Genomic DNA, 143,422 nt, shown 5'->3' with positions numbered 1-143,422 from the left:
GTTGAGAGACAACGTCACAGTGTCTCCTTTCAGTGTGTTCAAGGTCACATTTTAATTATCTTCTTCAGCTTGTTTGGCTTTTAACAAGATTTTAATGTCTGATAATAACCCCCCCCCCTGCAGCTACGCGGTGGCCGATAACGCGTACCGCTCCATGAGGACGGAGAGGAAGGACCAGTGCATCCTGATCTCCGGGGAGAGCGGCGCCGGGAAGACGGAGGCGTCCAAGAAGATCCTGCAGTACTATGCCATCACCTGTCCGGCCAGCGATCAGGTGCAGACCGTCAAAGACCGCCTGCTGCAGTCCAACCCCGTGCTGGAGGTGAGACCCCCGCTGATCATTTTGGCTGTTTTACTATTAAAATGGCCAAAATTATGACGTAATTCCCTTTTACAGACGTTGTTTTGAAATGTAGTCAATCGTCTGCTCATGTATTCATCTGTGACGGTCGTTTGAACTTCAACAGCTCACAAACCAAAATGCCGATGCCTCATTGTTTGTCCATGTTGAAAGTGAAAACATCTTTTTTTGCATTATTGTTTAAAAAAAGTTTCGTATTTACACGGGGAGGCTGAAAACATTTTTTACTATGTAGTTTTCACTGACTTCTCGATCCTTTAAGGGACCACGACACAATTCTGATCGCCTCAAAATACTTGTGGAAAGTCGGAATAAAACATTTGCCAGTTTGTTGAGAAATTTCGGGAACTTTATTTTTGAATGAAAACCAGAATTTCTTCCGACTTGATATTTATGTGTCTTCTCACACTGATTCTTGGACCATTTTTGCTTCTGTAGAGGGATTTGTATTCACCATGGATTCAACATAGGTCAATATGCTTCAATACTTTCATATCATGGTGATACTGTACTGATTATATGGATTTATCTTAGTCGAATGTTTTCTGACTCAGTCATTGGCTACTTGACCCCTCGCTTTTTTTTTTTTTTTTTTGCAGTATATCTACTGTGAAATAGCAATAATTCGGCATAATATCAAACATTTGTCATTTGTTGTGTTTTTCATTGCGGCGGCGTAGTAAAGAACTTGCGTTGCAAACTATCTTATAAGCTGCAAATACTACACGTTCTATACAAATAAGCATTCAGATAATATGAACGAATAAAAGCCGCAGTACAATGTGATGGTGTTGGTTCTGTTTGGAAGGAGATCACAAAGTGTTCATGTGGTGAATCTCGGTCAGGTGAGTGAGTGTGGATGATTATTGAAGATATTGTGTGTTTCTGCCCCCACACATGTCCTCTCCTCTCTTTCTCCCACTCTGTCCTCTCTTCTCTCTCTTCAGGCGTTCGGCAATGCCAAGACGTTGCGTAACGACAACTCGAGCCGCTTCGGAAAGTACATGGACATTCAGTTCGACTTCAAGGTGAGCACGACCCCCGGCCGATTTTTCACATAGGCGCGGCGTCTCAAGAACTGAAAAATAAACGACGATGCCGCGCAGCACCTTTGAATAGCGTGTCTTCACATTGTAGTTCAGCGATTTGCCGTTAACGGTTTACATTCGTGTTAAAAAAAAATTCAGACCCTCCATTTCTTGGCACGCATGTGGTTGTGTAGTACTCGTGTGTGTAATGTACGGAGGAAAAGTAAAGGCAGCGCTATGTCTTCGGTGCCGGTGTGTATCATGTCTGCCGGTTCTATCCTCAAACGCTGTAACAGTTAAAAACAAAATAAAGGAATGTGGAACTGAAAAAATACAAAATAAAATAAAAAAATAATAATAATAATTCAGACTGAAGGATTCATTACATCATCAGTTTGTTTTTGATTGTACATTACTATAATTAAGGTCAGCTGGTTGCTATGACAACTTCTGTTACTTCTGCCTCTGATTGGTTAGTTACCCCGCGTCTCTTTAGTCGCATGTGACGTATAAATTACATTTTTATCCGACGTTTGATATTGCTCTTGTATCACAAGTGTGAGGTGACAAATGTAACTGAACACAAGAGTCTGTCCGGACGTTTATGAATTTAAATGAATTATGACTCGCATCTTAACACGTCACCAAATTACAAAAGGTCACGTTGAAGGCAACATAGGTCAATTAGATAAAACTTCTAAATCGGCAACAATGGCTGAAATGGATAAAACAGCTGAGTTGCTTATATTTTTTTAGATTTCAACACGTTCAGATGAATATATTTGGTGGAAAATTGCCACAAAATTATATATTTTTTTTTAAAGATTTCCAGCGTCTGGTCAGCTGGTACTAATGGAATGAAATGTCTCATAGATGAACATCAGTGTTCATCATAACATCATTTGATCACAATAAGGCGACGGAAACAATGATGGAAATGTCAAGTAAAAACCTCTGTTAACCTGATGAGCCTTGTACCCCCGTACCCCAAAACTCTGCATGGCGCCCGCATGCTCGATCGGCCCCTGGTCAAACCCTCAGTACCCCCGCCTCAACCTCTCCTCCTCCTCCTGCCCCCCTCGTCCCCGCCCCCCCCGCCCGCAGGGCGCCCCGGTGGGAGGCCACATCATCAACTACCTGCTGGAGAAGTCCCGCGTGGTTCACCAGAACCACGGCGAGCGGAACTTCCACATCTTCTACCAGCTGATCGAGGGCGGCGAGGAAGACCTGCTGAGGCGTCTGGGCCTGGAGAGGAACCCACAGCAGTACCAGTTCCTGGTCAAGGTGAGACCGGCTCTCCCTGTGTGGTCTGCCAGGATCTGGGTCTTCAGTGTTTAAGGCTTTAAAATAAAAAGCAAGACAATGACATGCTTGTTTCAGTGGGAGACGGTCACATGACCTGCTAATTATTAAAGAGAAGAAGAAGAAGAATCACTTTCAAGCATTATACGTTTGACATGACTCACTTGACCAGCAATCGTGGAGTGATGGTGTCAATGTTTTTGTCAAATGTAATGGGACATTTTCATCTCATTCTGTAAAACTGATGTTTCAAAGCTTAATTTCCTGTGTTGGCTTGTTTTCTCTATAATACTAAAAAAAAAGATGAAACGGTGATAATAGGCTAAAAAAAAAGGCGAAATGGTTGAAAAACCAAATAATACAACTAAGATGCAAAAAAAAAAAATGAAGCAACCAAAAAAAAAAAATGTGAATGGGCTCGAGGCGACAATGATAACGAGATGAAACATCTAAAATTGGCGAAGTCATTTAAAACTGGTAAATGAGGTCAAATTGATTTGTTGTTACTGTAAAAATGTTTAAAACCAAGAGTTAAAACGAGCAAAAAAAAACCTTTACTATGAATATTGACGACGGAAGATAAATTTGACAAAATGTCTCAAATTCTAAAGTAAAATTCTGACGTTTCTGACACATTTAGGTAAATACAACCAAACTATCTTAGTGCGTGCGTGTGCGTGTTGGACCTCTGGTTAATAGGCTCTTAGTATGAGCCTCTTAGTACTCAGTTCCTCAGGGAAAACTCGGCTTTAAGAGGCTGTAACGCACACACACACACACACACACACACACACACACACACACATACACATCTAAGGAGGTGTTTACACCAACTTGCAAGTAGGTGTGTGAATCACCTGTAAACGGCAATTTCTGAGCAGGACTTTGATAAATGAGCCGTTTGTTTATTTGTGTGTGTTTTTCTGGGTCTTTCTTCAGGGAAACTGCCCCAAAGTGAGCTCCATCAACGACCGCAGCGAATGGAAGGTGGTGCGGAAGGCTCTGTCTGTGATCGGCTTCAACGAGGACGAGGTGGAGGTGAGCGCGTTCTGCAATTCCGCTGGTTTCCAGAGCTCCACTTTTTAAATCCGCCATTTTACGGTCCCATAAACATGACGTCGCTTGTGATCGTATCACGTCGCGGCTCTTTTTAATCTTTTCACCTTTGTTCTTTTCCTCCTCTTTCGAATTTATTTCTCGGCTCTTGTGTCAGGAGTTGCTGAACATAATCGCCAGTGTGCTCCACCTTGGCAACGTGCAGTACGGCGGCGAGGACGGCACGGCCTGCATCACCTCCGACACGCAGATAAAGTACCTGGCCAGGGTAAGACGGTCCATAAAACCCCTGACTCATCGCAAAGTGCCGTAATCACAACGATAACTCTACATACAGCTCCTCTGTACTGGTTCCATAAAGATTTTTTTCTTATATTTTCATTTTATTTGCACATCAGCCTGTCTCCTAGATAGAAAAGGGGAGTTTAAAAGCTAAAATAGCCAAAAATGTATCAATAAATAAGACAACTACAGATATTTTGTTTTTAGAATTAAACCACATATGTGTGGAGAGTAATGTGCTACGGACATACGTGTGGACAAGCAGCCAAGTCGTATTGCTTTTACAGTGTAATGTGTTTTAAGTGCAACGGCGGCATTTCTGAAAAGTTCCACTTTTTTTTTTCCACCCGTTTCCATGGAGATTGAATCTGGCTGAGTTGGAGCCATCTTCAAAAAGTTGCATTTTCTTGTGGCTCTTAAGCACCGTTGTCTCGTAGACTGACCCCCAAAATGCTGTAAAAGCTTTCTGTCCAAACAGAACAAGAAAAATGCTAAGTAGCGAGAGCGAAGTGGCGAGCATTGCCAGTTATAGCATTGCTCAGGTATTTCTGTCGATTTTCGCCTCAGTTTTAGTTGCAATCATTTATTTCCTGATTTTGGTCATTTTGACAATTGATATACTACTTTTAACTCCTGTCTCACTGATTTTAGCCTTCTTTTTTAAACTCTTGTCTACAGCTGCCCAGGAACAATATAACTGGTATTATTTCAATTAATTAAATTACTCCGTATATCAAATGAAAAAGCCTTCGGAGTTGTAGTTGTACGTCGGGTCCGATCCAGACGGCCGGGGGGGGTGACGTCTCCGTCGGTGGTGTGTTTATTTGCGGCCGCGAGCTGATGATGCTGTGCTCTCCCAGTTGTTAGGAGTGAACGGCGGCGTGCTGACGGAGGCGCTCACGCACAAGAAGATCATTGCGAAGGGAGAGGAGGTGAGTTCGGTCACACAGTCCGACGGTGCGATAAGCTCCCGTATACAAAGCTTTCCTGTCTGCGTCACGTCTGCTCTGGCCTCGTATCCTACACTCGCCCCCCACCCTCACCTTCCTGTGTGTGTGTGTGTGTGTATGTGTGTGTGTGTGTGTGTGTGTGTGTGTGTGTGTGTGTGTGTGTGTGTGTGTGTGTGTGTGTGTGTGTGTGTGTGTGTGTGTGTGTGTGTGTGTGTGTGTGTGTGTGTGTGTGTGTGTGTGTGTAGTTGATGAGCCCGTTGAACCTGGAGCAGGCATCATCAGCTCGGGATGCTCTGTCCAAGGCGGTGTACGGACGCACCTTCACCTGGCTGGTGAACAAGATCAACGCTTCGCTGGCGTATACGGTACACACACACACCCACGCACACACGTTTTATATTTCCACCATCTACATGTTTAAATTCTAATCTCATCACTGCCCCCTGATGGAAATAAGGTGGCATTGCCCAGTTGATCCATCACTGCAAGAAGAAACAAAACAAAAACAAGAGCAGTGGACGACTTGAGAGACTTTTCTGTTTTTTTCTATCACGAAGAGACACGACAAGGAAAGCCTTTTTGTGTTTCATAGTGTCAGAAAAACCCAAAACTATTTAATCAATGCGAAGATCCGATTTCTTTGTACTAAATGTGAAGAAGTTGAGTGTTTTTTCTCTCGTTTCATTGAGTGTAGCTCAAAGCAGACTGTATGTGACCCCCTGAATCAAGATCAGTTTGACACCGTAGCAAAATTAGCTCGCCTCTTTATTTTCAAAAGTACACAATTAAATATTTATCATTGAGAAATATCTTCACATTAGAGAAATGTCACTATAGATCCTTTAAATCACGAAAGAGGAATAAATATAAACGGACCATAAAGATATCCGTGATGTGTTTAATAACGATACAAATATACACAATACATAGAATAATAATAAACGTATCATTAGTACAACAATAACAGTCAGTAAATCTGATATGTGTGGATTTGTGTTGCTTTAGTGTCCTCAGTGTGTGTGATCACAGCGCCCCCTTGTGGCCACAGCTCAGTATTGCCTAAAATCTTTGAACCTGTCGACTGATATTTTATTCTATACAAATCCATATTTTTAAATCACCCAACAAGACTAAGGCATTTTGTAGATTTATAACTCTGCTCTAGTCGGCTATGTGTGTATTTATTGTCTGTATATTTATTTTCTACAGGACGACGCCTCTAAGAATTACTCCGTCATCGGCCTGCTGGACATCTACGGCTTCGAGGTCTTCCAGTACAACAGGTACGCTGCGCGAGCTTTAACGAACAGCGCTCTGGCTTTCGTGAAAGAAGCGTGAAGTGTTTGCTGAGGTGTGTGTCTGTGTTCTGTTGTGTTGCAGCTTCGAGCAGTTCTGCATCAACTACTGTAACGAGAAGCTGCAGCAGCTCTTCATCGAGCTCACGCTCAAGTCCGAGCAGGACGAGTATGAAGCCGAGGGCATCACGGTCAGGAAGTACCACGAACGCCTCTTTTGAACCACCACAACCGTGAACACGGAAGAATCTGTAACGTGTGTCGGATTCATAGAATGAGTGAAAAATGACCTTGGTCTTGTTTTGGTTAAGATATATCTGGCTCGCTGTGAGCGACACTTTGAACTTCCAAATATCAAGAATCAGTGTTTGATTATCGACACGTCAAACTAATGCGGATGACAGCAGAAGTGTCTGTTTGTACTGTGTGTCCTATCGTGTTGGAATCTGAAATGTCGAATAAGTAAAAAAAAAAGGAAAAAAAAGAAGAGCAACAACTAACCTCTGAAATAAAAGTGAAACACTTCTTTTGATTAAAAAAACCAATATGTTTTAGAACTGATCTGATAGCTCAGCAATAGATATTCGAAAAATATAAAACAGATTTAAATGTTATTAAATACACAACAATTCTTGTTATTCTTATTTGTAATCTTCTTCTTAATCTTCTTCATCATCATCTGCTCCTCCTTCTCCTTCTCCTTAGTGTTCTTATAAATATTTTTAAAAGCTAGAACATTGTTTTTAGGCTTTAAATCATGAAAGATTAATTAATTTAATCACTTTAATCAGTTAGTTTTTTTTTTACTTCACAACTAATTTCGATATATTTCAATATAAACATCATGATGTCCTTTATTTTTCAGTAAAACAGTCTTGCAGTCGTGTGGATGAAAGTTTTAATCTGAGTCAAAGCTTCATGGAGGGTTAAACTCGTCCTTTATTCGATTATTGTCTTTCACAGCTGGATAAATATTGTGAGTTCTCCTCCAGACAACCTCTCCTTCGTCCTGATTCGCCACGATTTTGATTCTTTTCGAAACCAGACTGTTTTCCTGATCGCCGCGTCTCTGTGGAACAACACTCTTGTGTCTGGGTCCGTTTGGAGCTACCAGGTCGTGGGAGACTCTCACTCTCGCCTCTCAAAGGGTCCTTTATGTGGGGCCTCTGGGGGCCGCGGTGGCCGTAACTGTTTTGGACATTCTGAGGCGGCGAAAGCTGACATAACCTCACATGGCGGGGGATCTGCGTCCACGGCGTGTGCGTCCACATGCGAGTGGGCGAGCGGCGTGTCTGCCGAGCGAGGATTCCTGCGATCCTGCTCATGATTAATTGCTCCAGTGGAGGGGTGGCGGCGGAGCAGCCACTCAGACGCGAGGGGAAATTTAGTTTTTGTTTTGATTCCCGTTGGATCGAAGCAGCTGCCCAGAGTCTTAACGTTTCCCCAAATATTTTCTGGAAGTTCTTCGTTTAGACGTTTGGCTTGTCATGTGACTTCACATAAGCCGCTAATCGTATCTGGATATTCACGTAGACGTGACGCGCTCTTACCTGATCTGTCTTATTTACGATGTCTGCGTCATCACGGGTGACGACGTACAACGAGATAAACACAAACGCGTACGCAGACGATGTTAACTCTTTGTTTATCTAAAAAAAACAAAAAAACAATTTACACGGGAGGTAATGGATTCCTGTTATCTCACGTCTACTTTTTGGGCGGGTGTTAGAAATGCGTTTTTTGTAGTTTTTGTTCACCACGTCGGACGTAACTAACCTTCGCCACCGTCGGATAATTATTTCGCCACCTAGTGGAAGTGCGGTCCAACTGCCACAACAGTCTGATCTTCTTTCCCCAACTCCTTTAGGAGGCCTCCTAACTCCTTTAGTGACATCATCCACGGGGTTAAGGAACGGGAGATAGGAAAGGGAGAAAGGAAGGACTATTTGGATGTACCCTGAGTGTTGCTGGTTAGCCAACGTGTCATCATGTTGCCTTTGAGCAACGACCCTTGTTCTGTTACTCTATTCTATTCTATTCTGTTCGATCCTATTCTATTCTATTCTATTCTATTCTATTCTATTCTATTGTGTGTGAAAGTGGCTCTGATCTGATCCGAGTGTCCTCCATGTGTCTGCAGTGGGAGCCGGTGCAATACTTCAACAATAAGATCATCTGCGACCTGGTGGAGGAGAAGTTCAAAGGCATCATCTCCATCCTGGTGAGAGAGACACTCCCATTCTGTGAACTACAAATCAGCTTTGAACCGCGGTTACTGAGGATTTAAAGAAACCATTGCCACATGAGGTGACACACACGTATGGAATAAATCCGCAGCTTCATATTTAACTAGAATAAATCTTATTTCAGCTCATATTCCTTAGATAACTTCTTACACACATTAATCCGTTTCACAAAATATCAAAGTAGTGTCAATTACATTTCACTTATTACATTTAGTTGGAGTTGAATCTAGTCGGATGTTAATCCAGTCCATTGTACTGGTGATTCATAGCTCCTCTCCCCCCTCACAGACTGTCACACTGGGTCAGCTGAAGTTCAAAGCACCTGAAACACCTGAAAACACTCCCAAAAAGTCAAATTATATAATTATCCTGGGTATTTAAAAAAAAAAAAATTTTTTATAATAATTTGCCTGCTGGACAATGAATGACTTATACTTATTAATTGCAATTACCTGTAATTCATTGCATTAAGTGTGTTATTGAATGTATTGTCCATTTGTATTCAAAAGGTATTGCAGTATGAAGAAAAGTGGTCTCACCAAAAACAAATACCGTGTTAAAAAAGTTTTTCTTAAAAATCACAACACAATTAAAACAATAATTAAATAATTCAAAGTTGTTGTTTTTTGCACTTGTCCAGTCATGGATTATCTTGTTCTGGCACGATATAGCAGAACAATTTACTGTATTTTATGGACTATTATTTCTTTAGTTCTGTATTTCTGTGACTTATAAAGTGTAGTCATACAGTGACCAGTAGGTGTCACTGTGTGACCACAGAAAGCTGCTACGGTACAACAGAAAAACCTCCATTACTAATGTATTTAACTGGCGGAGCAACAGAAATGTCTCCAAATAGAAAAACCGCCACACAGAATTTAGAATTTTTTTTTTTTTACTTATAAAAATGTGGAGTAACAGGAGAAAAGCAGAGAAACTGTTACTGTTGAAGAAAACAATGAAGGATTATGAGCTTCTGAGGTCACGTGGTATTTGTTAAAAGCCTCAGCTCAGGTGCTTGAGGGGGAAGAGAAAGAGCTCTTGTAAAAGACATTAACATCATCTGCGTACGTTTTGATTAAAGCCAAAACAAACTTTTTTTTTTGCTAATTTAACACACTTTCCTGTTTATAATCCAAACTGGTAGTGTTGGGATTATGACGGTGAGATTATTAGTGTTAATTTGTACTGTTCTGTCCGCTGACAGGACGAGGAGTGTCTTCGTCCCGGAGACGCCAGTGATCTCACCTTCCTGGAGAAGCTGGAGGACACCGTGGGAGGACACCCGCACTTCGTCACGTCAGTTTCACTCTTCGACTCGCAGTCTGTCTGCGGCACCAGATTATCGCCTCCCGAATTTTTTTTATTCTAATAAATCCACTCTGTGTGTGTTTGTAACAGTCACAAGCTGGCGGACGCAAAGACCCGGAAGGTGATGGGCCGTGAGGAGTTCAGACTGCTGCACTACGCTGGAGAGGTCAACTACAATGTAAACGGTGTGTGTGTGTGCGTGTGTGTCCAAATCCAAACAGGCTGATAAAGTAAAGAAGAAAAGTCTAGATATATATAGATCTATAGATATCACTTGGCTTAAACTAAACTAATCTATCTGCCAACAAACAGAAAATCACAGAACTCTTCAAACTATTTTAATCTACCGTGGACAGAATGTTTTGAATTCATATAAAGATCCTTTTTATGATTTAAGAAGAAAAAAAAAACGTTTTCCTTGATATGCAGCAAAAATGTGCTCAATTTTAGCAAATGGCATAAATAGATGATAAACAGAAGCTTAATGCGAGTTTGAACTCATAACGTTTGTCCTGATGCAAACATAAAGGAATGAGGTTCAGATAAATGATCAGATTTGGACAATTTACCACGTTTAATTGTAGGGATGAACCAATACCGATACCAGTATCAGTTCGATACCGGGCATGAGTACGCTTACTCATAAAACTGACACCGATACCACTTTACGGAAATTGACCTTCCAAATGACAGTTGGAGGCTTGTTGCCTAAAACTGTGGACTGAAATGGAGCTGCTGTGACTTAAAGTGGCTTTAGGAGCCAAAACTCCTGCCAGTGTTTGGTCTGTTCCACCAAGCAAAAGAAGTGGTATCGGTGCATCCTTATTTAATTGTACCGAAGATAATCTATGCAATACACTTATCTTAGCTTGACATAGTTCAGTTAACCTTTACTGACAGAATCTGGAACCAAAGAGTCAATATTAAAATATTGTGACGTTATCTCGAAATCAAAAGTATTTTTTCTCCTTGTTGACAACACAGTAGCGGTTTTTTTCCTGCACATGCGCGAACAACAATGTTTTCCTCCAGAGTGTCGTGACTCCATGAGTCCGTATTCTCCTGGGACTTGGTAGTTTTATATTTGACACTGAAATAACAATCCAACTTGGTGGTAGAATGTCAGTGTTCTGGCCATTGTTGATGTTTAGAGCGAATTGTTCTCTACACGGTTGTGTGTGGTTTCATTACAAAAAAATCCAACAGTGCTGAAAACTACATTGTTTTCAGTGTTTCTGCTGCCGTTTCCAAAGAACTCCTGTGTAAACGCAAAACTTTCCTGAAACGAAAAACACAAAAATGATGCGTTTTCCCGGAGCCCAAGAGATTTTATTTGCAGTTTGCTGATTAAAAATATGTGAAGTCGAAAGTAAAGGTCTCCAGAGTCCTTCATTGAGGACAAAAACTGAGCAAATAATTGCCATTACGCGACATTAAGCAGCACGTGTGTGAGAGGCTGACGTCTCCGTTGTGTCGCGCAGGTTTTCTGGACAAGAACAACGACCTGCTCTTCAGGAACCTGAAGGAGGTGAGAGAGGTTCAGCTGGACCGCGGCTGCAGATCTCCGGAGCGTGTTAAACCTGGTGTGTGTGTGTGTGTGTGTGTGTGTGTGTGTGTGTGTGTGTGTGTGTGTGTGTGTGTGTGTGTGTGTGTGTGTGTGTGTGTGTGTGTGTGTGTGTGTGTGTGTGTGTGTGTGTGTGTGTGTGTGTGTGTGTGTGTGTGTGTGTGTGTGTGTGTGTGTGTGTGTGTGCGTGCAGGTGATGTGCATGTCTGAGAACAAGATCCTGACGCAGTGCTTCGACCGGGAGGAGCTGAGCGACAAGAAGCGTCCCGACACGGTGCGTTCAAGTCTTTTATTGTTGCGCAGTGACTTGTTTCCAGGACTTTCTCTGCGCATTCTTTCCCACAGCCAAACAAACAGCGGTGTGTTTGTGGAGTGGGCGTGGGGGGGGGGATTCTCTACCACCGCTGCTGCTGCTGCTGCTGCCCACCCTGCGAGGAATGCCCTGTGACACTCGCACACTGTCACGGTCCGACCCTCCCTCCACACAGTCCGCTCTGTTCTGGACCCTCACTCTGCTTGCGTGGCTCCGCCCACCCTCAGCTCATCATCCCTCAGCCAGCTTCAGCGTCCTCGCTCTTCGATTCCTTCGCTGCTCTGCGTCCGTCCTCCGCTTCACTTACCAGCTGCTTCCAATCCCTAACTCCTTTCTTTGTCTTCTTCTTCTTCTCCTTCTTCTTTCGGTGTCTGCCGCCTCCAGGCAGCCACGCAGTTCAAGTCCAGTCTGGCGAAACTCATGGAGATCCTCATGTCCAAGGAGCCGTCCTACGTGCGATGCATCAAGCCCAACGACTCCAAGCAATCAGGTACAAAACGTCTCTGTCTTTTACAGAGGTTCTTCCTGAGTCGGCGTCCCACAGCTCCAACAATCGACTTTCCTCCAAAGTTCACTTAAAAAAAAAAAAATGTACGCATCTGCTGCTTTCAATAACATGACGCGATACTGAAACTTGTGAGCATTTAAGGTTACTTGAGTTTGACGATTTAAGTAAACAAAGAATTTAACATGTTTTAGAAAATGTGCACAAAAAAAGCACAGTTGAGGTTGAATTTGTTGCATTTTTTTGAAGCAATAATATTCAGAGAGAAAGTCTGACTTTCTGACGTTTTCACTGGATTTTGTCAAAAATGATTGAGTTTGAATTTGTTCTCTAGAATTTTAAATTCCTTTGGGTTTAAGTAGAAGGATATTGAAACAATATAGTTTTTTAATTTTTTTAATTTGACTCCTCTCTCTGCAAACTAAAAACAAAAGGAAATCTTTTAAAAGGGTAATTGTACTTGATAGTCATACCGGCCCACTCTGGAATGACATTATAAACAATTCTAATGAGTCTTTCCTTTATTTAGAACTTTATTATAAGACATTCGCATGATGTGGTGCCACATTTCTGTCATTTCTGTTTTCATTGATAAGAAAAAAAATGCTTATGAGTGACTTTGATTGGCCCAGATACAGAAAAGTCTTCTAAATTAATGCAGATTTAGTGGCAACACACAAGCATTACATTCAGATTTTGGTTATGTATAAACACAGTGGCAATATTTTTACCATTTTATGTAATATATGTACTTGTTTCCTCTTATCTAGCTTTTTAAAATGAGCAGAAATGCTTTTGGCCTTTAATGTGTAATAAAAAACAGTTTAAAGTGTAATACCAAAATCTAATTTATGTAAAAATTTGTTATGATAAAATAAAGAATCACGTTGATTCATGTCTTGCTGGATGTTGTACAAAGTTATTATGAATTACCGGCACATTTTTAGCATCACGCTGCAAGTTGACAAATGTATCACTGTCCTAATGTGCATGTCACTGAAGATTGACTATGCTTTTTAAAAAACATGATGTGCATTAATTCTCTGTGAATCTAAAACTGTCAAATTTTATATGTAGAAAAAAGTAAATTCACAGAAATTGTCCACGAAGTAAAGTCTTTTTAGCTTAGAAAGTAACTTGTGGATGAGCTGAACTTAGTGTATCATTAGAACTTCGGTATTAGGGGCTGATTACACAACGTTTGTAAGTGTGGGGGGGGGGGGGGATGACTCCTCAAGTGAACCTTTTCAAAAACGCTGCAACTCGGTCTTTGTAGAAAGGCCTTCTGTGCTGGTCACACTGCGTCTCTGTCCTCAGTCACTCCCACTCCTGCTGCTGAGCATTAACTGGTTTGTTCTGGTTCATTCTTCCCCCCCTGCCGCCCCCAGCCCGGTTCGACGAGGTTCTGATCCGTCACCAGGTGAAGTATCTGGGCCTGATGGAGAACCTGCGGGTGAGGAGAGCCGGCTTCGCTTACAGACGGCGCTACGAAGTCTTCCTCCAGAGGTGATCACTTCTTCTACAGACATACGAATGTCCGCGTATTCGCTTTTTAAAAAATTTGCGTATCGTTTTCTGTGTGGATGTGTATGGTGTCATTACAAAAACAAAACAATGGCTTATTTTGGCCAACAACTGACCTGGCACGCTTTCTGCATCTTTTTTTTTTTTTCGGTGTTTCTTGCCGTTTCCATGGAAACGGACATTGTTTTCAAAACTTTGCTGTGTAAACACAAACCTTTTGTGATACAAACCCCCACTACCCCCCCCCCCCAAAAAAAACCCCAAACAAACATGTGATTTCACTTGAAAACTTGTTAAACTTTGTAGAAATATGATGAAAAAAGTTCAGACACCTCTTGCATCACTGATTACTGTAATGAAATTACACAGATACTGATTCTTCTTATTATTTCTTTTACATGAAAACATTTGTGGAGCTGCTTCCTCTCCCTCACCTGTTAGCATTTGCTCATAATAGCATTATCACAGTGCTTCTATTCAGGGTTGCCAGATCTGACGGTTTCCAGCACAGTTTTAAGCATTAATTAGCATTAACTTTTAAATAGTAAGTACTTTGAAATGTTTTTTTTTTAATATAATTTCTCCTCCATCTTTCACCCTTTTTCCAACTCTATATTGAAAAATCTGAAAAAATTCTTTTTTGGTTGTAATGATTTAATTTTCTCTGCTGAAAACATTTGAAGTAAAGAAACATTTAATTTGCATGACGGCACTTCCTTTACTAACTGAAGTCTCTCATTGTGTTTTATGGTTTTTATAACCTGCAATGATCGACATAAGAACAAAAATTCCTCATATAGTTGGAATGAGGTTTAAAATTAAATAGAAGTTATAAGCTTATATGACCAAAACTAAGGTATTTTATTGACTTTAATCGCAGCAGCATTGCTCCAAAAAGGGCAGGATTTTCACTTCTGGCCTCTTCTCCTCTTACGGCACTTTGGATTAAAGGATGATCACAGTTATTGTTGTTATTAAATTGGTTTACATTTGTTACTTTTTGTTGCTTGAAGTCCAAAAGAAACTGTTAAATCTGTGAGGTATTGATATTATAGAAGATCTGTTATTTATCACATGAAACAAATCCATATTATGAAGGTTCAACAATTCCTGCATGTCACTGGTTTCTATCCTCAAGATGTTCAGTAGTGTTTGGTTTTCCCGTATTTGAGCTTTCCCTTGGTGCTTGTGTGCAGGTACAAGTCCCTGTGTCCGGATACGTGGCCCAACTGGCAGGGGAAGCTGTCGGACGGCGTGTCGACGCTGGTCAAACACATGGGATACAAACCTGAGGAGTACAAGCTGGGCAGGTGAGCAGCGCCGCGGCACGGACCGGTCCACGGGTCGGACGGATCGGATCCTAAATGTGTGTTTCCTCTCCGTTTGTGCAGAACCAAAATCTTCATCCGCTTCCCGAAGACGCTGTTCGCCACCGAGGAAGCCCTGGAGACCAGGAAACACAGTCTGGGTGAGACGCGTTTCTTTGTGCTTCACGTTTAGCAGAGCAGCAGGTTTTAAACCTTTTTTTTCACCCTCTCGTGCCAGCCACCAAGCTGCAGGCGGGGTGGAGAGGATACAACCAGAAGTCCAAATACCAAAAGCTCCGGTTGTCAGGTGAGGCTGCTCGTCAACAAAACTCTGCTCAGTTGAACTGCAGTGCTTCTGGATCTGATCACGACCCTCTCTGCCGTGCAGCCATCATCATCCAGGCCTGCTGGAGAGGGATTCTCGCCCGGGTGAGGGCCCGGCGCCGGCGGCAGGCGGTGGACACCATGCGCAGGTACACCAGCAGAGGGCGCCAGACGACGCAGCAAGATGACACAACACAGTGCACTTTGACAGCACATCAACACGAGCTGAACCATTTAAACTAAACCACGTCAGAAATGACGTCTTACATCCCCGTGAATTAAAAAAAAAAAAATGTTTAACCGATTCTCCCGAGTGAGATCATCCAAAGGGAAGAAACGTCTTTACCACTTTCTACCAAAAAAAAATCTACCTGCGTAACATTTTTAACCTTTACAACGAGCAAAACACAGATTAGAAGTGTTTTATATACTTTAGATTTTTTATACTGTATTTTCCAGACTATACGTCCAAAACTGGGTCACGAGGGAGGAAAATGAGACGTATTTTAGTTGTTCTGGAGTTTAAGATGCATTAATTCTTCCACGTCGACATGAGCAACGTACACTTTGTCCAAGAAGCAATAAACTGCAATAGATCACGTTCAGAAATCGACGGGATTTAAAGAAAACGGTGAGAAATATGGGATTCACAAAAATATGTCCAGGGTTGGTAACTGTTTTTTTTACTGCTACAAGAACAACCAGCTGTTTTCACTCCTGAAGCACATAGTCGTAACGATTCAAAGTAAAAAAAAAAAAAAAAGTGTCACGTGCCTACCTGACAACACGGCGGTCCATCGCTCAGGTCTTCCTGCAGAGACGTGTGAAGAGGCCCGGAGCGTCCGGCGGCCCTGATCCGCTCACATGACACCGACGTGCAATCTTCCAAATGTCCACAGAACACCTCCGCTCAATGTAAAGGTTATATAACTATGCCCCCCCCCCCCCTTCAGGTTTGTCAAAGGCTTCATCTACCGCCACAAGGAGCGGTGTCCGGAGAACGAGTACTTCCTGGACTACGTGCGATACTCTTTCCTCATGAACCTGCGCCGGAATCTGCCGAAGAACGTCCTGGACAAGAGCTGGCCCTCGCCTCCGGCCGCGCTCACCGAGGTGGGGGACGGATAGTTTTTACACCTTTTGACCGAATCCTGCGGGACGTTCAGCGCAGGTGGGGGAATAAACTTCTCGTGTCTTCAGGCGTCCGAGCGCCTGCGTAAGCTGTGCATGCAGAACATGGTGTGGACCTACTGCAAGAAGATCAGCCCGGAGTGGAAGCACCAGGTGAAGCTCCGCCCCCTCTCTCTCTCTCTCTCTCTCTGTCTCTCTCTCTCTCTCTCTCCCACCTCCATCTTTCTGTTGGTTTTACTCACCGCGTTCAAACCCGTCGAGAACAGATGGAGCAGAAGATGATCGCCAGCGAGCTCTTCAAGGACAAGAAGGACAACTACCCGCAGAGCGTGCCCAAACTCTTCGTCGGCACGCGGCTCAGTGAGTTTACGCTTCACTACTACGTTCGGGCGTTTTGCTTTCCAGACGAGCTAATGTTGTCGTTTTGGACTCCAGACGGCGAGGACATCAACCCCAAGGTGGTCCAAGCTCTGGGCAGCGAGAAGATGAAGGTACGTGCAGGAAATGAGAATTTTGTTGTCGCCGTTGTGGGTCGGTAGTCGTCAGCATGTCGTTTTCCACACCGCAGTACGCCGTCCCCGTCACCAAGTACGACAGGAAGGGCTACAAGGCTCGGCCACGGCAGCTGCTGCTCACCGGGAACGCCATGGTCATCGCAGAGGAGGGAAAACTCAAGCAGCGCATCGACTACTCTGCTCTCAAAGGTCCGGTCCGACAGATAATCCATCTTGGTTTGATTCAGTCCTGAAGGAAATGGGTGCAACCTAAAAGAAAAAAAGAAAAAGAGAGAAGTAGAATACAACCAAAATGTTTAGATTCACAGTAAAACTCATTTATTTTCAATGTATGACAGATAAACTGAGCATTTATCCATTTTATTCTGAATGTTTTTTTATCGACAATAAAAATACAGGACCTGAAAATCTGAAACTTTTTGTTTATGCTTTCACTGTAGAAACAAAACAACTCAGTCATCTAATCAAAAAGCAGGAATAATTTGTTAAAGTTTTTATAAAAAAAAACAACTAATATTAATACATTTACACACAAAAAAAGCTGCATAAAGCGATTCACAGTTTAAAAGGAAGGATAAGTATTTTACGTGCATCTTTTAAATTCGACCCCTCAGTGTACCGGGACTCTCTGTAATTTCCGGATTATAATCCGGAATATATATATATATATATATAATCTACTTTTTTCACACATTTTGAACCCGGCAGTTTAAACAATGACGGGGATAAAAACAAATGACAAATTAAACAATGATGCTAATTTGTGGGGGGGTTTCGTCCTCAGAGGGAAATCTTCTCTCCTCAGAATCACAATCAGCAAATACTTAATGAGCAGAGATATAAAAAAAAAAAAACCTCAGTGTTTGTGTAGTTTTTGCAGTAACTGACTTGCCCTCTCTCTCCCTCTCCCTCCCATCCATGTTTAAAACCAGTTTGTTTTTCTTTAAATTAATAAAAACGCAATCCCACGGTGAATTTCAGGTCCTGTTCCAACATGAACACCTGTGGGGCCTAAACGGTATGTGTACAAGTGTATTTTTTCCATTTTGAATGCAGGCATCTCGGTGAGCTCCCTGAGCGACGGCCTGTTCGTCCTGCACGTCCCCAGTGACGACAACAAGCAGAAGGTGAAGAAAAAGCATCAGCTGAATGATGAAAGTCCACTTTTGTCTCGTTTGTCTTGACCCGGAGTGTGTGTGTGTGTGTGTGTGTCCTCGCAGGGAGACGTGGTCCTGCAGAGCGACCACGTCATCGAGACTTTGACTAAAATCGCCATCTGTGCCGACAAAGTCAACAGCATTAACATCAACCAGGGCAGGTGAGGTTCAGGAAATACTCTGCAACACTTGAAACGGGGCAGTGGTGTGCAAGGTCTGGGAACAGAAATTGCACAGGGGCAAAAAAAACAAACAAACAAACCCTTGAACAAGAAGACCTTGACCTTTGTAGAACTCAAAAGTTGTCCAGTACTTTTAATTTTAAGTTTCTCGTTCGCGCCGTTTGACGAGCAAGTGAGACTGGAAACAGCCTGGTTTTAAAATTTTAATTTAAAAAGAAAGAAAGGAAGCAAATTGTGATGGCAACGTTTCCAGAACCATCACCATATGTGCCAAAAAAAAAACAACTACCCACCGATCTGCTAACTGCCCCTTTGTTGCCCCTGCAGTATAAAGTTTACAGCGGGACACGGGAAGGAAGGGATCATCGACTTCACGCCCGGATCAGAACTGCTGGTGGCCAAGGCCAAGAACGGACACTTGTCTGTGGTGAGTCGACAGAATCGGCCTCATTTGCTCCTCCTTCAAATCTTCAGAAAACTTTTAGGACAAAATGACGCTATTCAAGTCAAAAATCTGATGCTAAACGAGAGAGTTTATCTTTTTCTGTGCCGATTGTAAACAAGGTGAACTTTTTAAAATGCAAATATCAGCTAAGGTCATGCACAGTAAGATTATGAGGCTGGTGTCAAATTCCCCAAGACAGTCAGTTGAATGCTGGCTGTTTTTGAATGTAGTGTGATGTAGTAAATTCTTAATATTTTTTGTAGGACACTTTGTAAAGTATATGTACTTTATACATTTTAGTTCTCGGATTTTAAAGTGAATATAAAGATTGATCCTTCATGCAAATTCTACATTCAATTCTTGTGTATAAACTGACTTGAATCACAAAGATTTCCCTGTTTGAAGATATTAATGTTCTTCATATTCAGCAAAATAAATAAACGTGCTCAATAATTTTTAACCTTGAATAAAAATACTTCGAAGTATCTTCTCTGATTTGTAATACATTTGTTATTGATTAACATAAAAAAACACATGTCTCCCTATATTGACTTGTTTTTTCAAATATTGAATATAACTGCCGCCTTTTTTTTACCATATATGGGCACGTGTCTCATAATCGGTTTAAATAAAGGTCACAGCCCCAAGTGGCCATAAAGTATAGCGCAGCCTTCATATAACGTCTGATTTAAATATTAAATATTTTGACTGTTTTTGACAACAATAAAAAAAAAAAAAAGAATATTGTTCTATTTCCTCAGGGTTGGGGTATATTTGTATTGTAATGTTTGGTAATCAGCGATGTAACGTGTTGGTTGATGCGTATTTTCTGAGATTTTCCATGATTTTAACCTCCTCGGTTGTTTCATCCAGACGGCTCCCAGACTGAACTCCAGATGATGGCCACTCTGACCCACGACCCCCGGGACACCCTCTCTGGACACCCGCCAACCACTCCCTTCCTCCAATCACACGACTGCAGACCTGCTCTGTCTAAGCCAATCAGACGCCAGCTTGTCACTACTTGAGTGGCATGTGCTTCCAATTAAAAAAAACAACAACAAAAAACTAAGAAAAATCCAGCAAACTAATTGATATATTTATGTTTATATATAATATTTTTGGGATTAATACTGTTGCTGTTTGAATATTCTGATTTTATATATGAGGCCAAGAAATAACAGATATTTTTGGTGCGTTTTTGTTTTTTCTTTCTGTCACTGCATGTTTATTGTGCTTTACCTGGGAACATGACCAAGGAAATGAGGAGGAGAAGAAGAAGAAAGTGGTAGTTGTTGATTGGAGTTTTTTGTTTTTTTTCTGTCGTGACTGAAAATGTCTCGGTGTGGAGGTGGGGCTTGTAGTAAACCCACAGCCACTGCCGAGTATATTTCCTACTCCGGTGTTATCGAGAGGAACCGTGGGCTGTAAAAGAAGGAACCAAGTACGTAGAAGAGAAAAGTGAGACGGTGGAGGACGTGACGCAGCTTTGTGCCTTTTTCCCCTCCGGTTCTTTAAGAACCATGACGCTCAACAGAGTCGAATACAGATCTGAAGTCTTTTGATCTCTAAATCAAAGCCTCTCAAATTCAGCTTTAAAGGTACCACATGCAGGATTTAAAGTTTTTTTTTCTATTATTTCAATTTTTTTAAACCAACTTAAAGCTCAGTTTGTTCTGTTTCAGGCAACTTTATCGTGACCTTTATCCAGTTCCTGTAATTCCACTTTGTACCACAAGGTGGTGCAGGGAGTTGTTTGTCTACTGTGTCGCGAGTAGAAGAATGTGCTCGGTTAAAGTTTTTTTTTAGCAAATAACAGATAACGTGAATCCGCCAAAATTCATCAGAACAAGGCGCTAGCAGTCTGATGCATTTTAGTATGCAAATTATTCCGCTTACCTGCAAAAAAGAAAACCCCTCACCAAACGCGTGTTGCTAGCTAAATCAATTTTGAATATTCACGTTATCGTCAATCTGTCTGCTAACGGCAAACAAATTAATAACACTAACTTTATTCTGGATTTCTTAAAACAGCCTTTGTAAAGAAAATTAGTTTGCAAAGATTTGTTGACGCTAATAATTAATTTGTTGTAAAAACTGGAAAAAGTTTATAATGTACATTTTTTTGCCATTTTCAGTCAGATGACACTTTATAAAGAGTTTCAAAGTGTTTTAGATACACTGGAGCACATTTTCTTCATAAAATAATTCTAAAAGAGAATCGTGACTCATTACTGCCGCCCAGTGCTCAAACGTGGTATTGCATGCATCAGAAGCATCCACCACAAATTTTCTTTTTAGACAAAACTCCAAATGTTTTCATTTGTTTTAGTGCATAGAGGTGCAGATTGATTAAACATTTTGGAATTTAATTTATTCTTTTTACAAAACCTGAATACGTTTTTTGAAAGACAAGTGCAATTTTAAGTATTTTTACCACCAAACGTGACTTTGACGCAAGGCTAGATCACTAAAACACCGCATTAAACTGTAAAAAGTGATCAAATCACAATAAAAATTTTGTTTGGGAGGGAGAAAAAAAAGTTTTGGGAGTTTTGACACTTCGCAGTGTTTCATGTTGTTCCTTTAAGGCCTTTTCTCTGCGTGACCTCTGCCCTCGAACTCGCCTTCACCCCAGCAGATGAGACCAAAGTTTGACAAAAGACAAAAGAAATGTCCTGAAGAACTTTTGAGAGGAGCTCCTAAATGTTTCCCAGTACTTTTGTCCCCCCCTTTTTGTTGTTCTTCTTGTTTTTGTTTGTTTCCGCCAACGCTAGCATCAGCCAAAGACGATTCCTTCCTGATTCTTCGTGTTGTTCGCCGTGTACAGTTTGAGTTATAAATGAAAGATCGGGCTGCCGTTTGATGACGTGAGACACTCACCGAGACAAAGAGCTTTTAGCTATAGCGCGTTTATGTTGTGCCTTTTTGTTGGATGACAGCGTGAGAGCGTCACTGCTAACCACCTCCTGTCGTTTAAGCTTCGTTCAAACCAAGTAACGCACTCCTCTACCAGCCCGGACTTACTGTATGCACCACACCAATGTATAATTATGCCAACACACTAAGTAAATAAGATACCTAAGATTTGGGGAAAAAAATTAATAAAAAATGTTTTAAAAAAATCTAAATAAAATTGCTTTGGTGTCTTTATTTATTGTTTTACTTTCTTCACCAAGTGAAAACTTGTTTGTACCAAAGAGCACTTCGAAATGTATTTAACATTGTTGCAGATGCTTTTTTTTCCCCACTGGAAAGAATCTAAAAAAAAAAGTTCCATTAATTCTTGCAATTCTGGCAAATTTTGAAACGCTGAATCAGCAAAATGCTCGCCTGCAGTAGCATTATTGCATTTTTTTGTTGTTTTACGTCACTGAATCACTAAAATTGCCTCCCCCCATACGTTTTGTAATGTAATCTTTAGAACAGGACATTTCTGATGGGAATAATGAGTGTGATGTACACTCACACGCTCGGTGTGTGTGTGTGTGTGTGTATGAGTATGTGTGTGCGTGTGTTTGCTGAGCTTGTACTTTGGTAGCTTTGTTCAGAGTGATTTTAAGAGTCTCGGAGGGGGTGAAGCACTTGGAGTGAGTTCACTTTAGGACAACACTGCGTATTGATCCAGGTCTGCTTCTTGTTTTGTTTTTTTTGGAACATTATTACTCCAGTTTACACTCGTCTCAACAGGGGGCGGAGCCATGAAGGGGAGGAACTGATGGAATGGCCACCCTGCACCCCCCCCCAAAAAAACAACAACAACAACCTCATAATCACTTCTAATCTGCAGTGTTTTGAACAGGAAGTAAAAGCTAAAGCTGTGAGTAATTAAAACACACGTCTATGATCAGACTTTATTTCACTTCAAGGTTATTTCTTTGGGGGGTTTTTTCCAGGAGAAAACAGAGTCAATGATCTTATAACATTTTGTCTAGTTTGTGGTTTTGATCTGGGCTGACGGGCTGAAGTCATTCCAAACACACCCGTTCACATTTACAAGCAGCTCGGAGTCACTAAATTACCTTTAAATGTACGTTTCTTTCAGAGGAAGAAGCTGAATCACAGAAGACGGGCGGCGCGGCGTGACTTTGGTTCAAAACACCATTTTAAATATGAACGCTAACTGTCTTTTTTTTTTTTTTTTAAGAAATAAATTCGGTATTACGAAATGCGGGACAGGTTAAGTGTACATGTACGTGACAATGGAGCCACTAGAAATGCGACCCTTTAAAAACTGCTCCCGAGGTGGAGACATTTTGAAAATGCTCCATCACCGTGGAAACTGGGCAAAACTCACCTCTGCTGAAATGCTACTAATGCTCTTCTGCGCGTGCAAAACTTTTCTTAAAGATGCTAAAAATGGTAGAAAAATCGAGTGACCGGTTTTGTTGAAACATGAAGCAAAACAAACAAAAAAAAAAAAGGACATGACACTTTGAGACAAAGACGAGATTCAGCGTAGGTAAATATTTAAACAAAGGTTATGTGTCAGGTAGAACTTCCTCTAAACAAAAGAGCTGCACCTTTTTGTTGGTGTGTCAGCTCTAAAGGATTGTGGTACATAGAGGAACAGGAACGACTGATAATGAGAAAAAAACAAACATTGGAAGTGGAGTCAGATGCTTCTACTGCTGCGCTTCAGGCTTTTTGAAACCGTTGACAGGATGGCAGCCTCCAGGGCCGTCAGAATAAAGCTCCTGAACGTGGTTCAGTCTGGCTCAAGGTCTGCGTCGAGAACATTTTGGGACCGAGTTCAAGATATCGACTCCATATTTAAACGGCTCCATTTCTGACTCCATAGCTTCAGCAGCAGATTTGGGGGGAAAAAGTTGCTAAGAACCAGAACGTTTGGACCCCCTGCGGAGTCGTCGGCAAGCTGTGGAGATGGCCTTGGGCGTGAACGGGTCAACGGTACTTTGAGTGGCTTTCGGTTCCCGTGTGGAATTCCTTTCTCGTGCAGAACAATCACTGCAATCGCAGAGAAAACTGAAAAGGTCAAGAGATAATCTCAGATTCATGGAATCCTCTGTCCCTTTAAGAGAGCAGCCGTCATCCTGCTAAACAGCTTCACTGTAACCAAGCAGGTGATTCTGTAGGAGATTTGTGAACATCCTGCTATTCCATGGGGAATATTCAAATTCTCTCAACAGGACCGTTATGAAAGGCAAAGCGCCTGAGGAGCAGCTGTGAGGAAGAACTGGAAAGATGTGGTCGGTATCATCTCTCAGCCGGCAGGTGGCGCCCTGTAAACGTCCCATCCTGTGATTTATGAGTCGTTTGGGATCTCAGCTGGCCTTTCCTCCGAACCAGAGCCGCCCCCCCCCCCTCCTCTCGAGGGTTTCTAGGAATCGCAGGATTGGCGTGAAGGTGAGTGTAAACAAGGCTTCCCGTCACGTGCTGCTGCATTAATGGAGAGTAGAAAGTGGAGTTTATTCTCTCTCAATTGACAAAAGTATTTCATTGAAATCTCGGATGTTTATGTGCTACTGCTTGAATTCGCTCACTTGTGAATACAATCCTCCAGTCTTTAAGTGTTGTGAACTTTTTGTCGCCTGCAGTCATCAGTTGTTCCAAAAACAAATCTGAGAAACGTTTTTTTTTTTCCTCCGGCTCCCTATCAGAGCTCCCTGATTGGTCGGCGGATGAGCTAGAGACGGGCCGTGGCCAATCAGAGGCCGCGGCTGTTTGTGCGTCTCCGCTGCGCCTCCGCTATAAAAAGGCGGCGATGAGCGCGAGGTGGACAAAACTACCGTGACAGAGACAAAAGTGAGTCCCGCAGGTGAGTCTGCCGCGTCGCTTCTTGTCGCGTGACACCGGGAGGAGTGCGGGAGCCGCCGCGGGGGAGCTGACAGGCCGGGGAGAGCAAACGAAAACACAGCCGAGTCCGCGCGCTCAGGTGAGGCAGCCAGCCGCGCGCTCCGGAGGATGCTCCATCTCTCCGCCTCCTCTTCCTCTTCATCCTCCTCCTTGTCGGGCTCTGTGTGAGAGTCGGCCATACATTTAAATCCAAATCCTTCTTTTTCTTCTTCTTTTCTTCTTCTTCTGCCGCTTCTCTTGTGCACTCCTTTGTTCACAGGAAGCAGCAACTTCATTTCCTCTCAAACACTCATCCACATAATCTCATCAACAGCTGTCTTTTCTTTTTACTCATCTCTTCTTCTCTCTTTATTCTGAGGTTGTTTTATTGTAAAGGGAATGAACGATGTATACGTGGGAGAGAGAGGGAGAGAGAGACGCCAGTGTTTTACAGTCTTTGTTTCAGCAGCTTGATGGTGTTGTTGATACTGAACAGCTGAGCGCTGCTCGTGTTGACGCGTGCGTAAAAAGACGCAGCGACGCGCCCGGAACACCGCGGAGAGCCAGCAGCAATAAAAGCTCCCGAGAGCATTGTTAGTTCAGGTTAAAAAAAAAAAAAACTTTAATCCGAAAGGGAAACGTTAACGGCGTTGCTCCCAAGTGGAAAGAACGATGTGTTAATGAAGTAAATTCGACATAATAAATTCAAACGGTGGTTCAACATGCAGCTTTACAGCCCCGTTGTTGTGGCTTAGTTTTTAACCGTACACAGAAATACATGTAAATATAAAGAAATAAGGGGAAAAAAATAACAAACTCTTATTTTAATCTTTATCTGGCCTTGTTTTTTTTTTCTATTTTACAAAAACAGTTCTTACTATGCAGTTTGGATTATAAATGTCCCAAAAATGGTTAAAGTTTGCTTTTCCTTTCCTTTAAATCCGTTTGTAACTGCAACTCTCAGCAGTCTGTATGAATCCTAATGTAATAAAATTAAAATGGAAATTTGTGCTCAACATGGGCAGATATTTGCTTTTAGCCATGCCGGTTTAACTCTATGTTTGTTATGTGGAAAGAAACGAGAAAAACAGAGTAAAAGAACAGAAAACAGCTGGAGAAAGAAAAAGTACAACGGCTTTAATTGGCTCAATACTGGGGAACATGGCTCCAATCAGTTTAAACTAAGAACAGCTCATAAAACTATAATGGCAAAAATGTAAATCATAAAAAACAGTCATAACACTGCTAAAAACATAAAATATGTTTTAAATAGTTGAAAGAGAAATAGAATGGCTGAAGAACAAAAATGGCTTTGTTGGATAATAATGTGACTAAAACGACATATTTCTAATAAATGTCCTCAATGCCTTATAAACTTTATACAGAAAAAAAAATTGTTTTGGTCCTAAATGTTGCTCAGCTTTAAAATGTGCAGTGCGAAAAAACAGACTGTTATTGTGGAGGAGTCCTCCCGGATGTGCTGGTGGTGTTTGGGGCTAGTTTGACAGGCATGGGAGCAGAAAGGATGCAGATCGGGGTAGAAGAAGAGGAGGAGGAGGAGGAGGATGATGATTCCAGTCCAGTTCAGACCAGTTCCGAGGCTTTCCCTCATCCACCGCAGTACACTTTGTCTTTTTAAAAACACCCACAACATTAATGCAGTCTGATTATTAACGCCAATAAACTGTGATCATCCAGTTTCTACTCACAAACAATCTCATATATAAAAACATCTTCACACTCTTGAGTCAGGGTTTTGCGAAATGATGTTCAGAAGATAGAAAAACAGCTGTGTTTGAATTAATGATGTACTAATATCAGGTCTGTATTAGAGCGGCGCTCCAATGTCAACAATTTAAAATGTGAATTTAAACGTCACACTCATTAGAATTCATTGAGACTACTGTTGTTTTGTGATATTTCTAACTATACTTACTAACTGTTATATCTATTAATTTATTTATTGAATATATGTTTTTGTTTTCAGAATTCGTGCCTTTATTTGTTGTATTGGTCGTGGAGAAAAATATGCTTGTAAATCCAAAGTGTCCTGGATTTGCAAGCAGCTGTCGAGTACCTGAACGCATCTCAGAATCTCGCGCCGCGCTGGTTCGAACCGGCTGGATCCTGCGTTGCATTCATGTGCAGCAGGATTTTACAAAAACCCGTTATTTCCCTCTGTTTTTAACGGGATTCAAACCACAATTTATACTGATATTCGCACATCCCTCTCATGATCAGCAAACATTTGAATTAGTAGTAAAACCATTCGTTTTAATTGACGTTTTTTATATGAACAAAGAGGGAATCCAGCACGTCATTGTGTACTGTGGTTTTTTTATGAGTAATTGAACATATTCTGCTTTTAATCTTCTGATATCAAAGCAAGAAGTGAGATAATAAATCTTAGTGCTTAAGTCATGCATGGTATTAAAAGACTCACTCTGCTGAATATATAAACCAAGTAAAGACCCTCTCTCACATTCCTCTCCCACACGTGTTGAATGCAACATCAGCCTCACGTGCGACTGCTGCAAGCCCCTATGTCACTGACAGCCAATCATGGAGGAGCCTTTAATCCTCCTGGCCAATCACAGGCGAGGGGGCGGTGGGCGGGGTTTAGTGTCTGGAAGGTCTCAGCTGTTTTCTGTTTGAGCTCTCTGGGCCATCATCATCATCATCAGCATCATCATCCTCATGACAGAACAAAGAGATGAAGGTCCCCAGCTTATATATAATCCAAAACATATCCCCGAGAAGTCAAACAGAAAACACATTACATACTAGTAGGATATACAATGGACTTTTCTTTAAATCACCACATGTGTTTTTGTTCTTCCTCTCCAGGCTCCAGCATCCCGCCTCACACCCACACCCACACACACCTCTACCTCCCGCCGCCGCCAACATGGCTCCCACCCTGGCCACTGCCTTCTCCCGCCGCTGGTGGATGGCGGTGACGGCGGTCATCGAGAGCCTGCTCTTCTCCGCCGTGCTGCTCGGCTGGTCGTCGCTACTCATCATGCTCAAGTTGGAGGGCTTCTACTCGTACCTGTGCAGCGGACCAGGTGAGTCACGTTAACAAACGCAGACCTACAACCAAACGTCAACGGTGGAAATTGCAGGGAATGAAGATGGAATCTGAAGAATTAACACAGAAGAAGGAGCAGTGTCGACTAAATGTCGGCGATTGATGCTTTATGGTCGCTCCCGGTCTATTAAAACTGGCCGATGGGTCAATGTTGGCCCACAGGAACAAACTCGGGTAAAGGTAAGCCAAGCTGAATAACGTCAGAAATACAGACAAACGGTTGAGTCAGGATAGATTGTGGAGAGTAGCATCAAAATGTCAAAAACAAAGTGGAAATTGCAAATGAAGTGAAATATAAAGAAGACACACTGTCAACATAATGCCAATTATAGTGGAAAATAAGAAAATACAGAGTCAACTGCAGCGATCGCAATGAAAAGTTGACAAAAAAAAACCACGCGTTGAGCATAAAAGCAAAATGCGGTGAATTTAGTGGAAAATGCAGAAAAAGATATAAAGAAAAATATTGGATCTCCAACAAAGTGGATGTATTGGGAGCAAAATGAAGCAGAAGTGTTCAGAAACCAGACCAGATGTCAAGAATGGAATCCAACATTGGTGGCGGTCCATGAGAGAACAGTCATGTTTGGATGTTATTTACAGTTTGTGTGAGACGTCGGCGACGCCGCGACGCTGCGACGCTGCGACTCCCTCTGAGCTGCAGGGGAACCAGAAGCTTTCAGCAGATTGACTCTGGCACTCAGGATTAAGGACATTTTTAGTGGCGGCACAAACAAAAAAGCTTTTACAGGAAGTGCTGTCGGTCCTCAGCCGGGACGCGCTCACAAAGCCATTAGAAGAGTCTGAACCGGAGCAACAGATGAGTCACGTTCTGCAGCGTCTTGTTGGTCCGTCTTCCCAGGGTGTTCTGATCCGAGTCCGCCTGGTCGAATTAAAAGATGTAAACATACTGGAATATAGACTACGTCGTCAGGAGGGTTTAGTTTCCGTCCTCGGGCCACGCACTCGTCTTGTCAATGGCACCATTCATCCCTTCATCCTCCACACAGACCGTTTTCTGTCTCTTTGATCCTCCGATTGTATCTCCATCTGTGAAGTTCCCCTCTTTGTGTCCAACAAGGAAGCAGAGATGAAAGCCCGCCGTGATTATCTGCCGCCGCGATTTATCACGCGTGGCGTTTAATTCGATCGGACTCGTGTTAAATTTCACGCACCGAGACCGAGCGTCTCCTCAGTGTAGTCTTCTGACGTCACTTTAATAAGCAGCTAAGGAGTGACATAGCTGTGGGATAATTAGATTTGCTTTGTTTTCAAATATGCAAACTAACAAAATAAAAAAAAGACAGTCTTCTATTTGTTGTTCTCCGTAGAAATTTAATTTTAATTTCAAACTCGCTTATTTTTAGGTTTGCATGAAGAGAATCATTCTTATTAAGTTAATGACAACTGGTTTTATTTAGAGTTCTCTTTATACTTTGATCCTTTCTTTCTACCGATCAGGCGACTTGTGGCTCAATAAACCAGCAGTACATTCCCACCGATCCGTCTGTAATGATTTTTTAATTTTTTTTGGTCACACTTTGGTTTTCTCTCACTTTTATCTATTGACGTACTTTCAGCCTCAGACTTGTGTCGTTTCTGGGCTTATTTAGACTAAATCTACTATAAACTTTTCTGTATTTTGAACAAATCCAGGTTTTTTTTCGGAGAGTTGACACCGTCTGCTGAGAGTGAGCCGCGGTTTTGTGTGTTGTACCTTTGAGAAACTTGCAGGAAGGTCGAAAGAAATCAGTCTGTTTGTCTTCATTTCTAACCGTTTGCAGACTCTTAAAGAAGCTTTATTTGTGCCGAAGCAATTTTATTTATTTTTTTGGCCTGATCGAAGCAGTCACAATGTTTTTCTTTTGGCTCAAAGCGATAACTTCTAATGGAAACGACAGACTAAACACAAGACAATCCGAATGATTCGCCCTGCGTGATCTGAGGTGCCGCTTGTTACTTTAGTCCAGGACGATCAAACCTGCCACTAAAGGTCGGTGTATTTTTAGCTTTGAAACTTGTCGTTCGTCGGTTCAGTTCAGCCCCCCCCCACTCGCTACTTGTGGTGTGAAAGTGTGTTTAAATACTCGTCAATAGATCGCCTCTTGCTTTTGTTTCTCTGTCTGCGGGGTTTCTTACAGCGAAAGTCTCTTTTGTCTATTTTGTGCTGGAGTTGCTCGGTCACTAGTGAAGCTTGAACTTAAGCGAATTAATGTTGTTGTTGTTGCTGATGTTGAGCAATAGGAACAATTGAAGGCAGCGGTGATCTTTTGAGAAACACCTCCAGGTGTCTGACGGCCGATCTTCAAACATTTCCGCCATGTATTACCCGCCTCTAATCTCAACACTGCCCCCTGTGGTTACATGGTGGTACTGCCACGTTTGGATCAGATCTATAAGTTTCCGGGAGACCGACACTTGCAAACCTACAAATGACAGTCGGTTGATTACGTTTTCGTAAACAAATGAATCGCATAATATTTCAGTGAATCACGATCAGTTGCAATTTCTTTGCATATTTAAAATCTCTTTAGAATTTGCAGAACCCGAATGCGGAGTGCATCGAATCACGATTTACCACGGTTCAGTCCGTCTATCCCAGTTTTCCTCTCGCTACGACAATAAATGCGGCGCTCCATGTTAACTGATGTCACAGTTTGTTTTGCAGGCTCTACCTTTGCCTCACAGTATGTCCCAATATGCTGATTATCAGCTGCGTCTGTCCGGATACGTCTGACTGACAACCCAAAGAGCGCTTATTTGCACAGTTGAGCAATGATTCAATCAGCTGGGTCTGAAGTGACTCGTCTGCACTGGCGGGCGGAGAAAAGGAGGGACGCGTCAAGATAGGTAGAACGGAGTTAACTGTGTTTACTCTGAACGCAGTGCAGTTCAATAGAAAGACGCTTCCAGAAAGATCGAGTCAGTCTCTTCTATCACCGAGTGTGTGTGTGTGAAGGGACCTCTTCCTTTATTAACTGGAGTTTGCTGTGGACATTTGATTAGTCAGCAGTCGGGGGGGGGGGGGGGGGGGGGCATGCTGCTGCCTCCTGTTAGCCCGACACTCGGCATTTAATACAGTGACGCTCCTCCAACAGCAGCCTGAAGGCAGGACACCAAATCTCCCCGATCGACACAAACGCTTCCATCTCACAGCTCCTTTTAACATTTCTGCTCCCCAGAGGCCCAGTCTTTATGACTTTGTTGAGCTTTTCTTGATCGAGACGGCCTTTAATCCATATTTAGGACAAGCTTGAATGAAATGCATCATGTCAGTGTATCTGAATCGTCACGTAAACTCGACCCGTGTCCTGGAGTTACAAAACCCTCCGTCATCAGATTCTCGCCTTTCGCCCAAACACCCTCCGAGGCTTGTTTTGACACGGCGTATTCGCTCCACGTGTTGTTCCCCTACATGTCCTCTCGGTTTGACCTCCTTTTTTTTTTTGCCTCGCATGAGCCACGTGCAAGATCAACACCGACATCAGGGTGGCGGGGGTAGATTTGATCTGCAGTTGTTTACGACACGGTGCCGAAACTTTATCCTGAGGAGTGAAATGGGGAAACGTCTTCAACGCTGTCATAAGAAAGCCAACGTGGGAGACGCGGGCTATTTTGCCGAGTCGTCCTCCCACCTTTGTCCCGTCTGTCCGTCCGTTTCCCCGAGAACCAGAAGCAACACGATAAAAATAGACACCGCATGAACTCTGTGGACTGTGTTGATGTCGGGTTTCGGAGGAATACTGAGCCAAACCGTTGCAAAAGAGCACCCACCCCAACCTCATCCCACCCCATTAGGGGTCCAGTCGCGGTTATTTTTAGCCCCTGTTTGCGCGATATTGTGTTGTTTGCCTGTTTACTTGACCTTTTTGAAAAGAGACTCTGGGCTCTTTGCAGTGAGAGATGTAAATGTAGAAGCCTTGGAGAGGAGTATTAGGAGCGCCATGTATTCGCGTACCGACTCATTTCTAAGAAAAATTGGTGTACGCCGTGTGAAGGGTAAATAAACGGATTGAAGAGGTTCATCCTTATGGCTAATTGAGGGGAAAAAAGCTGATATACAAAAAAATGTGGAACTGACAAAATGTTGTAGAACTAAAAAAAAAAAAAAGTTCAGAGGCCAGATTGTGAAATTTTAGCTATTTTAAAGTTTCATAAGAAAGAAAAAAGTTGTATATATTTTTTCAATGTTGACATTTATATACCTATATATTTGTACAAAACTATGGAATGTTATCATTTATCTCGTACAGTAAATCGTGCAGCTGTAGTTATAACAATTCTGACCATCATTAGATTATTAGATAATTATTAAATACACTTAGATTCATAGATTCAGTTAAGAAGCATTGGTTTGGAAGGCTGGAACACCTGGGAGCGGTTTGATGGGGGTGTCTAATATTTCTTTCTCTCTCTCTCTCTCTCTCTCTGCGTTCAGGCAACAGCTCCAGCCTCAACCTATCCAACCTGTCCACGTCGGAGTTGGGCGGCGAGCAGGAGGAGTATCTGATGATGAACAACTGGCCCATCTGCAAGGACCAGGACGAGATGCTGAACCTTGCCTTCACCGTGGGCTCCTTCCTGCTGTCGGCCATCACTCTACCGCTGGGCATCGTCATGGACAAATACGGACCCAGGAAGCTGCGTCTGCTCGGAGGTGAGGCTGGATTAGAGAGAGAGAGAGAAAAAGAGAAAAGAGAGAGAGAGAGAGAGAGAGAGAGAGAGAGAAAAAACACTGGACGTCCTTCACCTGCCTGTTTTCTTCACCTTTATTCTGTGTTCACAGCGGCCTGCTTCGCCTTCTCCTGCCTCCTGATCGCGTATGGAGCCAGCGATCCCAACCGTGAGTGTCTCTGATCACACATCCGACACGTTTCCTCGCCTGCGTCGCGCTTCTCCTGAACGCTGACGCAGCAGTGACACCCGGATCAGTCAGACGCACCGCCGTACCCGCCTATCTCTGATTTGCACTTTCCCTCTGCAGAACTGTCCATCCTGATCTTCTTCGCGTTGGCGATGAATGGCTTTGGAGGCATGTGCATGACCTTCACTTCTCTGACGGTAAGAAAGCTTTTCAAGGACTCTTTAACTCGTGGTAGATCTGGTACGAAGGTGAAATTGTGCTTCTTGTCGCTCAACGAGGCTGATTCTGATAAATATATATATATATATATAGTGACCCAAGTAGAGAAAAGAAGAGATTTATAAAGGAGTCAAGAAAACATCAACAGAGATATATTACAAGGAGATCTCTGCTGTTCGCGTTGTTGGTTGTGATTTTTTAATCTTCAAGGTTCTTCTCTTAAATTATTGTACTGATGATTCTGACTGTAAACTATCCAAGATAATGGGAAACTTCATTGACTTCTAAGGATTTGCCGCCATTTGACCTGAAAGAGTTCTTCATTTCAGAAGTGAATCCTGTGTTGAATGTTTTGGAGAATTTGACGACCTTTTAACTTTTTTTGCTTGTTGGACGAAATGGAGAAAGGTGGACAATGAATAGCTCCAAAAAAAGAAGAAAAAAAAATAGTTTGTGTGCAGAAAAAAAAGCTTAGTAACAAGATGTATAAGTGATAAGAATAGTAAAAGGGTTATAAGAAGCAAAAGAGCACCATTTATCGTTAAAAGTTTTACACAAAACTGCAAAAACGTCAGAAATGATAAGATATGTAAATAACCAACATTGATTTAATTGATTGGATGGGTTAAAAAAATGAATGAAACTGAATTTGTTCAATCTGTTAAATGGAATAAAGACAAAAAAACAACAAAAAGCGCTAGAAATAGCATATTTTTCTCTTGCCATCATGTTTTATGAGTCTGTTGGCAATAATTTAAAAAAAGAGTTCTTGTGAAGTGAATATATCAACAGCTGTTCATGAAGCTTGGTATAAAAATTTATTATTCTATTCTATTCTATCCACCTTGAAAACACACAGTAATTCAGTCTTGGTGGTTAACAATATAAACTGCTTCACACACAGAAGGAAAAATCCTGAAGTGAAGGTTTTTTTTCTGGCGAGGTGAGACAGATTTTAATAATAAAAAAAGGAATATCAGCATGATATGTACCACCTGATAAGAGAAGTTAGATAAGAAGGCATGGAGGAGGGAGGTGGAGGAAACTGCAGAAAGCGAGGGATGGAGCCAGCGGTGGCCAGAGAAAGTGCTGCATCACAGGGGAGGACATGTGGGCGAGACATCCAGAGAGATCCAGTGCGCATTAGTGATCTATTATTCACTCCGGCTCTGCCGCCTTGGCTGGGAGCCAAAAAAAGACCTCTCCTCATTACTATTTCATCCACACCAGAACCCACGGAGTGTGCGTGATGGGGAGGATTTCACTCCGCCTTTAACGTCTGACTTGTTGTGAATAAAGTTGCTGCGATGGAGTGCAGAGAACTCGCAAACAGGAAGCGCAAACACAGGAAGTGTGTGTGTGTGTGTGTGTGTGGGTGTGTGTGTGTGTGTGTGTGTGTGTGTAGGTCCCCACCCATGCCTGTTTCCTACCCAACTGTGACTCTAACTGACACACACATTCAAATCGAGCTGGTTTCATCCTGCCTTCAATCCCAGCTTGTTTTCTTCCTCTCCAGTTTCAGCCCACCCCCCCCCTCCACACATACACACACATACACACACACACACACACACACACACACTCAGCCTCCCTCAGCGAGGCCAGACCTGTCACACGCACGGGTCTCGTGCAGCACTGGACGCCAGTATTTTGAGTTATTTTAGCTGCAAGAGTGCCTCCGACCTCCAGTAAGCAGCAGTCGCAGCTCCCTGCGGGGGCTCCACAAGTGTTTGGGTTCCTCCGCTGCCTCGTTGTTGTGCGGATGGGGTGACGAAAAGTATGCAGGATTTACTTTACGTGCAAAAGGAAAATCGGTCCGCATTGAAAACTAATAGTTGGCGTAAAAAAACCAACCCAAAAAAACCTCTAAAAGGTGCCTCGCTCTGAACTCTTGTAGAACTTGTAGAACAAACACAACCCCCCCCCCCCCCACCTTCCACACACGCAACATGCCAGGCAGTCCTTAATCACACTAAATTATTCACCTTCAGTTTGAGAAAATGCACTTCTGCAAGAAGGATTTAGCTGAAAGCACAAAGCTGTAATCTTCGCTATTGTTCTCCCGTTGAAACTGAATTTAACAGAGGTGACGGGCTCACATGTCAGAGAGGAGTGTGTGGCTGGTTTGAATCCCACTGCTGACGCACTCATTGATTCGTTTATTAATCGGTGACGAGCCGCCGCCCCCAGTGAGTAGTCAAGTTTAGCTACCGTTAAACAGGACGGCTTGAATACACAGAGACAAGGGGATGAAATTATCCTCAATAAGTATTTAACCTCAAATATAGTTTATTTAAAATATAGTTCAATATTGTTTTATGGTGACTTGGAGTTAGCAAAAAGCGGATTTTCAAACATTTTCAGTTGCTTTTTGAGATCAACTGTGGAATAAATAACTGTGCATCTCGGTAACCTGTGGTACTTTCGCTTATTTTTCACTCGGCTCAGATTTTTTATTTTTTTTTTCCCTTTTTTGACGCTGCTCCTATTTCTTTTCCTTATTGTTCTTTGTTTTACTTCCTCATTCCCTCCCTGTGGATCGCACTCTGATAGCGAGCGGGGCTGAGAGAGAGGTGGGGGGGGGTAAACAGCGTCATGTTACAGAGTGGTTCTGCTGAATCTCAACACACAGACGACGTATGGACACATACGTTCATGTGCAGCGCCCACGCCCTCCCTGAAAGCCCCTCCTCTTGTTCTTTGTCCCATTTGTGGCACGTGTTGGAAACTCTGAAGCTCCACATGTATGATTCCATCATATTGTATGAGCGAGCAGCTCCTGGTCACTGACGTGGTAGAAAATATACCCAAAAAAAAAAAAGAATGTTTAAGGTGGAAGGAAATGCAATGTTTATGCTGGTATTAGGGAGCAGTTGAGGCCAGAGCAACTGTTGCAGTTCAGACTGGATCAGTCTGACACACTTAAAAAAAAAAGGGGGGGGGAAGTATGAAATGACATCAGGACGATAGAGGTATGGCGCTGGTCAGCTGGTGTTTGCTGATCTCCAGGATAAGGCGCAGTCCTCTGTCTCGTGCGTCAGGGCCGCCGGACCGGTCGCAGCTGGTTCTCAGTTTCCACCGGCTGCAGCACAAATGCCCCTCTTCCTCCTTTCGTTTCTCTCTTCTTTCCTCTCAGACGCACCGTTTCCTCTTTTCAGCCGTCATGAAAGGCTCTGTCAGGTTTTTATCTCCCACCCCCCCACCCCACACACTCCCTCGCTCGCTTTGTCACCTTACATTCTGGCCTTTTCCATTTCCACTCTCAACACTCGACGCACGATTCCCACCCACCCACCCCCCCCAAAAAAAGCAGAAAAGTGCAGAATGGGCTGAAAAGTTGGCGAGATAAGGGGGGTGACAACAGGTCGGGGGTTGTGCAAAAAAAAAAAAAAAAAAAAAAAGTCAGTTTCTGCCTATGAAACATGAACAAACACATAGAAACCTGAAGTGGGTCAAGCTGTGAACACTGTGTACTGATACGTTCATCCTTGCACAAAGAAATGATGGCTCGGGAGGCTTCATCACACGTGTGCTACCAATACCACAAACGGACAGTTTACACAAAAAAAACCAACAAGTTTTACTGCGCTAAATAAACAAAGAGCCTGAAGTCGTGCGAGATTATGAAGTGAAAACAATCATAGCTGGAGACACAGTCATGACGTATAATTTCTACTATATTCATTTGACACAAACTCTCCAAAATGCATTTTTTTTTTTTTTTTTTGAGGCCAGTCTTTGTAATTTGACACGTGGCTCTATTATTCAATGATAGCATGAGATTGAATGGAAAGACTGTGGTCGGTGGGGATTCTCGGATTGATGTCATACTTACTTTTTTAAGGTTTACAATACGTTTTCCAAAACGTGCATTAAACTTGAACATTTTCTCATAGTAATCATTAGTTGTATTTAATACTTTGCTACAAGATGAATTATTCCACAGTCGTCATAAATATTAACCAAACTTTTCAATTTCACCTTTTCCTCGCCATCGTTGTTGTGATGTCAGTGATTTAGTGGAGATCAGGGGACTAGAAGTACAAGTCGGGGATTAGTCGAGTCTGTGATTAATGAGGCCGAAAGCGGAGGTGGAGGAAAAACGGGGTGAAGCCTCCAGGACAAACGGGGAGTGCAAGCAGGTGACGGGAGGTAATCGGGTTGTGTGCGTCGATGGCTCAGAAACATTGATCACATTCCTCCCAAGATTAGGAAATCGTCAAAACAAAGTTCTCTGAAGTCATATCTTAAAAAAGAATTAGTTCAGAGAAAAACAAGTTGCTTTTTGGCCTCAGAGTTAACAACCCCCCCCCCCCCCCCCTCGCTGCCCGTTATAAACAAATCTTTTCGTGACGTAACAAAGACAAAATGTCGTCGTCCATCTTAGAAACTCCAGGAAACTGGAAGCGTTTCCTTCCTGTTCCCAATCATTTCTAGCAAGTTTGTCCAACGAGAACCTTAAACAGTATCCAGATCTAGTCTGAGCTGACTTTACAGGCTCATCCCTGTTAACCCTACCAACAAAATCTAATGTCCAATTCACATTGATTTACAAATGTTCTGATTTCGCCCCCAAAATACCAAACTTAATATCGTATTTAAAAAAAAAAAAAAAAGGGAAGGACACTAGAGGGACAAACGTTCCTTATTTTAGCTGCTTCGAGATCAACAAAATATGTTTACAGGTAATCTTTTTAAATAAAGAGAACACACATGTTGTATATATACAGTTTTGATTTAAATACAAAAAGTGTATCTTGGGTTGTATTTTGTAATAACAGTATGTGATTTAATACATTTTAGCCATTTTAGTTTTTTTTTTTTTTTTCAATCAATCTTTAACTTTTAACTAACTAGCTATTTGGGAAACCGCTGTTCTCGCTATTTTACATTTGTTCGTTCTTTTTATTTTCTTTCTGGAGCAGTTTCTAACTTTTCGTTTTTTCTCCATATGTCAAACATACAGGGCGAACCAGTGAAAGCTAAAAAGTCTCAATGTTGAATTAAAATCCATTTCTATTGGAAACTTTTCTTTAAAAATGTTTTTTTTTTTTTTTTTACTTAATCGTAGTTAACTTACTTAACTTAATTTTAAAAGTCAACATTAATCACCTAAAGTGGTAAATTAGCTATGAATACTATGACTTCAAAGTCCAATATTCATCAATCTGTCTCTCTGCATAAGAGACATTCATTTATTAAGCCAGACACGTTTTATTGATGCTCACGAGCACAATATCCAGTGAAAACATCAAGAATTGAGTCAAATGTGTGTTTACGTCTGTTCACATAGGCGTCATCTCATGAGCCCCCTCCTCTTGGGGGGGGGGGGGGGGGGGGGGGGGGGGGGGGGGGATGTTTATAGCTACACTGCCAGTTGGATATGTACCTAAAGCATCAGTCACAGCGCTCAGCTGACACGTCTGACTGATTTGTTATTGACTCAGAGACTGTCACCACCTTCATCCAAGCCCTTTAATCCAGCTTCTCCTTTCTTTATTAGCAGACTTGACCTGTTTTTATTTCTTTATCTTTTTTTTATTTATTTGGAAGCAGCTGACTGACTCACATTTGTTGGAACCCACTAAAACTTCACAGTGTGACGCAATCTTGTTATTGAGCCAACATGCGGTTTGGGAGGCTGGTCCAGACTTGCTGCTGCAGACGATGTCGTCTTAAAGGTTTTGCTTGCCGCACGTGTGATTTTTGTTTTGTTTTCCACCATTGTCGGATAAACGCTTGCCTGTAGCAACAAAGCGGTTCACACAGAAACCACTTCCTGCAGCAGTGTGAGAGACTGTGAGGTGAATGACAGGGAGGTCAGGGACTGACTTATCTGAGCTGCAGTGGCCTTGGTTCTTTGTATGTGGAGCGAGAGTCCTCCGTTTCAACGTCTCAAAAGGGCTGTCGTGACTATAATAACCATAATGGCTACAGTATTTGCAAGCGCTAAAGTGGCTATCATTAGCGTTGAGACTGGTCTTGAGACGTCTTCCAGGTTTTGGCCTTGGCCACAACATTAGCTACTGGCTAAAATAGCACAGCTACGATGGCCAACAGAAAAAGATTCCACTAAAATAGCTGTTGTGTATAAAGTCTGAGTAGCTTTAAGGAATAAAAACAGCTGTAAATGATAAATAAAACAAACAAAATGAAAAAAATATATACTATAACCAATGAATAGCTCTAATTGCTACCATAGCCATAAGAGCGAATGTACAAAAAAAAAAAGGCTAAAATAACTAACTTGACGTGTTTCTTTTTATCAAAGTGACTAAAAGAGCTGAACTTGCTGTTACAGCAAGCCAAACAACTAAAACATCTCAAATAATTCTGCTCGTCCAGCTAAATCAGTATTACAGCTATGAAAACTGTAATAGCAACTGCTGTAAATGTGATAGTTCACTCATACAGCTAATGTTTGACTAGATTATTGGCTGTGTTCAATTAGCTCTGAGCTTATTATATCTAGAAAGTCATTAAAATGGTCTGTTTCATTGGTTTAAGTAATTTTTAAGTCACTCTATAATATAATAAAGTCGTACCTTGTTGTGAAACAGCTCTAAAGCTAAAGATTGATTTTATATCACAGTACCTCTGAAGTATTCTCACGGCTTATTTTTGGGTAATGACACGTTCGACAATTCTATTATATTTAAGATTACTGTTGCGAAAAACACTTTTCATACGTTGGCGTATGAAAATGAACCTGTTGACTTTGCTGACTCATCATCTCCAAATCTCTGCGGGGAAAAAAAAAAAAAAAAAAACCAAGTGAAGAAAGATCAGGACTCCCGCGGTTCAGTGGAAGTCTGTTATTTTGGATGTCATCAGCAACATTTGCCTCTCGCCTTATTTGTTCCAATTAATCCCGACAGTGACGTGTGGGTGAGGGTTGAGCGAGTTCAGGCCGCTGCTTAACAAGCTGGGCTCCCGCGGCGAGAGCCAGCGTCCGCACTCAGGAGGTCAATGAGAGGAGATTGGACGGGGGGAAATTCTCTCTTCTTTTTTTTTTTCTCCTCCGAGGAGCCGCCGGTGTATTTTTAACTCTTCTGACTGGGGCGAGGGTTCGATTCCCCGGCTCTCTGCCTCTCCGGCTGCCCGTCGTCCACTCCCCGGCGAGTCCTGTTGACGTTCTGAAGTGGCTCGCTTGGAGAACGGCATGTGCTGCTTTCTGGAGTGGAGGGTTGAGCAACAGACTTTGTTTTTTCCCCACTCAAAGAACAAAAACACGGCACGGGTTGTTGTGTACTCTTGCATGTCGGCCGTCAATAAGGTGGAGTGCGACGCATTCCTGCATCGGGGAGGTCCGCGGGCAAAGATTAGAGGCCCGACATGCCCCACGTTGCTCAATCTATTTACAGACATAAAATGCACGACTCTCGCCCCTGATGATCGAGTTTATATCAGATCCACCGCATCTTTTTAAACTAGGATTTTAGGGGGAAAAAGGTTTCCTCCGTTTCTCCGGTGATGCCGTAGAAATGTCGATCCACTTTGAACTTTGTCCTGACGTGTCCACGAGTAGATGATGGATCATTTTAACCACTTTGAGCAACAATAACGGCTCTTTGTGGGGATGTGAATCCATTCCAGAGGCCAGGATTTGCTTTTTTTTCCCCCCCTAATATCTTTGTGTTTTTTTCTCTGCAGCTACCCAACATGTTTGGAGACCTGAGGTCCACGTTCATCGCCCTGATGATTGGCTCCTACGCCTCTTCTGCCGTCACCTTCCCCGCCATCAAGGTAAGGTGATCGCTGGTCTGTCCTCGAGGCCAACAGCAGACGCTGACAACGAGACTCGATTCCACCCCCACCGTCATGATGGATCCGTTTTCTTCCTGCCGTCTGCAGGTGATCTATGATCTGGGCGCCACCTTCATCTCCATCCTGCTGGTCTGGGCCGGCTGCGCCTGCCTCGTCTTCCCTCAACTGCTACATCAACTGGCCCCTGGAGCCTTTCCCCGGCCCGGAGGACATGGACTTCACGTAAGACGAGCAGGGCCGGCACTTTTAACGCAGCTTGTACAAAGTGTGGATATTCGAATTAAAAATGTCATTTTTAATTTTTTTTTAATGTCTTTTTAAGCCAAAAAGCTTGAATTAAAACTCAGAAGCTCAAGTTTGTTTTTTTTGTCGCGGGAACTTCAAATGTCTATTGTGCCTTCGTGAATTTCAAGTTTAATTCTGGACAAGTCGTCAACATTTGAACACATGAAGAAAGGTATTGGTACGATTTCCCGGTTTTAAGACTCGTTGTAGTGTGTTTAAATTAGCTCACAGCCAATTCTCATACCTCTTACCAAAGCTCTTATAAAGCTGCTTTTATGAGCTTTCTTAAAATAGAATTAAAGATCTAACTTTAGGCCAAGTGTGTGTAAAAGCACACACACACACACACACACACACACACACAGAATGTGCATATGTGTATAGCCTCCAGCCATCGGTGCTCAGCAGCCGCTGCAGTTTTATTATCTAACCTCATGTAATGCGTTTGCTGTAATTTGTTTCCGGCTGCGTTCTCCTCCAAAACCTGCAGGACTGCACAGACGTGCACCACCGCAGGCTCGCGCGGCAAATCCCAGCAAAGCCGCCGAGGCTCCCGAAGTGAATCACCGCGAACCAGAAGAGCTTCTTCCGGCTCTGACCGCCGCCTCTCTTTCTCTTTCCTCCCAGGGTGAAGATCAAGTTCAGCTGGCTGGGCTTCGACCACAAGATCACCGGGAAGCAGTTCTACCACCAGGTGACCACGGTGGGCCGCAGGCTCAGCGTGGGACACGCATGAAGCAGCAGCTGCAGCAGCGGCAGCAGCAGCCCGCCGCTGATCTGACCACGCAGGAGGCCAACAAGTTGTGTCTGTCCACCGTCGACCTGGAGGTCAAGTGCAAGTCCGAGGAGGAGAGTAAGTCAGCCGAGGAGCTCCGGGGGGGGGGGGGGGGGGGGTCGTCTGAAGCATCTGAACAGTGTCCAGATGCTTCAGTTGAGATCAAAATGTTTCCATTGAAAGGTTCCCTTCCAGAAGCAAAAAATCCGTTTTAAAAGCTGATCATCATAAAACAAGTTCAAGAAAATACGTTTTGGCAGATTTGAATGAACAAAACACAAGCATCTAAAAAACAAACAACCAAAAAAAAAAACCTGGAAATGATTTGAAAATTTATAATTTTATCATTAATTTCTATCCTGTTAACGTATAATATATATACAAAGACTTTATTGCAATTGTAAAAATTTTAATTGGTGAAGAAACTACTAAACAAGTATTAAAAAGAAAACTGAACAGAACCAAACTAAATAGGTTTTAAATATTTTGAGGTTTTGTATATAAAAATACAAAGGTTTCACTTTAGGAATTATGTGGAAATCAAACATTTTCATTATTGCATTCTATTGAGTTTTCTCTTCAATTTAGACAATAAATGTGTCTAAATTGATGCTAATATATTTGTGCAGAGTACTTCAAAGTGCGTCTCTGCACTTTATTTAGATTCCCTCTTGTATGATTGGGAGAGTAAAGCCTGACCTACTTCTCGACACGGCAATTAGATGCAGCTGCCCTTTAACGTCTCGTCTACACGGCTTCACGTTCCCCCCCCCCCACATCCACGATGAGCTGACCTCTGTTACCCCGACACCCCCGGGCCTCGTCCCCCTCTTCCCAGCTCACCGTGGCGGGGTCGGGGACCCCCGGCAGGGGGGGGCTCTTTGGTACCAAATGGACCGTGGAATTGGTTCCGACCCTGTTCTTGGAATGCTGCTGGAGACGAGCATCGCTTTTGACAGAAGTGTGTGTGTGTGTGTGTGTGTGTGTGTGTGTGTGTGTGTGTGTGTGTGTGTGTGTGTGTGTGTGTGTGTGTGTGTGTGTGTGTGTGTGTGTGTGTGTGTGTGTGTGTGTGTGTGTTTTAGAAAGAGTCAGACTTATTTGGTTCCCCTCTCATTTGCTGAAGTTTTATTTGTGAAAATTTCAAGAAAAATATAGATTTATTTTTGTTTGTTTTTTTTATTAACAGTTTATTTAAGACATGCTGCCTTTAAGACTATCTTACTTGACGCCACGCTGCCGGGGGGGGGGGGGGGATTTCTAAACTAATGCATAGAGACATTCGTTTGACATTTCACTGTATTTTGCGGCAAGAGGTTTCGTCAAAATGGACTTTATGTTGAGATTATAGTCATTGTTTGCTTATGTGAATATATATATATATAGTCTGTGTCGTCACATGTACTCTGTGCCACAATAAGAAAAACCGAAGACCGACGGGGCGCACGCCTCTAATGGATCGCTCTATTTGTTGCAATAAAACACAAATTCACTTAATGCACGTCTCTCAAAGTGCTCCTCAAACATTACAGGGCCGGACGAGCGTGACCAAACAATTGGGCTACCTGTTGTCCGAGGCGATAGAGCCATCTGCTCCGTGTGTGTCTCCTCCATTAATTGGTCCCACCATATGGACGGCCCGCTGCCTTTCTTTCCATTCAAATACACAACTTCGATTAATCATCAACTTCTTTCGGTCTTGGCTTTTCCCCCTGCCTCTTTGCGCTCCTTGGCAGGTTGAGGCTCGTTGCCAGGGCAGCCGGCAGCCTCCGGGAATATTCAGGTGACATGTAACAAACCCCCCCCCCCACAACAACACACACCCACACACAAGGAGGGGAAAATAGAGCAGGGATGAGTCAGGGCTTGTTTGCGTAATATTTGACAGTATAAAGCCTTAGAAATCATTGTGATGGAGATTGTTACAACAAGTAATTATCTGCAGAGGAGTTTCATCCTGCAGGTTTTTGTTTGGGTTATTTTTCTGAGGGGGGGGGGGGGGTGTTACAGATAAATGCATTCTTTTATTGAAAATATTCTATAAAAATTCAAAGAATGCGAGCGGTTGGTGCAGATTTTTTTTTGTTTGTTTGTTTTTCTTGGGCGTTTCTATTTTTACTCATTTCTTAAAGTTCCCATGTTAGTTTCAGAGTTCATAATTCAGCCTTGTCGTTCAGTTTCCCTTTTCAGCTGCTGACTCAGCAGTTTGCATGCGTGTGCCGATGTACACCTGGATCAAATACACTTTCCTGTGGTGTTATCATTGCTTGTTTTGTCATTGATGTACAAAAAAACTGCTGTGCAACTGTATGTTCTATGTTTCTAATAATTGGATTCATTTTTTTATTTACTGTTTTAATTCATCCTTTCTTTTTCATGCTTAATGTTGCCAGTTTTTTTTTTTTTTTAATTAAACGTGGAGTTTGAAACTCAAGGATCTTCCACCAGTTTTATATTAAAGCGGGTTTATTTGACGAAAACGGCAGCGGCGTGATGAAAAACAGAGAATGAAAGCATCTCTGCAGCCCATCTCTTGTGATATTTGATGTTTTTCCAGTGGCGGGCCGACTTTAATGAGCTCTCCTCTGTCATTTCTTCCCCCCCCCTGCAGCCCAGTCTTTCATGAAGAGCATCTTAAGCCCGATCTTCATGCTGAGCCTCATCACCATGTGCGTGACTCAGCTGCGCCTCATCTTCTACATGGGAGCCATGAACACCATCCTGGAGTCTCTGACCGGGGGAGACCTCGGCACAGGTAGGAAAACCGCTCGGCTTCTGTCCCGCTCCAACGCTCCAGTTTTTGCTGTTGAAAGATTTGTAACCTGGTTCTGACATCCCCGCCATGCTGCTGATGCAGTGGAGAGGATGCATGTGGGTAAGAGACCACTGTCCACTCCCCTCCACCTCAAACTGTCTGTGTTGTGAGCGCATGAGCATCCCCCGTTTAAAAATCCTCCATGTGATACGTCACGCTGTTGTTTGTGCACGGTGGTGAGAGTTTACCCCCCCCCCCGTCTGCTTTCTGCCCCTCAGTGAGCGTGTACACCTCCATCTTTGGCGTGCTGCAGCTGCTGTGCCTGGTCACCTCTCCGGTGATCGGCTACGTCATGGACTGGAAGCTCAAGGACTGCGAGGACGAGAATGACAAGAGCGCCAAGCTGTAAGGAGTTCATGGAGAGAGAGAGAGAGAGAGAGAGAGAGAGAGAGAGAGAGGAGAGAGAGAGAGAGAGAGAGAGAGAGAGAGAGAGAGAGAGAGAGAGAGAGAGAGAGAGAGAGAGAGAGGAGAGAGAGAGAGAGAGAGAGAGAGAGAGAGAGAGAGAGAGAGAGAGAGAGAGAGAGAGAGAGAGAGAGAGAGAGAGAGAGAGAGAGAGAGAGAGAGAGAGAGAGAGAGAGAGAGAGAGAGAGAGAGAGAGAGAGAGAGAGAGAGAGAGAGAGAGAGAGAGAGAGAGAGAGAGAGAGAGAGAGAGAGAGAGAGAGATTAAAAAAAACAATAACATACAAAAAATGGCTTTATTTGGGCTAAATTCTGCTACTTCCTCAGTGACCCCGGTCAGCCTCGTCGCCAGAGCAAACGCATCCAGAAGATCGTCAACGCCACCAGAGCCTTCATCTTCACCAACCTGCTCCTGGTGGGCTTCGGGGTCACATGCATCGTCCCCAACCTGCCAGTCCAGGTATGTAAACATGCAGGCCACAGTGGGGAGGGTTCTTAACGTGCATGTCGGGCTGGAGGGGGGGATGTAAACGTGCAGCGTTGGGGTGGTGTGGGGGGTGCTCACACTCCTCAACATGTGCTGCTGCAGCCTTGACTTGCCCCTCCAGGGGAGGGTTAACACTGCAGAGATGGACAAGATGTTCCTCGCCAGGCAGCAATGCAGCTCCTCCCGTCTCTCTGCGTTCTGCTGCCACCTGCTGGATAAAAGTGTTACTGACGCTTTCTTTGCAGGAGATGAACGCACATGGCAAGAAAATTATTGGGGTTGAGTCACTTTTATCAGATGTCGATGTCACGATATTGATAGATTTTTGATTTATTGTGCTGCCTGACCTAATACTGGAAAAAAAAGAAACGAAAACCGACTTTCTTTACTGTCCTCAGATTCTGTCCTTCGTCCTGCACACCATCGTCAGAGGATTCATCCACTCTGCAGTTGGAGGCCTTTATGCTGCCGTGTAAGTGTGAAACATGTTTCATGCTTGTAGCGGATTAGTCCCATTTTCCATCTTCAAAAGTTTTAGAATTGAAGCCAACTTGAACTGTCCACGTATCGAGCAGTTCTTTAAAATTCCTGTGTTTTCTTACGACACTTGTAAATCCTGCTTGTGATTGGATGGTCGGACCACCCCAATGCCTGGGTGCAAAAGCTTCATTTCTCTACTCTGACTTTTTTTTTTTAAATGGATTTTCTACATATCCTAATAAAGGTTATGACTATGACAACTATGCACGTCAAGTCCAGCAAGAAGCAACAAGATAGGAGGGAGAAAAAAATGTTAAATGATCTTAGCATGACACTAAAAATGCTAAATTAGATTACACTGTAATTCTGTCCTCATACTTTAATCGCCACCTTATTAAATGTTTGTCCCCTGCAGGTACCCATCTTCTCAGTTCGGCAGCCTGACGGGCATGCAGTCCCTGATCAGCGCGCTGTTCGCCCTGCTGCAGCAGCCCCTCTTCATGGCCATGGTGGGACCCCTGGAGGGAGACCCTCTCTGGGTAAGCTTTCAGACACAGCTGCGTGACGGAGAGCTTGCGGAGACGTTTCCCCATCCTGAGACCTTCCCGGGTTCCTCCCCGCAGGTGAACGTGGGCCTGCTGGTGCTGAGCATGCTGGGATTCTGCCTGCCGCTCTACCTGCTGTGCCACAGCCGCCACCTGCAGCGCCTGCGGGACGAGCGCGACGACGACCCCAAGATCTACGTCAAGATGGGCGAGGACGGCGCGCCCAAGGCCTGTGTGTAGAGCCGGGGGAGCGCTCAGGAGGAAGAGGAGGAAGAGGAGGAGGAGGACGAGGTCACCTACCTTTCTAACACGTGGGATCGATTCACTCACTTTATTGATCCACACACACACACACACACACACACAGGCACACGTCCGGGCCTCACCCTCTCAGACACCCAAATGCTGTGAAACGCACGCTCGCATGCACTCGAGCCACAAGGGGGCGTCTCGCAGCCCCCAACCGACTGCACCTCCCAGGAGAAAACTGACTCAAAAGAGGTAACAGACTCTTCACGTCTCCTCCGTTTCACTTTCTCTTTCTGGTTTGACTCTCGTACATGGTTCTACCTAAAAAAAAAAAAAAAAAAAAAAAAAAAAAAAACAGAGAAGAAGAAGACGCAGCCATAGAAACTGATTTCTGGTGCTGCCTTGTGTGACTCCGGTAACCATGCTGACCTTTTTTGTTAGTTTTTTTTTGGGGGGACTGGTCCGGGTTTATCGGCGTGCACGGTGGCTTGGCTCACCTTCTCTCTCATGAAGAAGAATCCACAGACAGCAGTATTGGTAGCAGGTCAGGCTGCAGCACACGGGGCCTCATTTCAATACACGACGTTAAGTATCTAGGGCCAGGTTTTGTGATTTTTAATGCAAAACAATCTTGACAACAAATTACAGCAATCTCTCTGCCCGAGGTTTTTGGGAAAAGCTGTACCAATCATAGTGCGGCGTGGCTTTCCCTTTAAGAGCCAGGTGCACTTGACGCAGCACGGTTATCATGGCGAATGTTACAAATGTGTGGCTGCATTGATCTTAAATTGCATCTTTTTAAAGAACAAGAATTACTTTGATGTTGTTCGGCAAGCTTCACTTTTCACGTGCGCATATATACGACATTCACATCAATAAATGGCATTAATGTTGCCGTATGAAGTCGGCCCTGTGCTGCTCCAGCCTCCACACAGATGAGTTAGTCACTGAAGTTCTTGTGTGTGTGTGTGTGTGTGTTACACAACGCAGTGTGAGGACTCCTGTAAACACTGCATGATGCCAGAGATGAATCTGGCTCTTTGTTTTTATTATTATTATTACTGTTTTACTCAGTCACTGGTGCAGGGACACACACACACACAGATACACAAACACACACACGTTGCAGGTTTTTATTTGTTGTTTTTAATCCGTATGTTATGAAATATGTAACCCTTTTTTTTTCTTTTTTTGTATTTACTTGCAATATGATGTGCATTCTTAAATCTCTATTCCTGATGCATGATGTGACCATGTGAGGGAGTTAGTGTATCCAGGGAGACGTCAAAGTGTGTGTTTTCAGAGGCTGGAGTGACGCTCCACACGTCTAGTTTAACGGGGTTTTGATTCCTAGTAGCAATAAGCACGAGAGGCTCTGCAATATTTCAACACACACACACACACACAGACACACAGCTGAATTTTGAAATCTCTAAAGGTGCTAGCTGCTTTGAAGGTACAATACGACATATCTTTTCTTAATTTCCCTTGTTTGTTTTGTGCTGCGAAGACGGCTGAAGATACTAGCTCAACCTGGTGACGCCACTTTGCGCCACTAGATGGTGCAGTGAGTCACTGAAGTGTCTAAATCTCAGAGAGCCACTGGAGGCTGCTTCAGCTGCTCTCCATCGCCTTCTATTCCTCCGACAGGCTGTACCTTTAAGGGCAACTCCTAGCAGATTACTAACGGCTTATTTTTCTCTACAAAACGGCCTCCAAAGAATCAGATTACTGCTCGAGAAGTTGTGTTTTTTTTTGTTTTTTTGTTTTTTTTTTAATCCTCCGTGTTCAGGTTTTGTGGTGATTTCAACTACAGCAACAGCTCTGGGAAGCTCAAATTAACCACCACTACACACACACACACACACACACACACAAAAGAAGGGAGATGCAGCGGGCCAACATTTAGGAGTTAAATGCAGAAGATTAAAGAACCTTTGAGAAGTTAGGAAAGAAGTGATGACGCAGGGAGATTATAATGGAGATGAGACACGCTTCCAAAGACTGTGGTGGGAAGACAGAACCAGGCAGGGAATGGCCCATTAAAATCCATCCATCCATCCATTCATCCATTCATCCTTTCATCCAGGAGCAGGTCATGTGACACGTACCCAGAGCAGAGAGACGAGCCTCCGCCGCCTCCTCACGCACCCAGAGAGAGATTTAAATGAATGGCACATGATGCACTTTAGACTTTTAGAAGAATGGACCTTAATCATGTAATTGTTCCCGTCTAATCCCCCCCCCCCCCCAAAAAAAAAATAAATCTCCCCCCCATGCCACCCGATTCGAAGAATGTAGACTCAAAGCTTCAAATGTAGATTTGTATCTTCAGGACCTGGGAATAGAAAAGTCGCCCTTATTTTTTTACTCACAAACTAAATGGCCTTGGAGCGTGTGGTGAGCGGCGGCGGCGTCTCGGGGCTCAGGATCGTGTTCACGCAGAAGTTTGTACAGAGGAAGGTGTACGGAGTCACATTGGTGCCAAAATTGAGCGCTGCAGACAAAAATGACCCCCCCCCTTAAAAAAATGCACTTTGTTCAATGAAAATTGTCATTTCTGTCTGTATAGACAACAATTTGTATTTGTATTTTATATATTAATTGATAGAAGATTAAACCATGTTCAGCCTTGGAAGCTGATCTGAATCACAACTAGACATAAACACACATTTTCAAATGTTTTTTTTGTTTGTTTTTTTATGTTTTTGGTGAAAATACATAATATTGACATCTTTTTTTAACATTTCATCTTTCGAAAGCAAGTTACAACTGCAAACAGTTTATCATTTAATGCAAGAATAGTTGCAAATTACTCAATTTTCTTCTGTGGCTTTGCTTAATTTGCTTGGAAACACGAATTCCCCCGACTAGATTGCAGTGAAATCGTTTTGTGACTACATTTACGGTTATTTATTTTTATTTTTTATTTTTTCTCCACCATTTCTTCCGATTGGAATATCGCCTGGTAATTTCATGATGAGGTGTAAAATGATTCAAATACGTTTAACTAATTTAAAGCTGTTTTTGTCGAGGTTTGGTGAATATATTGTTTTGTCAAACATTTGAGTAAAATCTCCATTTATAGTTTATTAATTTCCTCATTATTCGATCAGAAATGACCCCCCCCCCCCCCCCACACACACACACACACACACACACACACACACCTTTTAATTGAATGACCACATAGATGCACTGATTATTGATTTAAGGCACCAAGCTGACTCCATAAACGAGTGGTTCCCAACCTGTCATCCCCCTCGCCCCAAAAGATTTTCAAGTGAAATCTGCAGAGCTCTATCTGATCTCTGATTGGTCGAAACATTCCAGTGAAGCTAAACGCCAGTGGACACACACCCACCAACATATTGTGGGTTTTTTTTGTTTGTTTTTTTCCAGTAATTTGCACAAATCTAATGTTGGAAACTTTACATTAGGATAACGGGCGACCCTTCATGGCGTCCGGTTGGGAACCGCAGCCTTTTACACCTCATGTGACTGAGTGAATGTGAGTGAAACTGGACTCAGATCATCTGACGCGTTGGTTCCTCTCAGCAGTCGTCTTGTGTCTTGAGTCCAGTCAGCACCTTAATAAGCCCCGCCCCCTCGCGAACCCACCTTTTTTATGGCTCCAGGTGAATTTTTTTTTTTTTTTTTTGTCACTTTTTTCCTTCTCATGTTTTACGAGAATGTGCATTTCCATGGTCCTACTTTGTATATTTGCATTTCTCTTGTCTCGTACCACAGCATAGCCATCGTCATGACTTTTTAAAATGTTCTGTTTCAAATGAAAGGAAAAAAAAAAAGAACTGAAATAAACAGTGATTTGTACAAGTGTGTGGGTTTTATTTCACAATTCTTAATTTAGTGGAAAATCACAATTTTTATGATTTGATTTTTTTGGGGTTAAAATAATTAAGTCCACATTTTAAAGATGTATAATAAGTTAGAATGGAGAATTGCCACTGGTTAAGTAAAACTATCTCCACATTGTTTAAAATTGTACTTAATTAAATTAAAAGTAGTTTCATTATTATTTTCCTTTTCCCACAATCCACTCCAAGAGACACGGTGCACACTTTCTGTCTATTTAGTTTAGCGTCAGTTCTTAGTCCTTCGTGTGATTCTGACAGAAAATTACATTTCAAAAGCACCCATCTGCATTATCAATCCCAGTTATTCTATAAAATAGTAGATTTTAAGGAAAAACTCCCAAAAAATTAAGTAAACTTAATTAAAAACCGACTTAGGAATTCTTGCCAATTATAATATGATGATTTCTAAGGGCAGACTTGATAGAAAGCCTAGCAGCCTTTCATTGATGATCAACTCATTCTCTGTGGATTGAGAACATTGAATATACAGGTTAATTGCATGAGTTTCAATGTACGACGGTGGGGACATATCTACTTTATTTCCATTTTATTCCAATTTACTTTTTTTTTTTTTTTTTTTAATTAAACTTTCACATATTCATACATGCAACTCAGTCCGTCCACTGAGAAGATTTTGGGGTTGTGTGATTTGTTCAAGGACAGTTAGACATAGGACTCATGGTGCAGAAGTCGTCTCTGTGGACAGACCCGTCAGACAACAAGTCTGCAGAGTTTCAGTGTGGACGATGTGGAGCCGAATGTCAAACAGGCTCGCCCACAACTGGAGGGTTCTTCCTCCCTGTACTGGTCTGACCACGTTGAGGCGGAGGCCGCACTCCACCCTCAGACAAGCCTGAATACATGGATAAAAACCCAAACTTACACTGAGACCGGCTCCACGACAAGCAGAGGGACACAAAGAGATGCAAGAGAAGTGAACAAATGATGCGAAGAATTGAGTGATGCTTTTTCATATTTTGTGTGCAAAAAATGAACAAATAAATAATCAAATAAAACATTTGAAATGTTTTTTATTAAATAAAAAAAACAATTGTAAGTTACTGCAGTTAAATATTAAAAACACGTAATTATCTTTATGGGAAAAAAAACCTAATTTCTCTTGGCAATTGTTGTTTTTAAAAGAAGGAACTTTACAGAGATAGTCAGTGATAATCAGAAGTGAAAATAATTTATTTTTCTTCCGTTTCTGGAGAAGTGTAAATGTTGTCTGGATGTAGCAGAGCTAGATAACACATCTTGGCTTCATTGAGTCCCTTCTCAAAACAAAAACAAAAAAAAAAAACATTCAAACTGACTAGTATTTTTTTATTTATCTGCATATTTATCAAGTAAATTGCATGTTCGAGACAAATAATAGAAAGAAAAAAAAAGTTGTGGAAACTGTGCCCATAAGTTATAAAGTGTCACATCTTGCGGTATCTTCAAATACTGATAAAGTTCAGAGGTATTTGTCACAGAGTGCACTTGAACGTCACACGGACTCACCTGGAACAACAGATGAGGCGCCGCCTCGTGGGAGGCCACGCCCTTTCTCTCTCTCTCTCACACACACACACACACACACAGACGCACACACTTTCCCCAACTCCTTTGGGAAGCCTCCTCAAGTAGTTCCTTAACCCCGTGACGTCATCCACGGGGTGAAGGTAAAGTAGACAGGAAAGGAGGAGGGAGGGACTATTCGGTTGTACCTTCGGTGTCGCCCAGGAAGAAAAGCGGATGTGAACGAGTGAGTCCGTTCATTCAGAAGAAGCCTGTTTTTCGCGGATTTTCTCACTTTTCCTCTCTGCTGGTTTCTGGACGAACTCACATCCGCCATGCTGATTAAAGAATAGTGAGTATCTTCTACTTCACCCCTGAAACCACATTATTGAAAGAAAAACAGATGTACACACTTAAACACTTACCGCAGGTTTAGAATAATGCATATCATAAAGATCAAAGTGGATTACCACACTAAATCAGTCCAAGAAGGTGTTTTGTTTTGTGCTCTTTTGACGCTTCAGCTTTTGGCATTCTCAGAACTCCGTTTAGAATTCTTGCGATTTAAAGTTTTTTGCCAACAAAGTAGTATAAACGACTGTATTTCGGGGGTAAGGATGGCACAGTTCAACCAATCCGTCAATAACTGTGTTTTCGGGAATGTAGAAATTAAGTTTTTCACGTGAATTGAATGAATAAGCTCGTGAAGATTTGAGCGGTCCTGCTGACATCACGCCGGCAGAGCACTGGTGAGACGCAGCCAACAGGTCCGGCATAACCACTTTCACAACTGTCAATCTCGTCATGTTGAGGAGTGGTTTTATGTGTTATTATATGCCGAAGTGGTAAATACATGTAGCCAGTTCAGAAAATGCATGAGATTTTGTATTATAAGACAAAGGTTTTTGTGTTCACGTAAAATGATTTAAAAAAGTAAAATTTGTGTTGGAGTCTTGAATGGTGGATCTCACGAAGTGACTTGGCGAATTATTAATTTTAAACTTATTGTTACTGTTTCCCCTAACCCGTGAGCCTGAGTTTATTTTTTATGGCTGTCATGTCATATGCACATTATGGATGGGGTGACATTTAAGCACTTGGCTGTCATCTGACAAGGGTGCAAAGTCTACAATCTACAAGTTCTGCTATTTAAGTCAGGGAGACGCGCCTTAAAAAAAAAAAAAAAAAGCACTGCCTGAGCGTAAAGAAACTCTTCTTTGTCGTAGGTATTATTGTCTGATGTGCCTTATTCATCGCCCAGACAGTCAAGTCCACGCCTACAAGGCTCATCTTCCATTTTCATCTGTCCTAATGAAATATTCAGCCCCTGCTAAACGCCTCGATGGGTTCATATTAATTGGTTTCTGTGTCAGCAACACACACACACACACACACACACACACACACACACACACACACACACACACACACACACACACACACACACACACACACACACACACACACACACACACACACACACACACACACACGCACACTAAAAGCTGCCTTTGTGTTCTTTATTCTCACACAATGACGGCTTTGATTGTAATTTCCTTTTTCGTGTTGCCAGGTTCCCTCTGGTCGTAAAACTGCCTATCAGGCTACTTTCAACCAGGCCATTAAATCTGTCCTGATTAAATTTCACACTTGACGCTGTGCAGTCTCAAAGTACAGGAAGAAAAAACAACAACAAACAAACCAGTATTGCTGATTGTGATTTGTGTGAGATGAGGTTTTGTTGGTGGTTTACTTTAGCGGTCTCCTCCACAGACTGGCCTGCTGACCTCGGGTCACTCTTTCTGCGGTTCCTCTTCTAACCCGCTGCTGCTGTAACAAGATTATATAAACAAAGGGTCATCAACCTTTTTAGAAAATTAGCTTGTCTGTAGGCTGAGAAGGGCTAATTATGGCTTATCACCGAAATAATTAGAGTTGTATAGTTTATCTTTAATCTTTCATGAGACTTTTATCAAAATACTTACTAATAATACTGTTTTTCAGTTTCAAGTTTCTTTAAGTTAGTAAAAATGCCTTTTTAAAGCCTTTAATGATTCATAAAAGTTGTTTTAAAGTATGAAACATATTTTACAATTTCTTGCTGAAAAAGCATTTTAATGCAAAATTGTTGTAAGGGGTTATTATTGATTCATACTGGATATTTATCATTATAGCGATATCAATTTGTCTAATATACATACCTATGACTTCCATGAATAATTTTTTCAAACAATCATGCTCTGAAAATTAACAATGACAGAATTTTAAACATGCAAGAAAAATGGAATTAATTGTGATCAATATTGCAAAAAAAATACACTTACCTCCATTTTCAAATTTAATTGACCGACTAAAGTGGAAATTTCAACTGGGGCAAAAAAACATTTCTTTTTCATGTTTTAAAGCAAATATAAGATAATTGGTCAAAGCAAAACTGATAAATGGAACAATATTTATGTCATTATGAAATTTTTTTTTAGCTGGAATTATTGTCAAGTCTAATAGATTATTGAAACCCAACCAAAGTTCCATCTATAAAAATGTATAGCACAACTTTTTAAATGTATTTGGCAATTGTTATGCGAGGAAACAACAGATTTTAAAGTGTTCATCTTAATTTGAACATTTGAAAGTCTTTGAACACATTTTTTATTACATATGCAGGAAATATACTTTTTTATTTATTATTTATTTGAATTACGCCATGTATTAGGTTTTATTCAAAATCACACCTTTTACACTGTTCAAATGATCACTTTTCGACATTTTCTGAAGTACATAACTCCTATTTTTTAATCATGTTGATTGTGCCGACTCTTCGGCCCCATTTACACCACGGTGTTTTAATAATAATAAAACACAGTGTTTTCAGAAAAGTCTGCAGAAGCACCATTTTGAAAATCGTGTCCGTTTCCACGAAAACTGCAGAAACGCTGAATAAAACGATGTCGTTGGCATGCCGGGCCACGAGTTGGCGCTGCCGTTTGTTTTTTTTTGTAATGAAACTACACACGTGTACAGAGAACAATATGCTATAAACGTTTACGATGACAAAGTACAAGGACATTCGTATGCAGAGACGAACAAGTCGGGTTTGTTGGACGTCGGAGCAAAAGTGTTCTGTCGTCACTTAAAACCGTTGTTGTGTTCTTTGAGATCCTGGCGGCTGCGTGGAGCTTCCAGGCATCGCGTGTAGATCTCCTCTTCTAAGCTATAGACAAACGTATTGAACCACACCTCCTGACTTTTAAGAGCTTGGAAAATAAAGCCGGGAAGTTCTTGTGCTTCGTGTCTTCGTCGGCGAAAAACTTCACCGAATCAGAGTTCACTGAGCAAATGTCTTCTTTCTTTGTTGTTTTTGTTTTTTTAAATACCTGCAGTAGAACTGTGCAAAATGTATCCTTGTTGTTGGTTTAATATTGAACCACACTTGGTAATACGTTGACGATCTGGAGCGACCAATCTTGTTTTTTTAATCTGTTGGTTTAACAAAAAAAACGTCCCACGATTAGAAGATACCGAGACGTTATCTGCCGGGCTGCATCATGACGTTTGACCCAAGAAAAGCGCTGTGAAGGCGTGCGTCAGTTTCATCCGTCCCGTCTCGGGGTCTCAGTGGGCCGAAGGTGATCCCGGAGGGGCTAAAATGTAGCCAAGGCGCCAGTGTTTGGAGTGCGGGAGGGAACCGCAACCTCCACCAAGAGAATAAACAACGCCCAAACTGTGAAGGCCTGGAATCGGGTCGTCTTTGTGCGAGGCCCCGTATCTTTCCCCTGTGAATTGCATTGGGACAGTGTGGGAAAGATCGTTTTCTATTCTTGCTACAGAGCTTGAAAGAGTTCAAAGACTTTTTTTTTTAAATGATCCACACCGAGCCTGTAACTCCGACCATATCCAACACCTTCGGAATGAACTGGAACAAAGGTCGTCTGCTGGAATATTTTCCTCCGGCGCCGTCGTCCTCCTCACAAATGTATTGTTGAAAAAAGAACATCTTCCTATTTCAAAGAAATACGTGAATGAATTCTCAAACACTGTGCAAATCAAAGAAATGTTAAATGGGGGCCTCAAAATAGAACCAACGTTGTTGCTCTGTTTAACCTCTTCTGTCTCTCCCACAGCCGGATCGTCCTGCCCATCTCCGTGGAGGAAGTAAGAGATTCTTTATTTTCTTTAACTCTTTCACTAATAATTAACATCAAAAGCAGGGTTGAGGTTAATATTCAATGTTGGATCTTCTCTGTCAGACAGCGTTGGGCAATAGAAAGACAATCGCACTCAGTATTTCACTAGAGGACTTCAAAACTCTCTCGTAAGAAGAGTTTTCTGCTCCATGATGAACGACCATCGCTTCTCCAGATTTGCCTCATTGATTCTTTGTGGTGTCCCGTCACCATCTTTTCAGCAGTTCTGGAAGTTTTTTGTTTTTTTGTTTTTCTCTCACGGGAATGCTGTTTGAAATTTCCCAAGCTGCTCATCGACATACTTCTGCCATCGCACTGCACCTGACGGCAGTTTGTTAGAGGTGGAGTGGCGAGGTGTCGACCCTCCCAGTGGAAACGCTTGACTTCCGATCAAAACGAGCAGCTTCAACCTCCCAGCCTTTCTCTTGAAACGGCGAAACGAGTCCCTTTTTTTTTTTTTCTTTTAATCTGACAGACTGGTTCTACATCGTAATCCAAATGGTACCAAATAACGACGAGCTCTCTGTTGTTGTTTCTTCCCCCCCCCCATTATAAACAGAAGCAGGCGTTTCTTTAAGCCACCTAATCATCTTTTGTCGCACGACCGGCTTTTCGCCTGATCCTTTTACGTTGTGACACGAGGGACGCCGGGCTCCCGCGTGGGTTGAGTAATGAGCCGGATGAGGTCTTGAATGGAGACGGGGTGGTGCTCGGTGCTTTGTACTTCCCTCGCCTGTGTCGCCATACGTAACGCCATGAACGGATTTCGGTAACGAGTTTGGTCTGGTCAAAGGTTGAAGTAGTCCCTGGAAGTTGAAAATCGCTTTCTGTCTGATCACTGTTCAGTCCCTATAATAACCCCGGACTGTGGAGCGGAGTGAACGTTTAGAAATGTGGGCGGAGTCAAGCATTTGAGAGTGAAACGGAGAGACAAATTTAACTTATTCAGGTCCCTGCAGACTCCCATTGCAACCCGCAAGAACAAGAAGAGAAGTCGGCCTGTTGCCCAAAAAAAATACTCCTATTCATACGCGTCTCCATACTCCGGGAAGAAGCTGTCAAACTCGTAGGCCACGCCCCCTCACAGAAGGTCCCACCTCCGTGAAGCAGCGTTTTAACTTTTCAACGGCGCAACTCATTTCTCGCTTAAAATATTTTCAGAAATGCATTTCGCTGAAATGTTTCAGTAATAAAAAGGAGAGTTTGTCTCCGAGCCGCCATGTTGGTCTGGTTTTAACCACAGTCGCTGAGCGACGCGTTCAGGTGCATCACGTAAGTCCGCCCTCCGACATGCTAACGAGCTGCAGGGCCCATACATCGGCAAGGCGACATGCTAAACATGACTGAGGGTCATTAGCAAGCTGAAGTTTCACAATGCGTTACCGACATACTCTGGTGACGCATTGACTTTCATTGAAACTGTTTTTCTTCATCGTATTGTCTCTCTCACCAAGTGACTTAAAAAAAAAACTGATCAGTACAAATGCTTTGACTAAATATGTGCATATTTCACCGTATTGCCCATAATGTAAATTGCATGGTCCCACATGGTTTGTACTGTATATTTTGTTATATATTGATATAAATTGCACAAACGCACACAGAAACCCCCCTCAAAATTGTGAATTAGAGTCTGGAAATTATAGCAATATTTTGCCGTACTGCAAACAAAAAGGTGCCACTGGACCAGCTTTTAGCATCGAGTGTTGTTCAGTTGAGAGTGAATGCAGGCGACGTCGGGATGCTCTTGCTGACGGACCTGAGCTTGAATCAATATTTAGTGAGTGAACCGTAGTGACGCGTTGTAGTGACATTGAAGGTTTGAAATATAAAAGAAGCAAGTAAGAGCTTGAATCGCAGGGTGAACAGAAAAGACCGTTTGCTCGTTATTGTGGGAATTCAACCGGCAGGTCGGCCTTCCGCCGACAAACCTGAAGGACCTGAACCTGAAGCTTTGTCTCGACATGCCGTCCTGACTCATTGCTCACTGCTGCTCTCGGCCTCCGTTACGTCTGAACGTCCTCGACACACCGGTTCCACACGTAGAGTCGCATTCCTCAACGCAGCGGCACGTCGACTCGAGCACCAGCCACCTAAAGCGTTCGGTCGCTTTAAACGGACTCACTCAGATTGTATGATCTGGATGAGCGGCTGGAATTGAAGCTTTCGTTTCGTCTCGTTGCACCAGATGTTTTGAGAGCAACTGCTGACATCCTTTAGTGTACCTACAGTTGTCGCAAAGCTTTTTTTTTTTTTTTTTTTTTTAATGTGTGTTAAATAGGCGTGTGTGTGTGTGTGTGTGTGTGTGGGGGGGGGGGGGAGGAGACTCCTGGCACCAGTGATGTGACTCAGTCTTTCCAGTGTCACAACACTTTTCGCTGACTCAGGACGTCAAAAGAGGAAGAGAGACCAGAAAAGCCTACGATGTGGGTTTTCCAAGGCTGAAGTGTGTGTCAGGGGAGATTCAGGAAAAGTGGTTAACTCACGGTCATTTCCCAGGATTCACTGGGGCGCAGAGATTCGTGGGTTTTGTGTTGCTTTTACAAGGCTATACTCCCTTTTTTTTTTTTGAAGATGTTCCTGGTAATTAACTTTTCTGTCAACTAAACAGAAATTTTAATTAGCAGCTGAATAGTCTCATAATGTGGGAATTACGAGGAAAATAATCTGGCACAGTCAAGTCATTTAAACTCCAAATTGCATTCTGTTTATTAAAAACCATTTGAAGTCATTAAAAACTATCCTGTTTTTTTTTTCCCCCCCAAAACGCTATATCAGATTTTAAATGCTCCAAGAAGCACTTCACTCCTTGTAGTCCTCATGAGCTATAGTTGCATTCTGGATGTTTTTACAAGCTCCCCCCTTTTGCACCGTTTCCCTGGTCCACCCTGCTCTCGCTTAACAACAAGGAACAAAAAATAATGCAGCTGAGAATACAATACAAGTAGTATCTTTAAATCATTTTCCAGCCAAAACGTTAAATATAAGTTGTATTGTCAAATCTACACATTAAATGAGTTTAATTGTAGAACTATGGTGTGTTTGACTCAAGGATCTCACATTTCCAAGAGTCCCTGTTGAGAGAACAAGGTCTCCGTTTGTAACATTTTGCATCTTTCATCTATGTTTTTGCATATTCAGCCTCCGAGGGATTTTACTTCTCATGCAGTGGCGTAAATGAGCCTCGCGAGTTTATTTTACTTGAAAAATACCCATCATGTGTGCTGGATTAGACCTTAGACATTAGACCTGGTGGGACCAATTTTGGCTCACGAGTCTTATGTTTTACACTTCCCAGAGCAGACGTTTGAACGCATCATAAACCCAAGGCTGTAGTACCATGTTTTGACCGCATGATGGAAGCAGAACATGCAAACTGATCCAGAACATCAATGATGTAGGAGAGATTGTATGCATGGCTGCTCGATTATGGGGGGGGGGGGGGGGGGGGGGGGGGGTCCTAATCATGATTATTTTGGGCAATAGAAGAGCGTTGGGTGTGGATTATTGTGTATAATCCTTCCATGATTGATACTAAGTGAAGTCAAGGACATTGTTGAAGCCACGCTGGATAACTTTGCTGTGATCTGGTGTGTGTTTACAGTACCAGGTGGGCCAGCTGTACACAGTCGCTGAGGCCAGCAAGAACGAGACGGGAGGAGGAGAAGGAGTGGAGGTGTTGGTCAACGAGCCGTACGAGAAGGAGAATGAGAAGGGGCAATACACGCACAAGATCTACCACCTGCAGAGGTAGTCCAGAGTGTGTTGTGCACGTGTGTTTTCATTACAAAAGCAAACAGCACCCACTAGTGGCCCAACGTGAGACGTACATATTTGTCAGTGGTTCTCCCGTTGCCATGTAGACGGACACTGTTTTCAGCATTTCTGCTGTGTAAATGTGAAAGTTTTCTGAAAGGAAAATGCAAAAATTATGCTTTTTTAAAAAATTTGAAATCTTGTCATGGGAATATTGCCTAATTTTATCTGGATGAATCGGTGAAAAGTAGGACAAAGAAATGTGTTGCAACATTTGCAATATAGATATTGCCAATAATGGAATGAACTGCCAAAAATTATGTTTTCATGCACTGTGCATTCATGATGTGCAAATTCAGAATTTTTTAAATATGCAAGAAAAGTTCCATTAACCAGGATTAACCCCCCCCCACCCCAAAAAACCCCCAAAACAAATCCTTTGTTGAATTGTCGGAGTGTTTTTAGTAGTGTGATGTTTCTGTTTCTGTTGTGCAGTAAAGTTCCAGGCTTCATCCGTTTCTTGGCGCCAAAAGGTTCTCTGGAGCTGCACGAGAAGGCCTGGAATGCTTATCCCTACTGTAAAACCAGTGAGAGAGACACACACACACACACACACACACAAAGTTCACACGTCAATCTGATCGTTGGTTCGTTCTGTTCTCTCTCCATGGATCCTCCCGTTCCTCTGATGCAGTCCTCACAGTGAGTATTTCTTTCTGCACAATACGGTGACTCCACCAGCCAAAACATTACAACCACCTGCCTCTTGGTGTGTAGGTCTCGGTTGAGCCCTGTCGGTGTGCTATTTTAAAACCATAATGTTCAGAGGAAATTCTTGCCTCGTTATGGGGTTATCTGTCAGTGGTCTTAATGTTATGGTTAATCATTTTCATGAACAAACTTTTTTTTTTCTTTCTTCCCTTCTATTCATGTGATCATTGATTGGCTCTTTATGCGACTGTCCTGTGCTTGCAGAATGAATACATGAAGAACAAGTTCGAGATTAAGATTGAGACGTGCCACAAGCCTGACATGGGAGAGAATGAAAATGTAAGTAGACACTAATAAAGGCGGTTGCAAGGCATTTATTTTTTCATACAGGGTTATAAGTGTGGTCACATACAATTAATGTAACGGTGAATCTTCGAATAAGAAATACAGTTGTGTGCGAAAATCAGAGCACCCCTTTAAAAACACTATATTTTGTATATTGAAAAATAACGACTTTTGCACATGCCAAGTTACATTTTTTATTTTTGTAATTTTTTTCAATTTATAAAATAAAATGTCACTGTGCAGTAATGTTTCCTGACAAAATTGTCTTTTTTCCCCATATACCAGAGAGACTATAAATAGGAAGATAATTTTTTTAATATACAAAATATGATGTTTTTAAAGGGGTTGCCTTGACTGTCGCACACAACTGTAAATCTTTTTTAAAAGGCTCTTTAAAAAAAAAAAGTCAGGTGTTATTGCTCGTAATTTTAACGTTATCATTGTTTCATCCAGCATCTGTAGGTCAAAAGCTTAATTTATTTAATATCTGACTCAAATAAATTGAATCCGAATAATCTTCAGTTGTTTTCATACAGACTAACAAAGCATTATTGTTAATACCAGTACTGTCTGTTGGCATCGTTACCGTGACAACTCCAATATCATTATTAAAGAGATTAGTGAGCGCTGGGAAAAAAAAAAAAATCCCGGAGGGAAACATTTCTTATGTCCGATGTGCTCCAAACCGAACTTGTGTGAAAAAGTTCCCATTTCTTCTGTAGGCACATGAACTCGACGAGAAGTTATTGAAACAAAGAGAAGTTGTTGAAATTGACATCGCGGGAAATCTACCCACCAAGGTAAGCAACGGCAAGACTGTGCAGGTTTCTAGAAACGTTGGTCATTCGCTTTGGCTTGACGCTCGCTGGTTGACCGACCCTGCAGGAGTACCAGGAGGACGAGGATCCAGCCAAGTTCAAGTCCGAGAAAACTGGGCGAGGCCCTCTGGGAGAGGATTGGAAGGTGAGGCCACTCTGAACCGCTCTTAATCAGTCCAGACAATTCCTTGGCTAAGTGGAGTTTGCGTGACTTGTGCAGGAGAAGCTGGCTGCAAACCCCGACTGTCCGCACATGTGCGCCTACAAACTGGTCTCCGTAGAATGCAAGATGACCGGATTTCAGAGCAGAATGGAGAACTTCATTCACGGCGTATGTCAACTTGTCCTTGTTTTGGTCACTTGAGGTGGACCAAAAAAAAACAAACAACAAATCTGAGTGCAGACAAATGATTTCAGTGTCTTCCTCCCACTCCAGTTGGAGAAGCGTCTGTTCACCAAGTTTCACCGGCAGATGTTTTGCTGGTTAGATAAATGGATCGAGCTGAGCATGGAAGACATCCGGAACCTGGAGAACGACACCAAGGTCAAGCTGGATCAGGTGACCGAGATTTGTTTGTGAACATGTTTTTTTTTTATTTACTAAATTGAAATTCACCTCGCAATGTCCACCTGCAATACCTCTATGGGCCACTTGGGGGGGCCATGGCCCAACACTTTGAGTGTCACTGCTTTAGATGAATCTTGGTTATAGTTCTGTCACATCTTTTTTTTTTTTTGCCTGTATAAACATCAAGATACTTGCATAGATTATTTATTTTTCATCTAATCTTGTGTGTCTACCTTTTTTAAATAATGAGCCAAGCAAAAATACGATTTCAATTTGTCTCTATAACAGATGATCAAGACGGAGGAAGTTCGAGGAAGCTCGGTCGAATAACGAAAAGGAATGGGCACGGTGAGTTTGACGTTTTTTGTTTGTTAAAAGACCGATGGACCCGTTTCCATGACAACCATTGTGGAAATGCTAAACTGATGTTGATGTGCGAGTTTTAACTTTGGCCCCCATTTACACGGCAGCGTTTTCAAGTGTGTTTAGAGTGTCCGTTCACACAGAAACAAGACACCCGAAAAGGCTCGGAGCCACTGAAAATGCAACATATTGAAATCACTCTGACTCCCGTCTTCATGGAAACGGGAGAAAACACAACTTTTCTAAAATGTCACAACTGCGTATTTGCATCAGTCGTAGTAAACTGAATAACGACAATGTCTGCCTTTGTGTCATGACTCCCAGTCCATATTCTCCTGGGACTTGATTGTTTTGTAGTTGAGAATCACCTGTTGGAGCAATCAAACTTGGGTCTTCTGTCAATAAGAATGGCTGTGTAGTTTCAACAGCACCCACGATTGGCCCAACAAGAAAACCACATCGTTTTCGGTGTTTATGCCACAGAAGTTGTTTTCACAAAGTGTTCATGTAAACACGAAACCTTTCTGAAACGAAAACTCCAAGAAAACCGTGTGTTTTCACTTGAGTTGTTGTTGTGTAATTGGGTGGGCCTTTATGTTGACTTGCTTCGTTCTGCTCTTCAGCTTCACTCTGGAGGATCCACTGAGTCGGACTTCACTCCAGGACTCACTTCCAGCTGCTCCACAGACACAATCCCAGCATAAAGCTTCTCTTCAGAAGCGTCACAGCTCTTGGTTTTCAGGTTGAATCACTCTTGTTTCTACCCGTTTGGTTGTCTTTAGATTTTTTTGGTGATTGGGGGAAAGATGTAGATAGTGTTTGAAGCGGCATTTCTGACATCCATAAACTGTTTTTGTTTTTAGTTATTGGTTTTCATGCTTCTTGGTTTTTGTTTGTATGTTTTATTGTTTACTCTCCAGAACTAGACTTCATTCTTTCTGTCTACATTTGTATAAAAAAAAAGGATTTTATTTAATTAAATACACACCAGTGCCTTTGAAATAAATACATTTTCTGATCTCATGACTGCTTTTTCTTTGCGTCAACCTGGAACATTTAGTGTATAGAGGCAATAGAAATAAACTCTTTGTGATTTAAAGAATGCTAAATGGTACATTTATTGTTTGTGTGGTTTAGCCACATAGAGAAGCTTATTTTCTGTATTTGTATTATTTTTATGATCTTAGAGTTTTACGTTTTGAGTGTGTGAGCAAATATGAAGGAGATGATGGTATAAGTCATCCATCCATCCATCCATTGGCTACCGCTTTATCCGGGGCCGGGTCGCGGAGGCAGCAGTCTGAGCAGAGTTGCCCAGACTTCCCTCGCCCCAGACACTTCCTCCAGCTCCTCCGGTGGCACCCCAAGGCGTTCCCAGGCCAGCCGAGAGACATAGTCCCTCCAGCGTGTCCTGGTTCTGCCCCGAGGCCTCCTACAGGAGGGACATGCCCGAAACACCTCCCTCGGGAGGCGTCCGGGGGGCATCCGAAATAGATGCCCGAGCCACCTCAGCTGGCTCCTCTCGATGTGGAGGAGCAGCGGCTCTACTCCGAGCTCCTCCCTGGTGACTGAGCTCCTCACCCTATCTCTAAGGGTACGCCCAGCCACCCTACGGAGGAAGCTCATTTCAGCCGCTTGTATCCGAGATCTCGTTCTTTCGGTCATGACCCATAGTTCATGACCATAGGTGAGGGTAGGAACGAAGATCGACCGGTAAATCGAGAGCTTCGCTTTTTGGCTCAGCTCCTTCTTCACCACGACGGAACGATACAACGTCCGCATGATTGCAGACGCTGCACCGATCCGCCTGTCGATCTCACGCTCCATCTTTCCCCCACTCGTGAACAAGACCCCAAGATACTTAAACTCCTCCACTTGGGACAAGGGCACTCCACCGACCTGGAGGGGGCAAGCCACCTTTTTCCGGTCGAGAACCATGGCCTCGGATTTAGAGGTGCTGATCCTCATCCCAGCTGCTTCACACTCGGCTGCGAACCGTGTCAGTGCACGCTGGAGATCCAGGCTTGATGGGGCCAACAGAACCACATCATCCGCAAATAGCAGAGATGAGATTCTGTGGTCCCCAAACCGGACCCCCTCTGGCCCCCGGCTGTGCCTAGAAATTCTGTCCATATATATGATGAACAGAACCGGTGACAAAGGACACCCCTGCCGGAGGCCAACGTGCACAGGAAACAGGTCCGACTTACTGCCGGCAATGCGAACCAGACTCCTGCTCCGGGAATACAAGGACCGAACAGCCCTCAACAAGGGACCCCGGACTCCGTACTCCCGGAGCACCCCCCACAGGACATCTCGGGGGACGCGGTCGAACGCCTTCTCCAGATCCACAAAACACATGTGGACTGGTTGGGCGAACTCCCACGAACCCTCAAGCACCTGATGGAGATGGTCCAGTGTTCCACGACCAGGACGAAAACCGCATTGTTCCTCTTGGATCCGAGGTTCGACTAACGGCCGGACCCTCCTCTCCAGTACCCTGGAATAGACTTTCCCGGGGAGGCTGGTCTAAGTCATGTTTTGAATTAAAAAGGATATTACATAATAAGTTACATGGATGTGGAATATATTAAAAACAGTTATTTGGTTGTGGGTTTCCTTGTGGATTTGCATCAATATTTATGAGTGAGCCACTATTTAACATGTTAACAAAGCAACATTTCAAAAACGACGTCTGTTTACACAGAAATAACAAACACTGCAAATGATGTAGTTAGCATGCCGGACAATACTCAGTAAGCATGAACAATGTCGAGTACATAACCATATATTACTGGTGAGTCACCTCTAAAACCACCAAGGTTTTGTCCCAGAGGTCTTGTTTTTAACACCACAGATGTAGCTGCATGTGGGAACATGAAGGTTGACTGCTGTGGTTCAACCTAGCAGATGATTTTGACTTTTTTGTACCGGAGCAATTAAAAAGGCTGAACAGCACAACTTTGTCTTCAAAAGTAGTTTTTTTTTTTTTATACACAATCAAATATTCCATTATATCAGTGTTTGATTATCCTGGAAAGAATACATGACACGAAATCTATATTTTCAGAAGCTTTTAAGGATCTTGGCTGTATTTTAAAAAACATTTAAACTCCTAAAATTTAGAAATTTCTTTATGTACTGGGTTGCAAAGATAAACAAAATGTGTGTGCTTGTCATAAAATATGCTCTTTCTTTCTTTCTTTCTCCCTAATACGGATTTGTAGAGATATTTTGCTTATGGTGGACACTGTCAGTCAGACATGGCAACCCTGGCTGCTACGCAGCTTTGACAACAAGCGTTAAAGCGCAGCAGGTGGCGTCTGGCACAGATCGTTACAAGCTGTTATTAACTGCAGAGGGATATGGTTTATATGAAGCAAAAAAAAACGCGTTTAATGAACTTCATGGCTTATTTGGCTGCGATCACGTCACAAACACCACAGAGCGCGGCACGAGCGAAACCGGAAGCTGTTGACACTTGTTAGCTTTGTTAGCTCGCCTAAGCCCTCTTAGCACTGTTCGCTCTGGTTACGCCGTAGGTTTACACTGTTAGCACTGCTGGCGTCGTTAGCTCCGTTAGCACCGCTCGAACCACAGGATCAGGGCGTCCCGTTCACTTGTTTACCTCCTCCTTTATTGAAGAGAGGAGGCGATGGAGGAGGACGAGGAGCAGTCGAACCCCGCCATGAAGAAGGGAAACCACTGTTTCAGGTTGTTTATGCTTTCATAACCTTCATCGTATTTAAATTAAAGTCATTATAACACCTTTTCTAACCTGTCGATCAGCCTCTCCATCTCTCCCAGGCTGTGTTATGTAAGTTACTGGAGATTAGCACTCGATTGCATGTATTTATTACTTAGGAGTGCAACGACGGTTCTCTTTAAATTAAAGTGGAGTGTGTCTTCTTCATCACGAGCACATGACTGCACTATTGCAGGATGGTTAGATTCGATTGATGTTGTTATAGTTGCATGACCTCGAGAGAACCAGCGAGGAATAAGCAGCAAACATTAACTTAATGCTCCTTGGTCGTCACACTCACTGTTTAGACGGACTAACGCTGTCACTTCCAGTCAGACACGTTCCATTTTGTTGTCAGCACACATTAAACGGGAGTTTAGTGAAAATGTAACCATTAAGAGAGATGTGGCTCTCTGGTGGCAGAGAGAAGCAGTTACTTTTACAGCCAGAGGTAACGCACTGAAAGAAAAAATAAGAAAGAATGACAGAATATTAAAGTAAAATATTTTTGGTATGGATACAACTTTTTAAAAGGACGAGTACTAACTTTTAGCTGCTTACTGTTTTGTCATGCACTCGCGTGTTTTTGCACCGAAACACAGTTAAATATTAAGACTTGTGGTTTTTTAAAGTTTGTTATGCTCATATTTGACTGTTCCGGCTGAGCTGAGACCAGATGGTCATGGGTGTGCTGGTGTTGTTCCTGTGATGGGTTTCAGACTCGTAAAAACGCCCTTCTACCCTCACCTTTGTCCACATTTTGGTGTGAAGTTAGAATTTTGTCCTCTTCAACTTTTAAATGTGATCTTTACATTTGATGCTTCGGAACGTTTCATTTTCTCCCTTTCTGAGGTTTGTTTTGGATAGATGTTGGAGTAGGGGATGTACCGACACCAGTGTCAAGTGCGATACTGCACCGAGTACTCATAATTAAGTTGGAGTCAGATCCCTGACACGACCCGCGAGTACCACGTGACTTCATGTCTCGGCAACATCGTTGGTACGCAAGAGAACACGGAACAGTATCGGAGGTTTGGAGATTCTTTAATATAAATGAGATTGACAAAAGTAAGACAGACTATAAAATATGATCTGTCCAAATGTCAAGAGGAGGTGAAAGACAATTCGTACAAAAACCAACAACTTGATCACCAGTAACATTTGGAGCAGCAGAATTAAGCCCGATGTGAGTCATTGGTGCTCTGTGGGTCCCGGAGGGTTTTACTCCTCGCCATGCTACATGATACACGATACAGGGTTCCTGAGTTCACACACCAGCGATGCTGCTTGTGATTAAAATATGACTGACGGTATCGTCGCTAAACGCCACGTACTGCCCGATGTGTCCTGTAGGACTGTTGGAGGTGGGCGTAGTGTCGACACAGTGGCTGTCAGGAGGTGGCTCGTGTTGCAACGCTTAGCCTTCGCTATATCATTTGTATATGGAGTCTGAATTTGCCTTATTTGGCATTACATGCGCACTCATACCGATACTCAGTATCGGCAAGTTGATAAAAGTTAGTACTCATACTAGTCATTTAAAAAAAGAGGTATTGGTCCCCGGATGCTAATTTAAGAGGTACCAGATTACTTTGTCCATCTCATTGGAGTTTGAATCTATCTGAATGCAGCGCCAGCCCCCCCCCCCACACACACACCAGCCCCCCCCACCGCTGTCCAAATCTGACCACATTCTGGCAGGTGGATTATGTTGCTCAACAATACTCACCTAATGCGGATTGGAGGCAGAAAACAATGCTTGCGGAGTGCACACTCACGCCTGGGAGGAGGTTTCTCAATGTTTAATAGGCCTAATGCATTTTACAACGAGATTAATCGTCATTTTTAGCACACAAAGGCCTCTTGTAGACAAAGTTTTCTGATCCAAACGGTGGAGCCAGGAGTTCGCTCACTTCACTCGGCCTCTGCAGAGAGAAGAGCCCACCTCCCAAAACGTTCCCGACCGAGCTCCACCCGACATGGATGAAATCGCTCGGCTGCCGGGCGGCGAGGGGCGCGCCCGCGCCGACAGCGTCTGCAGCGACGCCACGCAGTCGACGGGCGGCAAGCTGGCCCTGCGGCACCGGCTCCAGCAGCTGATTACCTCCACGGACGACTGGAACCCCGAGGACGAGCTGCACGACGAGATGATCCGCACCCTGGACCGCGCCTTCCTCGTGTGCGGCCGCACCGCCGGCAGGCCGAGGAAGGACAGCTTCAGGTCCACTCGCACAGCTCTGGTTACACTAAGCTACCCCTTTCTTTCCAAACTAAAATTAACGGGTTTATGGCGATCACAAAACCCATGCCACTTGTCCGGGATTTTTTTAGAATTGGTGTAATTCATGAGAAAACGTGACACTTTAAATGCTTCATGTGATTCTTTGAAAGTGTGTTGAAATCGGTGCCGTCAAGCAGAATCCCAGCCGAATGGATGCTTCGCGTTAATGTTGTATTTAAAGATGGAAGTGTTTCAGTGAAAAGAAAACTCCTCCTTGCACGTTGTGCTGGTCGACTCTTCCATTTGGGTTTTTTTTTCTTGTTTTTTCTGGCGCAACAGCGAATTTGCTACGTTAAGTCCACTTGGACAAACTGCCCCGAAGTGTGTCAGAGACCAGCAGAGACGTTTCGGGGATTTTGAGGTATTCTGTGCTGCACATGGGTTAATGATGGTAATTCGGATTAATCGTGAGGGTAGATTAATCTGCTTTAAAACATTGACTCCTACAGCCCTTATTGAAATTTAATGAAATGTGATTTCATATTCAAACACACCGTAAAATAACTCTTCACATACAAAATATTGAACATTTCCATTTACTTTTTAAATTTTAAGTCTTTATTAGGAAACAAATGATGGTAATCGAACCGAAGCCACGTGGGAAATATCTTCAGGGTATACAAGCCTTATAGACAATGATATATTAACATAACATACATTTAAGTAGTTATTACTTTTGTGACTTTAAAGAAGTCTCTGGTGAAATGTAACCCTTTAAATGCTCTTTAAGCAGTGAAATGAGTTTCCTGTGAAAGGTTAAGCTGAACTGGAACAATGCTGCTCTATCTCTCAGCGTCTAGTTTTCTCGATGTGTGATAATCGAGGTCATTCACTCGATGTTTGAATGCATGAAATGTAATAATTACGGCCGGGGTGAGTTTGGATGAAGGGACGATTGTGTCTTTGTGTCCCGCTGGGCTTCTCGTGGTCAGACGGTGTTTAAACTTGATCTGCTTCTGATAGGTTTCTGCAAAAAAAACATGAAAGAACGTGTTTGATAGTACAACTCAAGAGTGCCACGTGGCGCCGCTGATTGGTTTTCTGCTGCGGGGGGCTCATTCTGTCGCCTCCGTCCCGCTCCTCCAGGCTGCACGTGGTGACGTGGAACGTGGCCACGGCCGACCCACCAGACGACGTGGCCTCGCTTCTCCACCTGAACTCTCCGAAGAGCCCGGACCTCTACGTCATCGGGTAGGTCGAGGTGTGTGTGTCTGTTTACACAGCAACGGTGCTCGGCGCCACTAAAAATGGCTCCCAAATTGTAATTCTTTGAGATGAAAACGCTTGGGGCCCGGCTTTTTGTTGACAGTGGAAGTGCTGCCACTGTGGATTGCGTGCTGGTAAATAGTTATTTACAAGAAGCAGCAAATGGACAATGACAACAATGGCGGCCTCCAGAGGGTCACGACTCCCAATCCAATTTTCTTCTGGGACTTTCTCCATATTAAACTTCCTCATCTGTCCATAGGAATATCTGTGTACTCCCATTGTTAATGTTTATAGCGTGTTGATGTGGCTTTATTAAAAAAAAAACAACAACAAAAAACAACAGCACCCCCTAGTGGCCCTACATGAAACCTACTTTCAGTCTGTTTTCAGAGTGTGCCATTGCCATGAAGACGGACATTGTTTTCAAAATATTGCCGTGTAAACGTGAAACTTTTCTGAAGAAGGAAGACGCATAAATGAGGCTTTTGCACTGAAAACGCGCTGTGTGTCTTTCCCCTGTGTAAGTCTACAGGAAGTGTACTCGAGCCCGCTGCGGTTCTTGTCGGACATGCTGTTCGACGACTTGTGGAGTCAGACCTTCATGTCCACCTTGGCGCCGAGGAACTACATCAAAGTGTGTGTCCTCCCAGAACACGGCGATCTCTGCGCTTCTGTTTTTTTTTTTTTCCATTGGTTGTAGTGATGAAGAGTTTACACTGTGTGTGTGTGTGTGTGTGTGTGTGTGTGTGTGTGTGTGTGTGTGTGTGTGTGTGTGTGTGTGTGTGTGTGTGTGTGTGTGTGTGTGTGTGTGTGTGTGTGTGTGTGTGTGTGTGTGTGTGTGTGTGTGTGTGTGTGTTTTTCAGGTGTCGTCTGTGAGGATGCAGGGTCTGCTGCTGCTCTTCTTCTCCAAGCTGGAGCACATCCCCTTCATCAGGAACATCCAGACGACGTTCACACGCACGGGCCTGCTGGGCTACTGGGTGAGTAGCGCGCGTACACACACACACACACACACACACACACACACACACACACACACACACACACACACACACACACACACACACACACACACACACACACACACACACACACACACACACACACACACCACACAACACACAACACACACACACACACAGCTTTACTTTATCCCCAGACTTACATAAGTCTAACTTTAGAATGTGTCTTCAAAAAGTGTCTTGATTTCTGACAATGTAAATACGCTTTGGTCCCTCCAAGCAGTGATAAAGGCTTCAGTTCAATGTGACTTATTTGGCTTGTCTTTTTCCAGCAGTAAGTTTTGGCCGAAACACCAAAGACCGATACCTGGTTTTAGGCAGAAATTGGGTTTTGAGTGTCCATCCAAAAATGATGGGCGTCCTTTTTGTCATTTCATTTTGGAAATCAAAGATTAGATCGATCATAGGACCATGTAAATTATACCACCTGTGTGGATTCTGCAGATATAACTCCAGTATCTTGGGAAGGAAAATCCTCCCTGCTTTAACATTTGAACACGCCAGGATGAGTCGGAGAATTACGAACCAATCGGAGGCCGCCTTTCACACATCGCATCAATTGACCAACCGCGGTGCTCGTCACTGGGCGTAATACAAAACCGTATTTCAGTTGCGAGTTGTGTATACGAGCGGATAATTTGCTGTATTTCGGCGAAAAAAAGATGAATTCGGGCAAATTTAGACGGTGACAAATAACGATGGCTACATTCTAAACATATTTTAGACGCTTTGAGCAACTTCGCCGCTCTTTTTCTTGGCTGTCTTTTCCGAAAATTGACCGTCCAGCTCAATTTTCAGCTCAATCACTGTTCAAAATGTGAGTTGAAGGGATTAAAAATCAATCAACTTTCATTTGTACTTTTCCCATATCGGTATTTGTCGGAAAAACCTCTCCGTCTCCATGGTAACCAACATGTTGCAGTTGGGGAGTTAGACTGGGAATAAAAATGATGATGCGTGCGCAATTTGACCCAGAGTCAGAAGCAGAAGAGGCGGAACAAAATGCACTGTAATGCACAAGCTGCACATTATTCCACAGTACAGACTGGAGACCCAACATGCAGTTCATCATTAAGGAAACGTCACGCAAACACTGAAGTCAAGTGATCTCAAGTGCTGCCTTCAGCCCGACGCTGGGCTGCACACACCGTTTCATATTCCTCTGTTTTAACATGGAACATAATTCTCTATTTTAACAAGCTGAGAGCTCATCTAGAGTAGAAAATGACACTTCGTTCTGGTCTGGATAGAGTTTAAACTTCCCTGAACACGTCTGAATGTGTCACGGCTCCAACACTGCAGCTTTTCTCTGAATGACCTTTACTTCACTCCACACAGGCCTGATCAACCCCTCTAATGCCACACCTCTCGATTTGTATAATACTCAAACTACTAAGACTTCATTGTTTGTGCTTGTAATGCCTTTGTGTTTCTGAAATGAGGAATCGGACGTTTTGAAATAAAACCACATCCTAACTCACTGTGTTTTAGTGATTTAGTGAGCTGGACCTCGGAAGCGGACGTTCCTGTTTGAGCAGGTTTCCCCTCTTGCCGTCCGTCAGGGTAACAAAGGCGGCGTGTCGGTGAGCCTCTCGCTGTACGGCCACACGCTCTGCTTCCTGAACTGCCACCTGGCCGCTCACATGGACTACGCCTTGGAGCGGGTGGACGAGTTCGAGCGCATCGTGGACACGCAGACGTTCGACTGTGAAAAGGCTCCGAAGATCGCGGATCACAGGTGAGGAGACGAAACCCAGCGATGCTTGGAAGCTGCAGACTCGAGGCAACGTTCCTCCACACTACTGTAAATGCAACTTTTTTTTTTAAAGAGGTGTGTCTCTATGGAAACGGGAAAACCCAACAGTAGATTTATTTCATTTAACACAGTGACAGTGGCATATTATAACTTAATGAGCTGTGTTGCCTTTTATTTTGAAGGCTAAGTGGGACTTTTGCAGCTCCAGATCAATTTTATTTTGTGAAAGATGGGGAAAAAATTGCTTATTTTTCTATAAAAGTTCCCCTCATCTGAACTTAAAACTCATCAGTGTCGCTTTTTTTAAAAATTGTATTTATTTGCACCAAATAAGAATATAATGCAGAATTACAACAAAACTGGCCTCCCCAAAATAACAAAGCATCACGGAACAACAAGCACAGAAGGAAAATAAAACGTGTGAATAAAACAAGTACACATTAAAAATTCGAAGGCTTTTCTTTTATCCTCCTCAGGCTGGTTTTCTGGTTGGGAGATCTGAACTTCAGGATCCAGGACCACGGCATGCACTTTGTCCGGACCTGCATCAACGACCAGACCTACAACCTGCTGTGGAGCAAAGACCAGGTCCGGCCCCCGGAGGGAAACCCGCCGCTCTCCCTCACCTGCGTGAGCCTCAGTTACCAATGTGTTGTCGTTCCCAGTTGATCATGATGAGGAAGAAGGAGCAGCTGCTGCAGGAGTTCGAGGAAGGCCCTCTGGACTTTCAGCCCACGTACAAGTTTGACCGAAACTCCAACACCTACGACAGCAGGTGACTTTTTCATACCTACACACAAGAAATCCTCATCAATCACTCTTGAGCAAACTTCCTGGTCACTTTTTTATTTTTAACGTTTTCTTTACCTCTGCTGAACTCTGCAGGTGCTACCGGACATGGTTTGGCTTTAAGTAAGAAACCAAAACACATGTGTGTCTTGCACCTTGGCTTTGGTTTTTGTATAGCTTTGGTATTTAATTCGTCTAACGCGTGTGAACAATACACGACTTTTAACCAGCAGGCAGAAGAAGCGTCGTCACAGAAGCTTCAAGGCCGAATGGCGACGATTTAACATTTTTAACAATTTAACTCTGTGAACAAAAGACTTGACCTGCTTGTCTATGTGACAGATCGCCTGATGCTCGCTGTTGTGGATTTTTTTTTTTTTATTGCTAAATTTTTTGAAACGCATGTTCAGTGAAAACTGAAATATTTGATCTCACATGATTAAAACACTGACTTTTACAACAATACTAATACAGAAAGATGGGAGACTTCAACTAAGATCAAGTTTTTTCTTTTTTCATCTTTTTTTTTTTTTTTTTTACAAAGTAAGAGTGTTTCCATGATGACATTCTCATGAACTCAAATCAGCTGTGAACCTCATTTAAAATACTTTTAATGTCAGTCAAAGACTGCGGTGATGTTGAAAATACGTCCATAAAACATATTTGCCAGTTATAGGAATTAAAAATATATTGAAAATCGCAAATTAATACCATTTCTAATTATAACTTTCCTCCAAAAGTCCACAATCTTTGTACTCTGTAATGTATATTATACCAAAAAACAAAATCGTAAATTACTATGAGGCCCATATATTTAAAAATGGTCATAAAGTCACTTCAGTTTTTAGAATAAACTTAATTTCAAATGAAAATGTCACTCAGGCGCTTTCAGTATGAAGAAAAGAAACAAAACAAATCAGCATCTTTATCATTCCTATATAATCCTTTATTCTTCATCTAATCACCTTTATTTATTTATTTTTAATTTTGAGATATTTTCTCTCAACTATCCATTTAGTAGAAAATGTCAGTGAGACAGGAAGTTGAATTACGCCTGGAATGAAGTAGAGTTACTGATAAAGTATGTGCAGGCTGTAATTTTAACTCTATTCAGGCTAAACCATAGTAAGGCTGTTTGCAAGCAAACTAAAATTTCCGCAGGAAGTTGATAAAACTAATTTTGCATAACTGTGTGTGTGAACGATGTTGAATTAAACTTGTTTTCTGAAGAGGAGAAAATGAAGCCGGTATGTTTTTGTGAAGAACATACTTGCTTCTAAAAAAATCCCCCCAAAAATCCACCAGGCTTCTTGAAATAAACCGTTTAACCTGTTAACCAGCTGGTGTTTTCCACCGCATCACTTCAGAGCTTGTCTATATGAACGTGATGGAGATTCACAGTACAGCTGCTGGAAAACAGCTTTCACACGTCCACAAATAGACGCTTCTGTAATCCAGCCTGTGTGTGTGTCTGTGCGTGGCAACTGCCTTCTGCTATGACGCTTTTATTGGTTGGAGATGTCAACTCAACTCTGATCGTCCATTCGGCACCCAGTGTGTTTTTTTTTTTAAGTTTCACATTTGGACAGGAAGGTTTCGACAACCGTCACACACGGAAACGCTTGGAAAATTGACTGTAATTTGCTTTTCAGGCTCCTTTAAACACTCTTTGGTTGTCATGAAGCGTGAGCAGCACAAACGCTCTGAATCCTTCAGAAAACAGTTTTAAAAAGTATCTTTCCCTGTTTCCTGTAACAGATAGATACACATTCACACCGCCTGTGGATAACGTGGTGTTCAGTTGAGCCATGTTTTAGAGGACATTCTGCTTCAGCACAGATGAATGTAATGATCTCGTCACTGTAATTTGACCTAAAACATGCAGGCCCAGCGTTCAGCACCTCTGGTCTAGAGTCAACAATTAACCAAACAAGTAAGCCTTTGGATTTTGGTGGGAAGGAAAAACCAGGAGAGAACACGCAACATCTGCACGGAAAGGCATAGATGTCATCGGGTAATATTGACGAGAAGAAGACTAGACAGGTGGCGTAGAGTTTAGGTTTTTAATGCAGTCACTTTTCCCCACCCTCGTTCAGAAACGCAGACTTTAACCCCTCAGCTTAACTCTCCTCCTCTGCTCTCTCTTCCTCTTTCCCCTCCCAACCACACGTCCAGCGGTAAAAAGCGCAAACCGGCCTGGACGGACCGGATTCTGTGGCGGCTCCGATCCAAGACGCTGCCAGACGAGCGAGGGGAAGAAAAGAGCGGGTTGGATGAGAAGAAGCTGCCACAGCAGGAGAGAGAGGAGAAGGAGGAAGAAGAGGAGGAGGAGGAGGAGGAGGAGGAGGAGGAGGAGTACCCACTGAAGATCAAACAGGAGTTATACACAAGCATCATGGAGTACAGCGTCAGCGACCACAAGCCCGTCATCGGGATCTTCAGTCTGCAGGCGAGAAAGTCGTGACAAATGACAAAATGACTCAAAGTGCACCTCCGAGATCGTTTTCCGTCTGGTTGTTTCCCTCTGCAGCTGAGGAAGATGATGGACGCTCCTCTGGTGCGCCTGCAGGCCGAGGGCGACTGGAGCGCCGACATCGACGCCATGGTGATCTACAGCCCCCTGCAGCCGTTCCCCTGCAGCACCTGGGACTGGATCGGACTCTACAAGGTCGGTCGCCGTCTCACGCTTACGTGTCGGCGTGTCGCCTGACGGCTGAAGAGTTTTATCTGTGTGATAACAACTCCAGGTGGGGTTCAGCGGCGCGTCGGACTACATCACATACACGTGGGTCAAAGACGACGAGGTGGCCCTCAGCGAGGAAATCATGCAGGTAGATCGGTGTTCCGGCGGCGTGGCGGAGGAAGTCCGCGCAGGGTTGACGTTGACGTTGAGCGTTTGTGCAGGTGTACGTGAGCAAGGAGGAGATCCCAGTGAGGGGCGGGGAGTGTGTGCTGTGTTACTTCAGCAGCGTCATGCAGTCCATCATCGGAATCAGTGAACCCTTCAAGGTCAGTCTCCAGCAGACACCGTTCGTTGGATTTTCACATTAAAAGGGGGACGTGTTTGTTTCAACACACTGGTCCCAGCAGGATTTATTCTTTTTTTTTTTTTTCTAAATCTGTTTTCTCTTCAAGGTCCACGAGTCCAAAGTGGCCCTGGAGGAGGGTTTCCTCCCCGAGAGGATCAACGGTCTGAACACAGCTGTGTCCGGAGACGAGTTCTGGAACTGATGGTTCTGACTTGAGCTCCCAGGTGACCTGCTGGAGTTCCTTCAGTCTGTCACGCTTTCGATTCCAGCGTAAAAAAAAAGAAAATAATAATAATAATAATAATAATAGACTGAAATCGAGGCAAGTCCTTCAGACTGCGCAGATCAAACCTGTACGGTCGTTAGGAACCTGTGACTTGCATCGTGATTGATCGATTCAATTGGACGGTAAAGGAACACACTGGCTAAAAGTCCCGATGAAGGTGTCGTGGAGTGACGTTGATCACAAGCTGAAAAACTGTAGTCCCAACATCACTTGAATGCTTCTTTCACGAAAAGGGAAAATACAAATCCAGATGTGTTTGTTCAGGTGATTCGTCGAGAGAAGTGAAGGAGTGATCGGCGTCTGTTTATGTAGCAGAAGAAAACGGTGATTTCCCCGACCGCCACTTCACTCCCACACTTTAATACTCAAAAATGGCAGGAAAGGAGGTTTGAGAAGGTTTTTTTTCCTCTATAAGTGATGTTCAGACGTCAGGATGAAGATTCAGTTCAGAGAGAAAATTCAAGGACTTTCATGACGTGTTGTTTTTGTTTTAAAGTCCTTTTAGGCTTGGAGCTGAAATGGACGAGCCTCATGCAGGAAAACTACTTCCTGTCTCAAGTTAATGCCTACGAATTCCTTGATGAGGTTTTCTCTTCTTCTTTGGAGGGAAAAAAGTTTCCTTTTCTTTCACTTCTTAAAAATTAACATCGTTGTTTCTTTTTATTTTTATTACTTCCACGGTTGTAAAGTTGTGATATTAAAATTAGTGGATTAAGGATTAATCCACCAATTCTGTCACACTGTTACAAATATTTGTGATGTTCTGCTTCTTTTGAGCTAAAATTCCTCTATGAAGCAGGTATGAATTGTCAGAGTTTGTAATAAAAAAAAAAGGATAAACAAACACTCAGATGTGTTGAAATGATAAAAATGATCTGCAAGAAAGAAACTTGCAGAAATTCAAACGATAAAAATGAATAATCAAAAGGAGCTAACAGTTGTAATCTAACCTATTGAAGTTTGTGGGATTCTATTACTGGTGACGGTAAAAGAAGGTGAATTGTGGGTAAATCCAACAGATAATCTTGTCTCATCACTGCAGAGATTCAGCTTCAATAATCTGAAATATTGATGGAGAATTGAGATCTGTTTTACTCTCCATCCATAAACTGACAGATGCCTTGCGAGTCTTTTGAATTCTGTGTTTTTAAATGTCGCGTATAGCTGCTGAAACTTTTTTCTCTTTTTTCCATCAGTTTTGTTTTGTAGTTATTTTCTGTTTTGCTGCATGAGGCCCAGAAGCTCCGCCCACTATTTTCCCCTCCAGATGAGCTCATGAAAATAGTTTACCCCTGTAATCATTTTCATCTGACTCTTGAACCGGTTTCAGTATTGGCCGGAGGATCTGTCGCAGAGGGAGTGATAATAATCTGAGTACTGTCCAGTCAGAACTACTGCCTGTGAGCTGGATCGAATCCTGTTTATCTTATTCTAAACCCTCACAGCCTCTTTAACTCGATGTTACTGCTTTTAAAAGTCTATTTGTGTGATATTCCAGTCAACGTCAGGTCCTCCTCTAGAACGTGAACACACTGTTGCGTCGTTTATTTGAACTTATTGCGTAGCAGATTTTCCTGTCACTTGTTTTCCGCTTCCTGTTTCTTTGATTTACTGAAACCTTTCAGTTGAAAACAAAGAATCATTCCTTCTTAATGCTGTTTGCCGGAGACAAAGAGCGGAGAACTTTATTGCACTGTTTATTGGAAATGTATTTATAGGTTGTTGCGTTTGCATCAGTTTGTTGTGAGAGAGAAGATTTGTATTGTTTTTGTTTTTATTGATTCACACTGAACACTGAATTAGCTGCAAGGGAGCCATCGTGTGCAGTCCAATACGACGACTCGTGTTCTTCTCCTGACCAGAAAAGGTCAAGATGCAGGAGTTCAACATGAATACAAAAGCTGAAACTCGGATACTGAAGCCACAAAGTAAAGTGCAACAACACACACACACACACACACACACACACACACACAGCACCACAACAAAAGTCTCCAGTAGAAATCAAACAAATCCAAACACGACTCGATTTGCGTTCAATCTGTTTTATTGGATTGCATTGGATTGTGCCAGTGTTCCTAATGAAGTGGCTGGTGAATGAATATGCATTCAGCAAGTGCCTTTAAATCGATTGTTGCTTTACCTGTACTGTACCTTACTGTACTGTGCTGCTCATTATTATTATTCAGATTATTTATCGTCTTTCATTTTTTCTGAGATTTTATTCTTGAATAAAGCTGTGCTGCTAAATATTATCGGCTTGCTGGATTAGGCTATTGTATTAGACAATTTATGTCCCTTTTTTTTGGAAGAAGTTATTCTCCCTAACTGCAATAGAATATTGTACTGTAACAGAACTGCAAGAAATGCATTTCTATGTAAATGTCATAACGAATAATAAATAAGCTTTACTTTGTGTGTGTCAGAATTCCTCACATCAGAATTTCCTCATATTAACTGTGGTATCCTGGGATGCTTTACTATCATTGCCCACGGAATGACCTCATAACAACTAGGGATTTTATTGTTATTCCAACTTCAAATCAGATGAAATGATGTTGTGGTTGATAATTTTTACCATTTTTCTATTTGTAAAGTAGTTTTATTTTGAAATTACATAATTTCCAACTACTAACTGAGTGGTATCTTGGGATGATCTGGAATTGCTGTGATGTGAAATGACCTCATAACTAAAACATTTTGAGTTATTAGGGTCAGAGGAATTATTTAGATTTATATATATATTTATATATAGACAGGACACTTGAGAATAAAACATTCAATGAGAATCAGGAGGTTTTTCAAATCTCAACCTTACATTTTGATTTTGATTTGTATGTTTCATTCGGTAAAATAACGTTTTTCTATTGTATTGCCTCGAAAAAACAAATTTATGGATATAAATGGTAAAAACCTGATAAATGAATAACTGGATAGATCTTTTGGGGGAATGAAAAGTTACTTGGAACCATTGACAACAGTACTTCTGTCACCGCTGTTGAAATACCTGGCGAGAAATCGAAACGCAAGAATACGTGATGGCGTCAGCCACCGCGTGCCTGTGACGTATAACATCCGTTGCCAGGGTAACGGCTTGTTTCGCACGTCTCCCGTCGGGCCGGACTCCGCGGACCTTAAAACTTTAAAACTTACACTTTTCTTGCATTTAAGTCGCCAAAACACAAGGTATGTGCTAAAGCTTGAGCCTGAGGAGCGCTTTTTTTGTTTGTTTATTTAATTTTTTTGTGAACTGGAGAGAAATGAAGGCGGACAGTGAATGTGAAACTAACGGTAGCACCGACGGCTAAAACTCTGATAATTTAAACATTTAGACACTTAAATTCACCTTTCTAGTACACTGAAGGTGGAAATCAACAAATTAACTATATATAATTGCATAGAACCCAACTGGTGTGCAGCTGCCAATTCAACATCGCCAATCTATGTAATAAAATAATCAATAGATAACTGTAGAAATTAACTAATTTAAAATTTTGATGATGGTTGAGATTAAAAACCTGATCAATGGCTGTAAATAAAAGTTCCTATTAATTTATGGTGCTTCTCTTAAAATAAAATAATTAAATTGTAAGAAAGATTCTGGCACTACCAATTAAATAAGTTATGCATCCCTCTATCATTTAATTTATTTATCACTTGGTGTCCATTGATTCATGCTTTAGGTAGATAAATGGACGATGGGGCCGTGTGGAGGTTCCTTTCTGTCAACATGCCTCATTTCTTGTTATTTCTAATGATAAATTCATGAATAAGCTGAGTTTAAAATTGACATTAATCAAATCAATAATAAAGGTTTTATAACATCATAAAATGAGATTATGTAAAATGTTCATATGTTGAATTCAGTGTAGACGTGACATAACTAAACACTAAAACATTCATATCGACCCCTAAAAACAAACATGGATGGTAACAGAGTAAAGTTGTGTTTATTGACCTAGCACCAGAGGGCATGGCGGAGCTGGAGAGCAGCCGCCAGCAGGCTGCCGAACCCGGCCTGCTGCATGTCGACGCAAAGCTGGACCACTCGGAGTTCTTCAGGGAGGAGTGCAAGGATCTCATCCTGCAGGTTGCCACAACCACCAGACGCATGCAGGACAGCGACGGCAACCAGCTCAGTGAGTGGAAGAGTGAAAACTATCTGCTCACCTGAAAGAGTTCAGGTCTGAAAGAGCCGGCTGAGGGGATCCATTCCTGTTACTTTTTGTTGCTGTTGTTGTTGTTGTTGTCACTTTCCCATTCAGAGCAGCGAGCTCGAGACCTCCAGTTTGTGAAGCAGGAGTTGGAGCTCAAGCTGGAGGAGACGATTGTGGAGGTGGACGCCCTCGTGGCCTTGCAGAGCAGAGTGGTGAAGGCCCTGGACGCCACCGGGGAGCCGCTGAGAGTCACGGTGCTCTGTCTGCAGGAGAGGCGAGCGCTTCAACCCTCCACCCTTCAGGAAACCAGTTTCCCTTCATGTTCAACCGACCAGAAATGACAAAGGGCACTATAACTAAGAGAGTAATTCATAAAAACTAATTTGAGATGAAAGTAATACAGGTGTAAACATTTTTTTTTTTTTTAAGTAATATGGTGCAGACTCCCAAATGTACTTAAGCATTACAGATGTCAACACTGTCCAGCCAATGACGTACAGTTACACACCTCCTGATGAAGATGAGCCACAGCATAGGGAAGCTCCATGTTGTAAACACACGTCAATCGAGAAAGTCTCTCAGTTCCTGATTGGGACATATAAACGTGACGTGTGATCCTGAATTAGAACAGCTGAACCTGCTGATTTCTGGACATCTTCTCACTGCAAATTACAACCATTTGATTCCAGGAGGAGCAGCCTCAGTCCTAAACAACTTTTTTTTTAAAAGCTCATTCCTGTCTTGCCTCTGCTTTAGTTCATTGTGAATTTTGAAGAAGCTGCCATACTTTTTGAATGGTGCTTTTTAATGTAGCATCCATCCATCCATCCTCTTTTCTTCCTGGTCGTGGCAGATTGAAACGTCCCCCCTCTGAGATGCGGCATGACGAGGTGGACGCAGAGCTGGCAAAAGAGAAGGAGGCCTTCGAGGGGGTGGCGTCTCTTCTGCAGAGGGTGGCGGGGCAGATCAAGGAGCAGATACGGTAAGAGAGACAACTCCCGGTGACAATACAATGACACGCACGCACGCACGCACACACACACACACACACACACACACACACACACACACACACACACACACACACACACACACACACACACACACACACACACACACACACACACACACACACATACACACAGAGGCCAAACTCATGGCATTGAATTTCAGACTGAACAGATCGGCCAAGTACCATCTAGAACACGACCTGAAGGACAAATTTGAGACGGAGACCATCGATGACTCCTGCGCCATCATGACCGTCCACTCCAGAGACAACCGGCGGCTCCAGACCACAGGCTGTTTTCCGCCCAGGTACGTCTGTCCTCACACTGCCAGACGGTGTCTTATTGACACTGTGTCTATATGAAGGTGTTTCCCCCCTCCACCCCCAAACGTCCCTCAGTGTCCCGGTGACGCCGGAGCAGTGTGAGGACATCTCGGACGCCAACATGGCGAAGGCCGAGCAGCAGAGGAATAGTTCCGCATCCCTCAGGGTTCTGGTGGAGTTGGTGCTGGAGCAGACGGCGGCAGACATGCAGAAGAGGATCCGGTATACAGCGGCAGCATTTCAGATCAACATCCAGGAAATCAAGTCTGCAAAGAGCCAGATGGAGGACAGGATACCGAAGGCAGGACAACACACACACACACACACACACACACACACACACACACACACACACACACACACACAAACGCCCGTTTTTCGGTGACTCATTATCGGCGTCATGTAAACGGACGCCCAGATCGCTGTGGCAGTTTTTGCGGCTTTGACCCGAGGACGTGGACAAGGCCTTGAGTCTCCCCGCCGGCTCTGTTCCAGATCCAGTCAGAGATTTTGGGCCAGCAGACGATCAGAGAGGACCTGCTGGCGGCCGTGGCGGAGACGGAGCGCTCCCTGGGTCTGGCTCAGACCCGCCTGGGGCTGCGCCAGCTGAGGCCCGGTAAGGAGCACTGCCAGGACGCGGTGCAGACCCAGCTCGTCTCCGAGGTCCAGCAGCTCAACGCACACGTCAGCAGGTCAGGCTGGACGCAGCAGATACCGCTGAGGAGTACTTCACGCTGCCTAATGTACTTGATTACTGTGTGGACTACAAAGAAGGGACAGTAGAAGAAGAAAAGAACAGGAAATATCATATCGGATCAGTTTTTTGTATATTGCTTCTCAGTAAGTTACTGCTTTTAAAAAAAAATTAAACTTGTACCTTGTGGCAAGTTGCTACACCATTACAGTTGTACTTACTATTTACTGCCTTAAATACAGTAGCAATTTGACTTGTAACCGAAAAATTATTACTCGATTCCAGCCATAGTTACAAGTTACTCCTTTATAGGCTACCATACTGGTGTGGTATTTTATTTTGTAACGACAAAATCAGTTCTCGACTATAGTTCTAATTATTGCTTCGTGTGTGGGTGTGTGCGTGTTCTCCGCCCGCAGGCTGCGTGAGCAGGCTTTGCGCTCGGAGGAGGTGCAGCGGATGCTGACAAAGCTCCGGGTGCAGCTGCAGGAGAACATCGAGCAGAAGAGCCGCTCGCTGTATATCGACGAGGTTCTCTGCTCGCAGCACCGAGAACCCGTCGTCATACGCCACTTCTGAATCCCGCCACTGAGAACGATCCGTCTCAACACGCAGCCGCATGTAAAGTCACTCTGAACGCAAGCCTCTTGTCAAATGTGGGCCTTTTTTATTTTTTTGCATGGAAATGCTGCGATTGAGACGAATTCTGTCATTTAAGTTGTCGTCTTCAGTTTGGCTGAAATTGCTTCAAATAAACTCTCAACATGATTGGATTTACTTCTTCCTCCTTCCTTCTCCTTCATGCAAATGTGCATTGAGTGGATTGTGTTGTTTCTTTTGCATTTGTTTTTATTGATTTAATGTTTTTTTTTCATTCATATTAATAAAAAATAATAATAATATAACCCCCTGGGCCAATCCTGGCCCTCTGGAGGCACTATTTTACTGGTTCTGCCTCCTCCAGATGAAATTGGGTTGCATGTGGCCTCTGAGCTAAACTGACATCTCAGCTCTCGTCAGACAGTGATGACATTAATAAACAGATCATATATTATTGTTTATTCCCAAACTGCTTCATTTGAAAACATCTCCAGACAGATTTCTGCTTGTTTGTATTTAAGAGAAAGGACTGAATGTCAATTATTTGCAGAAATAAATATACTGGGACAAATAAAAGAAGGAGATTTGACCACAAGTCCATTATTGTTTATTAGTTAGTTGATAGGTTTCAAGGTCTTCAGCTGTCATTATAACAGACAACTGGACAAAACAATTCAAATTGCGTGACAAGGTCAGCAAAGGCAACACATGGCAGCAAACCTTTCTTTTCTCTGTTGTTGTGAGCAGCATTAATCAGACCTACTTCTGCTTCAGTTTGGATCTCTGTTACAACTCGAGTTCCCACTTCTCTGTTGGTAAATCACATCACTGGATCAGTCCCGACACACCAGTATCAATACGACTATTTTGCATGGAAGTGTCGTGGATGTACTGGTGCATCCGTGAAAATTAAGCAACCCTTTCTAATAACTTCATGTGGACTCGTGCTGACTCAGCAGCGCTCTCATAGCACGCTGCCCCCTAGAGTTTTGACACGGAATTGAAATTTTTTACAAAGTGCACCTGAGATAAACGTGACAGGCACCTGAACTCTGAACTACTTAATCCAAACCATGAAACATCAGGTGAACAACAACCCACTGTCATTCATTTAACCATCTAAGGCCCCGGAGTGACTTTTTTTTAGCTTCTGGATTCTCCTTCATCGATTCAGGAAGACATGGATTTGACACTTTGCCTAAAAAAAAACAAAAAACACAAAAAACAAAGGTGTAACTTCCAGTGTAGAAAATGTGTCAATAAGTCTCGTGTAACCGGATAAATGTTACCTGATGCCTGCGCAGCATGAAGAGGGGCAAGGCCAGACCACAGTGTGGGCAGTTATTGATCTGGTTCATGTCATCTTCATCCTCATCTTCCTCTTCAAACGGGAAGGCGTTACTCGCTTTGCCCGACACGGACATGTTCTGGTAGACGCTTCTTAGCGCCGCAGCGGCGCCCCCGGTGGCCTCCCAGTCGTCTTCGTCCTCCTCCTGCTCATAACCCCCCCTTGTGCAATCCAGCTGGTCGTCGTGTGAGAGGAAACAGCATTCACCATATAATGTCACGAACTGTGTTGTAATACCAGTTGGAACCACACGGCGGTGCCGTGAGTCGCTACAGAGACACAGTTTAGCTTTCAGACACAAGCGAAATAATAATTAACGTTTTTCTGCCGCTGGACATGGTGGACAAGTGAATGTTGCTAATAACTACCCGTTTTAATTTCTAAAAGCAAAAATTCAGTTCTGCCAGTTCGAGTTTCCTTTAATGTGTATATTTCGGTTTAATTGACCTGGAATTTCCACTTTTTCTTGCACATGAAAATTATTATATATATCAGATTAAAAAGCTCAACTGGCACCTCTTATAAAAGTTTAATGTCATGCGAGGATATTACGCAAAATCAGCAACAATTGGCATTCAAGTACAATATGTGCAATTCCAATTTTGTCCACTAGATGGGTTAGTGAGTCACTGTGGCCTCCAAGCATTATCAGGTGGAGGCTTTTGCAGTTTTCTTAGTATTTTAAAGCAATAATAATAATAATAATAATAGTAAAGCACCTCATGTTTGTCTATGTCCTCCACTGGAAACGATCCCATACAGAAGCTACAGCTCGCTGTTTGTTTCTCTGTGGACGGGTGGAGAACAGGACTTGATTAAGACATTTGGAGACGGGAGTCTCTCCGCAGCACCATCAGCTTCCCCTCACTTGTGGCAGAGGTTTTTGGAGGGCTGGGGTTTTGGCCGTTGTCGTCGTCGGATGCCGAGCAGGTCAGGTCGTGCTCGCTCTGCTCGCTCAGTTTGACGTAGCGTCGGCAGTCAGGGCAGCGCTCGGTTCGACTCCCGCAGAACAGTCTGTGCTCATCCAGGTCTTTGAACGGCAGCAGCAGCTCACAGAAGTCACAGCTCAGCAGACGCTCCACACACTCTTCCAACTAACACACACACACACGCACGCACGCATGCACGCACACACACACACACACACACACACACACACACACACACACACACACAGGAAGAGCTGGGTTAAAATAAAATAAAAAAACCTCTATAAATAGAGCCAATCTTCAAAAATTGAGCAAGACATTTTTTTTTTTAAGAAACTTTAAGATGCAGGCGAAGCAAACTGACACCAACAGGTTTTTGATAAGGTTTGGTCTTATTTAATGTTACTTTTTACTTTTATACTTTGATGACATGTCAGAGGTTTAACTCTTTCACTTTCTCTTCACCTGCATGATGATGTAATTGTTCTAACCTTTATCCTGAGAACGACACCGGATCGAGTCTGGGTCAGACTCCAAGGCTTTTCTGTGTGGACTTTGCGTGGTCTTATTCTCCACTTACTCTCACTTCTCCCGACAGTCCGGAGGTGTGAATGTGAAAGTGAAAATGTTGCAGGTTGAGAACAGTGAAGTCCGAAATGTCTATTTAAGTGCTGCTAGATAAAGAGATTGTATTTAATCAAGGCAGTTCTGCGTCGGTGTAAAAGAACCCGAGGGATCCGTGCAGACGAAATACAGTGACTGGAAAGTGTGCGGTTCAATTCTGCACTGACCTCGTGATCCTGCAGGTGGCAGCGTTCCATCTTCTGGGTACATTGAGAGCATCGCACCTGGAACCACAGGTTGAAATGAGAGAGGGAGGAACCTGTGTGTGTGTGTGTGTGTGTGTGTGTGTGTGTGTGTGTGTGTGTGTGTGTGTGTGTGTGTGTGTGTGTGTGTGTGTGTGTGTGTGTGTGTGTGTGTGTGTGTGTGTGTGTGTGTGTGTGTGTGTGTGTGTGTGTGTGTGTGTACCAGGCTGTGTTGCTCCTCCCGGTGTTCTCTCAGCTGATCTCGGGGAACAGCTTCTCCACAGTCGGGACACACACACAGGAAGCGGCTGCAGTGCGTCTCGTGCAGAGCAAAGTTCGCCTCCGCCACGTCTTTGTGGCTGAAAGGGGATGAGAACAGACTCACGATCTCATTGCGTGACGGCCTCGGACCGGAGGTTGAGAACCACTTCAGTCCAGAACGTGTCTCGCCGACATTAGTGGACGTCAGCAGCATAACATCATGAGAAGGAAGCTCGGATATCAGTGAATTTTAAAACGTGCTATATTATGTAAATGTACAATCTATGAATATTATATAATAATCACATACATGTAGTGATTAATAACTATACAGGTGATAGTTCTGGAGGACAGGCTTTGTTCCACCTTGTTCTGCGATCACAACACGATATCTTTGTAATCCCATGAAGCCGCTTGGGGTTTGGAAAAAATGCATGAAAATGATGATGTGGTTGCCTAATAGTAACTCTACCCATAAAACTTATCTCCTGCTCCAGTTGCAGCTCGTTTATCTCACTTCATGAGGAGAGTTCCCGTTCATATCTGGGTTGGTCTTAAAGGTTAACAGATGGGGACAAAAATAATTTCTGGCATATGGTGCAATATGTACACTGACAGTGGCTTGTAAAAAAAAAGAAAAGAAAAAAAAAGTGCAGAAGTTTAAAGTAGGGTCGAGTTTTTGAAATATCCCATGGTTGTGGAAGAGCTGAGAAGAACAAATCAAGATATGTGGAGGCAGGTGATCTGGTCACGGGAGAACAAAACACCACTGTGAAGCATGGTGGTGGCAGCATCATGCTGCAGGGCTGCTTTCCTTCAGAAGAGACAGGGGAGCTGTCTTATAGTAAAACCTGTTGAAAGTCTGCAGAAGACTTGAGACTGAGGTGGAACCACACAGGAAAGGTTTGCATCAAAGCACATCCACGTGAAAGGTTTTGTAACTTCTGCAATCGAGCTGTCTTCAATTACTGAAGAAAATCACCTTGATTTGAATTTAATGTTAAATTCTTTCTTACAAAGAGTTGGAACTAGTGTGAAAGACAAGAAAAGTAAGATAATTCACTATAACGCAGCCAATGAAATAGGAATAGAACCACCACAGAGGGAAAGTCCCCTCCTCCCTCGCAATCGGAACCGACCGATGTTAAAATACCCTTTGATCCGATCGTAAAGTCAGAACTGTGACCCCACGTCACTGCGAGCCGATCAGGGACTCTCAGTTTATATAAGAATGGATTAAAACCTGATCTCACCACTGTCCACAGGTTCGAGTCGGCTCCGAGTTTTCCATCGCTACTCCAGAACGATCAGCCACAGAGCGCAAGAAACAGCTTCTTTTAGTTTCGACGCAAATGAAAGTGAAAGTTTACACGATAAACACGCGTTGGTTTAGAGTTTTCTCAACACGAGATGGCGCCACAGATTCAGTCATGATGAAAACCAGGAGGAAGTCGGGGTTTTTTGTTAAAAAAAAAAAAAAAAAGGGGGGGGGTCAAAGTCAAGATTATGAAGAAAAAAAGGAAAATATTCTGTATATTTATTTATTTATTTATTTATTTATTTATTTATTTATTTATTTATTTATTTATTTATTTATTTATTCATTTATTTATTCATTTATTTATTAAGTCAGAAGTCTGGTAAAAAAAAAAAGTTGAATTACCTCCTGGAAAAAAATATCTGGAAAGAAAATTAGGCCTTCTGATTAAAAGAAAAATCCAAAGTCAAATGTACTGCAGAGTTAGTACAGTGTGAGTAAGTGCAAAGATTCTGAAAAGAAACTGCTGGAGTTACCCCCCCCCCCCCCCCCCCCCCCTTTGTTTAAGGTCTGAACTCTGATTCAAAAAAATTATAATAATACATTACACAAATAAAAGACAGAAGTTAGATTTTTGTTTTGTTTTGTTTTAAAAAAAAGGTGCGATTAACAAAGAGAGAAAAAGAGACTCTCATGAGAAAAAATAATAATGATAGGAGGTCGAAAATAGAGTCAAACTGTTGAGAATAACATGGAAATGTCTCTTCTTGTCAATCCCTAATACTCCACCATACCCCTCCTCCATCCCTCAAAAGTCTTGGTAATAACTACGCTGCGTTTGTGAGCGAAAACGAGAAATTATTTCTTTTTCAAAAAAGACGCTTTTGAAGAGCAGCTTTGCCAGTTCAAACGGCCTGCATGTTGTCACGGGGAGAATGTGAAGTCTTTTCTTTCTGCAGCTCTGAGCTCAAGAAACTGATTCCAGCTATAAATTCAGCAGCAGGGGCAGAATATCTCACTGAAATTTCACATGCAAATCTCCAAGTGGAGCTCTGAAGTGAAAATTTAGGACTGCAGAGAGATTTAGTGAGGTGTGTAAATATGTATTGGATGTAGGTAATCCCTATTGAAAACTCTTAAATCTGAACGTGTGCAGCTTCTCTTTGATGCCGTGCGCGAAACAGCAGGAGGATTCTAATCTCTTCTCTGCTTTAAGTTACCTAGTGAACACTTTCTTTGATTTTTCTCTGTTTTAATGTGTGGATCTATCATAGACTGACCGTCTCAGTATAAGCTGGTCTTGAATACAGCAGCAATTACTACTTTAAATTGAAGTTAGTCCTGGATACAAATACACAATAATATACATAATGCAAATCACATGTTTTACACTGACTCATGCAGAAAAAGTTATCAGGTCCCATTGCACTCCATCATTTCTTTAGACCGACCAGACCGGTAACATAATACCATAATAACCTTTAAATGTATTAATCCCAATTAAGCACAATTAAATATCATAATTTTAAAAATCTTAAGCACATTTCATTTTGCATGAGCAGATTCAAGATAGGACACTTTTAACTGGTCACGTTGACAACTCTGGAGTTTCCACACGATGGCGCTGCAGCACTGCTGACAGAAGAAGAAAGCTGGTGAACGCTGGTATCATATTTCTGTTTTTGTACCTGTTTCATGTAAACTGCTGATTTCTGTTGCGACACGCGGATTAATTGTATTATTCAAAGGAATGAGTTAATAGAAAATAATTCCACCAAACGCACTGGAGCCATTTTCTCTCCGTTTGTATATAATGTATATAAGGGCTCTCACCGGGTGGCTGGAGTCCTAAAACTTTACAAAACAGTTTTTTGTAACCCTTTTCCACACTGTCAATGACTTTATTTCTCATCTGTTGTTAAGTTTCATTGGAGCGCAGCATCTTGTTGCAGCTGTTTGAGAGTTTTTTCAGACATGTTCTATTTAAGTGATTTCTTGATTGAACAGGCTTGGAAATAATCTTTTTTTTTTTTTTTTTTTTTTTTTAACAAAGTGCCAAACAAAGTGGTGGCTTCGGACAGCTTCTTGTGTTCACATTGATTATCTTTGTCTCATATTTTAATTGGCTCCATGGACTCTGCTTCACAGCCACATGGATGTAAGGATATTGCGTCTAGCGACGTGGCAGACGTACTTCAGATTGGGTCTTTGGTGCCAGCTGTATGACAGAGGCTATTATTTTGACATTCACGTAACAGGAACTTCATGGTAGAAGGACACTTTACTCAATACTCTCCTCACTCCTAGTTGCCCTCTTACAACAAACAAACCAAACCAAACTAGATGAAACAATGAACTTCATGAATTAAGTAACAAAAAGCACAACACAGCAGAATCACACACTGACAAATTGCAGGACTTGTGTGGGATTGAGACCTATGGTGTTTTTTTGTGTTTCGCATTGGTGTGTAGCCAATATATTGTGCACATTTATTATTTATTTTATTTTGATTTCTGTGATGTGTATCTTTTGTGCATAATTCATTGTTCATACAAAAATATAAAATTGCCATGATAAGAGGAATTTCGCTGTAAACTATATGATCACGCTTTTTGAAAACGTAATGTGAAAATGTATGAATTAGTAAAAGGCACTTTCCCTCAATTCTTTGAGGAAGCAGACGGGAGAACTTGCGTGAGATTGAGACCTGGAGTGGCTGTACTGATTCTTTTTTGTGTTTCACATGCTAAATCGTCTCCATGAATGGCAAACCCCTGTGTGTGGCTCAGCTCTCCTATCGATACAACACAACAGACGGTTTCTCGTCGGTCAGCACAGACACACCAACGACAGTAGTACAAAAATTAAGTAAGAAGTTCCTTCTGATATTTTCACACAAAACTCACAGGAACTCACCGAACTGAAAGTCACATTACAATCTGTGAAAGAATGTCCTGCTAGATACCTGTTTGATGAGTATTTTTTTTCTTTATTTCAAATGTAATGTCGCAGCCTGGACAGCCTTGGGTCGTGGTACATCGCAGATCTGTACTAAGGGCTCATCTTACTCCTCCTCTTCCTCTTGCCCCGCCCCTTCCCGTTCCTCCTCATTGTTCTTCTTGCTCAAGAAGCGGCAGGCTGTCCCGGTCGAAGGCGTAGTCCCGCATGTTGGGGAGTCCGTACACCACACAGCAGCTCAGCGCGAAGCGCGAGCTCGGCATGGGACTGGCCGCTTGCCACTTGTTCAGCGTGGCGTTGAAGTACTTCACAGAATTGGTGGCGCCAAAGCTGTTGGAGCCCCCAGCGACGAAGATGTGGTCGTCGATCACTTCGATGCCAAAGCTGCTGCGTGTCTCACTCATGGGGGGCGAGTCGCTCCAGTTGTCGGTCTGAGGATCGTAGACCTCCACACTGTCCAGATAGTTGTTGCCATCAAAGCCGCCGACCGTTGGAAGGGAAATAAAACTACTTACTGAGAGGTAACGACAAATTGCCAAAACCAAAAGAGTCCAGGGTCTCCCGCTCCCTCTATGATTTAAAGTTGTTGCCCGAGTATCCGGTCCCTTTGGTATTCTTACCACATAGATGTGATCTCGATAAGCAACGACTCCAAGTCTACAGCGATGACTGCTCATGGGCTGAATCATGGTCCACTGGTCGGTCTCCGGGTTGTAACACTCCGCCGTCTGCAGGATCGCCACCCCGTGGAACCCTCCACAAACATACACCTGAAAAACAAAATAATTTCACTTTTTAGGCCTGTGTGGTCACAATGCTCCCTATCGAGTGTCTTTATCAGTCCACGGAGGAGGGAACTTCAGCCGAAGCTCAACTGCAACACTGGATTCCACATTCACAATCTGTCAGAATACGATGATTCTGTGTTTTCTGTTTGTTGCATCCCTCCTCCCTCTGTCCCCGTCTCCTCGTGACGCTCTCGCCTTGTGTTTTTTTTTCTGAGCGATAAACTTTTCCTCCTATTTTGTGTCTCTGCATTGGGTCTTTCAGTTCGCCGTCGCAGAATCCAAAAACGTTTAGGAATCCATATAAATTAATTCTTCCATTTTTAAAAAGCATATTGAAGAGCAAGTCAAAAAAAAAAACAGAGGGCTATAGTTTAAAATGAGACTGTTGGTCCCAATAGATGGACTCGGATCAAGCTCTATTTTCTTCCACAGTATTCACATAATCCCTGACTGTATGCGTGAAATTGTGGGAAAACAAATAAAAATAAAAATGCCAATGCTTTAACACAGCAGCAACCTGCTTCCTTCCCTCTACCCGGCGACACTCACCTTCCCGTGGAGGGCCGTACAGCCGGCGTTGCGCCTCGGTTCTTGCATGGGCGCTATGAAGCGCCACCGGTCGGTCTGGGGCTGGTAGCACTCTGCAGAGCTGAAGTGACTGGTGCCATCGAAGCCTCCCAGGGCATAGATGAGCCCGTTCAGCACAGTCACGCTGACGTAGCAGCGGTCCAAACACATGAGCCCCACGTCTTCCCAGATGTGCTTGACGAGGTTAAACCTGTGCACATTTCTGCAATCGTCCAGTCTCTCGAAGCCACCAATGTAGTAAATGCATCCATCCAGGAAGACGGTACCATGGTAAGCACAGCAAGGCATTTCCTCGCTGGGTGACGCTCTGACCCAACGGTTCATCCGGATGTCGTAAGCCTCGACGGCATTTGTTTGTTTGCCTCTGTTCCAGCCTCCGATGGCAAACAAAATGGCGTTGGGAAGGCGTGGGCGGCAGATAGGGTTGCGGAAGGCGACGCTCCCATTTTCAGCGTGGAGGTAATGACTGAGATTGTAGGCCTCTATGACCATGTGCCGGCACAGAGAGTTTTCTTGCAGCAGGTCAATGGACATGATATTGATCTTGATGTAATGCTCAGTCATCAGGGACAGTCGTATCTAAACAGCAATGAAATGGGCACATTTTATCAGTATTATTTTATGGACTGTGTCACTTGTGGTCAGCTATCTCAACTTGATTTTGATGTTTTAAGAAAGCCTCTTGAAACTCAAGTTATGATCATATACCAACTCACACTTGACGACCACACTTAAGGAGGAAAACACCATCACCTGAGTGTTCAGGACGAGTGTGAGTCACACAGATTGTTGTACCTTTGTCATCAGGATTGGGAGGTGTCCGTTTCGCTGTTCCGGCATGTGAGCGATCCACTTCATCATGCCCTCATACGCAATGTTTTCAGAGCTCACTTTGAGGTCATCTCTGCAGAGGATGTCAGCGAGATCCTGGACAGTGACCTGCAGGAACTCCTCGCCACGAGCGACTTCCTCAAAGTGATCCAGGATGTAACGAAACCCTTTGAGATTCACGTCACGGGAACTGCAGAGTCTTGTCAACTGCCAAATGCCGATGCAATTCTGTGGGTGGATGTGCTCGTACAGGAAGTGGCTGCAGGTTTGTACAATGTCCGTTATGTTGTACTGGTCAGCGGCAATCATGAGGTCCTGCACATTGTCCACTGTCACATTCAAAGAGTCTGTGTATGCAAACTCAATGATGAGCTTCATAGTCACAGGACTGATGCCGATTACATCGTAAACCCTCTGGTTTGGGCTTGACCACAAAGTGAAAAGAGCTCTGGAGACACGGCAGAGGAATAGAGAAAGAAAACATTTGTGAGAAGGTTTACAACATTTAAAATATTAACTTGAAACTGAGTACAACCACAATATACAACATATTATTTTACAAGGTAAATTGCCTTTTTATTTTAAAAAGGCTCTTATTTTTATGGGGGGAAATGTTTTTGTTTTTTTTACTTCTGACAACAAAGGTTGGGGCGAAGTTTGTGTTTGAATTTATTCTTTTTTTTTTTACCTTTCCCATGTTTTGTCTGCATTTATGTATGTATGTTTTGTTATTTATTTAGTCAGTTAATTAATTATTTCATTATTTATTTATTACCTCTGCTGATCAAGGCTGACAGAAAGGGTTATGTTTTCTTCTGCGTGTATTAATTAATTAATTTTTCATATAGCTATTTATTGGTTTGTATGCATGCATTAAATATGTATGCATTTTACCAACCTTTCGCAAAAAACTGTTAACCCAAATTGCTGCGTCGGTTCAGGGATGATTTATCATTATCCATGGACCAACCCATTAGAGTTTGGGATAGATTTAATAGAGCAGATATGCACCTGTAAATTAATGTGTCATTCTGGGTGCAGTGTTTAAATTCTTCACTACCGATACTCACGTAATGATGTTGTTATGCGCGCTGCGTCACATGTAAGCTGCTGGTCCAATAGGAGAGGGCAAAACATCGCATGTCACTGATATCAATAATGCTGAAAAAACATGTAACGTCGCTACTGTAGGAGCCCCGCAGCTCGTTAAACTGTCAGAAAGCCACACGTTAACGAGCACCTGAACGCATCACTCGAAGTCGTCATCTATGAAGCGGCGTTTTAAATCTATGGGTTATTATTATGTCAAATATACTGATATATCTTGTGTTTTTGTGTCAAATACACTTAACAATCCTTCCAAATGTGTCAAAAATACTTTGAAATCCAATCCTTTAAATCAATAATGCTGACAAAAACAATTGGACGAGTTGTCCAGGTTTGCATTTTTGTGGACGTGTTATGTAACTCACTTACATTACACTGCTCGGTTGCACGAATGCACTAACAACGAATATGAATACAATAACACAGCAATAATAACACATCCCAAAAGGAACAGAATGGGCCAATTCAATAACTGTTAAATAACTGTTAAGCTGCCCAACAGTATACGCCAGTTGAAACTATCAAGGAAAAACATTTTCTCTCCACTTCATCTTACCTGAAGTATGAAGAGCTGGACATAATGATCTTGTGGACATGGAATTCAACATCTTGCACTTTGAGGACGGCGTCACAAAGAGTTCCACTGGAGCAGAATTCATAAACCGAGTTCATGTTGAATGACGGCATATTCCAGCTGAAACTGCGCTACTCAGTGTCACCAGTAGATGGCACTGTGTGCGGCTTGCTATACGAGTGTGACTTGGAGTGCGGAGGCTGAAGAAGAAAATAAACGTTTGTTGTTGAAGATACGTGGTGGGTCGCTCCAAGGGCCAGCTTTTGAACGTATGGGATTGTTTTTCACAAATGAACTTTTGTTTAAGGGTTGTATTGTATTTTATTTAAATATATATATATATATATTTTTTTTACAACGAACTATCGAACTAACAAACAGTGATCCTCGTAATGCATTACTATTTCTTAACTCAGTGCGTTCAGGCGACACAAAAGAATAGAAACTGACGAACACAATAAACCTTGTCATTGCAATAATAATACAATGCAGAGATGTTACATTATTTTTGTAATTTTCCTGAGTAAAAAGATATATTGACAGGAAGCCCTGCCTTTTTTTCTATCAATCAATCAATGAAAGACTTAATTTGTTTGGCAGCACTGCTCATTTGCATCGAGTTGACAGGACTACACTTCATGTAAATGAGCTGAGGGCAGGTCCTGGGTGAATTGTAATAGTTTCAGAGGGCCATGTTTTTGCCCACAGGCCTTAATGTTCACCTGAGCTTTAGAGCTTTATTTTGGGTTTCAAATCATACACGTTAAAAGGTAAAAGTGTCCAACATGTTTTTGATGATCTCAGTACAGATTTTGAATGAAGTGAAGCTCATCTTGCAGGTTACGCTTCGACGTGTGATTGATATTGCGTTAAAAAACAAACAAACACAGCTTTGGCTGAGACGGACAGGGGGCAGACGGAGGGAGGTGGACGTCCACCGTCCAGCGCTGGAGGTTCCAGAGGGACGCATCTGTTCACACACCCGCACCGATAACCAGCAAACGTAAGCTCCGGACACGTGGGAACCCAGGTCAGGGATCCTTTTTGTGTTTATTCAAACATTGAACAGCGAGGACGAGACAGCAGCCTCAGGGGGAGAAGCCGGCGGATCCTCCGTCACGTTCGAAACATGCACGCTTCAAAACAAACTGTACAACCAGAACGTCTGAGACGCATCTGAGGCACGTCTCCACTGTACAAAGATTCTCTCATTCTTATACAAAAGTACATCTTTTTTTTCTTTTTTCAAATAACACTGTGTACAAATTCTCTCCATCGACAACAGTTGATGTGTGTTGGCTTTTGTTATTTGCTGGGTGGATCAGATCAGGAAACATTAAGACGTTCTTGATTCGTGTGGAGGTCTTCCGTTCTGAGTCGCTCCATGCTACAAATCCTGAGGAAAAAAAAAAAAATCCTCCCAGAGTCTCCATCCCCCCCCAGTTGTTTTTATATAAAACAGAGCTTTAAAAACCGTACAAACACTCACAGTGACGAGAGGACGAATGCAGGCAAAAAAAGAAAACAACCCCTCAACACACAGACAGTGAGTGGAGGCGGCCACCAGGCGGCAGCAGCAGCGCTGCGCCAATCTGAGTCCAGCTTCTTAGTCCAGCTTCTTGTCGCCAGGCACAGAGATGCTACTGAGCTCAGGTCACTGTCCAAGTTCACTGTCCTGGACTTTAAACTCACTCCTAGTTCCTGTTTGATGCTACGATGGAGGGGGGAACCGGAGAGGAGGCTCGATGTTGTTACAATAAAAACAAAAAAACAAAACATGAAATCGACACGTGAGTGAAATATCTGCTAAATACAAAAATAGATGATTTTGGAAAAACAAAACAAAGTCAAACATAGAAAAATAGATATAATCAGATGATATATATGTACACAATCACTGGTCGAGGGATCCATGCTTCGTTAACAGTTACTGGTGATGTACAAACTTAAAACTTCAACATGGGGATGTTGGAGGAGGTACATTTTCTCTGCTGAGGGTCCGGGTACACAAGGGGGGGGGGGGGGTCCTGCAGGTCAAAGGGTCACCACACGGAGCACTTGTCCTCGGGGTTCATGGGAGAGCCTCTGGCGCAGTGGAAAACACGGGCGAACTCGTCGAACTGCGAAACGCTGCCAATCACTCTACCAGAGGAGGAAACGGGACAAAGTGATGAAACGCAGAGCTGCTGGTGAATGAATGACTTTAATGTGCTGCCTGGTTACAGCCCGACTAGTAACAACGACCTGAACTGTGATCAAATACGATGTAATAAAACCCGAGACGTATTAACTGTAAATACATGGAAGACCCCCCCCCCCGCTCCCCCCCATCCTTCCCATACTTTTCGATGAGGTTTCCACAGGATAGAGCTTTTCCTCAGCTTTAACATGAGATACTACTTGCTCTGCTACGTGCACTAGCAAGCGAGCTACAAATGTTTTTATGGGTTTTCTAGCCTGGAATCTATGTGTTCAGCATGAGTGGGAGACCTCCCCAAGATGGCCGCACTGTACGCACGTCACTGGCGGCGCTGTGAGGCATCGTGTTTTATATCTATTCTTACACATTATTTTATAATGATGATTGGAGATTACAGATTATAGAGAACAAATGACTTGGGCAACAGCAATCTTACATAAATACACTAAACTGTATATAGATATACGTATAAATAAATAGTCCAAACTTTTAGAACATATTCTTTCGATGTTATTCAAATGGAAGCAGTTCAAGTTCAAATCATAATAATCATTGCCTCATTTTATGTTGTAATAAAATTATTACACTACTAATATTACATTTCTTTGCCTGCTCCATAATGTAATATTAAAAGTTTTGTGGTTTTGCACTCAGGGTCTTGTTACATTATTGACCAGTTATTACCTTTCAGGTTTTACTACATCATATTTTACATAATGGTTAAACATTGCATGCATGTTTAGATAAAGTATTTCACAGACTTGAATATTCAAAGACACTTAAATTTGACTCACTGATGCACTTTGATTTTTTTTTTTACTTTGACTCTCATCGGACAGATAAAAACAGGGGGTTTATGTAATGGTAGGGATGGGTGAGATACTAATAAAAGTACTTCAGCAGTAGATAGGAAAATACATATAAAATGAACGTTTTTCAAGCCTCATGATTCAAGTAAAAACACTGCTTTTGTTTTGATTCAGAAAAGTTTCATGTTTAAACGTTTACTTTACAAGAACTTTGGCTGCTTTATTAAAACAAAAAATAGAATATAGAATGATAAACTGTTAAAAAAAAAAAAACCTTCTTTACCTACATTGGGCACAAATAACTAGTGCAAGTTTTCAAACATTTGCCCAATTCCATAAATCCAGTGAGAAATGTATAAAAGACTGAGACTTTAAAATCCACAATCTGTGTGATTTCACCATTTCGTCATGAGTAAATGTTACATAAGACTATAAAGTATTGGAATATCCTGAGATAACACTGTGAATTTCAATGAATTTCCCATAAAGGGTGAAAGTTTGTGTGAAGCAGTAGAAAAAAAAAAAAGTGTAGTCGGAGTGTTACAGCACAAAAAAGTTAAAAAACAAAAGAGAGTTGAAGTTTTATGGCTCCAAATTACCCAGGAAGATGTATTTATGATGTTTGGTATAATGAAGTTTCTTCATAAATCATTGTTGCAGTCCAAATGAGATCAAAAGAAAAAGGAAAAATTATTTAAAATAATCAAATAGTCTATTATCAAAATTCAGAAAAACGCAACTTTTTAAAAACTCTCCAACTCCTGTCTCTGTGAATAACAGGGGAAAATGCAACTTTTCTGAAACATCGCTACAGTGCATGTGAACCGTGTCTGTAGTAAATAGTTCCTCTGCACATGTGCAAATTGATGAATATTGTGTCATGACTCTCCTGGGATCTGCTAGTTTTATACTCGAGAGTCTCCTGTAATAAAAATCTAACTTCGTCATCTGTCCACATGAATGTCTGTATCCTCGCCATTGTTGATTTTCATAACGTTTTGTTCTCTGCATGCGTGTGTGTCTTTAAACAACAGAATCCACCAGTGACCCAACATGAAAACTATATATTTTCAAGCATTTCTGCATATTCCATGGAAAAGGACATTGTTTTTAAAAAAAAAATGCTGCTGTGTTAAATGTGAAACTTTCCGGAAACACAAAAGTGAAAACAATGTGTTTTTCACTTGAAACGTTGTCAATCGGAACGTGGCCTGGGAGACAACTTATTGAATTCCCATGACACAAACATTTCAACAATATCTCCCAAACATTGTGTTGGATCAATTCTAGATTCAGAAATAAAAAAAAATTAATTGTGCATGTGAGTACAGTACCTGTAGTGCTCTGGTGCGTGTTTGTCAGTTAGCAGCTGTAAGTAGATGGACTGAGATCTCCTCTTCATACACCAGTTCTGAAACGACAACAAATAACAAAGAGAAACTTTGAGCTTTTGTTGTATTCTTCCTCACGGTAACAGTTCCTCTGCTCTTCTCCAGGTTCTCACTCTCTCTCTCTCTTCTCATGCACATTTCATCATTTTTACTTCAAATTCAGTAATAATGGAGGTTTATCTGTTACTCCAGCAGCATTCTGTGGTAATACAGTGACATCTGGTGGCCACAAATGGTATGTGCTGCTATATACAGTAAAACCGCTGATGCCCTATAATCCAAGGACAAATGTCCCCTGAAGGCAGGTGTCCTCTCTTTGGAGGGACGGGTCATAAGGACAGACTGTAGGATCAGTTGATATTGAACGAACCAAACACCAAATATGTTATGGTTATTTAAAAGCACATAACTGAAGATAATAAGATGCATAAAAGATAGTTATTAAATCAGATTTTATTTACTTCAGGGACCACATACAGTCCAGTTTCATCCTGAGTGTACCAGACTGGTAAAATATTGTTATAATAACCTTTAAATTTACACTTCAAAGTCTTTCTTTGTTGTGGTCACAGTGTATGGAATGAAATTGTTCATATTTCTGCAAGATCAAACAGTTAGTAAAGAAAATTATTACAATTTCAACAGGAAGTCTGTATAGATATATACAGTATATATTTTTAATAGCTGAGCATACTTACCATATTTCTTGGAGTAGTAAGTTAAAGAATTGTTTCAGTATAACATTGTGTATTCACTTCCCCCCCCCATTTATTGCAGATTACTCATTTAGGTCCGCATTGCCTATTTATCATGGTGATACTTATACTGGTTATTCTAAACTGTGATGGACAAACAAGTCAAGGAAACATAACGAGTAGATGAAGGGACTTGTATATGGAGCAAAACGTGTTCCAACACAAAACCAAGGCAACCCGATTCAATTGCTTTGAGGAACCCTTGATGAAGCTCAATATCTTTGACATCACTTTCAAAAACGTTGTAGTGAACATAAAATGTTGGGCTTTACTCTCGGCAACAAAAAACGAGTATCTGCGCATGTCCCCCCCCGTGGTAAATAGTTCCTTCTGCTCATTTCGCCAGCAAACAAACATGGCCGACACGTAGTGGTTTGACTCGCGGTCATACTCTAATTTTATTGTCCATAACGGTAGTTTTGAGAGTCTCCCCTCGATTTTGTCCACATTTATAGCGTGTTGTTCTCTGCACACATATCTGTGCAGTTTTCAATACTAAATGCAAGAAACAGCGCCCTCCGATGACCCGGCAGACTAACTACATCGTCGTCAGTGTGTGCTGCTGCAGTGTAAACACACTCCTTTATTTTTTTTTTAACGGATTAGATGTTGTACATGAAACCTTGTCAGGTAAACGTGCCCTGAGACCACCACTGACATGACAAGAACTATTCATATATTCAAAAACATCATTGAGAACAAGAATGTGCTAACATAACATAACGACCAATCATTAATGTCTCTTAATTAAACCGTCACACTGGTTTTAAATAGCCTTTCTGATGTCGTGTTCCGCATGTTTGGTTTGATCAAACCCTTTAATGTCCATCTTCACTCAATAACATCAGTTTGAGGTTGAAGCAGGGGTGTCAGATAAAAAACCTGTGGGACAGTTTTGTCAAATGTTAAAAATGTCAAAGAAAACCAATTTTCTTTTTCTTTTTAACAAATTAGTTTGAGAGCAGAGCCGAGGTATCGGTGAAGCTGCAGTGAACGCTTGGTGCGTCAACTGTCCTCAAAGCTGCGCTGTCAGGGTGAGTTTGTAAAAAAACAAAAATATGCAGAATGCAAACAGCTGTAGGAGAAGCTTTTTGGACGTTTCACTGCTCTTTTTGCACCAGAAACTTTCATTAAAATCGGCTTTATGTTTGGTCTTGTGAGAATATAGTTATTTTCATCACATTCGCTCTACGCTACAGCAAACAAAAATTTTAAAAGTTTAAATTTAAAAGTTATTATGGCACCTGTTTGATCGGCGCTTGAATAAAACAAACCACATTAGTTAGCCAGTTGTTATAATAATTGTCTAATTCCCATAAAACCTTTCCAATAAATGCGACGTATAGACGCCATTTTCCTCTCCCGTGGCAAGACTCTTTTTTTTTTTTTTTTTAAATGGTCTAAAACACTCCAGGTTGCGCAATAAAGCGCGTCTCGATTGTCACGCCGTTACATTAGGCCGTGAATTTCAACGAAAGTCCACGAGTTTCAACGAGAAGTCGTAAAAGAGGCGGCGGCGGCGCTCGGAGACACGGCGCCGCCGTCCACACGTCTGCCGCTTCCCTCCGACAGCTAATGTGTCCTTCGGCTGCCGGCTGGATATAAAACTCCCACCCTCTCCGATCAGAGCGGCGGCCCAGGGCAACTCGATATGGAAATGCGATGGGAAGTCGGGCGCGTGAATCCCGTGGAGAGACGGCGTGTACCTGTGCAAAGGCGATGAAGAGCAGCTGCTCGTGAGTGTATCTGAGGCCGGGCAGGGGTCTCTCCGGGCCGTGCTCCCTCACCCACTTCTGGTACGCCTGCAAGGAACCCGGGGAGCCGGGGAAGAACAACAGATGGGATTTATTAGTGTTTTTCCTTTACGTCTGCACAAGATCTGAAAGGAAAACAAGTGAGAAGCCGCCGCTCGCGTTCAGCCAGTCTGAGTGATCGACACCACCAGAGGGGGTTTTTAACTCTTATTTACGTTTTATTGACGCTTTTCATACTTTTGACTCGTTCGTTTGCAAACTGCTTGAACCGAATCCTCCGAACATCACTGCAACGCTATCACACTGCTCAATGTGGGTGTGAATTATGCAACAATGCAGACTTTCCGAGATCCAAGACGAAACGCGCTCCAAACAAGGAGTTCGCGTAAGAATCAGTGTTTATGTAGATGGTGGAGCTCGTCTGTTTGTCACCGGAAGGTAAAAGAAAGAGTGCAGAACGTCTGAGCCCACTAAAGGCTTTGTGCTTTAAGCCGCAGTATGAATGTAAAAAAGTAAAAGACGTAACAGGAAAACAGTTGTTTGTTTCATTTGATTTATCTATAACAGAATATAAAATAACAGAATTTAAAAAAAAAGAAGAAGAAGAAGCAACAATCACCCAAATCCCATTTTGTAACTTTTGTATTTATGGAGTGGCTTTTGAATTTGTGGGTTTTTTTTGTTGTTTTTCTTTAATGTTGGTGTGTGAATGTGTGTGTGTGAATGTACCTGACAATGTGAAACGCACTGGGAGCTGCTCAAGCAGTGGAAAAGTTTTCACCATTCTGTATTTGACTCATGACTTGTATTTGTGGTTGTTTTTAAGTAATTTCTTCTGTATTAGAGTTGTGACTTCTGTATGGACGTTATGACTTTTGTATATACGCGTGATGAGTTTTCGGCATCATTGTTCGGTTAATTACTTACATAGTACGACAGCTTCAGTCCTCCCATGTCTGCAATATTCTCTCCCAGTGTCAGACGGCCGTTCACCTGAACACAGATCGAAATACTTCCAAGCTCAATGAACGCTCCTCAGAGTTCAACTGTTGCAATAAATTTGTACTTTTAAAAATACGTACAGCATATGTGATGTGATCTGTGACTACGGACTCCACAACAGTCGTATTATGATTCAAGACACTTGTTTTACATGTGGAAACTTTCTGTACTCTTTGCGTCACTGTGATCTCACCATAAACCAATTTTTTTGTCATTTTTACATCACAATAACTTCTTTTTCAGGCCGTTTCAGAAATGGAAACTCGACACACAATGCAGAATGCGTCTCAGGAACAAAATAACAGACTGTGCTTTGACTGTATTTCGATGGAGTTTTTCCAGCAGGCTCTTGTAAAAGAAGGTGTTTGATAGCGTAAATGAAAGTATGTGCACCACCAGTAATCTCCCGGGTAACACATTTCAGATTCAGGATGTAAAAGTGCCCTGCGGCCGGATTCTCTTTTATTTGCATTTCTCACTCTGTGTTTTGCAGCACAATACCATCTCAAGGGAGTGTCATGTGTAACGTTAGTAAACTCATTGAAAACTAAATACACTTGAAAACTTTATTATTAACTAGGTTTTTTTGCTGTTTATTAACTTTAAAATAATGCCAAAAAGTAATAACTATTCAATACAGACTGAAGGAAGACCTCTTAATCTACAAATAATCCTAAATAACAAAAATTAGTTTCATGGTGAATCAATATGACAATTTAATATATTATCTTTAGACAAAAGGTAAAAAAAAGGACATTTACTAGGAAAAAGAAGATGAATTTCAACATCATGCAGTTGCTTTCCCCCCCACTTTTTTTCTTTGGCATAAAACAGTGAAAATCCAGATAATACTTTTTTTTTCTGTCACTACTAAAAATACCCCAAAATACTCTTTTATGCAAGTCTGGAACAAGCCATTAATGAAGAAGCCTTCTGATATTTTTGTTATTTTATCAGAAGAAAGTTCACAAATGACAATTTTATTCCCAAGTGCTCATGTGCCAAACTCGGATTAATAAGTCTTGCAACTTCCACTCCCTTCACCCTGGTCTGTTTTATACTAACATACCTGAAGTTAACTCATAATGTGATATTAACAGCTAAACTACAAAAGCTAAATGTATTTAATGTGGCCTAATATAAAGTAGAATAAACTGAGTTAAGATAAACGAAAGTAATTAAGATGACCGAAACTAATAGGTTATACTAAAATCAAAAACCTAACAAGTCACCTAAACTAATCTTTAATAATATTAAATTAGGATAAAAATATCTAAAGAAAACTACGCTGAACTCAAATAACAGCAAAAATAAGGCAACAGTGTGTGGAGACACTGAAAATTCAACATTTAAAACTTTCTAACGCGATAACTCCATAATTTTTCAGTTTCTGCCATTTCTGTGTAAACGGACATTGTTTTCAAAATGTTGCTGGTTGAAAACAAAACGTTTCTAAAAAAAATAAGTTAAGTTGAATAAGTTAACTAAAACAAACACAGCGAAACTAGGATCAAGTACGGGGAAATATGATAAAATACCTTTGGTAAGTATATATATGAGGTGAGATAAACGAAGATGAAGCATGAAATTAAGTCAAGTCGGACTAAATGAGTGGATATGTTAATTCTTGCTTCCAGTTTACAATACAGTTTTTATTATTCAGTTATGATGCAGATATCAACCTTCTGGTCAAACACAAGGCAGAACAGTAACCCCAACCAACAACTTTTCGAAAAAGAGTCGAGGTGGAATTTTTTTTTTGAAACACTCTGACTTTGTCTCCATGGAAACGGGAATAAAAATGCAACTTTTCAGAAATGCTGCGACTGAGAATAATTTATCTTTTCTTTTATTTATGCATTTCTTCCAGGCAAAGCCAATGACAATTGGCACACGTCATTATTCGACGTATTTACGTTGACGCATCACCCCAGCACAAAATACTTTCCGATTAATTAATGTTGCACTTCTTTAAATTATAGGACTGGAAGGCAACAACTACAGAACATTTAAAATAAAAAAAAAATAAAAAAAATAAAAAATAAGCTCCCAAACACCAGAAAACCACCAACCCTGCATTTTATATCCCAAACAATCTAATTCTCACATCGTAGTCTCAGTGTTGTTTTTCCTTTAAGGTTTGAATATCTGCAATAATACATCCTGCAGATGAGATGTGACACAGCTCTTATGAAGTATGAACCTTCGGTGTTCATCTTCACAGAATCATGACAAAATAGAGTGACCTTTAGGAAATGAAAGCGGCTCCTTTAAGGGAAATGTTCAGCCATGTGTATCATTTTGTGTGGAAATAGGGAAAAGACTCGCATCTTGACCGGTATTGATCAAATGAGAGGCGGTAAATCAAGCTGCGTCATATTAGAGATGGACACTGTCTCCCTGATGAACGGCTTCCAATATAATCCTCACATGAGTGCAGAAGGTCCACAGAGTCGTACATCTATGTCGCCCTATCGTAAAACTTTTATGTGCTATTAAGCGTGCATGCGTGTGTGAGAGTGTAAGGCCTACCCTCTGGTTGTACACTGTGAAGTTGTCGTAAAGCTTGACGATGCATTCGGCCTTCTTCTGGAACTTCCTGTAGGACTCCTCGGTCCACCACTGCTTGAGGTTGCCGTGGCGGTCGTACTGGCCCCCTAGGGACATGAACCATTGCATCACTGATGAGGGGCAAAAGGGCAGGGGGAGGGCGAGTGTTAGCATGGAAGGCAACCCAACCTGCAATTTTCCCTCACAGCTCCAAAGAACTGTGTTTTAACACTTCCCTCTAAACCACAGGTGGGGAACATGTTAGTAAATCCAGGGTTGAAGTTCCGAGTCGCCGGCTGAACCGATCAACTCCCAAAAAAAATAAAAAAAAATAAAACGTGCATTAAGAAGTAGTGGCAGCTTTTGGCTCACAGAGTCTTAAAGGGCAGCACATCCGACTGGAAATCAAAGTTATAGATTGAACCCAACCGGAAAAAAAAAAAAAAAAAAAATCGCCATTTGCTGCACAGTTGTGAAACTAAATTTCTATTAAACTCAGAGAGAGCAAACGCAGCAGACGAGCCACGCTGAAGCACCACTGGACATGAGCAAGGATGCGGGATGAGATGAAAAGTGTGTGTGTGTGTGTGTGTGTGTGTCGAGGCTGAGATTCTTACCCCAGTCGTCATATCCATGCGTGAGCTCGTGGCCAATGATGGCGCCGATTCCGCCGTAGTTCAGAGATCTGGCAACAGGACGGAGACACGGCAACCAAGGATTAAAGAAATGCAATTTGAGCTTCCCATTTTTTCATTTTCGTGTTGCCAGTGAGACTGTGCATCGTACATACAAACTATGTCATGTTGGAGCTTGCTCATATATGGCAACCATTGGTTTATATCACACTTTTATCATCTAATCTAAGGCTGTCAAACAAAAGGCCTATGAGTCAAAACCGGCTCCAATGCAACCAAAGCACCCAGCGAATGGTGAAAAATCTTAAAGAAAACATAGATTTTTATTTTTTTTTACAGGAAAGAAAGGACTTGTGTGCCAAATCTTTAAATACTAAAAAAAAAAAAAAAAAAAAAAGGAGTTTAATGAAGTAACATTTTTCAAGTGAAAACACCTCATTTTTGTGTTTGTTTCTGAAAATCTTTGCGTTTACACGGAAACGAGCCAAAAGTGATGCCAGGTGTTGTTTTTGCAATGAAACGATGATGTCATAAACATTGACACGGACATTCGTACGGACCGACAACTGAGTTAGATCGTTATTACCGGTGACTGTCGTCTATAACACTTGTTATTCAGTTTACGGCAGCTGGGATACGCAGCGTTGTAGAAAGCTTTGGTTTCCATGGAGACGGAGTCGGAGTCAGAGCGATGTCAAAATGTTGTATTTTGAGTGGACACTGTAAACACAGTGAGCGTTGGTTTATTAAACAATCATCAAAATCTACAATTCCACAGAGGTGGAGGTCTTTTTTAGCTGTGGGAATGTATTACAACGACAGATTTTATAAATGTAAACCACATGACAGATTACATAAAGTCTCTGTTAAACAGGAATCCAGTGCTTCTGGTGATATGTTTAAATCTATATCAAAACATGTAATAAAATGCTCAAATAAAGCCTCTAAGAAGCACTGCTTATGACCCTGAAAATGTCAATACTGTCTTTCAGAGAAAGCCCCCCCCCCCAAAAAAAACCTGATATTGTTTACTGCTGCGATCGGTACAAATATAATTGAGAGTGCATTGTGTGCAGTGACGTGTTGATATGTAATAAAGGTAACGGAGCTCACGCAGCTAGAAACACACTAGAGAAAACTAAAGATTGATGTAGGCCGCTCTATCCTGCTCTTTCATTGTTTATTATTCCATTAAAAAAATGATTTTCTTTCTCGAAAGCTAGATTTAAAAAAAAAAAGCAAGTTATTTATATATATATATATATATATATATATATATATATATATATATATATATATATATATATATATATATATATATGTATATATATATATATATACATATATATATATGATGTCACTCACAATCTGCAACAGAGTTCAACACACTTGCAAGTAAAGTAAAGACATGGCACGATTGGGATTTTTGTACAATATTTGTCTTTAATTTCGCAACTTTGCTGCCTTGAGAGCGAAACCTGTCAAATATGTGTTTCGATATATATCTATAGTGCTTTAAAAACAACCACAGCTAAAAAAAAAACTAAGCACTGTACATAAGTGAATATTATTCCAGTAAATTATACAAGAAGCTAAAAACACTATGGACTAAGTACATATTTGTTGTTGTTTTTTTAAAGTAGCTATCAAGCTTAAAGGTTGTGGGCTCCCTTGTGGATAATAAGAGTAATAACTAACCAAACTCAGACTTGAACCACGGTTTGAATCCTTAAAAAAACAATCGGTCTGTCTTTCCTCTCCACTCCTAAACCTGGTTCTGCAGGTTTCTTCCTGTTCAGGGAGTTTTTCCTTTCCACTGCATCCTTTGCTTGTTCATGTTGAATTGTTGGGGTTTTTTTCTCTATAAAAGTGTCTTGAAATGACAAAATGTAATTGAACTCTTTGCCGTGGACACGTGCATTTAAACATGCCGTGAATGTACTTGTTAATTCCAAAACACAGTGAAGTCTCTGAGCAAATGAGTTTTCAGTTTTCAGTCGGTACAGAAAACGAGACTATAGAAGAGAGGAAAGCATTTTTTTTTTTATGATCAAATCAGGTGCACTTTAGATTTCATGGCTGCAATCGAGGCTTTTTGTGTTTTTCTGTCTCTGAGCTCAAAGGTTTGTTGGGGACAAGAAAGCTAAAAATCTTCTCGTCTGAGCTCGGATTTACGGACACCTGAAGTTTGGACAGTTTGCATACCCCCCCCCCCCCCCCCCTCGAGCACTTTGGAACAAAAGAGAGAAAGAAAAAAAAGCCTTCTGACTCGTGGTGTCTCATTACAGTCAGCTATTTGGCTTTCTTTGCCTTGTCCCGTTGTCCTCATTGCAAATTCTGCTCAGCCGAGGAATTAAAAAAAAACAACTACAAAAAAAACCCCACGTTGCACAAGAGATCTCATTTAGGAACCATGTTGAGATCGGTATTGAATAAAAATCAGCTTAATGCCAAGTTTTTCCTTGTTCACATTGATTAGAAAACGTCAAATATCCATTTCAAAAGTGTGTCTGCAGCACCGACGTAAATCTTATGTGATCTGCTGATGAAACATTCTGGGTGTGACCTACACCTGTCAACACCCACCTTCCAACAAAGGTCCCCTCACCTGTCCTTGACCACCCCCACCCCCCACCCCACCTGCCAGCGGACTGAGGCAGCGTGTCCGCTTCACATGCAGATATAGAGAGCGATGAGAGGGCAGACCGGGGGCCTCTCCACATGGCTACGTCTGAAAATGACTTTCTGACAGCAAGTCGATACGCCGCCTCACACCGGGCGCGACTCCCTCGCTAAACTAACTGGCTGATTGAAGCTTCATTATACTGGACGTGATAGCTGAGAGAGAGAGAGAGAGAGAGAGAGAGAGAGAGAGAGAGAGAGAGAGAGAGAGAGAGAGAGAGAGAGAGAGAGAGAGAGAGACGAGTGTGTGTGGGGGCGAGTTTATGGGAGGTTAAGGCTACTGCAGTAATAACTTGGGGGGGGGGGCGCACACACACACACACACACACACACACACCTTTTCGTACGATCATTAATTGATATTGATTAACACGCAGGTAGTGGAAGTGGTGGTGATCACCTCTAATGAAGACATAGAAGTGTGAGCTCATGTTTGGGTACACGAACTGCTGGGTCTAATTAGCTCATATTTGTTTGTGTGTATGTGTGTGTGTGTTTGTGTGTGTGTATGCAGTTGCCGCTTGGCTTGCATTGTAGGTATTGGCTCAGGATAATGCTCCATGCTGGCAGCAGGGTTGCGCCTGAAGAAAATAGCTTTGGTTAACAAAAGGTATTCTGAGCGGAATAATAGCTGCTTACCGGTTCTTTCCTCTGCGCTGCAACGCTTCACTTCACCAACACACCCGAAAACGCCACGGATTGATCGCCCGTCGAGAAAAAAACTTGTTTGAAACGAAGTGAGTCGTATATAATCGAGGGAGCTGGGGTGTGAAGTATTTACAGGTTCTTTTTTTCTTTTTCTCCTTTTGTTGGTTTACAGACATCAATGAGTTGCTGCTTCAGACCCGGTTTACATAACGTTTCACCGTTTTTGAAAACGATGTCCGTTCACACGGAAACGACGTCTATTATAATGAAACCAGAGCGCCCGGAGAACGAGCCGCAATAAACAGCAACATTCTGTTTTCACTTGAAAAACTTTCTATGTCAATGGGGCCTTGGTGTAGGTAAAGTTATGATGTTGATACTTGCACTTGTTGGCTAATGTGTTTCATTAAAATAATCTTCAATGATTTCAACAGACGGCTGCTTTAACTTCTTGTCACGACCTTTTATTTTGTGTGAATATCTCGCTGGATGTGTACGTAATGAAATAAATTCAATGTCTCGTCCAGTCTGATGAGCATAACAATGTCATGTTGCATTTAACTGCTGAAGGACACTCAATCTGCCAGACCTTCATGACTGAGATTATATCTAATATGTACAAATGAGGAATTAATTTCTGTCTGGTCTTAAAAGTATGAGCTCATTCAAAGTTATGAATATATTTCTCCGATATTGCTGCGACTGCAATTCATAAATGTTTCATCACGACAATCTTATTTGAATGCCAGAAATGAGAACAAGAGCGAGGAATTGAATAGATGGAGAGCGACGGAGAGGCTGTCTGCTTTCGTGTGCCATCAAATTACTGGACGGGCTCAAACTTCGGGATGCGACCTCTCAATGACACCTGTTCCATTAGCAGGACCTTGTTGGGTAATTGAGCTCTTGGTGGGTAGTTAAATTGGTTTAATCAGGTGTGGAGGGACTTGAGGGGAAGCAGAGGCTTGCCAGACTAACGCAGCCTTTAACGACCTTTGTTGTCGCGACCGTGGAGAAGCTGCAGCCTCCCTGCAGACGGCAGCGGGGGAGAGGTGGGGACGGTGGGAGGGATACTCACTGTGGAAACTCCGGGTTGTAGAGGGTGGGCTGAAGGATGCCGGCGGGAAAGACTTGCAGGGAAGACAAGGAAAGACCATGAGAGACACGCAACCAGCAGGGATTAAGAACAAGTACATAAAAGCGTTTGAGATGTCTTCCATCTTCCGCATGGATTGAAATATCATCCAGTGTCAACCTTTACACTGCTGCTGCAAAAAGGAAGTGACCTCTTTTTGATGCTTGCCTTGACTTTTTTTTTTTTTTTTAGCAGCAGCAGCAGCTTGAACAAGTTCTCTGGTATCTGCTGATCAGATCGACACAACCTCCAGGAGGAGATTTCAGCCATTCGTCTTTCTGTGACTGCTCCAGCTGCTGTGAGCGACATCTCAAAGCTCGGCATCTCTTCTGGATTCAAGTCGAGACTTTAGTAGATTTACTTTTGCGTTTGGGCTTTTTGTCCTGCTGCATCAGTTAACTTCTACTGAGCTTCAGCCACTGAACAGGTACACTGATCTCTATTGTTCCCTATAGCTTACTGTACCATATAAACCAGGGGTGTCAAACATGCGGCCCGGGGGCCAGAACCGGCCCACCAGACGATCTAATCCGGCCCGCCATGAGATTTTTGAGGTGTGAAGTATAAAAATTTAAACTGATAAGAGGCTGATCTAAAAACACTCGATTGGCAAAAATGACATTCAAAACCGACCTTGGTCAGAATTTGACCCCCGACATTAATGCATCTGTGGAGGTCACATGACGCAATACCTTTCACAATAAAACAATGAGTCCAACTTATGTGAAGTGATACTTTAGACACGTAAACTCAAAACAATTTCCAGATGATGACAAATTGTTTTAATCCTGAATACAATATCCAGATACAGGTGACTGAGGTTTTTTTTGGTGGTTTTTTTTTTTTTTTTGCAAATAATATCTGATTTCCTTTAATATGTATATTTCAGGATAGACTGACAAATTCTTGCAGTTACAAAAGGATAAAAGAGGGAAAGACTTTGCATTTGTCCGTATCTGCAGTTTAATATGTTATGTTTGACTTGTTCGGCCCTCCAGAGGTCAGATTAGGTTGATGTGGCCCCTCAACTGAAATGAGTTTGACACCCCTGATATAAACGGTCTTCGCCACCTTTAATCATATTCTGTTGTAAAAATATGGATTTTAATGAAGGGAATATTTGTTTTAACCCCAATTTATGTCTTCTTTTTCATCATTATTGGAAGAAATAAACCTGCCCTCCAGTTTCTTCACAAGTTCCACGTTCGTTTAGCACTTTGTGTGTGACTGGGTTTGTGACTTCAATCCAGATCCAGATCACTAGCTTATGAACAATTTGTACAGAAAACCAAGTAATCTTGTTTCCATACATTTTCTCTCCACTGTCTGTGGAAATCACAGTTGGCAGCATCTCCTTCAGAGAGAAAAACAGTTTGAAGGAAATGGAAAATCCAGATGCCTTGAAGCTTCTCTCGCCAGGACATTAACATAAAACACATCCATCTATAGACCCGTCCCAAATGTAAAACAGAACAAGGTCCACCCGATAACAGCAAATTCTTTCTCCTTCCAGAAAAGACTTGATTCAACAATGGATAAACCTTTACAACCTCGTCCACCACTTGGTTCCCTGTGTGGGAGACAGGCACTTCAACCTGTCCTTCAGTAAAATGCTTACTACAAGTCTCATTCCTGTGCTATAAATAAAAAAAGCAGCAGTGTGGGAGCTACAGTATGTTTAACCGATTAAAACCTGGAACAATCATTCTGCTTTTTCTCCCTTCGGAGTTTGTGACACAGGTACGTTGAAGTTCGCTTCCTCTGTCTGACGACTGCTGCAACACTGCTGTGACGATCCAACCGAGAGTAACAGAAAAGTGAGAAGCACACAAATGTTTCCTCAGTTTTTTACCTGTTAAAACTGGAGTACCGTTGTGTTGGCTACACAAATGAGCAGATCTTTCCAGAATCTTCTGCAGAACTTGATACTCGCCTCATTCATTTCAGGTGAATTTCTATGGCAATGCTCCATGCAGCAGCTTTGTGTGGTTCATTTACAAATGTTTGCGGAAATTTGGGCCTCATATAACAGAAAAAGGACAGTTTCAGATCTGTTGTAGATTTGACAATATTTCTTTAAAGGGATGCCCTGATACCACTTTTTTTTAAAGGATGAGAACCAGTGTGAATACTATCCTTGAGCTACTTGCCAATACTGAGTCTATACACGATTACTCATTAAATGTCCTAAAAGCCTAATTCATGCTCCAAACACAAACGATATGCAAAGTCGTAGCGTCTGCGCTCTACCCTATGTGTACTGTGGAAGCACAAATAACTTTGAATTGCTGGACTGAGCTTGCTGCATGCCACACACATGCTGTTACGTCATACTTTAATCACATTTAGCATGTAGAGTCTCGAGACTCAAGCATATAGCCTGGCTTAGCGTAGCTTTTCCATTTGCACTGGATTGAGTGCTTTACACCGTTTTGTTGAAGTTTCCATTTTTGAGTAATATTTACTCCATGGGGGAGTAGTTAGCTATATTTCTCAGGATGAATTCAAATCAAACTGAAGAAAAGGTTCAAAAGAGAATGTGGATGTCAAAGGTGCTTCAGCTTATTGGAAAACACAAAGGCAAATACACGAGTGGACACAGGAACCAAAAACAACAACCTTGACGGAGACCCAGGAGTGGAATAATTATTAGGGTGGTGAAAGAAAGAAGGCATTTAGGTCTGAACTGAAAGCCAAGAAACCCGAGGAAACACTCCAGGACGTATGCAAACACGTTTCATGTTCTTCATTATCGGACGCATACAGAGAATCTGCCCACAGCGAAGACTCAAGAACAGGAAAAGCAAACTGCTTATTAAATAAAGGCTCTATGGCTTTCTTGACAGGACTCAACAATGAGCTTCAATCAGAACGATTATGAGAGAAAAGTACCACTCGTGCACCTTGACCCGTCAAACCGTGGGCAAGTTCATTTGCCATGGGAACCGACACATGTATTGACAGAAACAGTTGCATGAATGAAGAGGGATATAAAGGAGCTCTACTTGTAATTGGTCTGAGATAGTCATGTTTAAAAAAAAACAACAACTCTTGGGACTTGTATTTGCTCAAAAGAATGAAGACTGTCATCGTAAGTGAAAAGTTGAACAGCTTGTCGAGGCGAAATCAAAGAAAATTCACAAACGACAGTTTTGCCTCTTCCACTACCAGGAACTCAAAAAGCGGCAGGAATTTGACAGTCGTAAACCTCTGTGAAGATCTTCCCGAGGGAAATGTGGATTCTGACATCCGTCACATGCCGTGCTCACGATATTTAGGCCCCGTTTACACAACGTTTCAGAAAAACTTCCACAAAAATCTTGCAGAAACGCTGAAAACAATGCTGTCGTGTAAAAGCCACCAAAGATTTCCATTTTTACTTGAATACATTGATGTGTATACGGGGGCCCAAAGTCCATATGGGAGCACTGGATAATACAAAACATGAAAACAATAAACCAATAAAACTAATATACCTTTGAAAACATTTAAAACCATGTAACACACTGATCCCTGACTTTACCTGTGCATGGCGTGAAGTGGAAACAAAGTGAGCCAACACAGATATATTCAATATCAGTCATATTCTGACAGTTAATTTTTTGTATCAGACACCAAGCAACAAGAGAAAGAAAAAAAATCCAGTTCTGTAGAAAGAAAACCCCCCAAAACAAAACAACTTTGTATTGAACCTGTCGTCTCCATGCAGAACATGATCCCGCACACTGGAATGAAGTAAACTGGAAGGGATTAATGTAGTTCCATGTGTGTAACTTTAGCTTGACAATACAGAAAGAGAATGGAAATGAACGGGTCGGAGAAAGAGGAAAAGCCGAGCGCTGAAGGAGCCCAGTGAGAAAAAGAGAGAGAAATAATAAATTGTCTGTGTGGGAGAAAAGAAAGGATCCAGGGGGCCCTGATGACTGTGTTTGTCTGCCTCCTTCTGTCCTCCAGCATCAGCTCGCCAGCGCACCATTGATTTTTCTGTGAGAGATTTAATCCAGCAGGCAGGCAGGCACCGACAGCGGGCCGATCTCCAGAGAAGATGGTGGGGGGTGGGGTGGGGTAGGGGGGGTGGGGGGTGTATAGCAAGGCTGGATTTGTTAAAACCCGGGAAGGTGTTACTGCTTGTTGTTCCTCAAGGGAGGTATTAAGTATGTGAGGTGGAGATCGAAGTAGAAAGTGAGTGATGAGAGGGAATATGATATGAGGAGCTGGACGCTTACTTTATTTCCCCCCTTCTCCCCCCAGATTGTTATTTTTTTTTTTTCCTCGTGGCCATCCATGTGTGGATTGTTGAAAAACCGACAGTCAGCAACACGGCGTAACTGTGCGTAGCTAGCGGGCAGACCGTGTTGTGCAGCGGAGTTTGAAGTAAAAGGGAGGCTGAGAGAAACACACACATATATATCAGTTTTACCAATAAAGAGTCACGTACTCACCCATTTGGTTCTTGTTAGGGAGGTAGTAGGCATTAAGGGCCTGAGGCGGGAGAAGCCACCTGAGGAGAGAGACGGCGTCACACAAACAGGGTTTAAAGACGGATCCTTCACACACACACACACACACACACACACACACACACACACACACACACACACACACACACACACACACACACACACACACACACACACACACACACACACACACACACACACACACACACACACACACACACACACACACACACACACACACACGTAGACACAAATCACCAATATACCAACATGTATCAGACCCAGATCCTGAACTGAATTCCAAACACCTCCGTCCATTCCCTCATTCCCTGACCCCCCCCCCCCCCCCCCCCCACCCCCCCGGTGAGAATCATTTGAGTTGTGTGGTCCCACGGCCAAACTTCCTGTCTCCATATAAAAACATGGACACTTTCTTTATGGTAATCTACTTAAATCCACTCCAATCGATTGTCACTAACTCTAATTGATGACTAACTCTGAAAGTGTGAGATGCCCTTGTTGTGGGAGTGGAAGACTGATGGCTCTGAGGAGAGATGCAAGGCAGACAGACTGCGTCGGTCTTTCTTTACTCCACCGAGACGAGACAGAGTGAGCGATGAGAGGTTCACTTTTCGGTGATAAAAGGGGAGGCGGCGTGTGATTTAACTCTTCGGGGGGCGTCGCGTGTGGGCTAATGATACAGTTGTCTTCCGAGCACCTCGGCATGCTAATGCGGGCGGTAATGTGTTGTCACAGCGGAGAGGCTCTCGATCCGGGCCGCATTTTGAGAACGATGACGAGCATGTCCCACAGCACTTTCCTGCCGCCTGGCTGCTGCAGATAAGTAAATCAAATGGATTTTCTCCAGCTGCGTGCGGCCAGTCACTATCTGTTGCTTTAATTTACAGAACGCATCAACAAATGCGTCAAACTGGAAAAGCGGGGATTTGGCTGAGACATGGCGTCGAGCATGTCCGACATAATAAGAGGAGTGAGGTGGAGGCGGTGGGATTGGCGGGGGCCGGAAGCGTCTGGAGCCTCGGCTGCTCGGCTGTCATAACCGCCGAGTTTGATTGCGTGTGTGACGTGAGGGGGTGAGACACTCACGCCGTCTTGTCCACTTGTTCGTGGATTTTCTTGACCGACAGCTTGATGTTGAACTTGATGCTGTTGAGGATGTTCTTGAAGTACGTCTTCTCGTCCACATCAAACTGCAAACCACAGACACGGCGTGAAGTGAGCACTCTTGTTCGACGGCAGGAGGCGTGTATCACATGACAACGTAATGATATTTGTGTTCTCAACTGGTTTGCTCATCGCCCAAAAAGTGGCTCGCCAGCTAGTATTTTTTATTGGGTTGCAAGCTTTTGACATGAAATTGTAAATGAAGAATCACAAAGTTTGTTTATTTATGCTGAACAGGCATAAAACAGCTACGATGCAGAATATGAATTTGACTATATTGAGAAAAATGGATGAAAAAAAAGCGCTTTGTGCGGTGAGACGTTAGTCTGAGCTAACGTAGTTTTAGATTAGAAGCAAAATTGTCCAATAAATGCTTTCAAACAACTTCAGATGCTAGAAAACAATAAAATGTTTCCCTGTATTCATAAAACTCAAGGATGATATTAGTATCAGATGATAAATTTCCATGTTCAACATGTTTTGTTCGTAGTAAACAGCTAAAACGCTAACTAACTATTATCTACGGCTCTGCAATTAACAGGCAGCCCGAAGGATAGGTATCAATATTCACGTCCGACACTTGGCGCGAAAGCAAATAAGTATAATTTTCCTAAATGTCAGATTTAATTGGCGTTGTGTTCATGAATGAGTGGAGTGAACAGAAGGGCTCAGTGATGCTGATGAGCTGTTCTGCTGGTCATCTGTGGTGATCGAGGCAAATCTGGTTTCTGCTCGTGTAGAGGAGAGGACTTGTTCCCTCGCAGCAAGACTGAAAACCGGTCCTGTTCACTCGCCAGGAGAATTTAATGTAGCATCTCCATCCGTTAAACGGGCAGTGAACACATCATCTATCTTGGCCGCTCTCTGCTGCTCCGTCTCGCGGGGCCCGCAGAGCCTCCGTCGGTTTGTGACAAAAACACACATCTGTGCAGCGGCACTGATGGAAATCCCTGGCAGCAGATGGAGGCGAAATTTATCAGAGGAAAACAAAAAGAACTTCTGGAACTGTGTTCTTGTGTAAAAATCTGGTAGAAGTTTGTGGGGCTCACATAAAAATAAGGTGGCAATATTTTAATCTCCTCGCCCAGAGGTGTCAAACTCATTTTAGTTCAGAGGCCAATACGGCCCAATTTCATCTTGGGAGGGTCGGACCGGTAAAATAGTGCTATGATAACCTTTAAATATTAACTTTTAACATTTTTCTTTTTTGTGACGCAGAGTATACATGAAGACAATCACTATATTCTCAGAAGATAAAAGAATTAGTACAGAAAATGACTGCAATCGCAATATAAATCCAATTTTAAGGGTTAGCCAGTTTGTCCACTGTGGGAGGAAGGGGGTTGCAGGGGGTTAATGATCTCCTGCCCATCTGCAGCAGAGAACCTAGGAGAGACATCCAGCTTTAAATCAACTATATGTAATTCAAAGTACAGTTATCGTTACTTTCTCAGTCTCGGAGTTGTTTGTCCTGCTGTTGTCAGGCTGTGTTGGATTTGTTTTCAACTTTTCGGATTTGGTTTCCATCTTCTCTCCCACATCTGTGAGACATCTCACCACAGTTGTCCACAACTGTGTGTTTATGTGTATGTGTGTCCACCTGGCCCCCCACGTTCTCCACCTACAGCCTCACCGTTTCTCATGTTTTGACGCGTGTGCTGCTTGCCGACAGCACTTTGACAGTGGATCCCGATTCTCAGTATGGATGATTATTAATTCATGTGTTTGAAGGGTCTCATCAGCATTTCTGGGGTTTATTCCTACACATAAGGGCAATATATATGCGTTTCTTTTCTTCTCCAGCTCAGTCATGCAGTTTGTTCAGCAATACCTGTGTGAAGCGTGTGTGCTCGAGTGGGGTGAGGACGACCGCACTGCCGAGACTCATGACTCACCCCGTATTCTTCATCAATGAGTTCAGGCTTGAGTAGAAAGTCTGGGTAACCCGTCATCACCATCATGTGCTTCAGCTGGGCGAGAGGGAGGAAAGGATGATGGAAGGGGGGTGGGGTGGGCAGAGAGCCTGCCACAGATCCTCTTGCATACGCACTTGTTTTTTTTTCTCGAGCCGTGCACACAAAACACACACGCATGCATCAGCTAATCAAGCGCACCCAATGTAATAGGATTACAGGGAAGCTCTTTATATTCAGTATGGCTCTCTAAAAGGATTATAACTTCAGATTGTAAAAAGTATTAGAAGGGATATCTTGCAGTGCAGACCCTAAATCAGCACCACAGAGAGATCCGGATTAGGAGATCCACACTTCTCAATGTCAAGCCCTTGATGTTTGCTATCACACACTTTTATCTAACCCAGCAATCGGTCAAAAGTGAGGAGAGAAACGTAAAATAATTAAAGTCTTTTCAATTACTAATCGGATCTGACAGGGAAGTGGGTTCTGGGGCTGCTGAGGCTCAGCCGGGTCTACGTACCTTTGCCCTGGCAGCTTCCTTGGTGGCTCCGTCCATCCAGTCCAGCTCCTGCAGCCGCAGGTCCAGCGAGTGCTTTATGTCCTCGACCAGCTCCTGTACCTGCAGGGAGGGCATATCACACTGGAATCAGTTCCAAAGATCTGTTAAAAATCCTGATTAACCTCTTGAAAAACACTCTCCATGCTAGTTCGAAGCTGTCAGTGTCACACTGTTTTCTTAGTTTCCATTATATCCTTTTCTCCTGTTGGAGGCCTTGAAGTCTGAAAGCAGACTGATCTCTTGACACGTCCACTGAGCGTTCTCAGAGCAGTGCATTCACTCCTGGCTCCATGCAGGAGAGGCAGAGCAAACGGCCGACAATATGCAACATGTACAAAGGTAATAATAGCAACAAATGTCCATACATGCCAAGTAAATCCAACAGAAACTAATATAATTAGCGTACAGTCACCCTCAGAATTGGTCCGACATGCCAGGTGTTAACTTTTATCCAATATTACCTATCCAAACTTGCATTGACGTCAACAAATATCTCTGTATCAAGCTTGGTCTACAGTCTACAGTGCGCAGAGTGCAGTGCGTGGATAGACGCTGCTCACTGCCCGGTGTGTACTGGAGATGCAGTGGTGTACTGGAGCCTTCAAGGCTGTTGGAGGTCTGCATCGCCTCGACACAGAGGTTTTGTAGAGGTGGTTCGCTGCGACGCACGTCATTTGCATATGGAGTATGAATTCGGCTTTATGGCATTCCATAAGTCCTCATTGGTAGTGGCAAGTACAAAAGTGGTATTGGTGCAGTACTTTTATTTTTATTTTTTTGTGTTAACCTAATGTTGACCTCCAAATATAAGAATTTCCTTCGCTGGTTTTCTCTGCTTGAACCTGCCAAACAACCCCAAATGTTTGCCAATTAGGAATCACTTGGTTTGTTAAAGAAGGTACTTGTTTTGGGAATGACTAACTCGGGTTATAACAGTTTCTCACTTTTACCTGCTCAGACATATTGCTTGTCCTTGTCTTGTCACACAAAACCACATCTTTTTGTCTGAGAATGACTTGAATGGGATTGTTTGAAAACTTTTCTTGTGCTCTATGAGCCAGCCGTAAGCAAAAATCCAACGTTTGAAAGACACCATGACATGTTGTGTCCTTCGGTTCTCGCCACACTGGGCGAGTCCAGATAACAAGATAGTTCATCTCCCCCTCTCTGTCTCCCGTCTCTCGGCCTCCGCTCCTGAGACTCATTAATTCCTGCTCTTGCTGAGGTAAGCAGCGTCCGCGAGCCGGTCAGGGCTGCGTACGTCGCCACCAGCTTCAGGTCTGCTGCCGCGCTCGCTGATAATGAGGCTGTGCAATCTGTGCGGACAGGAACGTGCTACTGGAATCACAGACTGATGTCTTGGAACAAGCGTGAGACCATCACTTGTGGGCATGGATGAAGCCAAAAGTGCAGGAACTTGGCTGAACTTTCCGATGTGCGAGCGTGGAGCTCTACATAAATGGGGCAGACGCACTTCTGGTGTGAGAAGTGATTCTTAAATGATCCTGGGATGCTTGTGAGATTATCACCCTCTTCATCTTGCAAAAAGCTGCCACACAGTAGCCCCGATCACGAAAACCCCACCCCCCCAAAAAAACACCTCCCTCTCAAGTGTTTTATTAATCAAAAGCTCCAGTAGCTTGAAGCATTATTGAAATTTACACTCGGTATCTTATTAGAATCTTAAATTAAACCTTAGAAGTTTGGAAAGTTAAATTTCAATTAAGGTACAGCATATAGAATATAATTAGCACCAAGAACTTCTCCAGTGGTGTCAAACTTATCTTAAAGTCTTGAACACTGGCAGAGAATAAAAGGTTTGTAATAATAGAAGCATGTAGTCCAGGTGGTGAGAGAAAAAGGAGAGGGTGAAAAAGAGATGATGAAGGGATTAGAGGAGGAGCACAGAGGTTACTGAGGTTCGAAATCCCATTGGGAAGCATATCCCCATGTCCAGGAGTGGACATGAACCCCGAGATAAGAACACGTATGAACGGGGGGGGGGGGGGGGGGGGGGGGGGGGATCAGGAGGGGGCCAGGGGATAGAGGTGGAGGGGGATTAGCAGAGACAGACCTGGGCAGAGAGCAGAACAAAGAAAGTGAAAAATACAAACAGTGCTTGATTGGTGTGGATGGGATTTCCAGATCACGGTTTGTGAATCAATCAAGATGATAAAGCTCGTGGACCTGATTGGAAGATACCAGAGGTCATAGGTGAAGCTTTGCCTGATGCGAACTTTGTCAAAAAAAAAAAAAAAAAAATGTTCACATGTCAAATAAAAGTCAAATAAGGGTTGCTGTCACATCATATAGTCAATGAGTTGCATTGGTGCAGAGTGGGTTGTCTTACAACAGCAATGTTCCATGTTCACTCCACATCTCTCCCCTGTACGTACACTACCAGTCCAATGCTGGGACACACCTCGTCAGTGTTTATATTGTTCTTTAGTTTCCTGACTATTTACACTGTAGATTCTCACTGAAGGCATCAGAACTATGAATGAACACATATAGAACTATGTAGTAAACAAAAAGTGTACGATAACTCCAAACTTGTTTCATACTTTAGATTCTTGAAAAGTAGCCAAACCCTTGGGCATCCTGTCAATGAGCTTCATGAGGTCGTCACCCAGAAAGACTTCTCAGCTGAGCCATGTCAGAGTTCATTTGTAGAATTTCTTGCCTTCCTAATGGGTTTGGGACCATCAGTTGTGTTTGTGCAGAAGTCAGGTTAGTACACCGCTGGCAGCCCATTTGACAATTGTTAAGAATTCGTCTTGTGGCGAGAACCAATCAGCTAAGTAAAGAGAAACGACAGGGCATCATTACTTTACGAACTGAAGGTCAGTCAGTCTGGAAAATTCCCCAAACTTTGAATGTGCCCCCAAGTGCAGTCACAAAAACCATCAGGCGCTATGACGAAACTGGCTGACATGAGGACCGGCCCAGGAAAATAAGACCAAGGGTCACCATGACTTTATCTGAGTCGTCCGCCTCAAAAATCGCAAGTAAACAGAACCTCAGATGAGAGCCCAGATAAATGCTCCACAGAGTTCTAGCAGCAGACACGTCTCTACATCAACTGTGACCATCAGGCCTTCATTGTCAAATAGCAGCTATCAAACCACTACTGAGGAAAGACAACAAGCAAAATACATTTGTTTGGGTCTGCTGGTGACACTGTTTGGGATTTATCCTGCCATCCATTCCAGTTTGAGTTTTTCGTTGGACAATCATTTATTTTTCAACAGGATAATGACCCCAAACACGCCTCCAGGCTGTGTGAGTGATATTTGACCACGAAGGAGAGTGATATAGAGAGCCACGGAGCATGAAAATGTAGAAAATGTGTTTTACTCAACTGTCCGAGAGATTTAATTAAAAGTCCAGGGGCAAGAATGTGTGGCTTTTCCTTGCACTGTCTTGGGAGGTCACATTTTTCTCACATTAGCAACTTTCCCGTTTAAGTATTTTTTTTCGAGCTTGTGAAAATTCACGACTAATTGCATATTACTGAATGTATTTTTCTCTTGTGTTGAAGACAGACTCTCTATACCCACGGGAGAATAGGACAGCGATAACTGATCTCAATTTTTCTATCACATGAATGCACAGAATGTGTTCTGTATACTAATGTCACAGCACACAGTGGATTATGGAGTATGCACTTTTATGAGCTACATTGAATTAACAAGGGTCACGGCCACCCATTGTGATAACAGCACAGCATGTGCAACAGACTGATGGACCTCAATTTGTCGCTTGTTTCTATGCTTCCTTTATTTCTTGCAGGCCCATGTACACTTTAAAAGCGATGCATGTATCAGCCGTACATTTAAACAAAGGTTAACTATTATGTGTGAAAAGCCACTATCAAGGTGAATTTATCTTGGCTTCCTGTTTTGATGACTTTCAGCCAGTAGTTGGCCGTGGAGCTATACATCCCCAGTCTTTTCTCCCAGAGAAGAAGTCAGTGAAGCTAGTAAAGCCGTGTTCTCAGTATTAGCACAACTGTCTGGAAAGCAACATATGACAGCAGAATGGTTTCTATGTTGATGATGATTTTTTTTTGTGTGTTTGACCTGATTTGTGAATAAGCAATATATACAATTGTGTAAGTGTGTACTTTTATATACAAGTTATTGTGTGTCTCCTATGTTTTTTGGGCCAAAGTATTATACTTTTTCACCAACACACATGAATCAATATTCTCACATAAATTACATTACTCACGTAACAAAATCTGATCAGGCACACACTACACGTACATCTTCTTCATAGTAAATTGTAAAAGCATTTCACACATATTGCGCTTTTCCACCGCTTGAGCAGCCCATTCACCCATTCATGCATACGATCTCCCACCAGTGGAGGCGGCTGCCTTTCAAGGCACTCAGTCTATTCGCTGGGCACAATTTGAGCTTCAGTGTCTTGCTCAAGGATCCTTTGACATGGGGAAAAAGGGGAAGATGGGGACTCAAACCTGCAACATTTAGACTAAGGAATTACACCTCTATATGAAACTGAGACATTACATGTTTGATCTTTCACAAGCTTATTCAAATCCACTCTTTAAATATTTCCGATCTGCAAAGATCTCCTCTATTTGTATTATCTACATTTCCATCACCAGCACTCTTCAAAATCAAGACTTTTTCTTTGTCCTGACTTAGTTTAGATTCTTTTCAAGTGCGACTGCACAGTTACTTCTCTGGTGTCATGTTTGACAAATGTCTCTCGGGTCCTGGCCTCAGTTTTAAAAGCCAAGCTAAGCTCTTTTCTTCTGATTAGGAGTCAAGTGATGAAAGGAAGAAGAACTGCTCACCTATTGATATGTGCTTGACTCACCTTGGCTTTGCTCTGCGAGGAGAAGTGCTGATGGACGAACAGCGCCCCCAGGGCCATCCCGAAGTGCTTGTTGGCCTGGGTGAGGCAGAGGTGTCCCAGCTCCAGCTGCTGCTCCGTGCCGTCGATCTCTCGAGAAAACTCATGGATGGTGCTGCGGAAAGCGGTGGACAGGTTCTCGCTCAGCGCCGCCACGATGCGCCACAGCATGTAGTTGTGGAGAACTCTAGATCAGAGGGAACAACAAGATGCGAGGTAGATGGGGTTTTTTAAAATGTTTTTTATTGGATCTCTTTGAATCTTGAGAGACTTGGTAAACCAACACAGGTCAGGAATTACAGATCCACGTGTGGCCAAGTTTTGCCTTCCCCTGCCATAAAGTCAAGGGCAAAGCTTGTTGGCACTTGTTTTTAAAGCAGAAAATGATCATTGAGCTTTTGCTTCACGCTTCATTGTCTTGGCCTCGTGGTCTTTATTGGTCCATCGGCTAAACTTAGTGGAGGATTGGCCCGTTTTACGTTCGGTGCAGTGGTGTACAGCTGAAACTGAAATCAATGGGAACTAACAAGAACTACAAATCTCAGAAATTGTGAAAAAAAATTTGAAAAATAGTATGAAATCTGTAAGTTTGTTGTGCACGCCAGTCCAAATAAACTCAAGAAGCAACATTCTCGGGGGGCTTTTTTCTTTCTAATGAATTGTACTTTTCAATTACAAGACAATAAAATGTGTTTTTTTTTTTTTACTTTCTAAAGTTACCCGATCTTTACCCGTTTCTTTCTTGAACACAAGAGCACTTTTCTGCCCACTTGCCCCTTTGTTCTCTTTGTAAAGTGACATCTACTGTGTCGAACTGTAATCTTGTCCCATCTGGTGCCAAAGTGCTGTTTTTTTTCTTTCTTCCACCTGCCCTCTGAGCTGCCTCGAGAGTTAGAAAAGTCAGGGAGAAAACAAGAGGAAGACAGTGATCGAGAATGAATAGCAAGGAGTCAAGAGGGCTAAGAAACAGCTCCCTCCGAGCCAGACTGACTCACAGCGGAGAGGCTGCAGAGGAGTGAGGGGAGGGAAATGGATCATTCATTTATGTATTCAAGCAGCATCTTCTTACCCGAGACGATGGAGTGCCGTCTTGTCCCCCAGTGCCCCTACTAGGCGCACCCATCTAATCTGCCCCTGGGGGACAAATGCCCCCCCCCCCCCCCCATCGTCCTGGGAGACTCCATAAAACCCTCTGGGCGTGTTGTTGTTGTTGTTGCACCCCCCAACCCCCCACCACCGCACACCTCCATCCATCCCTTTTTTTGCCTATAATTTCCCGGTGCATGACAGATATTAAATCAAGAGCGCCTTGGCAACAGCACCCCGAGGTCCAGCCAGCAAAGCACTTGTGAAGTCAATTTAATTGACGGGGAAAAAGGGAGAATGAGACGGGAAGGTGGAAGGATGGAGAGGGGGGGTGGGGGGGGGGGGGGGGTGGATTAGGGACTCAGGTGGTGTCAGCTAATCAACATGTGTAGCTGGTGCGGCCGCCGCGCTTCATTAGCCGGCTTTGTCACCTCATGTTTGTTGCATGACGTTTGTTTGAGCGGTCAAACTTTGGTGTGGCTTCAGGTTTTATCTCCGTATGAATGCCCTGAAATCAGATTAGCATGGTATGATTGTATGGTGTCGTATGGCCCGCGCTCTCTGCCAACATTAATGTGGTTGACTGGGTTCTTGTATTCTTACACTCGCTGAGATATGAAGGAAAAGTCAATTTGAGGCAAGAAACCACATCCAAGTTTTAACCAGGTCTGTTGAATATGTCTGTACATTTATCTTGCAGTGAAACTCTGTTTCTGTCAGTCATCCTTCAGTGAGTTCCAGCTTTTCAAATACAAGTTAAAGGTGCTTACATATGATATTTGACAGTCTTATATGTGTTTAATTAAACTTTAAGGAAACTTGGCAAAAATCTAACAGAATACACATTTCCTGAACATTAAAATTCTTTCTATTGTACCAACTATAAGCGATTGGACAATTAACTGTCGTTTGCTCTTTAGTCACAACACAGACACTAAGAAAATGAACTTTTAGTCTATTTTTAACCTTCAAAACAGAACCAGTTCTTCTGTGAGAGGATTTTATGGTGCTGAATTGAAATCAATTCTGTCAAGGACTGAGTTTTATTGGCAAGAATTGATGATGTTGACCTGACATTTTGACTTTTACTGGCAACATCTGATAAGTTCATCTCCACAACAGATCCAACCAGTGAGAGAAATTCGAAGAAATTTCTTGAAGGTGTTTTAGAGACTTTGGAGCCGTTTGTTTAAAGTGGCCCTCGCAAGAAAATGAAGTCTTTGCTAGTTTTAGAGGAAAGCTGTTGTTTTTTCTTTTTCCTTTATGTGTTCATAACAGCGGGCACGTAAGGCCCCATTTACCCCGACAACAGTTTCAAGTGAAAAAGGAGAACTGGCTGTTTACACAACAATCATGATCTGAGCCGCTGAAAACACAACTTTTTGAAAATGCTGCGAGTCCTTCTCTCCAAAACTCTGCACAGGAAGGCTTCTAACCAGCCTTGAACCACAAATATAAAGCGGAAGTGTCAATTCAATCACACTAAAAGCACCAACGTACCCATACATTCATCCAGGCTTTTTGGAAGGAATGAACAAGCGCAGACTATGAAGTCAATACTTGGGGGAGGACAGATTTTGGCCCGATTGCTGGTTTAGTTTCGGTCCTTCGGGATGGTATCAAGTGTGCCATATTGGGGCAGCATTGCGAAGCCCTGTTTTGTTTCAAAGTGTTGGCATGATTAATATTAAATTGTTTTTGTCAGTTATTATTATTGCTTCTGTTTTCTTTACCTTTATTAAACCAGACTGGTCAATTCATTCACTGAATGGGTAATTCATTTCTCTTTTACAATAATGCCCAGGCCAGGGGGTAACACATAGACATCTTTCTACAATTTCAAGGGCTCTTGTACACAGCTCAGCTCCTGTGAATTAAGTTACACTCTCCCAGTCAATAGACTTATTGTACTGGCAATGTTGTGATTTCTGGAACACTATGACCTGGGCTGCATGTCGTTGCATCACAACTGAACTTACCGTTTAGAAATATTGAAACATGCACACAATTGGCAGAACTGAAAAGGCTAATATTACAAAAAAAACATAGTTGTTAAACTTCATAATCATTTGTTTGTCACTATTAATGTCAAGCCAGATCTTTACCCGCTTCCCCTGACATTACTGGTCTGCCTGCGATACAAATAAAATGTGCCTGTCGAAGTGAGTGTACATTGATGAGTAGGAGGAAATCCCTACTATCCAATCTGGCAAATACAAATACTCGCACAACCTGAAAACACAATGACTCCAGTCTACAGTCCAAAAAAAAGGGAACTCATTAAAACTTGTGAAATGTAAAACAATCTGTTTGCTCTGCAGAAACTTCATAGAAAGTCAGAACAGCTGAGTCTCTCCTGCGCGGCTGCTGGTGTACAGTATATGTCAGCATGCGCTCCGTGTGGTAATGGAGTCGCAGCAGAGGTAAATGAAAGCAGCGGTGTCTGGGAGAGCGCGGCTCGGATCAAGACGTGGGTCTTAATCACCGGAGAACTGAGCGAAGGCTCATTAGCTGAATGGATCTTAATGGGGCTAGTTAAGGAGATGAAAAGACACTGTCCCCTTGCACTGCAACAACACATTACTGCAGGTAATGACCCTGCAGGTAATGGAGGAGGGAGGCCCGCCTCGTTTCCAAACTTCACTTGAGGTGCGCTGTCATTCCGGTCTGATCGTTAGAAGAAACAGTGGGAGGTTTTCTTTTTTTTTTATCATTCCATGTGTTAAATGACTGTAGAACAATACTGCGTGAACCTCTGGCTTTTTGAGAGCAACCAGCACAGAGACAGGAAATCACATATATTCATGCTTTTTAAAGTGGGGACTTTTATCCAGAGTACCATATAGAAGCTTCACTGTGCATACTTTGAGCTCGGGAGGCCCTGCTGCGAAGTCGACCTAAACTACTGAAAGCCATAGCACCATGAAATGCACTGTTTGGTGAAGCGCCTCTTCTGAAAAATGCTTCACGGCCATGCCGAGAGTGTATTTTTTAGGGCGGATGGACACAGCGGGAAACGAACCCTCGGTAGAGGCTCCTTCTCTTCTCTGGATTAGTCACAAGCTCTACCACTTCACCTAAACAAATACACGTACATGTGCAAAAATAACTGCTTTGAAAAACACATATTGAACCCCCCCCCCCCCACACACACACACGCACGCGCACACACACACGCACACGCACTCTCTCAAGAGTGACTGACGAAAAGGAGGGAGCAGACGGAGTGAGGGGGCAAGAGTGTGAGAGAGACGCTGCTGTTGTCATTATGCTTTCCCCTTCATTGGAGGCCCGCTCATCTGGCTAATGGGATTGGCTGCAACCACCACACACACACTTTCACAAACAGAGACACTCACACACACACACAAGCTGGAAGGAGCACGAAGTGGAGAAAAGCGATGGATGAAAGAAGAGGAGAAGTGTAGGTGTGACTGTCCTTGTCAGCCGACTTGCGTGATGGGAAAGTTATTGGTGTGGGAACATGGGAGGAAGCGAGAGGAGAAAAAAGGTTTGGTCAGTGTAATGGTACCGAGAGGTCAGCTTCCCACGAACAGGAAGAAAGAAGAGCAGTATTGATATTATATAAAGGAGGTGGAAAAACTGATGGACAAGGACGAAAAGACAAGAAGTGAAGTAAGTCTAAGGGAACAATACTGGGGAGGATAATTTATTCATCTTTAAGCAGCTGCACTCTCATCCAGACACATAAACCAGGCAGATGAAGCACCTGTCTGAGTTGTCTTCTCGTCTGCCCGCCACCTTTCTCACCTCCAAGAGTGCCTCCTCCACTTGAACAAGAATCCAAACTGTCCTCTGTTTCTCCTCAGTTCTACCAATGCCAGAGTGCACCAACCTCTCAGACTGTGCTCTACCTTCAAGTGCACTTTGTGCGTGTGTTGGTGTATATGGTAGTGAGTGGCAGACTCCAACCGGGCACAGAGAGGCTAGTTTGTGGTCCATTAGTGGCGTCAAGAGGAATAAAACCTCACGTCCATCTTCGACACGCGAAGACACCAACTCTGCCATGACCTCTGACTTGAGCTTTGTGGATTACGTACAGATAAAGAATGATTTTATAATACAAACCACTGTTCTGTGATTGTAACTACTCTGGGTTATATGTCCACTGAACATTAAGTAAACTAAAAAATTCAAATGGTTTCCATCCTGTTGGGTGTCCTCGATGTTAGGAGTATATTTTGCATTTTGTAGTCTGTTTTCCTTGGCACATTTAAATGTTTTACATAACTGGAGATGAACGCTAAAGCTATTTAATGTTAAGACAACAAACATAAAATCCCAACAAGGCTCCCTGAGAAGTCCCACCTGAACCAGGGTTGACTCCCTCCCAACAATCTCTCTGATTGTCCGATGTCTGGTTCTGCAGAAAGCGGAAAACAGAAAACTTTTGTGTTATTTTGGAAGTCTGTTTACACGAAAATGTTGCTTGGAGCCACAGAAAACACAACTTTTTGAAAACAGCTCCCAAGGTGGAACTTTGAAAAAAAAAGAAAAAAGAAAATAAAATGCTCATGCTCCATTTGCCAAATTTCCTCTCCTCACAACAACAGTGTTCAGAGTAACTGAAAACTGAACTTTTTGAAAATGGCTTTCAGAGTGCAACATTTTTGAGAAGTTATACTCAATGTCTCCATGCAAACAGGGAAAATATTTCTGGAAATTCTGGGTACTGCGCAAAAGTGCGAAAATAATGCCATTTTCAGCCAACGACTTTAGTGTAAATGTGGCCGTAGCGAAATTCCTCTCCACATATGTACAACATCTCGAGTGGGGAATTGGCTCTGGTGACTTTCTTTGGGCGACACTTTGTAAGTTAAACTTAGCAGAAGACTCTAACGTGGATGAAGCCAGTAGAGAAGAGGCAATGTACGGAGCAATAGATACAGCAACATATTCTGTTCCTTTTAAAAAGTCGACTGATGAAGCACTAAATGGAAATCCAGGTGCAGGCTTGTCTTATCCCAGTGTGACTGCTAACTCCGGCGTCCTGGTGACTATTTATTATTTGTATGCATGTGTTTTGTTTTGTTTTTTCCGCAACAAGCTGTGCAACCAGTGAATAAGAGGCAGGACCAGAGAGGCCCCATGATGTGAGGAAATGGAGCTTTTAAACACCAAGTACTCATAAGCTACACTAATGAGCAAACACCTTCAGGAAATGAATTGTCTCTATCCTGCCAACCTTTGTTTCAACCCCAATAATGAACTTCATGGGAGACAGAACCTGGAGATGGACTGGAAGTGGGAGGAAGAGAGTGATAACAAAGAAGAGGCAGAGCCAGTAGAGGGGGAGGGGGCGGCGACGTGGGGAAGAGATAGATGAGGGAACAATGAATGAGCTGCAGACGGAAGGAAGGCAGAGAAGTGAAGTGTTGAGGGGATTGAAAACAAAGAGGAAAACTGGGGGAAAGAGATGGGTATCAGGCAAAGTTAAGAAAAAACGAGGCTGAAAGAGGCGAGACGGAGAGGGAGACGGATGGGGAGAGCTGTGGGAGGAGGGGATCGGGGAGAAAAGAGTGAGTGAGCGCAGGATGTGAGAGGAGAATGCACACTGAGTTAGAGGCATTAAGGGAGAGGTGAGGAAATGACAACTTCTCAAGTTTGAAGTTGGTGAGTAGTGAGGTGTAAGGTATATGCTGCCATTAACAAGAGGAAAGAACAATTAGAAAAAACCCCAAAATAAGATCCATAAACAGCCGACATGGTGAGTTAATAAGAAAGAACACTCATTGTGTAGTGTAGCCATTCCCAAAGTCAAAAACAGCAAAGCGGACCTAAACATTTTAAAAAGGTTCTGTGGAATATTAATTCTTCATGAGGGAGCTATCTTTCATGGGCACTTCACCGATATCTCAGGTCGGGTCTCAGTGTCGTGTTGATGTGTGTTGACCCAAGGGCCTAATGTTTGACACTCCTACTTTAAAGGAGTCACATTATGCAAAATTGACTTTCTGATAGTTTTCCAACAGTAATAATCGTCCCCATACCTGGAACGATGGCCCAGAAGTGAAGAAAGTCTGTCTTCTCACTCAGATCAGAGGGTTTCGTCAATCCCAATCAAGGTAGGCTCCTCCCCTTTGACTCCTCCCACAATTAGGCAGCTCTGCTCTGGCACATGGCACCACAAGAGGAAATATTTCCTCCTCTTCCCAAGATGGGCATGTGTGGGCGGAGACAGTCTAGCTCACACAGACACAGCAGATTCTGAATGCAGTTCATGTGATCCAATATTCAAATGGGGGAAAATCAAGAAAAAACTGGATTTAGAGCAATGAACTGTGAATACAATGTCTCTGGACCTACGAGACCATGTGAAAGTGTTGAAAAGCTGCATGATATGACCCCTTTAATGGTTAACATGATCGTAGCGTAACGTTCTTGAACGCCAGGCAGTTCATTCTGTCATAAGAAAAAAAAAAAAAAAGAGAGAGTGGGGCAGATTTACTGAGAAGCACAAAGGAAGTTCAGCTCCTCACTAAAACCCACATCCGCCAAACGGAGCTATCCGAGTGAGCGAGTGATAAAAGGGGTGTCGGATGTGGGCTCGAAACTGGCAGACGGAATGAAAGGCAGGGAGAGGAGATGATTGAAACATTGTGTGGAATCTATTACTAAAGCCATCGGGGGGATGGATGGACAGAGGGAACTGAAAGGGAAGATTGGTAAACAACAATGGGAGACACAGAGCATCAGACCTGGCTTCTGCAGCTCCAGCAGAGGCGAGCCAGGGCCAACAGAGATGGTAGGTTTACTTGTGCAAAGAGGATTAGGGACCTGTCTAATGATATAACCTCAGCTCACAGCACGAGCAATGGATGCACAGTGATTTAAAGCTTCCGACGAATAAAAGAAAGGAGCTGTAGATCAAGGTAAAACGGGGGAAAACCTGTTTTCAAAGAAAATATGAGACGAAACAGGGACATTTTGACACGAGGCAGATGGCAACGCTGATAAAAGATGTGCTAAATCACCGTGACAAGGTTATGCCTTGGAAAAACTCTGAAGAATTCTGCAGCAAATAATCACTTTTATTTAGGGAATATAAAGAAAGTCCAAAGCAGAGAATCGTATCCAGAATGTTTTGGTGAAAGCAAATCCACTTGTTGTGCAAAAGATTAGCTTCATAAAGTAATAGAAACAAAACTCCCCTCAGTGAAGCGTCAGTTAATAGAGGATTTACTGAAATAGAGTGAAAAAAGTGGAGCATCTAAAAATACTTATGAAGGTCGACTATTTCTGCTCTATTGGATTAAAATTCTGAGGATTGAATTGCTGTGCTGAATATGCTCCACTCTCATTGTTACTTGATCTTCAAATCATTTTTTTTTTTAAACAATACATGAACTGTGGCACATTCAGTGACACAAGTTTGGTTATTGGCGAATTTCACAACATAATAATGCAAAAAAAAATCCTGAACGGACATTGTTTTCAAAAAGTTTCCACGTAAAATGAGAAACTTTTTTGAAGCGAAAAAAGAAAACCCATTGTATTTTCTGAAAGGTTTCTGTATAAAGAAGGCCAAGAAAGACCTATTATGGTTCTCAAACTCAGAGCCTTCTGACTATTGAAAAGAAGTCCTACAGAGTGCAGACTGAAGATTAAAGAGGATTTTTGTTGTACTTTACGGGTCAGACGTGTCAGATCAGGCAGTCTATCACCTACCTGTCCATATTAGTTGGTGCATTTAGTGTTTTTATATCCATCTTTCACCACAGACGACATCCTGACAAATCAATTTGGTCAGCTCATGTTTAAAAATACAATAATTCAGATTGTAAGTAGTGTTTTGGCTCAGCCGATTAATGAACGTCCAACCCAGGCATTTAGTTGTGATTGTTCGGCGAAGCAGCAGTGAGGTCCTCAGTGTAAATCATTGCATTGTGTCTTTGAGTTCATACAGATCAACAGAAGAGTACTCCCATTGATCAACGTCTTCAGGTAATCGAATACTGGGTTAATAGATTACTTGGTGCGAGAGCTGTCTCGGAGAAACAGAGGCAATCAGTCATCTCCATTCACCGCCTCTATTGTCCGTGGTACGATTTCTGAGCTTCACAAAGAAGCAACAACACAACCTTGTAGAAGAAAAAAAAAAAATGATGTTTTGGCCACTTTGACAGTGTATGACTGATCAATAACGAGCCTGTGAGAGGCCCTCTGGACCTGCACAGAATCAATCATGTGAGGTCACGGGATGCCACGTGTTGGTAAATCCGAAACCACGAGATGAGGTAATATAATCACCGGTCACGACGTCACAAACTGGCGAGTCATGAAATTACTAAAATGTCGGAACGGGTTATGCCGCTCGACGGACGGACACGTATCCAGTCCCAGACATAAATGACAAGCAAGTAATCCGCCCGCCAGTCACCCGGCCAGTGAGCCATGCACGAGAGCTCAGAGCTGTTGTGTATTTGTGTAGAGTACAGCGACTATTGGCGAGCTGTCAGTGGCTTTAACACGCATCCTGACGGGCGGCAGCCCTCTAAGGCCTCCCCTGGAGTCTGTCAGGAAGAAGAAGAAGGGGAAAGAGAGAGTGTGTGTGTGTGTGTGTGTGTGTGTGTGTGTGTGTGTGTGTGTGTGTGTGTGTGTGTGTGTGTGTGTGTGTCCATCCACGTGCGTCTGTCTGAGTCTGCAGGAGGTAGAAAGGTGTGGGTGTAGATCAATAATAATCAGCTGCAGTAGAAGTGGAAGTTCACCCAACAGTGACTCACCTCCCATGCACACACACACACACACACACACACACACACACACACACACACACACGCGCGCACACGCACACGTACACAAATACATGCATAGCACCACTCAAAAACCGATCTATACACCTCATGACACTGCGTTGCAGTCCAAAGTATAGTGACAGCTTTAAAGCAAACACACACACACACACACACACACACACACACACACACACACACACACACACACACACACACACACACACACACACACACACACACACACACACACACACACACACACACACACACACACACACACACACACACACACACACACACACACACACTCATACATACTCCCACAAAACAACTTCAAACTAAAGCGCTTACTCTCGCTCAAAAAGTACCGCATCAAAAATGCATACGTCTTCCCTCATTGATTTTCCATACACCTCAGTGCCCCCATCCACTCCCCACCCCCCCAACCCACACACACACACACACACACACACACACACACACACACACACACACACACACACACACACACACACACACACACACACACACACACACACACACACACACACACACACACACACACACACACACACACTCACACTCACACTCACACTCTGTCACCTCTTCGAAGTGGTCTTGATGATCTCAGACACTTTCTGTATGTAGTCGGTGGCGAGCACCACGATCTCCTCGTCTTCTGAGAAGTTGTCGTGGAAAATCCTGTCCAGCAAGCGTTTCCAGTGAAGCTATGGCGAGAAGATAAGCAGCAGCGACGGTGTCACACAGTGAACCTGAACCAACCTTCAAACTTTTCACCTACTTCTTCTGTTTTCATCTCACCAGGCGATTTCATGTTTCTCAAGGGGGGCTCGAGAAAAAACGTCAAAACAAACCCTGCTGAGTTATATTTCAGTTCTGGTTTAGGAAGAATATACTTCTATGTTTATCATGAAAAATACTACGTCATTCCAGACTGACATGATAAAACATGATAAAAACACTGTAAAATGCATATAGTGCTCCAGTTTGAGAGGAGTGCATCATTGAACAAATACAAGTAGGGGCTATAGCCACAGATATGAACACACAACTACATGCAGACCTTGGTGCACAATTAGCAGTGTATTAATATAGTTAATCTTATATTAATAATTGAAACTGTTATTGCATAAAGACTGCTAATACGTATTGGTCACATTAATAAAATGTACAGTATAGAAGTGAAAATGTATGAATTCACAGCTTGTAAAACATAATCATCAGCAAAAAACAATAGCTGTGATGTTTATTGACATTAACTGGTGTTGTGTTGTTCTGTCAATAAACGGCAGGTACTCAAATTAAACTATTTCCAGCTTGGGTCATATGTTAGATATGAGAAAATCAGAAGAGGAGAGTATTCATTAACACTTGATATTCACTAAAAATAACCAAAAGAAGTGAAACTGAAGTCTGTTACAAAAGTGGTAATTACTCATTTTACATCCCACACCTTTAATGTCACATGCTGGCTTGATTTTCTACAAATGGAATCCTGTTGTCATGAATCATTTGTTTGAAGTTAATACTGAAAGGATCGTAATGAGTTGCTACGGCAATGCTAACTATCGTTTTAACTCTATTTTTATTTTTGTAGCTCCATTAATTCTCCGTATGTGTGATCTAATGAGCTGTGACGCAGATGGCTGGATTTGAGTATTCACCCCATCCCCTGGTTCACATTAGTCATCAAAGATGACGGGGGATTTGCTGTCGCTCCAACAAATCAACAAGTTAGCATCCAGGAACAGATCTGAAAAATTGACAACTGCTTTGATTTGGTGAGAGTAAGTGTGTCCACCAGGGTTTAGCTTCACTGTAATATAAGCAAATCAAAGCCCAATACCTTTCTTATAGAAGATTTGTGAGTATCAGGGAAACAAAAAAAAATAAAAAAATCTACTGAAATAAAGCAGTATTAAAGACATGAACTGAACCAGAATTCTCTACATGAAGCCTCAAAATTATCATTCGAACATCTTTTAACGGTAGAATCCAATAGTTTTTCATGCAATTGGAGGTAAAAGCCCATAATTTACCACAACACACTAAAACCATTTAGCAGCATGGATGCTTCTCTATCCTCTAAACTCTTTCTGTCCATTAATTTCCCTTTTTTCTCCCTTCGTCAGCATCTTTCACATCCTTTCATATTATGTTCACGCACTGTGTGTAGGTTTTCTTTCCTTCCTTTGATTGAGAAACTAAAAGCCAAACTTATGTGCTCTTCTTCTGAGTACAGACGCCTAATTTTCATCTCTGCACCCTTCCTCCCCTTCATCCATGGAACGTCTGGAGGAGTCTCGGGCTGCTTCAGAGGAAACCCTCTCCCTCCATCCCTCCCTCTCTCTCATCTTCCTCCCCATTCCTCCTCATTTTCACCCTTTCGCTCTACTTTCTTCTTTCATTCCCTCCCTTCAACCTTCTCGACTCCCCCTGTGTGTGTGTGTGTGTGTGTGTGTGTGTGTGTGTGTGTGTGTGTGTGTGTGTGTGTGTGTGTGTGTGTGTGTGTGTGTGTGTGTGTGTGTGTGTGTGTGAAGGTGTATGTGTTTGTGTGTGGCTTTACTCTCCCCCCCCCCGCCTCGATACAGACACCCTTTCCGTGCACAGTCACCACACTACTTAAAATGCTCAGCTGGAGTTCAAAACTTAATCTATCATGTCTGCTTCTCCCCAGAATGCACGTGCATACACAGACAGGGTGGTGTGTGTGTGTGTGTGTACGTGTGTGTAGTACTCACACTGGGAGCAATGCGCTGTAGCTGCCTGAGGGTGATGCGGTTATACATGGTGCTGATGTCCTTTCTTTGGTCATCATATTCTGACACAGTGATCTGGAAAGGGAGGAGATTTTACTCAACTCCATGCGCACACACACACACACACACACACACACACACACACACACACACACACACACACACACACACACACACACACACACACACACACACACACACACACACACACACACACACACACACACACACACACACACACACACACACACACACACACACACACAACGCAGTCGCCTCACATTGGCCAGTCGAGTCTCCAGCTGTATAATCTCTTTGGACTTCTGCGTAGCGTTGTGAGCCCCCAGCATGCTGAGCAGACGCTCCATCAGAGCCTTGTACGCAGCCAGGATCTGGGGAAGAGGCAGGAACAGTGATGTGAGCGGCGCCGTCGTCGCTAATGGCGTGTGACAAGGGGGTGACAGGTGGCAAAGTGGACGGGACAACAAAAGCGCTGCGGGGGGTCGGGGGGGCGGTGGAGCAGGGAACAGGTGGATTGATGAAGAGGAGTTAGAGAAGAGGCAGCATGAACGATAGTTAGAGGGAAGTAGACAGGAGAGGCACCGATAGGGTCAAAGGAGAGGAAGAGGAGACGATGGAAAGGAGGAAGAGGTGGGGAAGGCTTCGTAAACGGTGGTCCACAAGTGGGGAAGCGAAGGGTGAAGGAAGAGTGGAGGATGAGGGCGAGAGAAAGATGGAATTAAAGGAGTATGTTGACCTTCACGCTGTCTTCATCCTGTCCCAGGTACAGACTTCTCTCAGGCAGAGTCAGCCCCTCTTGATCAATCTGTGCGTGCAGACACACACACACACACACACACACACACACACACACACACACACACACACACACACACACACACACACACACACACACACACACACACACACACACACACACACACACGGTCCAAAGCTCAGCCAGTAATTACATTTCTTCTGGTATGTAGTCACATATGTGCCACTAAGCGCTCCGCAGATGCTCATTCATATGTCTGGTTAATATTTCAACACTCTGCTGTAATGCTAACATTTAGAAACCATTCATAATGCTTTGCTACATGTTTCAATTATTCATGGTGTCTAATAAATAATTCATACCAAGTTATTCATCTTTCATTAAATCCCCAATATATTAGCCAACTAACGTTACCAGGCTTTAATAGTGACACTGCATTGTTGATGCCATATGGGTTAGAGTCTTTCTGAAGCAGTGAATAGTTTGTTAGTGCGTCGGTATTAACAGAAAGCACCAACAGATCATCTTCAAAAAGCTACAAATATGGTACAGTGCAAACATTTGGAGGTTGTGCTGACTTCAGGAAGCATTTGAAGGAAAACGCGTCTCAGTTAGGTCAGTGTAGTTTTGGTCTGATGATGACAAGTCAAATTTTTAGAGTTAGAAGACTCCTTTCAAAACCCTCTGTGGATCTGAGTTAATCTCTTTGGCAACTTGTAATGATTGAACAATCATTGTTGGTAGAATAGATGGTAAAGGTAGTATCAATAAGATCTAATATAGAACTATGAGTTTTGTAATGTTCAGCAAAACAACACTAAAACTACGAACTGAACAATCCATGATCAAGATTATGTCTTTCGTTTTGGAGTTGTGGTTTTCACAGGCCAGTGTTATGACAAGAGTCAATGTAAACAGTTATCAGAGTGATTAGTAGTCAATACGGCAATGGCATGTGTGTTAAGATTCATGAGTATCATCAGTACGTATGTATCAGACATGATATTTAAATATTAGATGTTACATTAAAATAATGGTAAGTTTGCAGTGACTTTCACCTTTTTCCCTTTAAATTGTAATGAACCACTCTTTGACTGAGAGTCAATGTTCGTGTCAAATATAAAGAGAATCTGAAAGAATATAATAAGAATGAGACCGATGGAGAAATACTCCAATACCTGCAGACAGATGAAGAACACTAGAAAAAATAAAACTTCCACAGAAGCCCATCAAATCTACCATATTCATCAAACAGTAGGCTGCATCCATAAGACCGCTTTTTGTTAGTAAGGTATTAATTGATTCCATTGCTCATTTCAGTCCTAATTTGACCTTTTTTGAACCAACCAAGCTGTTACCAGCTTATCTTTAACTACTATTCCTATAAAAACAAGTACACTGGTTTGTTGGAATTTAGTTAGCAGCTAATACTTTTACTGAAAATTCTCTGTTTAACAGAAGTGTAAAATAGCAACAGTGAGACGACTCGATGTGCTTCTTCCAACCGGCTGTGTTATGTCAATGCGATATGATGGCTTAACATTCACACTAAAGTCGACTTGTCCACTCTGCAGAAGCCATGCAATGCATTTAACTGGGACCACAGACATGAGTTTTCTGATGATGATGTTTTCACATCTCTGAGTTGTTGTGGTTATTTATCCTTTAACTGCTCAGCAATGACCACCTGGAATGTCACTTTGCTGACGGCGTTAAGGATCTCCATCTGGGACGGCTGAGCTACTGACCCGTTCACCAGCACATTAGTGCATGCTGGGTTGTTTTGGGAGTAACTGTGAGACCGGAACTTTAAAGTTTTCTATGATTCGCTGAATCATTCGCTAGAATTCGCTGCGTTTTCAACCCCAAGCTAAAAAGAAAGCGCACACCTCGGGATCAGTGGGTTATATCAGTCAATTATGACAGAACTAAATGGTGTTTAAGTTAATTAGATTCATTTTGTTTGTGCAGTCTTGGGTCTTGAGCTTTGGGGTTTTCATCAAAAGTCTAATTAACAAAGTAGAAATCATTTCAAACAACTGGCATTTGATGAAAAAGAGTATTGATGATTTCAACAACAATGACATATGGAGTGCATTTGTACCTGCAGATTTCCAGACTGCAAGAATAGGATAGCAAGGCAACATCGATTTTGCTCTGAAAGTGACTACAAGCGTTTGGTCCCAGTGAATACAGAGCAGTGTGGTGTCATTTTAGGGAAATACACCAGGTTGCATTAAAATGGAATTGACTCGGCGAAGGCAAACATAAAAATCCATTAATGCTCTCACAAATCTACATCGACTCTCACCCTGATGGCGTTCCTGGAGGAGTTTTTGTCATCCACGTTGACGGTGAGGGAGAAGAAGACGGCGGTGCTGTACACCCCTTGCGTCCTGTAGAGCAGCTCATTGAAGTCTGGCCTCTGTGGCGCCCCCTCCCTCTCCCACCCGGCAGCACCGGGGGGAGCCCCCACCAGATCCCACCCTCCGCAGGTGTCTATCACCTCCGTCATGGGCTCCGACCCGAGCTTATCAATCTCTTGGATGTTGACGCAGGATCGATAGAACTCTTTCACCTTCCGCTCCGCGGAGTTTATCCCGCGCCTCCGGATTGGCTCCAACAGGAGGCGCTGCAGTTTCTCCTCGTTGTGCTCTCCGATGGCCGTGATGATGCCGTAGCTCAGCTTGTCCTCGGGGATGCCGTGGCGCCTCAGCCAACCGCCGCATGCGAAGGAGTAGAAGTCCTGGCAGGGCTGTATGGTCGGGTCAATATTGGCCTGGACGAAGCGGGCCGCCCGCAGTAGGGAGCGCTTCCGTTGGCAGTCCTGCCGGCACTGCGGGTCCTGCTGGGCGTCCAGAGAAAGGTACTTAAGTGCCAGCATGCTGCCCAGGATGACGCACATGCCCGCTGCGAACACCAGCGCAGAGAGGAGGCATATCTCCCTCCGACTCCATCTGGGAAGGCCGCCGCCACTGTTGGTGTTGCCCTGATCTTTGTTTCGACTATTGGACCAGGTCCCACCGCGGCTTCGGGCCACATGGCGGTCCAGGCTGCCTCCCAGGTGAAGAGTCATGCCGTTGCTGAGGATGTCACTGCTGTAGCGCCCACCGTATTTCACTTCTTGGAACTCGTCATAGTGCGCAGTTAGAGAGTACGTCTTCTCCATGGCAGAGGGAGTGTTTCTAGTAAGAAGCAGTACAAGGATTTTTTTTTTTTATAGGAAAAGGTGTTCAGAGTGCTGCCATGTCTGCTCCATCAGTTACAAAAGGGAGAACTCTCACCACAGGGCAAAATACTGAAGTGATGTCAGAATCCTGTTGGCCCTCTTCACGCAAAGTCCCATTTATTATTTTCAAATCAAAAGGCAGCAGAGCAAGGGAGTCCCATTGTGCGGCAGGAATCTCTTGGGTCCTGCTCGAGCTCGCTCGCTCTCACTCATCCTCTTCTTCTCCACTTCCTTTCCATTTGTTCTCCTCCCTTCCGTCGCTCCAACCAGTTACAGGTCACCTGTCGATAAAAATAGAAATGAGATTGAGGAAGGCTGCGGGTCGAGAGAGGGATAGGAAATTGAATCCTCGATTACAACAGCACAGACTGACAAAACAGTGTCTGTTTTGAGAGCATTTTTCTCCCACTTTGTCTTCCTGTGTTTGTCTGACCAAAGCTGCCGCATTGATTGGTGATAGTCGTCACTCGGTGAGACGACGGTCTTCTCGGGGTGACACATGGCTTTGAACGGATCAATGAGGACCGAAGAGTTCGAGCATCAGCTGGCCGCTGGAAGAGGAGTGGCAACCCCCATAACTTAGCTTGTGTCAGCCCAAACTCTTGCCAACATTTTTTATTATTAGAGAAGGACTGAGAGAATTTATTGGCTCAATAATATAAAATACAGGATCCGCACCCTCATATTCCAACTCCCCACACAGGAACTGCAGTATACACCAGGTCCCCAATATTTCTGTATACCTTTAACATGATTTAATTTCTCTGCTGTGTGTATACTTCTTGTTTCTTGTTTTGTTTTACGTCAGATGCCTGTCGGTTCCCTTCAGTAGAAGGGTTTATGCGTTTTAGCATGACTAATGGGGGACCGGCAGATTGTCCCTCGTTGGCTCAGCTGTGCCCGATTACATTTACTAACAACACAGAGGAAATCTGGTGATCCTCAGCGGAGCTTTTAAGGGAATAACAAACCATCACATGGGAGTCGACTTCTAAAATACAATTGAAATGCACATGCATCCTTAAGTGGTTCGACTCACAGACAATTTTTGAAAGGAAACACACTGGAATCACAGCAAGTATATGTATTTGTATCATGTAGGATAGCTGCTTAACATTCCATAGGTGTCTGCATTCTCCTTTGCTGCTACTGTTGTATTCTACATGTAGCCTGCAGGCAATATCACAGACCTTTAGACAGATGTTGTTTGTAGATTACTGTTAAACATTCAACACAACAATCCCCTCTGGACACATCATAGAGCAGATCGACTCTTCTCTGTGTGTTCTTTAATTTTTTTATGTTGACAGGAATCACGCCTCATCTTAATTCAGCTTTCTTACATTATATCGCAACAAAAAGAGAAGTCATTTTTCCTGAACCTATGGTGTCGTTGACAGGATCATATTTGTTCATACTGCTGCTCATTCGTGCTGCTTGAAGATCATACTGTATAGCCAACATTGACTTACAGCATTAGAAATAGAATATAGACTTTACTTATAGAACACATTTTACAGCTTTAGCTGTGCACTTTTACAATAACATAAGATTAAATCAGATATTTCTTTTGCAGCAAGGGGGGTGGGTGAGGGTGGAAGGGGCAACCTAATTCACCCATTCGCATGCAATCACTCACAAATCAATGGTGACGACTTCAATGCAAGGAGACATCGTGGACAGAGAAAAACAGTGGTTTGAACCCCAAATTTGAGCATAAAAGAAAACCCAACAAGCAAAACACTGGCCCCCATTTCAGAAAGAAGTTTTCTTTGTATAATTTGATGGAAATGCTGTTAGTTTAAACCAGCGTGACTACTGTGAAACATGATGGAGGTATCATCAGGCTGTGGGGCTGCCTCATTGCCCATAGTACATAGAGGAAGCGGTGAATCTGTTGAAGCCATTTAGTTTTCAACCAGCAGCACAGTTTAAAGTGACAAGAATGAACATTGGCGAGAGCTGCAAATCCACCACTGCAGAAGAGGGAAGAAACAGCCGCACCTCATCCCAGTAGAAAAGTGTTAAAAACATGCAGCAGCCATGCAGAAAGTTCCTACGGCTTGACAAGAGACGTTCAGAGTTACATTAAAAGTTAGCACTGTTCACTACATCTCATCTTGCTGATAAACACAGCAAAAGTGTGCTTTTGATTGAACGTTGCATATTCTTCACGTTATAAATATTTACCCCAATTTACTCTCAGCATGCCAAACTGTGAGCTATGGTGTTTGTGACTATTTGAAAACAGAGTTGAATTAGAGAGAGGCGCTGAAAAATGGCTTTGGTAAGCCAAGCCGGTGTGTGAGCGCTCTTTCAGAGGCCTCAGCATAGTGAACTCGGAGAAAGCTGTGAAGGCTATCTGTGAGAATTGATCCGCCTCATCTCCGCCGAGGATAGCAAACTTCAGCACTGATGTCTTTAGTAAGCTTTCCCTCTCTTTACGAGAGTGCTGTATGTAGATAAGAGGAGGAACAGCGGCGGTGGGGGGGTGGGTGGAGGGGGGGATGGAGGGTGGAGGGGGGTGGCTGAAGAGAGATTATGTTTGGTGTTCATAAGTGAATGGTTTAGTCGTGAGTCTCTCATCTTCTGAGAGCTGGTCATACAACATTTTTACCAATGTGCAGATGGATGACGCGTGGCTTAACATGGTCCGCATTAGTGGGAAAAGAAAAGAGCGTCCCAACTGTATGCAGGGAAAAGGTGAGGCCGGTGGTGCAGTGATAAAAAAATTCTTGTCTACCGCTGCAGAGATGTGGCGTTCTGGTCCCAGTGGTGATAACTCTGGCTTGGTCGTGTGCCCCAACAAATACAACCCACTTGGTCTTGTTTGTAGGAAGCCAGCCAAGGAGACTCCTCGTAAATCCCCACCACTCCTTCAAACCAGATGATTCTGGGCGTGTGATTCACGACAAATGCCAATGCAGGTTGAAGCAACGCGACGTCCACATCGGAGGATGGCGTGGAGAGTTTACATTTGATTCTAAACAACAGAAAGTAATAGACTATGTACAGAGGTGTCAGTTATTTTTCAAAGATTCATTCCAAGTTGTTGACGTTTTAGATCGGTGCTGTAAAAACAAAAGGGAATATTTATATTGTATTTAGAAATAGACATTGTTTGCAGAACGTTGCCATGGAAATGAGAACATTTCCTGAAAACACATGCATTTTCACTATAAATG

At 42.8% G+C, this 143,422-nt stretch overlaps 7 protein-coding genes across 11 annotated transcripts in view; 5 read left to right on the top strand and 2 right to left on the bottom strand.

The window, feature by feature from the left end:
• LOC308136452 (unconventional myosin-Ic-like) overlaps positions 1-21,923 on the top strand; it is a 63,978-nt gene extending 42,055 nt beyond the window's left edge. For all 4 annotated transcript variants that reach the window (XM_080504789.1, XM_080504791.1, XM_080504790.1 and 1 more), the window contains exons 4-32: positions 124-322; positions 1,309-1,389; positions 2,494-2,673; positions 3,631-3,729; positions 3,905-4,015; positions 4,890-4,961; positions 5,225-5,344; positions 6,189-6,262; positions 6,360-6,465; positions 8,415-8,495; positions 9,728-9,819; positions 9,922-10,016; positions 11,313-11,359; positions 11,589-11,669; positions 12,093-12,198; positions 13,602-13,719; positions 14,934-15,047; positions 15,129-15,205; positions 15,283-15,351; positions 15,433-15,517; positions 16,322-16,481; positions 16,569-16,652; positions 16,766-16,859; positions 16,935-16,990; positions 17,068-17,203; positions 18,071-18,141; positions 18,235-18,332; positions 18,681-18,780; positions 19,672-21,923. In XM_080504789.1, coding sequence (XP_080360915.1) covers positions 124-322; positions 1,309-1,389; positions 2,494-2,673; positions 3,631-3,729; positions 3,905-4,015; positions 4,890-4,961; positions 5,225-5,344; positions 6,189-6,262; positions 6,360-6,465; positions 8,415-8,495; positions 9,728-9,819; positions 9,922-10,016; positions 11,313-11,359; positions 11,589-11,669; positions 12,093-12,198; positions 13,602-13,719; positions 14,934-15,047; positions 15,129-15,205; positions 15,283-15,351; positions 15,433-15,517; positions 16,322-16,481; positions 16,569-16,652; positions 16,766-16,859; positions 16,935-16,990; positions 17,068-17,203; positions 18,071-18,141; positions 18,235-18,332; positions 18,681-18,780; positions 19,672-19,698 — 2,833 coding nt within the window. In that variant the 3' untranslated portion in view covers positions 19,699-21,923. The remainder of the gene's footprint in view (positions 1-123; positions 323-1,308; positions 1,390-2,493; positions 2,674-3,630; positions 3,730-3,904; positions 4,016-4,889; positions 4,962-5,224; positions 5,345-6,188; positions 6,263-6,359; positions 6,466-8,414; positions 8,496-9,727; positions 9,820-9,921; positions 10,017-11,312; positions 11,360-11,588; positions 11,670-12,092; positions 12,199-13,601; positions 13,720-14,933; positions 15,048-15,128; positions 15,206-15,282; positions 15,352-15,432; positions 15,518-16,321; positions 16,482-16,568; positions 16,653-16,765; positions 16,860-16,934; positions 16,991-17,067; positions 17,204-18,070; positions 18,142-18,234; positions 18,333-18,680; positions 18,781-19,671) is intronic.
• A 2,634-nt stretch (positions 21,924-24,557) lies between these two features.
• On the top strand, positions 24,558-50,358 carry LOC308139813 (large neutral amino acids transporter small subunit 4-like). The gene is given in 16 exon segments (XM_080509348.1): positions 24,558-24,694; positions 27,442-27,662; positions 32,124-32,342; positions 32,472-32,528; positions 32,670-32,746; positions 40,422-40,514; positions 40,623-40,694; positions 40,696-40,757; positions 41,448-41,548; positions 41,551-41,673; positions 44,204-44,347; positions 44,626-44,752; positions 45,134-45,266; positions 45,692-45,765; positions 46,189-46,312; positions 46,397-50,358. Coding segments are annotated over 15 exon segments (1,728 nt in total). The 5' UTR covers positions 24,558-24,694; positions 27,442-27,502; the 3' UTR covers positions 46,559-50,358.
• Positions 50,359-52,117: 1,759 nt separating this feature from the next.
• LOC308142225 (phosphatidylinositol transfer protein alpha isoform-like) lies at positions 52,118-63,716 on the top strand. Its single transcript, XM_080512573.1, has 12 exons — positions 52,118-52,300; positions 56,070-56,100; positions 59,737-59,882; positions 60,384-60,475; positions 60,583-60,590; positions 60,864-60,938; positions 61,667-61,744; positions 61,830-61,907; positions 61,983-62,093; positions 62,199-62,321; positions 62,619-62,678; positions 63,317-63,716. The coding sequence occupies exons 1-11, from the start codon at positions 52,284-52,286 to the stop codon at positions 62,658-62,660; spliced, it is 801 nt and encodes a 266-aa protein (XP_080368699.1). The 5' UTR covers positions 52,118-52,283; the 3' UTR covers positions 62,661-62,678; positions 63,317-63,716.
• Positions 63,717-67,913: 4,197 nt separating this feature from the next.
• Positions 67,914-79,226, top strand: LOC308139603 (inositol polyphosphate 5-phosphatase K-like). Of its 2 annotated transcripts, XM_080509065.1 has the most exons (13): positions 67,914-68,659; positions 69,806-69,910; positions 70,454-70,562; positions 70,792-70,908; positions 72,513-72,688; positions 73,183-73,294; positions 73,372-73,481; positions 73,592-73,618; positions 75,671-75,944; positions 76,026-76,163; positions 76,243-76,326; positions 76,400-76,504; positions 76,631-79,226. In XM_080509065.1, exons 1-13 carry the CDS (start codon positions 68,418-68,420, stop codon positions 76,724-76,726), a joined length of 1,695 nt encoding a protein of 564 aa, XP_080365191.1. In that variant the 5' UTR covers positions 67,914-68,417; the 3' UTR covers positions 76,727-79,226. The 2 variants fall into 2 exon arrangements, with proteins under 2 accessions (XP_080365191.1, XP_080365192.1); XM_080509066.1 differs by lacking the exon at positions 73,592-73,618.
• Positions 79,227-80,783: 1,557 nt separating this feature from the next.
• tekt1 (tektin 1) lies at positions 80,784-83,573 on the top strand (the record flags this gene model as incomplete). Its single annotated transcript, XM_080510706.1, has 7 exons — positions 80,784-80,949; positions 81,076-81,241; positions 81,821-81,949; positions 82,141-82,284; positions 82,376-82,601; positions 82,796-82,992; positions 83,414-83,573. 7 exons carry the CDS (start codon positions 80,784-80,786, stop codon positions 83,571-83,573), a joined length of 1,188 nt encoding a protein of 395 aa, XP_080366832.1.
• Positions 83,574-84,222: 649 nt separating this feature from the next.
• xaf1 (XIAP associated factor 1) lies at positions 84,223-88,278 on the bottom strand. Its single transcript, XM_080502395.1, has 7 exons — positions 88,192-88,278; positions 86,901-87,036; positions 86,663-86,719; positions 85,811-86,036; positions 85,662-85,729; positions 84,884-85,117; positions 84,223-84,792 (listed from the first exon to the last, which is right to left on the bottom strand). The coding sequence occupies exons 1-7, from the start codon at positions 88,227-88,229 to the stop codon at positions 84,757-84,759; spliced, it is 795 nt and encodes a 264-aa protein (XP_080358521.1). The 5' UTR covers positions 88,230-88,278; the 3' UTR covers positions 84,223-84,756.
• An 8,807-nt stretch (positions 88,279-97,085) lies between these two features.
• On the bottom strand, positions 97,086-140,177 carry ecel1 (endothelin converting enzyme-like 1; the record flags this gene model as incomplete). Its single annotated transcript, XM_080512539.1, has 17 exons — positions 97,086-97,185; positions 99,387-99,463; positions 101,905-102,000; positions 102,880-102,945; positions 105,487-105,635; positions 106,122-106,189; positions 110,548-110,599; positions 115,047-115,105; positions 116,172-116,275; positions 118,145-118,219; positions 118,686-118,784; positions 123,573-123,795; positions 134,054-134,178; positions 136,213-136,305; positions 136,512-136,622; positions 136,988-137,056; positions 139,320-140,177. 17 exons carry the CDS (start codon positions 140,175-140,177, stop codon positions 97,086-97,088), a joined length of 2,424 nt encoding a protein of 807 aa, XP_080368665.1.
• Between the last annotated feature and the right edge of the window lie 3,245 nt (positions 140,178-143,422).

Source organism: Blennius ocellaris (assembly GCF_963422515.1).
Source record: "Blennius ocellaris genome assembly, chromosome: 2".
In the NCBI taxonomy this organism is placed as follows: Eukaryota; Metazoa; Chordata; class Actinopteri; order Blenniiformes; family Blenniidae; genus Blennius; species Blennius ocellaris.
This window is presented reverse-complemented; position numbering and strand designations above follow the sequence as displayed.

Excerpts from the sequence above, each read along its gene's own strand:
- xaf1 (XM_080502395.1), bottom strand. The coding sequence starts at position 88,229 with ATGGAAAACTCGGAGCCGACTCGAACCTGTGGACAGTG. Across the intron at positions 86,037-86,662 it reads GCCACCTGCAGGATCACGAG|TTGGAAGAGTGTGTGGAGCG; the intron begins GTCAGTGCAGAA and ends TGTGTGTGTTAG. Across the intron at positions 84,793-84,883 it reads TCATGCTGCGCAGGCATCAG|GCAAAGTGTCAAATCCATGT; the intron begins GTAACATTTATC and ends GTTTTTTTTTAG.
- LOC308142225 (XM_080512573.1), top strand. Across the intron at positions 61,745-61,829 it reads CGGGAAATCTACCCACCAAG|GAGTACCAGGAGGACGAGGA; the intron begins GTAAGCAACGGC and ends CCGACCCTGCAG. Across the intron at positions 62,322-62,618 it reads CCAAGGTCAAGCTGGATCAG|ATGATCAAGACGGAGGAAGT; the intron begins GTGACCGAGATT and ends TCTCTATAACAG.
- LOC308139603 (XM_080509065.1), top strand. The coding sequence starts at position 68,418 with ATGGATGAAATCGCTCGGCTGCCGGGCGGCGAGGGGCGCGCCCGCGCC. Across the intron at positions 70,909-72,512 it reads CGGGCCTGCTGGGCTACTGG|GGTAACAAAGGCGGCGTGTC; the intron begins GTGAGTAGCGCG and ends GCCGTCCGTCAG. Across the intron at positions 76,164-76,242 it reads ACTGGATCGGACTCTACAAG|GTGGGGTTCAGCGGCGCGTC; the intron begins GTCGGTCGCCGT and ends TAACAACTCCAG.